The sequence below is a fragment of the Xenopus tropicalis genome, chromosome 7, assembly GCF_000004195.4.
Source record: "Xenopus tropicalis strain Nigerian chromosome 7, UCB_Xtro_10.0, whole genome shotgun sequence".
NCBI lineage: Eukaryota > Metazoa > Chordata > Amphibia > Anura > Pipidae > Xenopus > Xenopus tropicalis.
The window spans coordinates 52,682,817-52,793,909 of NC_030683.2; the positions used below are offsets into that span (position 1 = coordinate 52,682,817).

At 37.4% G+C, this 111,093-nt stretch overlaps 2 protein-coding genes across 3 annotated transcripts; one reads left to right on the plus strand and one right to left on the minus strand.

Annotated features, from left to right (window-relative positions):
- The first annotated feature begins 7,849 nt into the window (after positions 1-7,849).
- Positions 7,850-25,166, plus strand: c10orf53 (chromosome 10 open reading frame 53). Of its 2 annotated transcripts, none has more exons than XM_004915961.4 (3): positions 7,850-8,023; positions 13,034-13,153; positions 25,015-25,166. In XM_004915961.4, exons 1-3 carry the CDS (start codon positions 7,927-7,929, stop codon positions 25,119-25,121), a joined length of 324 nt encoding a protein of 107 aa, XP_004916018.2. In that variant the 5' UTR covers positions 7,850-7,926; the 3' UTR covers positions 25,122-25,166. The 2 variants fall into 2 exon arrangements, with proteins under 2 accessions (XP_004916018.2, XP_002933960.2); XM_002933914.5 differs by lacking the exon at positions 25,015-25,166 and adding an exon at positions 14,865-15,603 and having other exon boundaries at positions 7,862-8,023.
- A 2,013-nt stretch (positions 25,167-27,179) lies between these two features.
- Positions 27,180-83,218, minus strand: ogdhl (oxoglutarate dehydrogenase like). Its single transcript, XM_002933905.5, has 23 exons — positions 83,090-83,218; positions 77,871-78,101; positions 70,695-70,886; positions 69,375-69,477; positions 65,660-65,775; positions 65,330-65,484; positions 63,847-63,993; positions 62,770-62,860; positions 62,195-62,374; positions 61,981-62,109; positions 60,487-60,666; positions 58,173-58,325; positions 54,361-54,463; positions 54,122-54,250; positions 51,998-52,148; positions 47,615-47,742; positions 44,746-44,924; positions 41,024-41,095; positions 36,915-37,040; positions 36,389-36,461; positions 33,239-33,402; positions 31,697-31,851; positions 27,180-27,473 (listed from the first exon to the last, which is right to left on the minus strand). The coding sequence occupies exons 2-23, from the start codon at positions 78,075-78,077 to the stop codon at positions 27,350-27,352; spliced, it is 3,057 nt and encodes a 1,018-aa protein (XP_002933951.2). The 5' UTR covers positions 78,078-78,101; positions 83,090-83,218; the 3' UTR covers positions 27,180-27,349.
- Positions 83,219-111,093: the final 27,875 nt, after the last annotated feature.

The following is a 111,093-nucleotide window of genomic DNA, read 5'->3' on the forward strand; positions in this document are numbered from 1 at the left end:
GTCTTTATTGTTGTCAAAGGAGCTTCCCATCTTGGATTCTGTTAGAACATGCTCAGTGAGCCCTGTGCAGCTGTTGAGAAGCTGATCTTAAGGGTAGTCCCAAATTATCAATCAAAAATGAGGCTGGCCTATGAAGCTGATGCTACAGGGCTGATATATTAAATAATGACGCTAATGGCACTGGCACTTTTACTATGAGGTATATGTATGAACATGGACAGTGGGATTGCAGAAGATGGATTTTGCCAAACAAATTAATGTAGTTGCACACAGACGTTCACCTTTTAGGTTGATGTCTTTTGATATTAGTAATGCTGTTTCAATATTTCCATGTGTGGAGCTAATGTGAGATTTATATGTTGGTGGTGCTCTATTTGGTATCTCCACCTCTTGTGGAAATAGTATATGCATATTTTACAATATTTCCAATGATACAGGTATGGGATCCATTATGCGGAAACCCATTATCAAGAAAGTTCCAAACTACAGAATGGCCATCTCCCATAGACTCCATTATAAGCAAATAATTAGTTATGAATTAATAATTTATTTATTAATTAATAATTAATTAATTAATTAATTAATTATTAATTCTTGATAATGATTCTTGGAGGCAAAACAGTCCTATTGAGTTTATTAATTATTTAAATGATTTTTTAGCAGAGTTAAGGTATGGAGATCCAAATTACAGAAAGATCCCTTATCCGGAAAACCCCAGGTCCTGAGCATTCTGGATAATAGGTCCCATACCTGTACTACTAGTATTTAAAGGAAAGTTTTGCAGAAAAACCTTTTCCCACATTATGTAACCATCCAGTGAACAAGTGTAATACATATATTAAACATAAGGTATAGAACCTGTTATCCAGAATGCCTGGGACTAGGGGTTTTCCAGATAAGAGGTCTTTCCATAATTTGAATCTCTATGCCTTATGTCTACTAAAAAATAATTTAAATATTATTTAAACCTAATGAGATTGGTCTGCAACCAATAAGGATTCATTATATCTTAGTTGTGATCAAGCAAAAGGTACAGTTATATTAACAGAGAAAAAGGTTTTTTTTTTTAAAATGTAATTATTTGATTAAAAGGAGTCTATGGAAGAAAACCTGCAGGGTATCAGAAGGATTAACGAGGGACTGTTAGTCGATTTCCAGGCAGAGATTGGTTCAGGCAAAAAAGAGTGAAGTCAGGTTCAGGCAAAGGGTCAAAATCCAGAATAACAGCCCAAGAAAGTAATTTAGAGCACACCTAGGTAGCTGCAAGTAAAGTCCTATATTCGAGCATTGAGCCTGGGGTCCCTTGCGTCAGTTTATTTTGATTTGTCGCACCAGACATGACGCAATAACTTCATACGCTTGCATGTTGACATTACTGGGATGGCACCATGTCCCATGTGGAATACCAAGTCACTGAATGATTGCATGATTTTGGAAGCCTCCCATAGGACTCAATGGCACTCTGCAGCTCCAACCTGGCCCAAGGAAAGTCACCCATAGGGCTCAATGGCACTCTGCAGCTCCAACCTGGCCCAAGGAAAGTCTCCCATAGGGCTCAATGGCACTCTGCAGCTCCAACCTGGCCCAAGGAAAGTCTCCCATAGGGCTCAATGGCACTCTGCAGCTCCAACCTGGCCCAAGGAAAGTCTCCCATAGGAATCAATGGCACTCTGCAGCTCCAACCTGGCCCAAGGAAAGTCACGATACTGAAGCTTGAATGAATCCGAAACTTTCGTACTTGGTGCAACGGCTACGAAAAAGTCGCAACAATTCGCGCAAGTCGTAACACTATGAAAAAGTCGTAACGGCTATGAAAAAGTCGCAACAATTTACGGAAAAAACGCAAAATACCGATCATTGCGATAAAAACGCATTCGGACGCTTTTCGGACGTTCATGGATTAGTAAATGTGCCCCAAAATGTATTACGGTAGATTCCTCTCCCCTGCATGCTGTCTCAGGGTAGCTCTATTAAAACAAGCCTTTTTGGCTTTGGTGAACAGTGTTTTATTCCATCTTATCAGGTATACGTTACAGGCAGTGTCAGACTGGATACCAGGATACCAGGAAAACTCCCGGTGGGCCCAGGTGTCACTGGGCCCTCATGCTTCTAACTATTTGGCCAATTGCATGGTCATTTCTGTATGGGAAAAAGGGATAGAAGGATAGAGAAAAGAGACCTGGATAATAAAAAGGTTGAGTGAGGAGAGGAGGAATAATAGTTTAGAAAGTGGGCCTATGGTTCAAGGTTTTCTGTTGGGCCCCTGGCATCTCAGTCCGACACTGGTTACAGGGATGTATTTTAGATTTATTTGCCAGTGCTCTTTATAAGCCTGGACATTATGACTCCAAACTATTATGCTTTCCTACTAATAATTATTCTTTTCCTTGGGAATATTATACTCTTAGCTGTAATTATCCTATTAAATGCTGTCTTAGTTGCATATTTATCAGGCAGTCTGAGTACTTAAACATGTTCTGCTTTCTCTCAGTATAATTATTGTGTTATGTGTAAGCACTACAATGAATTACACTGGACATTCTAACAGACCTAGACAGCATATCTGGACTACATTATATTTTTAATAAGCAAGTCTGTTTAAAAAAATGAAAATGTGGTGATTAAAGCCCCCTGAAAGAACCCTTGTGCCATTACTCTTAGCTTTCCAACAGATATTGTGCCAACAGTGGAATATGCCCAGTGTTAAAACTGCTGTCTTAGGTTTAGCCTCTATGGTAAAAATACACCCAAAGGAATACGGTATTGTGGAACTGCATACCTCCCAACATTTGAAAAATGAAAAGAGGGACAAAAAGATTTGGTGGCAATTTTTTGCCAACGCCCACTTTTGTGGCCACGCCCCAATTACGACACCCCATCCATTTTTTTTTTCAAAAAATTCTCCTTTTATATAGTAGAAATGGCAGGATCAGACGCAAATGTGCTATACCCTCATACTGTACTACCTAAGGAAAACAATATAGCAACTCCTACATATAAAATACAAATATAGAGAGAAGGCAGTGAGTTATTAGTGAGTTATAACTATCTACCAGTTTGCCCCCCATACACAGTGCCCCCAATTGAGACAGTGCCCCCCATACACAGTGCCCCCAATTGAGACAGTCCCACCCCATACACAGTGCCCCCAATTGAGACAGTCCCACCCCATACACAGTGCCCCCAATTGAGACAGTGCCCCCCCATACACAGTACCCCCAATTGAGACAGTGCCCCCCATACACAGTGCCCCCAATTGAGACAGTCCCACCCCATACACAGTGCCCCCAATTGAGACTGTGCCCCCCCCATACACAGTACCCCCAATTGAGACAGTGCCCCCCATACACAGTGCCCCCAATTGACACAGTCCCACCCCATACACAGTGCCCCCAATTGACACAGTCCCACCCCATACACAGTGCCCCCAATTGACACAGTCCCACCCCATACACAGTGCCCCCAATAGAGACAGCCCCCCCATACACAGTGCCCCCAATAGAGACAGCCCCCCCATACACAGTGCCCCCAATAGAGACATCCCCCCATACACAGTGCCCCCAATAGAGACAGCCCCCCATACACAGTGCCCCCAATAGAGACAGCCCTCCCATACACAGTGCCCCCAATAGAGACAGCCCCCCATACACAGTGCCCCCAATAGAGACAGCCCCCCCATACACAGTGCCCCCAATAGAGACAGCCCCCCCATACACAGTGCCCCCAATAGAGACAGCCCCCCCATACACAGTGCCCCCAATAGAGACAGCCCCCCCCATACACAGTGCCCCAATAGAGACAGCCCCCCCATACACAGTGCCCCCAATAGAGACAGCCCCCCCATACACAGTGCCCCCAATACAGACAGCCCCCCCATACACAGTGCCCCCAATACAGACAGCCCCCCATACACAGTGCCCCCAATACAGACAGCCCCCCCATACGCAGTGCCCCCAATACAGACAGCCCCCCCATACACAGTGCCCCCAATACAGACAGCCCTCCCATACACAGTGCCCCCAATACAGACAGCCCCCCCCCCCATACACAGTGCCCCCAATACAGACAGTGCTCCCTTCTTCTTCGTCCCCAGCGGCTCCTCAGTGTATGCAGCTCCTTCTCCGGTGGTCCCTGGCCCTTTTAAAAGGTTGCGCCCGTGCGTAATGACGTCACCCGTGCGTAAGGGCGCAACCTTATAAAAGGGCCAGGGACCGCCGGAGAAGGAGCCGCATACACTGAGGAGCCGCTGGGGAAGAAGGAGCGCCGACGCATCGCGCTGTCCCGGGTAAGTCAATGAATGTTCCGCATTTCCGTAATTTATTACGGAAATGCGGGACATTCATGGAACTATCCGGGACAGCGGGATGCGCTCTAAAATCCGGGACTATCCCGCGGAAAGCGGGACAGTTGGGAGGTATGGAACTGCATGTTATAAAAGCACTGCATAGGTGGTGCAATTTGTTTTCCAATGCCCTCTGTTTACTAGGTAATTATGTTCATGTAATGCAATTAGGGCAGTTACAGTGGAGGAAATAATTATTTGACCCCTCACTGATTTTGTAAGTTTGTCCAATGACAAAGAAATGAAAAGTCTCATAACAGTATCATTTCAATGGTAGGTTTATTTTAACAGTGGCAGATAGCACATCAAAAGGAAAATCGAAAAAATAACTTTAAATAAAAGATAGCAACTGATTTGCATTTCATTGAGTGAAATAAGTTTTTGAACCCTCTAACAAAAAAAGACTTAATACTTAGTGGAAAAACCCTTGTTTGCAAGCACAGAGGTCAAACGTTTCTTGTAATTGATGACCAAGTTTGCGCACATTTTAGGAGGAATGTTGGTCCACTCCTCTTTGCAGATCATCTCTAAATCCCTAAGGTTTTGAGGCTGTCTCTGTGCAACTCTGAGCTTGAGCTCCCTCCATAGGTTTTCTATTGGATTGAGGTCCGGAGACTGACTAGGCCACTCCATGACCTTAATGTGCTTCTTCTTGAGCCACTCCTTTGTTGCCTTTGCTGTATGTTTTGGGTCATTGTCGTGCTGGAACACCCATCCACGACCCATTTTCAGTTTCCTGGCAGAGGGAAGGAGGTTGACGTTCAGGATTTCACGATACATGGCTCCGTCCATTTTCCCGTTAATGCGAATAAGTTGTCCTGTGCCCTTAGCAGAAAAACACCCCCAAAGCAAAATGTTTCCACCCCCATGCTTGACGGTGGGGACGGTGTTTTGGGGGTCATAGGCAGCATTTTTCTTCCTCCAAACACAGCGAGTTGAGTTAATGCCAAAGAGCTCTATTTTGGTCTCATCAGACCACAGCACCTTCTCCCAGTCACTCACAGAATCATTCAGGTGTTCATTGGCAAACTTCAGACGGGCCTGCACATGTGCCTTCTTGAGCAGGGGGACCTTGCGAGCCCTGCAGGATTTTAATCCATTGCGGTGTAATGTGTTTCCAATGGTTTTCTTGGGGACTGTGGTCCCTGCTAATTTGAGGTCATTAACTAACTCCTCCCGTGTAGTTCTAGGATGCTTTTTCACCTTTCTCAGAATCATTGACAACCCACGAGGTGAGATCTTGCGTGGAGCCCCAGAGCGAGGTCGATTGATGGTCATTTTGTGCTCCTTCCATTTTCGAACAATCGCACCAACAGTTGTCACCTTCTCTCCCAGCTTCTTGCTAATGGTTTTGTAGCCCATTCCAGCCTTGTGCAGGTCTACAATTTTGTCTCTGACATCCTTGGACAGCTCTTTGGTCTTTCCCATGTTGGAGAGTTTGGAGTCTGCTTGATTGATTGATTCTGTGGACAGGTGTCTTTTATACAGGTGACTAGTTAAGACAGGTGTCCTTAATGAGGTTGACTAATTGAGTAGAAGTGTCTAACCACTCTGTGGGAGCCAGAACCCTTAGGCTGATGCCACACCAGGCGTAGGGCTGATTTTTTCGGCAAGCGGAAAAACGCTTGCCGAAAATTCAGCCCTACGCCTGCTACTTGTGCCTGCACCCGAATGAATGAGATACGCTCGGGTGCAGGCACATGTAGCCGATATACGCATGAAAACGCGAGACTTTGCATTCTCACGCGTTTTCATGCGTATATCGGCTACATGTGCCTGCACCCGAGCGTATCTCATTCATTCGGGTGCAGGCACAAGTAGCAGGCGTAGGGCTGAATTTTCGGCAAGCGTTTTTCCGCTTGCCGAAAAAATCAGCCCTACGCCTGGTGTGGCATCAGCCTTAATGGTTGGTAGGGGTTCAAAAACTTATTTCACTCAATGAAATGCAAATCAGTTGCTATCTTTTATTTAAAGTTATTTTTTTGATTTTCCTTTTGATGTGCTATCTGCCACTGTTAAAATAAACCTACCATTGAAATGATACTGTTCTGAGACTTTTCATTTCTTTGTCATTGGACAAACTTACAAAATCAGTGAGGGGTCAAATAATTATTTCCTCCACTGTATATGCCATCTCTAAGGGTGAAGACACATGGAGCTACTAAAACAGACAATGCTGATCATTTACTGATAATTGTCTCTACGTGGGTTTTAGTAGAGGCAATTCTCAGTACAGGTAAGGGATCCCTTATACAGAAACCCGTTATCCAGAAAGTTCAGAATTACCGAAATGTCATCTTCCATAGACTCAATTTAAATCAAATAATTCAGATTTTTAAGAATGATTTTCTCTATAATAATAAAAGATCGAATTAATCCTTATTGGAGGCAAAACAATCTTATTGGATTTATTTAATGTTTAAATGATTTTTTAGTAGACTTAAGGTATGGAGATCCAAATTACGGAAAGACCCCTTATCCAGAGAACCCCAGGTCCCGAGCATTTTGGATAACAGGTCTCATACCTGTATTGTCTATGGCAGGGAATTTTGTGGAGTTTAGTAGCCATGAAAAAGTAGCTGCTACTAGTAGCCCAGCGTGTCTTTACCCTAACACTTTATGTGTACAGAATTACAACTCTCAACAACAGCCATTCGCCAGCTTTTCCAGTTAGAAGGGACCTCCCTTACATTTCACATTAGGAAACCTCTTAACCTATTAACAACTCATAAAGACAGAAAAACTGGAGGTTCTCTCATCTAAAACTTGTGTATGATTAAAACAACAAACCCAATAGCAAACAAATATACAAATTTGTACTGGTGTAAAATCCTTATAATGAGGTCGATGGTTGGAGGAAGATGGTTGATTGAATAAAATAATCCCTATTGTCACAAAAATAGATCTTTAGCAGCATTTTATGGTTTTGTCACCAGTGTTTTCTCTGCAATCAGAAACCTGTCAGGATTACCAGGACCAAATTTAAATTTACTTATGTAAATCTCCTATCATTTTCTGTAGCATTTTAGCTAATAAAAAATCTCAAGCACAATAAAAAAAATCCTAGAATGACAAATTTTACAAACCTAAGAAAAATAGCATCTAGGTCATTTTTAGGAGCTACATTTGGTGCAAAAATTAAATGCTATAAAATCAGAAAATTAGATTTCCTTTTCATATTTTGATAAAATTGCTCATACTTCATTTTACAAATAGGAAGCAATTGATACAATAATCTGTTAGTCGCCTATACTTACCATCATTTCATACTAAGTGTTTCACTCCTGAATATATATCAGAGAAAGATTAACAGTTTTTACACAGCATGACAGGTTACTTTGAGTCACAGCCGTTCAAAACCGATGTCTAAATAGCCCTATTTTACTTTTTTCTGTGACTCTAGCATTTTGTTGCTGCCCTCCGGGAAAGCTGGGAGATTTTCTGTGAGAGAGAGCTACCAGCGATTAGTGCAGGCCTGTTTCCGTGATCATAGGACGCGTTGGGTTGCTAAGGGCAGTGTTGCGCTGGGTTGCTAAGGGCGGTGTTGCGCTCGGTTGCTAAGGACGGTGCTCTGTAGCGGGATCATGCCGGAGAAGGCTCTGGTAACGCTGCGTTTTGGCCCATATTCGTCCAGCTCTGGGCTGGTGGATCACCGGGTTTCCCGGCTTCAGGGTCTGAGAGGTGAGATCATAAGGGCAAAGGCGCTACATTGAGCCAAACCAGAATGTCCCTGTTTCTTAAGTTGCAAATATCCTTCAACTCAGTAAACCTGAGAAGTAATGGTTTCAGAGAAATGTTATTGTTCCTTATTACCCATTACTCACTTGTGTGTATCAGGTATTGAAACACAAAACAAAGACAAACATTAGGGGGTGCCAATGTATTTGCTATCTTATCAAACTTTGCTAGGCCAGTATAAGTGCAATCCCTCTGTTGGCATTTGGTATAAAGTAGTGGGAAACGTCGCACTTTTATTAACATTTATTTATAAAGCGCCAACATATTCCGCAGCGCTGTACAATAAGTGGGTTTCATACATTGGACATACAGAGTAACATATAAAGCAATCAATAACCGATACAAGAGGTGAAGAGAGCCCTGCCCAAAAGAGCTTACAATCTACAAGCACTTCCAAAGAAATTATAGCTTTGTGATCCATTTAATCAAATATTGTGGGACTTAGAGAATTTTGTAATAGGAATTAAATCATAGTAAAAGATTATAGTGTTTTACATAGATGGGGTCAAGAATTGAGAGCAGCATCAATGTAGGTGAATTTAGGTAATAATAAGTCTGTAATGGAGTTATGTAATGGAAGACTGTCAGAGCAGATTTATCAAAATGTGAGTTTAGAGCTTAAAAGATAAAAAGAGTCAGCCACTCTTCTTTGTATACAGATACAGGGTCGGACTGGGGGGTGCAGGGCCCACCGGGGCTGCCACCCCAGGGGCCCTGCAGGTGCCCCCGCCGGCCATGTCCCCCACACCCACTAACCCCCCCCCCCCGCTGAGCCTACCTTACCCCCCGCAGGGGCCCCTGCTGAGCCTCCCTAACCACCCGCAGGGTCCCCCACCCGATGACCTCCCCTAAACGCTGATAAGTTTAACACGTCAGGGGAGGAACAGAAGGAAGGGGGAGCACCGGCAAGGGTCTGGTCTGACCTGCTGGGGCCCACCGGGTTTTTTTCCAGTGTCCCGGCAGCTCAGTCCAACCCTGTTCAGATATGAAACATAAGTAACTGGACCAGCGACCACTATTTTTATTTATTTCATAAACAAACAGAATTTTACAGTCATGAGGTAGGGCAGGATTTGGGCACTGTATTGGTAATATATACAGTATATATATATATATATATATATATATATATATATATATATATATACACAGTATTTTACCGTTTACTACATGGGCTTTAATAATGTTACAGCACCAGAGAGCTGCTTTTTCCCCTGGCTTATTGTCCTGGATCAGCAAAATACAAATACTACTACAAAGTACAAATACTACTAAACCCATAAAAGGTTTTTATTCTGTGAGTTTTTTATATATATTATGGTAGATGAACTCTCGCTCTATAGTATTGCTTTAAGATAATTGGGGGGGGGGGGGTGCAGCAGGGAAAGCAGCCTGCGTCTGAGTTTCACAGATCCATTGAAGACATTGCAAAAGGGCAGGTTTAAAGCAGCAGTTCTCTATTGGTCTTTCTCAGTATTTAACAATGAACTGACTCAGTTGGGCATTTCCGAATTACCTAAGGACTTGATGAATCTGGTAATTAGATCAATAAATGCCTTAAATTAAGCAAGATCATGATTTGTGTTCTTACCAATGTCCACTACTCCTAGACCCACCTATTCTTTTTTTTTTTCTTGCTGAAACTTCCGCCTGTCTAAAACTTTACACTCTCTGGCATTCAAGGGAAGATAGGGGAGGTGTCACTTACTATTTCAGAGTTGCTTAAGTGGCAGTTTATTCAAATGTATCTCTCTACTCCTTCTCTTGCAGTGGACAGTAGGAACCTTATTAATATATTATTTTTTCTAAATCATTCTGAAGATCGCCCAACCCCCCATTTAGCGAATCACTAAGTCTTACCATGAGGACATTGATGTTTTCTTATTATTAAACATCACCCCCTTTATCAAATTTATAGTTGCATGATCAACCTGGGCCTGCCATTTCTCTTGGTGAAATGTACTCAGAGCTAAAAGCGCTTTAGGTTTACATTAAGAAAACCTGGAAAAAGGTTTCATTCATCCTTTCACCTTACCAGCATGGACATGAATTTTTTTGTTCAGAAAAAAGACTAAAGCTGGCCATACTTGCCCCGATGATATCGTATGAAACCTCGTTTTGTATGATATTTGGTGCATTTATGGCGGATCGACAAGATGGCCGATAATGCAAAGGCTGCGGATATTGGTCATCTCGTTGATTGGCCAGGTTAAAAGATTTTGATTGGGCTCCAACAACAAACAAACAACAACAAAATCTATGTTCAGGGTTGAATCTGTAGGTGGAGGTAGAATTCCTATTGTTTCTACCTCCACATCTGACAATTCAGCCCTGAACGTCAGTGGGAAAAACGAACGGCATTTGTGGCATTTTTAAAGGAAGGTAACAAAGTTTTTTGTTTTTTTTAAACTGAACTGCAGTTTTTGTTGAAGTTATTGAAATTAGTAGAATTGACTGGTAGTCTCCCTAAGTGTGATGTAAGCACCAGAGCTCCCTCTAATGAATGGTCAACTCAACTAGGAAATATCAAATACTACTTATGCCTTTAATGTTTAAGTCTATTAAATCTAGTTATATATAGTTCCTCTTGTTTATGAGAGGCTGTGAATGATATATATTCCCTGATAATTAAGTCCTACTGTTTTCAAACATAAATTTCATTAAAAAGTAATAGGTGTAAGTAAGCACATGGCCATTTAGACTCATTTAAATTCTGTTAGTCATTAAGAGCTTTCATTAATAATAAAAATATTAATAAATTATAATCCAACAACAGCAGTTGCATACACTTCACCAGAACAGATGGTGACAAAGTAAGAGAGTAAATGGCTGTACAAAACTGACTGTGGTTATAGGATTAAATAAACTGCAGATGTACATATCGTTTGCTGTTCCGGAAACAGAAAACAGAATGCAAGTGAATGTGTTCCTATAGGTGTAACTCTTTAGACAGCAAAGCGAAATTCTAGCCTATATGATTGAATTGGTTGTGCAAAGCTGAAGTGGAATTCCTCTCGTCCTGATTGGCACATGCTCAGACCGTCTTTCTTTCGCCAACTGACAGTGGGAAGGGGGTAGATAAATTGAGGTCCAGTGCCTAGCACAGCACTGGACCTTAGTATAGTTCTGACTGGCATTCTATAGGCATTATATTTCCACAGAATTGATAGTCTGGTTAATAAAAATTTCTGTGTTTTCTTCCATTATTTGTTAAAAATCATTTAAATTATTTAAAAAATGTATAGCACACTTTTCTTAACATTACCTAATGATCCATCTTGCATTGTTTTTATTGTTGGGCAATATTCTATTCCAAATATTTGTAGAAAGGATCCTGAGTGCTCGGTGCCTCAGAAAGTTTTGTGGCAGACTAGGGACCATAAACATCTTTCACATAACTAATTTCTTAGACACCAGATTAACAAAAATAATGTTCTATAAAACCAATATTTTTGAGTCCAAAGAAAACCAAATACGGGTGTTTTCTAGCTCAAAGGGTAGGGTCAAACCATTTCAATTTTCCCCCCTTCCCCCTGGCAATCACATGAACTGTTTTTTCTTTTGATGGGCGATTATTGCCTGGCTCAGCATTACCAAAAGAGATGTGCCCACAAAGAACTCTAAATTCAGGTGAATGGGAATAATTTCAACCCTTATGTTCCCTGTCCGCTGAGCTACAAGGCATTCTGGAAAGAAAACACTCGGAATTGCATGTGCCATAAAGCTTTTAGGCAAAAAGTATGTGTAGTATTAAAGTAAAAAAATGGAGTTGAGTTCAGCTGCTAAAACCTCATCAAGTGGATGAATGGACTGACAGAATTGATTATTTATGTCTTCTGCTTTCAAACATGGTATCATTTACACATGGCATCTCTTAGTACAGCTGCAAGACCCCCATTGTCCCTTACTATGGAGTTACTTTTTATATTTGTTATGTTGGTATTGATTTTCAAACATAGATGCTAAATTGTACCAGTACAGATATTAGTACTTACCAACAGCCATCAGTTTTGCTCAGTCGACTATAAGATAAAAAATGAAAGCAGAGATCTGTTTCTATGGGTAACTACACTGACACAATTCATTATCTATCTGAATTAATATTACCTTGTCTTTTTCACTATCCTCATGTCCCAGTTCTTTATTCAGATATTCAAAAAGAAATATGGATCTGCAGAAACAGTTAAGCACCTTTCTCAGTACTGAACAGGGAATTTGGGGGCAGAAATAATGATGTTAAAAAATAAATTTTTGAATGAGGGGTTATTTCCATACCATACCTTTAACGTGCTTAAAAATAAAACATTTAAATGTCATATACATTGAATAGGACTGTTTTGCCACCAATATGGATTCATGGAGCTCACGTACAAGGTACTGTTTTATTATTAGAGAGAAAAAGGAAATCATAAAAATTTGACTTATTTGCTTAAAATGGGTTCTATGGGGGATGGCCTTCCCGTGATGTATAATTTAGTGAATAACATTTCTGAATAATGGATCCCACTAGGATCTAAAGAACTGAAGTTTTACTGCTGTTAAGTGAACTCAGCAAATCTGGTCTCAATGAAGGCAGTGAGATGCTAAAACTTACACTGTCTAAACAAGCGAAAACTATGGGTTTAAACAAATTGCATGGTTTGTGTGCAGAGTATCAACATTGTGCCGCCATGTTAAAATTTCTATTGATTTCCAACCGCTAGTATATTTCTTACATTCTAATTACTGCTGAAAATTAGGCAGACATTTGGAATAGTGCCGAATAGTCAGACAAAACAGGGACACTAGAACCTGGTCCTTGTAAGTTTTATTCTGTAACCAGGAAATCCTGTGACATACAGGAAAAGAACATATTGACTATAGTGTACATCTATTATATCCAATTACTCTGTAGCATTTGTACTTTTGAAAAAGCTGTACCGTGACTTATCAGTGAACCACAATCTTTTTCAGCTGTGTTGGTATCTGATGGACACCAAGTTATTTTAGAAGAAATTTTGGATAGGAACACAGTAGAACTGATAGTCAATGGAGAGCTTGTATTCCGATGTAACATTAAAGAACTGGACTTTGGTAAGATAAAGACTTATTACATGTATTGTCTACATTTACCCTAATACAGGCTTGGGACCTATTATCCAGAATGTTTGGGGTTTTCTGAATGAGGGATCTTTCTGTAATTTTGATCACCATACCTTATGTCTACTAAAAAATCATTTAAACATTGAATAAACCCAATAACGATTAATTATATCTGGGATCATGTACAAGTTGCTGTTTTATTATTACAGAGAAAAAGGAAATTATTTTTAAAAATCTGAATTGTTTAATTATAATGGAGTCTATGGGAGATGGCCTTCCTGTAATTAAGGGCTTTTTGGATAACAGGTTTCTGGATAATGCATCCCATACCTGTAATTAAAAGCTTTTTCATCTAGGTGAGTTCCTTTTATCCATGCACTCATTAATATAGGAAAAAAATAAATTCCTTTTTTATGTTTTATGTTCAGTTTCATGTAACTGCACATGCTGTTAATACTTTCGTGTATTAAAAAACTGTCTTATGTGGTCAAACACTAAGGGGCTGATTTACTAATCCACGAATCCGAATCCCGAATGGGAAAAAATCGGATTGGAAACAAACATTTTGCGACTTTTTCATATTTTTTGCGTTTTTTTCGTCACCGTCGTGACTTTTTCGTAGCCGTTACGACTTGCGCAAATCGTCGCGACTTTTTCATAGCCATTACAAATTTCGTGAATTGTCGCAACTTTTTCATAGCCATTTGACTTTCGTGAATTGTCGCAACTTTTTCATAGCCATTACGACTTTCGTGAATTGTCGCGACTTTTGCATAGCCATTACGACTTTTGTGAATTGTCGCGACTTTTTCATATTGAGCGCTCGAAAAATTCGTGACAATTCGCGAAAAAGTCGCAAAATACCAATCATTACGAAAAAAAACCCTAAGCTTAACTGAACCTGTTCATTTGTTTAATTTAGCTGCAGTATTGGGTCACTTTCTAAATATATTTACCTCTTATCAACATAAGGAGCAGTTTGCCCTATATTTATTTGGTCTGTTCATCTCTTAGATCAGTCATGTTTATATTCAAAGTAAAATGCAATATGATAATGACTTGGCTCCTTCCTAAACTAGAACAATCATTCCATCATTAAAAAAGCGCTTTGTAAATCTGACAGAATAAGTATAGTTTACCAAGTGAAATCTATAAGAAATAAACCCCCTAGAGCGCGCGGGTCGGTTATGAATATTTGTCTAGTTTCGGCTTTGTGAGATAGGTCAACCCAGTAAATTAGCATGTCACATAATTTTTATTTCCAGCACTTTCTGGCTTTTTATTATGTCTCTTATATATAGCTGTATATTTTTTATTAATGTCACTGACCAAATACATAGGTTAGGAAGACTTGTAGCTAGATATTGCCTTGTCTGAAATAAAGCTCCTCTGTAATCCCAGTATCAGCAACATTAATGAGCTAGGTCAAAAGCAGGCTCACACCTATGCAGGAAGCACTTTATGTTAAATGAATCTCATAGCCACAAAAGGGCTCATAGAGCTCTGCAGTGCAGGACTGAAATCATCCATAAAAATAAAAATGCATGTATCTCAAAAAGTCTCCTTTAACAAAAGACCAAGTTAGTTGTTGTATTGTTCAGCATTTAGGAACATTTTTGTAGCTTTTATAACCCCTTTCAATAGAATTGCATCATACTGAAGTTCAACAAAACTTAAATATTTCATATGTTTTTGGTTATAGGTGGAGATGGGCAGCTAGACCCACTTTGTGAAGAAGCCAGAAAAGCAGTCAAAAATGCTTATTAATGAAGAAATGTTTATGTATCACCTGTATTTTTACAGTAGCTCTGCTTCAACTTAAAGTTTATGAAAGCATAATACTTGCCATATTCCCAGGTCCCTGCAGTGAATCTCTATATCCCTAAATGTCTACAGCATTTACACCACAACTCACTCAGAACTTAAGGAAAGGAAAGACAAAATATGCAGTAATGTAATCCTCAAAACCTCTACCTTGGTCGAGAAAGCGATCGCAACTGCTGAACAATGATCATTTATTGAATCCTAAGAACTACAATATGCAGAGAAGAACATAGTTAACAATATAGAATTTGTTCCTCACTGTTGCTATGGTGATTATTAAAATGGTGAACAAGAAATGCCAAGAAAGCATTCCTCAGTTTGCTGTATTACATTATGTAAATATTCACATATTTATAGATTGTAAGATTTGTGCCATAGGTAAAAAACAAAAGAAAAAAGGTTAAAATGAAAATGGGAAAATTAAGTTATTTCTTGGTGTCATTTATTTAATCTTGCGTAAATTACAAGGGAAAAGTCATCTAAATTAGAAATTGTGCAGAGGATTAATGCATCAAGTATAAAGATTTACCACTGACATTATTCTGTGAATGTCACAACCCATGCGCTGGTGATTTTCTCAGAAATATTTTTTATAAAAATATATACTTATATAGCTAGCATTTTGTCCTTTTTTGTCTACATATTTCTCACTTGATTTTCTATCATTGGTGTTTTTCTTTCCTGAGAAGCCCACACTTTTCTGCACAGGTTACATACAGTGCTTTGCTGCACACCTGGATTGTTTTGAGAGTTTGCTTTCATTTACAGAACATGCCAACAACTTGTAGAATATGTATTTATTTTTATTGTGAAGCAACAACAAATGGGACAAAATAAAAGAAAACTTTGGCGTGCATAACTGTTCACCCCCCTAAAGTCAGTACTTTGTAGAGCAGTGATCCCCAACCAGTGGCTCGTGAGCAACATATTGCTCCCCAACCCCTTGGATGTTGCTCTCAGTGCCCCCAAACCAGGTAGTTATTTTTGAATCCCTGACTTGGGGGCAAGTTTTGGTTGAATAAAAACAAGATTTCCTACCAAATAAAGCCCCCTGTAAGCTGATAGGGTGCATAGAGGCTGCCTAATAGCCAATCTAAGCCCTCATTTGGCACCTCCATGAACTTTTTTGGTGCATGTGTTGCTCTCCAAGTCTTTTTACATTTGACTGTGGCTCACGAGTAAGAAAGGTTGGGGACCCCTGTTGTAAAGCCACCTTTTTCTGTAATTGCAGCCGCAAGTCGCTTTGGATAATTCTCTATGAGCTTGCCACATCTCGCCACTGGGATTTTTGCCCATTCTTCAAGGCAAAACTGCTCCAGCTCCTTCATGTTGGATGGTTTTCACTGGTGAACAGCAATCTTCAAGTATTTCCACAGATTCTCAATTGGATTGAGGTCTCAACTTTGACTAGGCCATTCCAACTTCTCCATTCTCCTTAAACCACTCAAGTGGCATGGTCAAAATGGTGGGAGGTATGCTAATGTACATTGATACATATCTACAGGAGACGTGCACATGCATATTTGAGTCACACAGTGATAGAAATACCTTAGTTATAACTTTGTGAGTGGAAGGAATTTCCCATATCTTTGTGAAATCATCACAAAGAGACCCTGACATGCATGCCATGGTCAAAAATAATAATCATTCCCAGGTTTATTTATATGGTAGGTGTCAGTAAAACATAATTTTAAGCCCAATAAAATATTAAAATGAAACCCACATAAAAATGAAGTTTTTAAAAAATTTACTGCAGTGCATTACAGTTGGGAGGCAATGATATTATAATATGTAATATATAAATTCTTCAGTGTATCGTAATTAGTTATAAATATTGTGTTTAAAATATTTTAGATGCTGATCTTATTTTCAAGTCAAATATACAGCAATCCACAATCATTTATCCAACATGTATATTGTTGTGACAAACAGATAATTATTTAATTTGCTTTGTAACAAATAGCAGAAAATTACACAGCTGTTTTCTTTGTAATGAATGAAATGTGCTCTTTAGACATGTAAGGCCTTGCTGACAATAAGGTACAAAAAAGGGGCAAATAGAAAGTGTTATCCCTACCACATGCCAAACTTTTGCCTATATTCACAATTCCTTTCACTTACAAAATGCAGGTATTTTCTGAATGCATATACTATTCAAAATTGAGATAGATTGTCGCATCCCAGATCTTAAAGGAACAGTAACAGTAAAAATGACCAGAAAAAAATGAACACATTCTAAAGTAATTAATATATAGCATACAGACACCATGCACTGGCAAAACTGATCTGTTTGCTTCACAAACCCTACTAGGGCTACATGGCACAGGTTAAGGGCTAAGACACACAGAGCTACTAGTAGCAGCTACTTGTAACTGCTACAAAAACAGACAATGCTGGTCATTTACTGATAATTGTCTCTACGTGTGTCTTAGGAACAGCTCCAAACCTAAAGGGCCATTTACGAAAGAAGTGTGCAAAGTGCCATTTCTGGCAGCAGAACTCTTTGGACACAAATTCATGATATGAAACTTGTGTCTTAGAAAGGCAGCACTTGTTTTTGTGGCTGTAAATGACCCTTTAAATAGTAATGATGTAAAAAGTGGCTTCAGACTATAAGCTCCTTCATGACTTCCTAGCTTGTTTGTTGGAACATTCTATATCACAGCATATTCTGTCCTAGTACCAGGGAGAAATGTAACTGTTTAGCACTTTAGAACTTAAAGTTCTTTTCCCTTTTGTATTAGAGTAGTCATTTCCTGGCGTGTACTACATATGCATCTTTTGAGCTGTTTCCCCCCCAATATTCCTACCCAAAATTGCAAATGTATTCTGCTTTTTCCCAATTTTATGTTTCTTTTTTGACTTATTGCCTTATATAATTAAGAAGATTGTAGCCTAATATTGTGATTACATCTTTACTAAAAGGGCAAATTGCCAGGGCAGGGACTGCCTAAATGCAACAAAACTGGCTGACAGAATGCAAAACTAAGTACAATACGTGGTCTGGTTTCTGAGCCAATTCAGGCTACAAAGACGAAGGTATAATTAACAATGCTCTGGGAGCCAAACAAAATATGAAATACGGGTTCCTAAGAGCAATTTACAATATGCTAGTGAGCTGAAAACAGACATTTTAATAAACATATTTTTCATTCTTTCTTTTCCAGCAATAAAAATGTTAAATGTAGTTCTTTACAATTCATAACGACTTAAAGCCCATGCACGTAAGGCTTTTATAATATGTAAATCTATTTATTCAATCTGTGAAGCACAAACTGTATTTCTTGCTTTAAACAGTGCTTTCTTGGCAGTAATGCCAAACTGTCAGTCTTTCTGCTGCATTGGTGCACTTCCATACAGGCTGGGAAGAAGATTGGGCTTATCAGCAGAAATATGGACAGGGGCCAGAAAGTCAGAAGTTAATTAATCTAAGTAAAGGGCTTTTTGGTGTGCTTTAAACAAGGCATAAAACATCTGTTCAGTTCAAACAGTCTGTTAGCTCTTGTAAACATCTAAATAGAAGAATGTTATACAGTTTATACATTTTTTGTGTTAATATTTAAGGAAGAAGGGAAACCCCCCTCTCTTTGAAAACAGGTATGCGCTTACCAGAAAGGCTTAGATTATATCTGTTTCCTAGAAGAGAAGCAGCAATATGCGATTAATGAGTACTAACTGGGAGGGAGACCGGACCACAACAGAAACTGAGGCATTGTGCAAAAATAGCTGGGCATTGTAGTATAGCCAAACTGCATATCCCGCATGGGAAGGGGGGGGGGGTGAATTTTATTAAGAATTATAGGTTGCTTTTCTTAGTATTAGCCCAGAAAATGAATTGTATACAAACACTGCACCCAGTTGTTCCTAGGGCTAATATAGTGACGAGTGTAGGTTTCAAAATTATGTAGATGTAATTATGAGAATCCATGAGTATTATTGTATGGTAAAAGCAAGCAGTACATTCACATAATACCCACTTTGATTTAAGGCATACAGCACAGGCAAAAGTGGGCTGTTGTCCCTACAAGTCCCAAACAGACAGCCAAGATACTAGTAAGATTGGAGAGTATAAAATAAAGGTTATGTATTGTGTGAGGAGACATGGGGAGGGGCACATGTAGTGACTCTGCAACCCATTATGATGCATGCAGGGCACAGATGCCACTATACTTCTATATACAGGCCACATATAACATCCCTGTAGTACATGGCTTAATGGTAGTTATTTCTGGTGGATATTGAGTTTGCAACATGTATTTTAGCTCATTATATATCAGCCTTGCAGCATGTGAATTTCATCAATCTTCATACAGTAGCTTACTTTGTAAGTTATGAGGCACCAAATCCAACTTAGATTCACACATTGTCTTTTTGACAAAGGATACTTACAAATTTCAGTGACAAGGTAACCCATTTAACTGAGCATACAGATAGAATTGGTGCCACATGCATACAAAAAAATTTTTCTAGCCTTATTCTTGTTCAGACTTTGTCTCTTTTAATTAGCAATACATGGCCAGTGGAACAATCATTGTTATGCTAGTACCTCCCCCTTTTACATTCTCAGCCAGTAGGATTTCTCTAGATCCTTTCTATAATGGTGCATGCCAGATGTGTACTGCTCTGCGCTGCTCTGGAAGCTATATATTGCCTATAAGAAAATGCAGTTCTGAAAAACCGAAAGTTATTTGTAGATGTAATTTCTATTGAAAGCAGCATCTGTCAGCCCCTTACCATTCTCTATATTGGTGGTCCTGACTTTAAAAACAAAGCAGCAGAAGTCAGCTAATTAACAGATCTGTCTTGGCTGGTGGACATATGGCTTCTACATGGGAACCAAGACTGCAAAAAAGGGACAGACAAATACTACTTCCAGTTGCAGTTACATATGCAAATAACCATTAACAATTACTATTGTTTCACTGATGTTTGTTGCAAAGTTGCACAGAATTTTCTTCCATTAGGCAAAATTATATTTTAGATTTATATCCCCATTAACATCTTACTTACTTTCTATCCTATATCCTGCAGATGCAAAGACTTAAAGCAGCAATACATACAAAGATAAAATTGTATGATTATCTGTGCGTGTTCAGTGGTCCACCAGTCCTGACTGATATCCATGTACTATACTTATTGGTCGACGATCAGGCAGGTGTAAAAATTTGGTGAATTGGCAGATAAAGAGGAGTTGCAGATCTTCTTTATTTCGTGTGGATCCTTTGTGCACTTTGCCAATGGGCCAATATGTCAGAAAGCAGACCAGTTTGACCACCTATAGACCACCTAGCAATGCGCTTCACTCGAAGAGCAACTAAACAAGTAGGATCAATGAGGAAATAGTATAAAGAATAGTATAAATAAAAATACTTTTTTTACACTGTAAGGGCTAAACTCCAAGGGAGATTTTGATCAGATTTTGTGGGTCAGATTTTATCTGATCTTGTCATGCAACAGCACGCAACACCATGCAACAGCATAAGATTTTGTAGGATCCTATAGGCTGTTGGATCAGATAAAAGTTGTATGTTGTTTGGCTCATGCATCTACATCTGACAGTCAGTGTATTTTAATGAGGAAAAACAAAGCTGCCAGAGCCTTCCCTTCTGACAGGCATGTTGTGTCAGTTCAATCCTTTCATGTAGTTTACATATCAGAGATTTTGTATCAGTTCCATTATATTTTGACCCATGTAACTGCATCCAACTTGTAGGATGCATTCTGTCAATCCAGTACCATCAAACAAAATCTCCCATGTAGTTTAGCCCTTACTATTCATCCCGCACATATAAATCTATATTTTTTTTTCCAAAACTTTTATTGAAGTTTTGCAATAAACATGTAGGATGAATAATGACAAATTATTTAAATATAGGTTGTACAACAATAGTCACATTTAACCGTTTTTCCTTCAAAAAGATAAGAAATTAAGAAAATAGAATGCTTACAGAGGAACAAAATAAGTAATTTAAATAGAGAAAAACAAAACAAATGAACTAACTTTGCCCAGTGGATAAACTATAAAAAGAAAAGAAAAGTTTCCTAGAGGGCAAAATCAAGGATAATTTTGCTTATATGTTCGTGAATTATTGAAATAAATCTATATACGCAGCATTTTATAAATCTTTTCCTTATTTCTTATATCTATAGCATTAAAGAAATATGACAATGTATTTTTAAAAGGGATCCTGGATTTAGGTTCACTTGTTTTTGCTTTGATGGCCTCTTGCCAGCTCAGCTGATTAAGATAAGAAATAATTTCTGTTATAGGAGGGGTTTCCTCTTTTACCCAATAATAAAATAATGCTTTTTTAGAGGCAGCCATAAACAAAAATAATAATTTATCAATTTTTTGGGCTAAGGAGACTGGTAAAATGCTTGATAACACCTCCTCTTTTTAATATGTAATAGAGCGAAACTAGGAGATAACTTTATATTTAAATTCAACCTGTGGTTCAAGAATCTTTCCACCATGTTCCAGAAGTTACCAATCTTCGGACAAGACCATAGGTAGTGGAATAAATTAACACCAGTTTCATTACATTTGGGGCAAAAAGAGTTTGTTTTAAAGCACTTATTACGAACAAAAAGTTTTCCTTATATTAAATGGACAAGTTTGAATTGGTGAATCCTCCAGCTTTCAGCAAAAATCGGATTGTTGAATTCATGCATAGACTTAACCAATTGCGAAGGGGATATAAAGTGTTGTAGATAAACAGACCACTTAGCAGACACATTCTCTAAGGGATGATTATCTTGGGTAAAAACATCCCAGAATGTACCAGAAAGTACGTTGATTTTTATATTATGTGGTTTGTCTTTAAATTCTAATATTGCCTCAGCCTGTCTATGTTTAGGGACAACAAAATTGTCTTTATTGTGAGTCACTGATAAACCACATTGGCAGTATTTATCAATTGAAAAGTATTTATCAATTTCAAGTTACTTGAATTTTTCTTTAAACAATGGCCAGGGAATTAAAGAATAATTGTTTGGATCTAGTAGGTCTTTCATCAATATGATGTTTTTTTCTCAGATGTTAGTAAAAAGTAGGAAGACCTTAATGGGTCAGAGGATTTCAATAGAAGTTTAAGTGGCATGAAGGGAGTTTGAGAGTAACTGAAGCCATGGCTGGAGAATAGATATTTCCATACAAAAATAGTGTCCCGATATAGAGGATTCCTTTTAATATCTCTTGGTAAATTACTCCATTTACTATGTAATGCAGAAAATATATCAGAATAAAGTTCATGGAGTAATTCTATTTCTGGGTTGGTGTACTCTGGGTTGTTACTTTGAAAGATCCATTCAATAAGGTATCTTGTTAGAGCAGACAGGTTAAATGTTCTAAAATTCTGTATTTTTAGTCCACCAAGTTTAGCAGGTCCCCTTAATTTGGACAAAGCTATTTTCGATTTTTTTTCATTCCAAATAAATTTCACAAGTGCAGAATCTAGCTTTCTATATCTGAGTGTCTAATAAGTAAAGGTAAGTTGATTAAAGAATAAATCAGTTTAGGAAAGATTAAAGTTTTGAAAAAGATCACCCTGCCTTTTAAATTTAATGGGGAATGCATCCATTTTTTACACATTGAGATGATATTATTAATGGCAGGAGTGATGTTCAAGGAATACAAATTATTTAAATCTATGGGAATAGTTAAGCCCAAATATTTGAGTTGTGTTTTTGGGTGTCTTAATTGCAGCTTTTTTAAAAGAGAGTTAGATATAGAGCCAAATGCATTCATTATCTCAGTCTTGAAAAGGACTGAAAATTCACAAGCATATCAAAAACAGCTTTAAGAGAGTCATTGGGATTTTTTATGATTAGCAGCAAGTCATCTGCAAATGCTAGTACCTTAAGTTGCTTCTTGTTAATAGTGATATCTTGGAAAGCCATAGAAGAATTGAAAGCTCTAATAAATTCTAAAGCTATATTAAATAACAAGGGAGATAAGGGGCAGCCTTGTCTAGTCCCCTTAAAAATTTTTAAAGGTTTGGATTGGGCACCTCCTAAAATGACTTGAGTTTTGGGATTAGAGTAAAGATATTGAATGTAATGATAAAATGGGCCATTAATACCAAATAAATCCAAACAACTGAAAAGATGGTCCCAAATCAAATTATCAAAAGCTTTTTCAGCATCAATATTAATTATGGAGCAAGGAATCTTATGTATCTTGGTAAAAAATATTATATTGTGTTAAGCTCTTATGTTCTTAACCCCTGATCTATTTTTAATAAAACCGTTTTGAGCTTCGGAGATAACAGAAGGAAGGATCAGGGACAATCTATCAGCCAAAATTTTTGATAACTTAATATCTTGATTTAATAGAGCTATTGGCCTATAAGATGAGGGGAGAGAAAAAGCTTTATCTTTTTCTGGTATAACTTTAAGGCTAGAAAGTTCACTAGAGGGAAGTTTTTTTTACCAGATAGTATCATTAGATAGATTAGTTAGGAAAGGAGACATTTTGTCCTTCAGAAGTTTATAAAAAGTAGCGGGGAGGCCATCAGGACCACCCAAAAAATTGGTCCATTAAGATCTATTAATTGTTCCAAGGAAGTTTTGGGGGATCTTGCAGTGAGAAACAATGTCTTTGTCTCAGAGTTGTTATGAGTGTTATGTGAGTAAAGCTTTTCATAGTAATGATTTAATCCATTGACATTCCAGGAAACTATGTTCAATGGTAAAGACTTAAGGTGGCCATACACGCACCGATATTATCGTACGAAACCTCGTTTCGTACGATAATCGGTGCGTGTATGGCATGTCAGCGAGCCGACCGATATCGCAGGAAGCTGCTGAAATCGGTCGGCTCGCCGATCGGCCAAGTTAGAAAATTTTGATCGGGCGCCATAGAAGGCGCCTGACCAAAATTCTCCCTTCAGAGCTGAATCGGCAGAAGGAGGTAGAAATCCTATTGTTTCTACCTCCTTACCTGCCGATTCAGCCCTGAATGGTGTGTGGCGGATCTGACGATGTTTCGTGCGACCGATGGTCGTACGAAACATCGTCGGATCGCCACGTGTATGGCCAGCTTTATGTTGGAATTATATCAGAAAATTGTATCAGAATTTGATACTCTAACATACTTGTAATAACATCCACTGGGCAAAAATATTCAACAATATTAACAATAAATGTGAATAGCATAACAATATTAGGTAGATACATTTAAACAATACAATCTAATCATATGTAACTTCCTTTTTTCCTAAAGGATAAAGGTCTGAATACTCTCTCTAAGAGTTATCAGGGTGAAAAGCATCCCCTTGTGGGTCAGGCACAATTAAGCATGACTGATCATGTTTCAAATAACATTTAATCTTCGCTGATATGTGAGGGGTTAGTTCCCCTGGGAGGATGAGGTGACCTTGATCTTGATCTGGAATTGGAGTGAGTTTGGAGAGTAGTAGGCTTCAGCTCTTCGGAAATCTTAGAATGGCGTGGTTTATCATATTTGCGGGCTCTCTGGCTATTAGAGTGGATTTTAATTGTATAGTCTATTTTTCCATCAAGAGAAGTTTTGGTGACTTCCTTTCTTTCCAGATAGTTGACAAACGTGGATGCATCTTAAAGATCATTAAAGATTCTTGTACCAGAAGGCAAGAAGATTTTGTGTCTTTCAGGGTACATTAGAGAAAAGTCGATGTTGTGGTTTATCAGCGCTTGGCAGACCTTTGAGAATTCTTTACGTTTTTGAGAAAGGAAGAGTGAATAATCCTTAAAAATAAGGATTATTTTCCATTCTAAATCTAGCATTTTCGCTTGTTGTATGCTTGAAACAATTGATTTTTCACAGAATAGTCTAAGTATTTGACAATTACAGCTCTTGGTATTGGGTTTTGAAAGTCTTTTAATGGACCAATCCTGTGTAATCTTTCAATCTTGAAATTGCCACATTCTGGAGGAAGTCCAAGTTTATGAGGAAATGTTTTGGAGACAAGATTATACAGAGAATCATTCTGGAAAGACTCTGGTATGCCGATAAATCTAAGATTGTTTCTTTTTTATCTGTTTTCCAGATCATCTAGTTTTTTCAAAGGATCCAACCGAGACTGCAAGTTCTGTGTATCATTCTGAATCTGAGAAACTGTTAAATCAAATTCATCAAGGCGTTTCTCATGGTTGATAAGTTGTTCAGAGATGTTGGTTATGTTTATTTGTAATTTATCAATAGCCTTTTCAATAGTAACCTTTCTGAAACCTTTTTCATATGTTTTAACATTTGCTTTAGAAGTCATAGATGATGTATGAGAATGTGTTTCCATAAAAAAAATATATATATATATATACACAAATAGTCAAGAGTTGTTTTCACCCTTCTTTCATGCCTTCCGTTCTTTTCCTTTTTTATACTCTTTCTTTCCTCCTTCTCCTTCCTCTCCTCCCCCTTGATATACTGTATAGGGCTGATTTACTAATCCACGAACGGTCCGAAGGCGTCCGAATGCGTTTTTTTCGTAATGATCGGTATTTTGCGTTTTTTTCGTTTTTTTTCCCATTCGGATTCGAATTCGTGGATTAGTAAATCAGCCCCTATCTCTCAGCTAGAAGGTAAAGACAGAACTAGTATTTTGAGAGACAATAGCAATTCTGGGTAGCTGCAGGTAAAGTAGCAATTACTCAGGTTAAAGACACTAGTTCACTAACTAAGAAACCAATATAACAGTAATATTTGGATCACATTAAAGTATTATATGAAAAGGCAGAGTAGCTTCATGAATAATGAGCAAAAAGCACTATGGTTCCAAAGTTCAGAACAGGACTAAGCAGCTAAAACAGTACCTCAGGAGAAGTGGCTTATGCAGCAGCCATTGGAAATAATGTCAGCCGTCTGTTACAAATGTTGCAACTTGATTCCACCTCAAGACACAAGGCTTAAGCAGAGGCCATTTGAAACAATGTAAGCAGCCTATAACAAATGTTGCAAACTCGACCCAGATACTGTTAAAAGTCTGCCTGTCACTACCTCGGCTTCTCTTCCACCTCAGGGGGAAGGTATGTTAAAAAAAACTTTATATACAGCAGCTTTTTAATGCAGATTTTTGACCCGTGGGAAACAGGAGCTTTATCCCTGAGCCTCCATCCTCACCGGCGCCAAACAGTAAGTCCCAAATCTATTTCATTTTGTAAAGACCCATGAATGGCATTTTACCTCTGTTTATTCTTCCTGTGTAAAAGTGCCAATGCAGTAGATAACATAAGATCATCATCTTATCATGCCTTAGAGCTTATTGACCCTAGTTAGTTGAGGAATACATCAGGCCATGGATGAGATCCTCTCCCAACAAGTCTGCATAGGTTTCTGTAACATCTGATAGTTTACCTGGGAACTAATCAGATAAACCCAGATCAGGAAGGAGGAGTAGAATAGAGTTTTTTAATGGGCAGACATAGAGGGGCAAGCAAGAACTCAAGCCAACACACAGTTTAGGTTAGTAGCCATGAATTCAATCCACCAGGGCTGATGTGTCCAATGACAAATCTCATACTTCAATAAGCAAGTTAAGGTGGATTGGGGGAAAAAAAGTGGATTGGAAGTTTCCAGGTCGGCCCAAAATTGCAGGTGGCAAAAAAGATGTTTTGGGAGTTTTAAGGTTCCAAGTCGACCCCAAATCTTTCTTCAACCACGTAAGAAAGAGAGTAATGGCTTGAAGATCATTAATGGAGTGAATTGATAATTCTAAGGATCTACTTGTACAGTATATTTAATCTTGGTGGAAGAGGTTTTATACAATACATATCTGTGGAACTGTAACATTCAGTATTAAAAATTCAGAGGGGGGGCCCTTCTATGGTGCTCCTGATGCTTCTTATGGGTAAAGCCGGCCATACACACACCGATATTGTCATATGAAACCTCGTTTCGTGGGATATTCTGTGCCTTTATGGCGACTTGAAGAGGTGACCTATATCGGAGAAGGCTGCAGATATCAGTCGACTCGTCGATCAGCCAGGTTTAAAGTTTTTGATTGGGTGCCACTTAAGGCATCCAAGCAAAATCTATGTTCAGGACCAGCTGGGGCGGCTCACTAGACACCACAATTAATGATGATGTCAACATGGCACAAAGTGGTGCAAAATTTAAAGGAAAACCATACCCCCAAAGTAAAATATAAGAAGTTGTAAACATCTTTAGACATAGAAAGAGCAAATGCCAACACACCTCTAGAAAATATCAGCAAACTCTTTGTTGAGAGCAGTTGCTTTTATTAAGATGCCAGTGCAACATGTTAATTCTGTTCTACACTGGGGAAGGAAATGATAGAAATCAGCTTGTGAGTTATAACTTATTGAGAAGAGTTTAGTATTGCAGATTATTAGCACTGGTTTAAATCAGTAATTTCCTTAAGTACATCAGAAGGGTTTTCCTTCAAAATATTGCAAATTAAAGGCAACATCCAGAAATCTCTTGAGTTCTACATGGTGAGTGTTCTTATTTCCAGTGGCTGGAGCTGCTGCTGGGTCCCGACCAACGTACCTAAAGAAACAGTAAAAAACCCCAATGAAAAAGCTGCAATTTATCACAATTTGTCAAAAGATACAAATGTATAAATAGCTCTGCCAGTTTATCATAAAATACATACTTTGTGCACGTTTTTTACAATATTCATTAAGTGTTTTAGTCTGGCATATAGCTGCCAAATTATTGGCTCCTCTTTCGCGAGGCACTACTGGCGCATTAATCAATTTGAGTTTTTAAAAAACAGTAAAGATCATGTAAAGTCCTAAAGAATTTGGCTTATGAGTTTATTGGAGAAGTTCTATGACACCAAAGCTACAGCATGCACTTCTAAATTTCCTGCCATCACTGTTACACATACCAGTGATTGCAGTAGCCCCTTTCAATTGTAGGCACTGCATTTAATTTTGGGCTACCTACATACAGCAGCTGTCCTGTCAGGATGCTTTGCAAGCAGCTTGAGGGTTAATTTAGCATGCATGTTGCTTCTCCAATGAGAATACACTGAATATTCAGCACTCATTCTGCCCAGTAGGTGGAAAGGAATGGTACCTCTCAGTACAGCACAGCACTGCAAGTGACAATGACACTCAAATTGTGTCCTGTCTTTAATCTGACATGGATCCTTTATTTGCACTCACTTGCATCACTTACTTACTCACGCATCTCTACTAATGCAGTATTACATCATTTGTTTCTAAAATCACTAGAATAACATTTTTAGAGTTTATTGACTGTAACTACATAATTCTGACTACGTCAGAAAAATAATTGTATAGAACTCTTGCAGGGAATAACAGTGATGGGTCCCAAGTTGCTTTATAAGCAATCTCTACAAATAAAATGATGTGCATGACCAGCAGCAAATGCCTTACTGAGTAATTGCATCACTGGAATCTTCCCCAAACACCTGCTATTTTGCCCAGTACTTGCCTGTAGCAGGCTATAAAACTTTTCATTGTTTGTGATAGGGCAGCTACTTATAATCAGTGGTCATAATGCCATAAACAGTTTTTGTGCAATAAACTTGCAAAGGACATAAAAACTGAGCTAATTTCCAAACGTTTTACTTCTTTTACTGTGCCTAAAGGAGACATTCGCCTTTTTATGAAATGAAAAACTTGTTCCCTTTTCCAATGGGTTTCTATTTTTATTTTTTTTTCTAATTGTCTAAAATGTAAGTTTTAAAAAGTATTTTTTCTCAGTTGCAGCTCATCAAGTCTGGCTGCAACTCTCCAAACTGCTGCAGCTTGACACATTAGTTGATACACCATTGCTGCGAGAAATGTATCAGATTATCAGTTGGCCTGTAACAATGATAATACTATAGCGAATCGTGCGTTTTTTTGTGTCAATTTTAACGCAAAAAAGCATGCGATAACGCTTATCGACCTTTAGTGAATCAACCCTATAGAGTGCTAGCCTGCAAGAGGCTCTGCTTGGAGTAAAACTGTGTATCTATGCTTCCAGAAGACAGAAGTTTAAAAATAGGAACCTACTTTGAGGCCACTGGGAGCAACATCAGAGAGGGTGGTGAGCAACATGTTGCTCCCGAGCTACTAGTTGGGGATCACTGCTGTATAAGGAGCAGTCTCCCTATAACAAGGAAATAATCTGTAAATCTATAAATCACCCCAATCCACTACAAAAAAGAACCCCTTTACAGGTATAGGATCTACTATCCAAAATGCTTGGGATCTGGGGATTTCCTGGAAAGGGATCCCACCATAATTTTGATCACCATACTTTATATCTGCTAAAAATCATTTAAAGATAAAATAATCCCAATAGGATTGTTTTGCCACCAAGATGGATTCATGCAGCTTAGTTAGAATCAAGTACAAAGTACTGTTGTATTATTACAGAGAAATCATTTTTAGAAATTAGAATTATTTGCTTAGATGGCCATACCACAATTCAGAGTTTTCTGGATAATGGAATTCAGAATAAGGAAGGTCATAAGCAGCTATGGAGCTATGAATGATATAAGCACAAATTTGTTCCTTTCAGAAATAAAACTAATGCTGTCAGACACCCCGATTACAAATGGCTCAGTCTCAGCTTTATTACTTTTGTAGCTCTTAAGATTCCCAGGTCTCTGAAAGAGGGAAGCGATTCAAGGTCATTCCTCGCATTGCAGAGTGCATAATGATTTACATAGTTATCCTAGTGAAAGCACACTGTAATATCATGAGGTAGGTTTGTAAGCATGGCTCATTTACTTTCATACTGTGCAAGGTACTGACATACTAACAATTTATATCAAGTACATTAACCCTATCATTGGCACAGGCACAGTTAACTACATAAACTATATGTACTATATGTACACCCGCAGGTTTAGTGGGCAAAGTGCTATTTCAAGCACAATCTTAATGCTTTCTTTCCCATAATGCACTTTTTCACAGAGTTCCAGCTCTGGCAAGGTCACAAGGGGGCACTGTGTCAATGCAATTAATAACTGTACTCACACTTAGCTGTAAACTGGGCTCAATTACACTGAATGTTTTCCTAGTCCAGTTGGTGTCATTTCCACTGTTCAGTGCAAGTACCAGTTTCTTTAGATGCAAGTGCACCTATTGGGCTCAGGGATCTTTGGAGCTAGCGCCTGGTCCTTTGATGGTGGTAGTTCCAGGATACCTCTGCATCAATAGGTGCAGCTGCCCTCATTTTTGAAGCTCACAGCAAAAATGCCATTTTATAAATATAACATATTAGTGCTTTTCTCACTCAGCTTGTAAAGCCACCATGAATAGTGCTAAGTATGGGGAATAGTACAATGGATGACTATAATGGATGCTTAGGCAAGACTAAAACTGCAAGTTGAATCATACAACTAAAGCAAGATAATAATTATAGAGTAACTTATTAATATTCCAGTTCAGCAAACAGAAAGAAAAGTAAAATATAGAAGTGTAGTTGTAAGTTAACTCCAACTTCACATCATTCATAAATATTGAGATCTCTGGCCATTACAGCCAAATAAATAGGCAGTTTAGATTCACAAAACTATGTGAATCCCTAAACAGAACAAACATCTAAATCTAAATCTAGATCTAAATACTGTGCTTGTATAATTAATGCTGACTGAGATACCATGTGGAGCAGGAACAGCTCACGGCTCCACTGGTGAGGTTTTTCCATTATACTCAGAGCTTTGATTCATATACTAATTGCTTGAGTTGGACAAGAGAATTAGAAAAAATAAGCAAACACTGTATGTTTTTGTGTTCTAGACAAAGTTTGAAATTCTATTCTCCATAGATGTAAGATTGTGTGGTCACAAGGAGCTGAAAAGGAAGTTGAATCCAATATATTAAGGATCAATCTAGTACAGCAGATTCTACTACTCAAAATAACCAAGGAGTCAGTCTGTGTGGTGCTAATATATACACATCGCAAATACCATCTGGACTATTTGTGCTGTCAAAGTCTTATGTAGAGTGTTATTGGTTTCTTTCATTTTACATCATCTTGAGTCTTGTGGCTTTAATTTCACTGAAATCGTTTGGTCCACTGCATAAATTATGTAATTATGGTAATGCATGTGGATAGTTCCATTACTCAAATGCATTTGACACATGAATAAACAGTTATTGAGCATCAAAATGTCTACAAAGGCAACATGGACTCAAAACACAAGGTATAGTCAAGTCAGTGAAATAAAAACTATTAAAATGCAGTCACAGGTTGAAGATCAAGCCTGTAATCTCTATGCATTTGCATTCTCTTATTCCTCAAACTATGGGGCATATTTAATAAAGGCCACATTTTCTCCAAGACTAACTCTGTCTAACTCTGCATCAATATGTCATGCATAGTTTTGTGGTACCATTGCATATTTACTAAAAATCATACTTATGCTATTGCAAGCATAATGTGCCACAATGTATCATATGTGTATAGAATTAATGTGTAAACCCTCTACCCCACTGAATTGTGAAAATACACAGCCAAATTTGCACCATAAGGCAGTGTTCATATCCCAATATTAGCACGGAGCATGGATAATCAGATGCAAAAGTGGCAGCTGAACTTATAATTCTACAGCTTGGTCCTGGTAAAATTACCTTTGGCAAAAATTGGGGTTGCTCTCCTTGGTATACTTTCAAAATTGTTGTAAACACATTATAATAAATTCCTGATGTCACAGCAAAAAATGCTAAAAATAGTCCAAATTTTAAGTTTGGCCTCTTTAGTAAATATGCCCCAATATGTTAGACTCATTTAACAGCATTTACCAAACAGGCCTTGCATGGTTTAGGATGGTGAGAAAACGTGCTTTAACGTAGTCATAATATCCCATATTTTTGTGTTCTTCTTGGCACCAAACCAGTTCTGAGGTGGCATACTTCTCAGCTTCTTGCTTCACCAAATCAAAGGGAAACGGCGAGAGCTGTATGAAAAACGGTAAGACACTTCCAATAAAGATTTTGCTTGCCCAAAAAAGTAATACATAAATTATTACAAGTAAAACTACATTTATGATTCAACAGTATTATCTATGTGTTTGTACGAGGTGACAAATTAAACAGGTCTAAGGGGAATAGACAGTTCTTTAGGTTATAAGCAAATGAAATCTAGACTTTAATGTGTCCATAGGTTTCATTCTTGTCATAAAGCTGCAGTAATCACCCCTTGCACATGTACTGAATCCACCGATTGGCACTAGAGTGTATGGATTCTCAGGGACACTGACACAGACAGCATTGTAGCCACTAAGAATTAAGCATACATTACAAAGCAGAGGTTTAAGGGCCTGTAGATTGTGTATGATTGATTTGCTGTAAAATACTGCTGCATAGCCAGAAACCTTAAACAGCTCTAAAGCTAGTCATATACAAAATTATAATTGGACAATCTTGTCTAATTTTAGCTTTATTGCCTAAATAGATGCATAGACTATTCTATGATGAGATCAGATACCAGTCAGCCTTAGCTTTTAGTATTATGTAGACTGTGATATTCTGAAACAGTTTGCATTAGGTCTTTGTTTTTAATTACTTAGTTTTTTGTTCAGCAGCTCTTATATTTGGATTTTTTTTTTTTTTTTTGCTGTCAGGGTCAGTGGCCCCTATTTGAATGCTGGAAGGCGTCAGAAGAGGAAGGCAAACAATTGAACAACTATAAAAATGAAGGATAAATGTAACAGTTACTAAGGAAAGGGCATTCTATAACACACTAAAAGGTTAACTCAAAGGGGATGTTAAATCAAAATCTTAACTCTATTTTTATATATCTAACTGGAGCTCTGTATTCCTCAGTGCCTGCAGCAGTATGGGGGAGTGGGTGTGTATTACTCTCTGCATATGTTTCACTTCCTTACCTGTGCCTGAGTTGCCCTTATCAACACTTGACCAATGACAATCCAGTAAACAAACTCCTTTTTCAAATTTGGTACAGGACAGTCCCTGCTTTTGTTTTTTTTTCAAGTCTGCTTTTTTTCACATCTGGACGGCCACTGGCCCTGTAGGTTTCCAGGAGGTAGTTGTGTGTGTGTGTGTGTGTGCATAAGATGCAAAATACAAAGGTTTCTAATTAAAAAATGGTACAGATATTGTAATGGGTTTATATTGTAAATATGTATTTTATTTGATCTAAATAACACACACAAGGATTATAATTATAATTCCCAACGTCTGTGTTACAATGATAGTCAAAAAATAAAATGTTGCAGTGTAACAGAAGGAATTCAACTACCAATGAGTATAATGCATTTAGAGTACATTTTAAGTCTACATCAATATTACATTATCTCCATCTTCCTAGAGAAAAAAAAGTACCTGCTCCAACCTAGTGATAGCCACTTGGTTATCCAACCCTTTGTTGTGTCTCTCTTTTACCAGCTCATAATAAATTTTCCCGGTGCAGAAAATGACCCTTTTAACCGCCTGAGGATTGTGGGATGCTGCACCATTTTCAGGAATCACACGCTGAAAATTTGTACCTTGAGGTTAGAGAAAGTACATTTCCATTAGCTCTTAATATCGACTGTTACCTACATGAAATCCAAAGAGGCTTTATAAACAACATACAGAGCAGAAGAGTTGTATATTTAGCCCTGTTTAATTACAAGGAAAAGATAATTTAAGTACCACATAAGTCAAATGTCCACTTAGCTAATTTTCAGTTAAAGCAATTTGCACTTGTGGTTTTTACAAACCTGTGACAGATGGAGAACACATTTTATTATCATGTAAATCAACTTCCTGCCCAATTCAATATATAAATTAAACATGGAAATGTGCACTTCTGGTACTTTCCCCTCTCTATTCAAACAAGTCTGTGTCAAACCCATTCTTAAAAAGGTTACACTGGACCCGTACTGTCTATCGTCCAGTCTCTCTCCTGCCCCTAGCCTCTAAACTTCTGGAACATCTTGTCTTTTCTGGTGTCATTAACTTCCTCTGCACCCATAATCTGCTGGACTCTATACAGTCTGGTTTTCGACCTGCGCACTCCTCTGAGACGGCAAATGATGTATGTATATATGCATGTATATCTTTATTTATAAAGTGCTACTTATGTATGCAGCGCTGTACGGTAGAATACATTAATACAAACAAAATAAATACAAAGTATTACAATAAACACAAATAAATAAAAGATATAGTTGCAATAAGAGAAGAGTCAAAGACACAAGAGGATGGAGGATCTCCAGACTGCCAAGGCCAAGACGCTACTCAGTTCTCATTCATTCTCTCAGTAACCTCTGCTTTTGATACGGTCGACTATTCTGTACTTATGCAAATTCTCTATTCTCTGGGTATCCGGGATGAAGCAGCATCCTGGTTCTCTTCCTCTCTTCTCTCTAACCCCTCCTCCGTTGCTCTTGCTAACAAATCCTCTACCCTGGTTCAGCTTAGTGTGGGCGTGCCTCAAGGTTCTGTATTTTGTCCTTTGCTGTTCTCCCTGTACATTCTCTCTTTAGGAGACCTTATTTCTTCTTTTGGTCTTAAATATCACATATATGCAGATGACAACCAGATATATTTAGACACCCCTTCACTGACCACTGATGTTCAAACCCAGATTGCTAACTGCCTCCTGGTTATCTCCTCCTGGATGAACCAACGCCACCTCAAACTTAACAGAGTAAAACAGAGTTCATGGTCTTCCTGCCCAAACCTAGCTCTTCTCCTCCTTTCACCATTACTATTGACGGCATGACCATTAACCCTCTTAATTCAGCACACTACCTTGAGGTTATCTTTGACCAGGCCCTCTCTTTCTCTAACCATTTATTATGACATCCTCCCTGTGTTAATTGTATATATTGTAAGATTGTCCTTGCGTGCTTTATAAATAAATAAATTTATACATGCATACATATTTTCCAAGTGTATTTCACTTGGAAAATGTAAATAAACATAAGTAATTAAAACATAATAAACTGTAGCCCAGCAGTGGTAAACTGGTGTGTTTGCTTCGGAAACACTACTAAAGTTTATATGAAACAAACTGCTTTGTAGTATTGGAGGCAATTGAAATAGGGCTGAATGGCACAGGTTAAGGGTGAAGACACATGAAGCTACTAGTAACTTCTCCTTGTAGTGGCTACAAAAATAGACAATGCTGATCATTTACTGATAACAGTCTCAACATGTGTTTTACCAGAGGCAATTCTCAGTATTGTCTGTGGCTGGGTATTTTCTGGCATTCAGTAGCTGTGAAAAAGTAGCTGCTACTAGTAGCTCCGCGTGTCTTCACCCTAAGGGCTCTGACACACGGGGAGATTAGTCGCCCGCGACAAATCTTCCTGTTCGCGGGCGACTAATCTCCCCGAGTTAGCACCAGTTGCCATCCCACCAGCAAACATGTAAGTCGCCGGTGGGATGGCACACGCGGCGGCGCGATTTCGGCAAATCGCCGAAAATGCCTCGCGAGGCAACTTTGGCGATTTGCCGAAATCGCCTGCGCGGCGTGTACCATGTTCGCCGGTGGGATGGTAGTTCGGGGAGATTAGTCGCACAAGTTTTTAATCTCCCCGTGTGCCAGAGCCCTAAATAGTGGACAACAGAAAAGCTTTGTAGAACACCACTGTATTCTACTTATCTGTTATCTAATCTGTGCCTTTTTTCCTTTGACTAGCTGCCCCTATGGCTACACAGCAGCTTATTTATATAATCTATAAACTGAAGCAAACACACCAGTTTAACCATTGCTGGGCAACAGTACATGATATTTTAATTACTTTAAATGACTATCACTTTACTTTAAATTACTTAAATCATTTTTGGTATAATTTGTCAATGAAGTAATCTAAAAAGGGCAGCATACTTTTGCTTGAGTTTAAGATTTAGGTTCATAGTTTTTGTTCCTTTTAACTTGATATGGTAATTTTGTGTTATCAGTGACTAATATGTGTTGAACCAGATAACATAGGTGTATTCTCAGAATAAATGACACTGTAGGATAAATAAGTATGGTACGTGTATACAGGGTGCATGTAAATTTTTTAAAATGCTTACCTTAATGCTTACCTGAACGCCACATGGTGTATTTTAATTTCTTAAAACATTCACAAAATGAGTGTACTAATGTGTGGGCAAGTTACCGAAGTTTTGACCCAATCCATCACAGCTTTCTAGAAAGTGTGCAGAGGTACAAGGAGCCTCATATTTATGACCTGCCTTAAGAAGCCTGTATCTGTGTCTTACATAATATATAAGGTGCAAAGACTGTTGGATATTCTTTCTGCCCATCAAGTGTCTCTTTCATGCCCCCCAGCGCTGCTTAAAATCCAATACACAACACACTGTAGTAGCAAATCCAAGGCATACTGCCTGGGCAAGCAGTTCAGGTTTGCGGGACAAATGCTGAACACTACATTTGCTGCATTATCCAAAAAGACATTTCAGCTTTTTAATGTACATCATTTTATATGATTGTCTGTTAAAAGAACACCAAATACTGAAGGTATTTATACTGACCTGTGTTCATGTCATCAAAGCTAGATTTTGCTTCTGGATGCCTCAGCAATGATTTAGGTGTAAAAATAATTAGCTGGAATGTTATACAAAAGAGAGATTAGTCATAGGATACTTCATTGTCTTGTCCTTTTCTACTCTTCTCTCTCATGTTTCTCATGGTCTAAGAGCTCTAGCACACGGGGAGATTAGTCGCCTGTGACAAATCTCCCTGTTCGCGGGTGACAAATCTCCCCGAAATGCCATCCAAAAATGTAAATCGCCTGTGGGATGGCATACGCAGTTGCGCGATTCGCCCGTGGGATGGCATTTCGGGGAGATTAGTCACCCGCTAACAGGGAGATTTGTCGTGGGCGACTAATCTGCCCGTGTGCCAGAGCCCTAAGATTCAAACTAGGCCTTGGCATTTAAAGTACACAGAGGCCCAATAGATAGTGAGTCTGTGGCATCTCACAGCAAACTCTCAGGCATTTGCCAGAATCTACAAATTGCCAGTTCAGGCCTGCTACCTTTTTTCTGATATACTTACAGGTTTACGGAAGGGCAGCAGAATTTGTCTTCTAAGAACATGAAAATAACTGGCTGGAGTAGAACAGTTCACCACAATCCAGTTACAGTCATAAAGCTGGCAAACTTCAAAATCATTTGTAAATTCCTAAACACAAAAGTTCTTGTCAGTGCAACCTAATACAGTAAACACCTGCCATGGACCACCCAATGAACCATATTAATGTTCAGCATACAACAATAGTAACAAACCTTCAGCTTATCATTAAAGCTTCAATGGAACCAATAAATATGTATTATACTGTACTGTATGGTAGCAGTGGCACGTTTCATGAATGGAGAAGCAATATGATTGTGTCTCTCTTTCAAAACTGGGAAGCCATTAGCATATAATTTGTCAGCTATAATACCTCTGCATGCTTTTAGGAATAAAGATGCTGTTTGTAAAAACTTAGGGGGAATGTTTATAAAAAACTGCAGTGTCATGCAAAAAAATCACATACAATCACAACTAATCCATTGCTAATTTCCCAGCTTTCTGCATATTTATGAAAAATCATTGGTAGGTTAATCATGGTCACAGTAAGTCATGGGAGAAATTGCAATTTGCAGTTTCTATACATTTTTAAACCAGTAAAGCCATTTCTGCATTTTTCCACATTTAAATTGGCCTGGTTTCAATGTTCATGTTTTATTGATAGCTTTTTAATAAATCTTGCAAAATCACTATTTGTGACTTTCTGCAATTCAGTGATTTTGTTGAATTTTAGGAACAGTTGCAATTTTTGATGAACCAGCCCCTTAGATTTGTATTTGAAGACGCAATCCTACAAATAAACCTAAAAAAATTGCTAAATGGCAGTATTGAATGATTTTGCATCCCAGTGCTTGAATTAGGTTAACAAAGTGGAAGAATGCTATGTGAGCTGCACATAGCACAGCATGCTAAGTCACACCCACAAGTATAAGCCCCACCCACTTTCATAATTAATCTCACCCACTAACACTTTCTGGTTTCGCCCACTTTAATGCAAAGTCATTTTGCTATTTCCATCTACTGAACCGTTTGATGCCCAATATGCTTAGATTAACCAAAGTATCTGGCCTGAAGAGACCCTAAAATAAAAATAGCACATATGAATTTCTCGGCTGGCAATTCATCTACAGAAAACACAGCACCCTGCCTGCATATCTTACAACACAGCACAACCCCAGCATATTATATTACCCCACAATTTTTAATATATATCGTTCTTCCACCATTCCTCATTCTACTACCAAATACACCTTGTGTTCTCTACATTCATTTTCTCTATTTCTTTCTCCCATTTTCTTCTTTCCTCTATAACCCTTTTTGATTCCTCATCTATGTAACACTTCTCCATCTCCTCTCTATTTTTCTTCCAGCAATATTTTTTTCCAATTTATCATCTATATGCCCTTTTAATGAGCTTTTTAAGCTCACATTTTTATTTTTTCCCTTAACTCTTTTCCACCATTTTATCCTACTATCCACCCCACTTATCTTTATTCATCATGTCTTCTTTCCATTTTATAGTTTTATTTCCTCCCAGTCTTTATTTCTTCCTTTAAGTCTTTATTCAGTCTTTATTTCAGCCATAAACTGCAGTGCTGCTAATTTCTAACATTCTACAAGTTTAGGTATGGCTACAGCTACAGCCACGTGGGGATTGCATAGGCTGGAGGAAGGTTCAAAATTTACTCTCCAGCCTATCCAATCTCTGTGTGGCTGTCTGGAACTTAAAGGAGAACTAAACCCTAATATATATATATATATATATATATATATATATATATATATATGCCATATTTTATATTATAAACTGACTGCACTGGCTTAAAGTTTCAGCATCTCTATAGTAGCAATGATATAGGCCTTTACAGTTGTCACAGGAGCTCCCCATATTGGATTCTGTAAGAACTGTTCAGGACAGTACACATGCTCATTGAGCTCTGAGCAGCTGTTGAGAAGCTAAGCTTAGGGGTTGTTGCAAATTACCAAGCAGAAAATTTTGCTGGCCTGTCATATAATCTGATGCTACAGGGCTGATTATTCAATTCTTATGCTATTGTCCAGGTTTCTGTCATGTAATGTGAATCCGAATGAAATACTAATCAGCCTTTTACTGTTACAATTTTATTCTATTTATGCAGTATATATTGAGTCGGCCCCTAAGCTCAGTAACTGACAGCAGCACAGAGCATGTGCAGTGAATCAGCAGAAGAGAAGATGGAAAACTACTGGGGCATCTTGAAAGGCACAGATCTTCCCTGCTAAAGGGTTCTGGTCACCTTGGGCTGGTACAGAATCCCAAAACATAATGTACAACATTTTGCCCTACTTCTTTAGTTAGGCTTTAGTTCTCCTTTAAACTTTGAAAAAAAGACAAGCCATTAGGCTGTAGAACAAGGGTGGGCAAACTACGGCCCGCGGGCCACATCCAGTCCATTGGTCTTTTTAATCCAGCCCACCGACTCCGCAAGTCTCATCACGCGAGACTTGGCGTCTGGTTACTGACGAGCAGAAACAGTGTAACGCTGGCCCGGCCTGTCTGTAAGTCAATGTGGCCCCTGAGCCAAAAGTTTGCCCACCCCTGCTGTAGAAAGTTAAAAAATACTAGCACTGCAGGTTATACATTTAAAGAATGTGCAAGTACAGAGAAGCAAAACAAAGCTCCTGTATTACAATAAAGAAATAAAGTGGAGAGATGTCATCCTTCTGCATCCCACCCCAATTCCAACACTGCTCCAACCAACTGTTCTGGCCATATGGTGCAGAAAAATCAAATTTGCACCCCTTAAAACAGGGGGTCAAGTTCACGGTCCCTCAGACTGTTGGGGGGCCAGACTATAGTTAGTCCTCAAACTACAGTCCCCCCCTGCTCCCCGCCTCACCCTTGGCTACTACCTATCTGCTGCAGCTGGGCTGAGGACCACACTGAGGCAGATAGGTATTAGCCAGGGGTGAGGACACAGCAGGGGTCAGGTAAATGACCTTGGGGGGCTGTATCCGGCCTGTGGGCCTTAGTTTTAGGATCCCTGCCTTAACCCATGCAATTGACAGTTGTGCCCCTACATCCTCCATGCATGCCGTGCTCAGCAAGCTTATTTCTGATAGGGATTGCTTTGAAAATCCACTTTAAAACTCCTGTAGGGTTTTGATTTACATAAAGCAGGAACCCTCACAAAACTTTCAAAATAAGTTGTACTTTTACACAAATAAACTAATATATCTACTTAGCATTTCTCTGTATAATAAACAATAAGTAATTTTTAAATAAATAGTTTTTTTTTACAGAAATGTAATTACACACTAGTTCAAGCATATTCAGAAAGCTTATGGCGTCCTTTAAAAAAAAAACATAGAATTTTCCTAGGAAATGTAAAAGTTGGCCCCAGGAAATGCCCCAGAAATGAATGAGAGCAAGATGGTATTTGTTTGCAATAAATGGAAAAATGAAACCTATTGGTTTCTGCCCACAGTATCTTTTCTGTCTGAACAAAAGGTCACACATTAAGGGTAAATTAAATTAAATAAAGATACTAGATCAGAATATTAAGAAGGTCTTAAACCAATAAATTATTTTTTATTGCATTGTGATGAAATGTTTCCTTTTTTGAATGTTTGAATTTGTAAAGATTTAATTAGCAAATGAACTTTAAAGGTTTCGGTTTAATCAGTGTCTTAGTGATGTATAATCAATCCCTGTGTCTAACAAAATAGATAAATCACCCACAAATATAATAATCCACAATTTTATAAAATGATGTCTAGGGGCTTTAACCCAGATACCCCCATTCCTGATATACAGCATCTTTATACAACATATATGAACCATACTTTTCTTCTGATATATAGTGCTCTTTGAAAACACAGCACTTCAATGTCATTATGGTTAATATTCCTTATGGCCATGAATCTCTGTCATAATATTCCCTATCACTGGGCATAAGCCATAACCCTGATTTCATTATCCAGTGACCAGGACACAAGAAAGAAATAGGCAACAGACCATTCACCACTCCAACATACAAAGGATTCTTCCACAGGTATAATCAGAGAATAAGGTCAAGAAGCAGCAGGGCATAGTGATAGACAAATCAACTTACAGGATAAGCATCAGAGTCGTCATTGCTCATCTGCAGAAACCTTTCAGGTCTGGCTGATGAATGCTCAGGCCCCTGGTAATAACATTAGACATGAGAAGTTTAAAAATGCTTTTCTTTGAATCACATTACTTATTGCAATGGAAATGTAGAAGCATTAATGGCTTCTAAGAATCAATTTATTCTGGTGTAATATAAAATCTTCTTCTAGAAATATGAACTACTCCCTGAAAATATTCAGAGTTACCCATACAGATGAACACAATTGTTTCCTAATAGAATCACCCTGGATTATCTGATTTGTTTAAAATTTGCTGTATGAATATTTGATAACACTTTCTACTGGTATTCTTAAGGTCCCCATACACTGGCATTGCTAAGCAAGCGGATCTTCTCCCGATAACCCCCACTTACGGGTGGGTGATATCGGAATTATAATGACGGGCATAGGCAAAGTCATTCCAAGGACTCCCGATCCGACTAGATTTTCTAACCTGCCCGATCAAAATCTGGCCCATTTCAGGCCAGATATCGGTCGGGCAGGCCCATCGGGAGTGCCCATACAGGGTCCAAGGGACCAATATCGGCAGCTACTATTGGCCTGCGTATGGGGACCTTTAGTCTCGTAAAAAGCAATTGTGCTAGCAATGGAAAGGGCAGTGGGGCATGAAGGTTATATCAATGGGACAGAATACTCCCCTATTATACTTTATTTTAATAAACAGGGTTTGTTTTAAAGATACTAATCTAAATTCTTTTTATTAGTTAATTGTAAATTATTGATTTAGTTTTTTTTTTACTAAATGGAGGAAAATCTAAAATCAATAGTAAATTCACATTCTACTTCAGCTTCTCAAGAGCACAATTTAAATCACTCGACCACTGAAAAACCCTCTGTATAAACAAACCCATCTCTTCCCCCAGCTACATCCTAGTTTTGAGCTAAAGAGCAGTTTAAACTGTGATTTGTTTTTATTATGCAAATAAGTATCCTTAGAAATGCTTTTTTTCATCTTTAAATCCCATTAATTATTGCAATGGAAATGTAGAAGTATTAATATCATCTAAAATGCAATTTTCTTTGATTTGTTGTATGAAGCAGACCACTGAAACATTTGTTATACAGCTGCACTTTTCACGGATATGTTCAGTTTGGAGAAAGGCAACTGTGCTAGCAACAGAGAGGGCAGTATATAAGCATGGGATACATTAATGTTGCAGTATACCAATTTAATATTAGTTCAGTTAACAATCTGTGCTAAACATACATCTGGCCATGTTGTTTAAATTAGGACATATTTACTGTTTTTGTTATTTTTTTGTACTAAACAGGACAAAATTTGAAATCAAAACTAAAGTCACTTCAATTTCTTACAAGCACAATAAAAACGAATCAGCAGTCCACTGAAAAGCCCTCTGTATAAACCATGTGCCCCCAGAATTTTCCAGAAGTCAGCATGTGCAGCCAGACAGGGAGTCTGGAGTGTAGGGAAATTTTTGTGCAGTGGCAAAATCTACCCCCATGCCCCCTCTGAACTTCATCTTCCACAGTGCCTGGTATAATTAAACCATTACCTTCCCATACTACATCCCATTTATAGACTTGTGATCTGTTTTTATTGTGTGCATAAGTACTCAAAGCAGAATGTGATTTTACTTATAAGTTAAATTATAAGTGCAAGAAATAAAAAAAAAATCATAACTCATAATTTACACAGAAGGCTAAAAGCTCAAACCGTGTTTATTGAACTAATGAACAACTGTGCTTCCATTGCTAGCACAGTTGCCTTCCACCAAACTTAGTATATCAGGGAAACTACAGCAACATTTTCAATTATGTGCTTTCTACAGAACAAGTACTTTTCACTGAACTATTGTTTACATAGTACTTTAAATTAATATATAAACATGCAAGCCATTTGGCCAATTGAACAGCAGTTATTAAACAGCCCCATGAGCACAAGAAATGGCCTATGAGAAACGCACGCAAGCATATAATTTACCTATTGTCAGTAAAATCAATGTATCCATCTATGGTCCAGATTTAATTCAGCGTGAAAAAGGTTTACTAGGTAAAAACTCATGGGATAGATTCAATTTGAGATGCAATTCAATTCAAAGTTTTTCATGTGAAAACTCTCTTGTAGTTTATGGGAAAAAACTGGAAGTGAATTTGGAGAAAAGTTTTTTTCCTTGTCCACGAGTTTTCACATGATAAACCATGAGATAACTTTCTCATTGAGTCAAGTTATCCATGACATTGTTGTCCAGAACTGTCTTTACAGTTGGTAGATGACAACATATACTAAATGCCAAGCCTTAACAAATTATGATGCCATGCAAAAAAAAAGTCTATGGAGCTCTTAGGTAAGCATCAACTAGCCGAATTACAAAATAAATTACCTACGTTGCACCATACATTTCCAATTGTAAAACCAAAAGTGGATTTTAGGATACCAGTCACAATTTCAGACACTATTTACGTATAACCTTTAAAAAATCCCTCTGAAGAAACAATGGGGAGTTGGGGTTGCTACTGGAGGGGGAAATACTCTCACTCACACACCCATTAAAAATGACACTATTTGTAGGGTTTGTTTATTAACATAGACTCTATATCACACTTATGACAACTTAACACATTTTTGATTTCATATTCTAGGCTGTAGTAGAATGAATAAAATGAATTGCTGATTAGTTGCTATGGGTAGCTGCCTTGTTTAATGTGGCACTGATATTAGTAAATGAGTCCTTAAATATCTTCATTAGAAAAGCAGATTGCTAATGTGGTGCAGAGTGGGAGGGTGCACTAACTGCAAATGCATAGCACAATACTAATTGGTCCTTGATGGATATTTGTGGGCAGATAAGTAAGGAACTTGTGATCTAAGGCAACAAGAAAGACCCCAGCATAAACACTGCAACAAGACCCATGGGCCCTGATTCATAAACATTATTGTTAGTTTGCTTACTACATAGAACAAGGTATGCTTGTAGGTGTCACAAAACAGTACTAATGAGCCTCGAGGTGTACAACCTTTAAATACATCCTAATATTTCTAGTACCCATATACAAAGGGATAAAATAAAGGTATTGGACCAGTTTTGTCACCTGCCCTGGAACTAGTAACAGCAGTACATTCACATATTCCTTATTTATTCCTTATTTTGGACTGTTACTGTGATATAAACTTTAAAGTGGACCTGTCACCCAGTCATAAAAAGCTGTATAATTAAAGTAATTCTTAAGTTAAACATGGAACCCAAATTCATTTTTATATAAACACATCTAAACCCATTATAAAGGCATTTAAACATCCCAGCTGTTAATCGTATACTGCCTGACCTGCCTCTATTCCTTAGGCATAGAGGCGGGGCAGACAAGTACTTTAACTTTCAATTCAGCTCTCACTTTCCCCCCTCCCTCCTAACCATCTAATTGTGTAGCCAGTGCATGGGCATGGGCATCAGGCCCCCCATTCTGGCACATACACAAGATTTTGGGGTGATACAAAGCTTGCCTTAATAACAGTGCCCACAAAATGGCATTTGCCTATTTGCTGTGACTGTAGAATTCCAAGCCTGAAAGAAACAAGATAAATATCATTTATATAGTACAAGTGAAGTTTATTTTGCTTAACAAACACAATAATTTGGAATTATTTCTTAAGGTGACAGGTCCCCTTTAATCATGTGATAAACTGGTTCTCCCTTAATTCTCTTACCATTCCTTCCATCCCATGAGGTAGCAGTAGCACGATTCCATTGTGACGGACCCATTTAGCCTGCCCAGAGCTGATAAACTGGTCAATTATGCACTGAGCTGTGTTATAAAAATCCCCAAACTGTGCTTCCCAAAGCACTAAAGCATTGGGGCTTGCCATGGCAAAGCCAAGCTCAAAACCTGCAAAATAACATATAAACAGTACATACGGAGTGAGTAAAAGCAACAGGAAACAAGAGATAATTCCACTATAAGGCCAGTCCTACACATATGCAGAGAAATATATTTTCTGTTATAGAAATGTCAAAAGATCTTTAACCCAGAGTCAATGTGACAGATAGATAGGCAGACAATCTCAGCAACTAAATGATTATAATGTAATTTTAAACAGAAAGCAGTAAAGCAACATCCTCTGAAATCTTTTCAAGGCAAATGATATTGCAAGGAGATATTATTTAGAGCTATCCATTTAATTAGTGCCTGGCTGAACAGTATGCTGGGCATGCCGACTGTGATGACAGACAGGGTCTGGGCCTTTTGTTAGCAATGCACACAGTCAGGCGCCAGGAGAAGTCGTCAGAAAGCTCTCAAAGGCAGGTGTCACGTACCTGTCATTTCTACTATTACCAGGTCAGAGTTATACTCAGACAGAAACCTGAAATAGTTTAACTGTTACACCACACAAGGGTTATTAACTACAAGGTAGAATATTGCAGAAGAAAAAAGAATCAGATGAAGTATGTTTTTAAAGTTATTAACACTCTTCTGTAAAAAAAAGGTATCCTGTTATTCAGAAAGTGATTAGCAAATTAACACAATATCAAATTCTTTTCTGCCATGATCAATGCTTCAGTTGATCAGAATGTGTGTGTGACAGCTTGAGCTGTTAAACGCCATTCTGTGCTCTGTGCGTTTTGACCCCCATTCAAAAAGAGGTCTTTGGCAGGGGAACATATAAAAAATGATACAATTAAAACTTATACAAAGGTAAGCAGTCATAGCAGCCAGACAGGTGGGGGGGGGTGCACCAGTTGGACAGCACTATTCTAGAGCATATCTTATGTTATGCGTCATCCTATTCACTATTTTGTTTTAGGTGCTCAAATAAAGGCATTTATTGCCAATTCTTTTCTGACTAAACTGGCATTGAGCTTTGTATGCGACATGATCAATATCTGATTGCTATCATTAAAATATGAATCGTTTGATTCATTTCACATGGTACAGCAAATTCATTGTTTTTTAGGTTGAGAAGATACAATTAAAAAAAGACAAATAAGATAACAGATTGCAAAACTTTCAGTAAATTTAAATGAATGTAACAGAATTGCGAGTGTTGCCTAAATGCAAATAGGTAAAATACAGGAAAAGAGTGGCACGAGTAAGCTTTATAGACAATAATGACTAAATTGCAGACAGCCCAAGTATTACAGGAAAGGATCATTGCAGTGGCTTTTAACTGATGCAAAAGTCATCACCTGTGCTGACTCTGACACAGATTAACTAAACAAAATAAAGTGTCTGCAGATCAGAAGGCCCTTTTACATTTAATAGTGAGGTGTATCATAGCTCTTACTATTAACCAAAGGATGTAAAAGCAAGTTTTTATCTGGATCTTCACTTCATTCTTCAAAATGAAGCTAGCAGAAAAAAAAACTCTTACAAAATATATCACAACATCATTTTCCCAGTGTACACAAAATAGTATTTCCCCTGACAGCTTTTAATCCAATTCTAATTTTATCTTCACCGTTACAAGTCCATTTCTACTGATTGGGAGACATGGCTGAGAAGATCTGCAATATGGCTAATTTGTTTAAGGCTTATCTCCACATATGCTGTTCCTTATTTAGACACATTGCATGATAAACATTAACTTCTGAAGAAGGAAATTTGTTCTTAGCTTACAGACTTATGATGTTTTTCTTCTCATTCAAGTAAAGCATGCCAGTTTAGTAAATAGCCTATTTGCTTTACATATGGCGCATTTTGCAATATCAAATCACACACATCACCCACTAGCACTAAGATGTAAAGCCAAAATGATAAAAATAATAAGTAACAAGGGATATTCTCTCTGTGTTGCAAAACACATGCAATATGCACATTAAAAAAAGAAAGCAGCTTGTTGGGTTTGCAGTTGCCCTTTGTTCCACTGGCTTATGGAATCCAATTGAAATAACTAGCCACTGAAAACTGTGAATCAGAGGTTTTCAGGATTTTTAAGTTCAAATCCCCTCTGCTTACATTCACACCCACAGCTTATAACCAATTGGCATAAGTCAAATGTTAACTCCAACAGAACTACAGAAATAGTTCTCCCATGCAACAGTTGGTAAACTTTTGCTGAGCTTTTGAGCTTGGAGGATAAAGAGAAGTTATTCTACTGATCTTACTCTACAATAACAAAGACATGTAACAAATGTCTTCTTTGCTGTAGCAACAGCTTTAATTCATCATCTTAAATGCTTTTGATATTGTCTGGTGTATTATGTATTAGGGTTATGTTATAAATAACACTATAAACTATTTGCACTGACATTTTAAAATATGAACACATATAATGCATAATAAATACATAGTAGAGGATGTAGTATTGTCAATCAGGAAGAAAACATGGAGCAACAGGTTGCCCTCTTCTCTGTTAGAGACTGCAGCTATATGAAATGCAACGGGCAGAAGCAGTCCATGTGCATTGTCTAACACATTTTGAGTGCTCACCACACCTATATTTAAGCATAAATGTGACACTATTAATCACTGTAGATTTGTGAATAATCAGTTTTAGTTCAACTAAGAAAAAGCATAGTCAAATAACAGATCCATGCCAAAAATTTTAGGTGATTTGGGGGAGGAAGGTAATAATTTACCAAGTACGCCATATTCAGACAAGGAACTGTTGCACACTGTGTAAGGAGCTTGGTTTGGCCAAAGATGATTCATTGGAACGCAAGTCTTACGGTCAACCTCCTGATCATGCAGAACATGATGACGATGACTGGAAATATAGAGAAAGCAAAAGCGATTTGGTAAAATATTTATCTTGAATTTTCAGGGTATTATACATCACCTAATATATATGTTTAATTATATATGGGTTTTCTTCTCCACCAAAGCTTAGTATATATGCTACACTAGAATGCCATATCCTTATATGTACTTGGTATCTTTATCTGTCGCCCGTTGCCTTTTAAATTATATTTTCTCTTATCATTTCTTATCATGATCCCAGTGAAATTACAATGACTACCACCACCAGAGCTGAGATAAAAGCTAAGGACACCCAAGATTCCTATGACTAAAGCTGGCCATACACATTGCAATCCGCTCCTTTGGTGAGGCCGCCAAACAAGAAGATCTTCTCCCAATATGCCCACCTGAGGTGGGCAAAATCAAGCTAATTTGATCTTTTGGCCCTAAGGCAAAATAGATAAGTCTGTCGGGATGCCCATACATGGACAGAATTAGTCTGAAGGACCCAGATCGGCAGCAGAAATCTGCCCATGTACGGCCACCTTACATGCCTCTAAGGGAACTAAATGCATAGGGCATATGGAAATAATAATGATGATTATAATGTAATCAGAAATAAAGATTTTTACTTTTATTTTTGTGGCCTTGAGTGCCTGAGTCCCATAAGTTATTTGCTGCATGTCCTCATCTGCCTCTCTCTGAAGTCACATCATTAACAATGAATAACACCACAGCATCAATGTACCCAACTATGTCACAGTAAAGTAGACCCGGAGAGATGCAATAAGCTGAGATGAAATGAAGCCACTTTACTCAGGCATGTGCATAATTCAAGTAAACAAAGAACAGGCATTATTAAGGTTATTTACTAATTGGCAACACCTATCAGCTTGGTGGTTAGAAAAGCACCCTGAGGTTCAACATCAATATCCACTCTTCTTTACTGACTACAGAATAAAATCAGAGACCCACGGGTGCATCCACCCAATTGGAGACCCACCAGTGCATATACCCAATAGGAGAACCAGGTATTTCACCAATGCATATATCCATTAGAAACCACACCAGTGCATATTCTGTGCATACACGTAGACAAAGCTGAAATACTATTTTCTGCAAACAAACAGGTTCAAGTTGTAAGAAAAGTTAGTAGCACTCAACATTCACTATCTGTACCAATTTTGATATTGCTGTCCTCCAAAATTTACAATTACACTGAATGCACCTAGGTGATCTATCACTATTATCAAAAAGCTTATTACAAGAACCCCTTTAGATCAATATTACGTGTAATTCAATAGCAGTGAATCAAGTGATTCCTAAACAAAACGTAGTCATAGAAGTAGCTGCACCATGTGAGAAAAAACTGCCCTTTTCCAATGTGTCTATGGATATATTAAAGCAGTAGAAATGTTCACCCCTCCTCCCCTAGAGCTTGGAGGGTTCATTAATCAGCATTAGAATGGGATGCTGAGGCACATTATGAAAACAGAGATGACTGAAGCAATTACTGTAATCCATTAACTCCCTGAGTAATGAGTGAGACTAACTGACTGAATCACACCAATATGTTCAGCTCTCCGAGTGCCCAGGCAAAATGGACTATTACACTGATAATACCCATTATGTGTGTTACTTGCTACATAGCTGCCAGTGTCAAACAGAATGAAGCAGTGGTCTCTATGTACCCTCCTCTTATGTTATGAATGTCAAGAACAAATTGCCCTCCCAAATATACTCCAATTAATAATATAATTAAGGTTAGGTGGAATGGTAATGGGTTAAGTGACTCAGGAAGAGCTTTGTCAGTCTGATCTTTCATACATGCACACGCCAACAGAAATGGATAATTCATAGATTTAATGCAACAGATCTTGCTTATAATACAAACTGCATTTACCTTCCCTAATGCCATGTAACCTTGCAGCTCCTGTGCTAGGGCTATGCCCAAGACTACTCATATATACAAACAATCATTCTTGCCAATTATATCTATTACAGTGTGGTTTTATGCTTACACTTACAAGCTGAAAGAGTGACATTTAGTGCAATTATAAAAAAGTAGAGTAGTCAGCCAGTTATTTTCCTTATACTTATTTAATTAGGGTATACTGTCTGCCTTCCTAAAAATGGCTGCCATATATTGTATATATTCCTCTGTTCCAAATAAAGACAATGATTGTTTTTGCTCTGGCTGAATACAAGCAAAGCCTTTCTTCTAATTCCTAACTCTAACAAGTCTACCATTTGCTATACATCTGGACTGCAGGTCCAGTCATACTAGCTCATGTATATAGTAGTTCTCTAAAGGATATATGACCGTTCAACCTGGTACATATTTCATGTGTTTTTTCAGGTCTATAGACTTCTTTGGTGCCATTGAGTCTTTACTTTTGATCTCAAAACTATTTTTCCACCTGTCCTCACTCTTACATATTATACTTCCAACATCCATATTGTTTCATAAAGAAATAAGGAATTATTATGAAATACGCTAAATAATTAGGTGTGGAAGGGCCCACCAGGAGTTTTACAGATATCCCAGTAGGCTAGTATCATATTGATACTTCAACGTCTGCCAGAAGATTAACCATAACCATATAGATTGCAGACAGCGGCAACCATTAAAGTTTCTTTCTATGTGTCCTTTATTCATTTAACTATGCACAATAACAAATGATTGTTTTTATAAATGTATTTTATTGCTAGTGTTATCATCTGTACCTTACCCTATTCAGGCTTACCTTCCTGGGTTTCTTGCTTTGGTATGATTAAGCTCATATGTGACTTCCATTAAATATATTTAGATCATGATGTTTACTTACAATCTAACATCTGTAGCACATTGTCTCACACTATTATACCTTCCAACATTTAAAAAATGTAAAAAGGGACAAAAAGAAATGCCACAAACATTTTTGACCACGCCCATTTTTGTAACCACACTCCCTAAATAACCATCCCATTTAACATCATTTGGCAGGTTATTTTAAGTTTTAAAAAAGGCGAAATTGTCCTTTAAGCTGCAAGACTCAGTTCTGTTCTGTTTTTCTGGGCTCTCTGCCAAAAGCTAATTTTTTAATTAAGTTTGAGAAACAAGTTTCAGGACTGCAGGCTGAGCTGTCAAAATCAGACAGTTGGGAGGTATGCACTATGGTCAATTTGATCATAAACCCCATGCCAGTATGTTTTTGGAATGTGAGTACAAATCAGAGTACCTGGAGGAAAACTGTGCAAGCATGAGGAGAACATACAAAACTCATTGCAGCTAGTGCCCTGCCTAAAATCGAACCTAGTACTGTAGAGCTGAAAGGCATCAGTGCTAGCCAATAAAAGCTAACAGCGGGGGGGTGCGAGTGTGCATGCGCGAATAGCGGCGGGGGGTTCCAAGCGCGCATGCGCCATAGGTCATTGCTCCGTATGGGAACACAAATTTTTAGATCTTTGTGCGGATGGGCGGCATGCCGCCCCCAGATTTCTGCCGCCCTAGGCCCGGGCCTTTGTGGCCTCTCCACAAATCCGGGCCTGATTGCGGTTGTGGAGTTTTGGAGAGTTGACTATTGCAGATAGCGATTACAAAATATAAAACATGAAAATGAAAGTGGAAGAACAAAAGGTAACCATCTTGTGAAAACATTCTAAGTGATATGAATCAGAAAAGTAACAAATAAACAAATCATGTTTATCCAAGTGCTTTAAAAAAGTTCATCTTTAGACTAATGTCCCATGATAGAGCTTTTTATTATTTTCTATTACCGCGGGTCGGTGGAAAGGCCTACGCATTGCTTTGGCTCTCTGAAGCTGTGTGAAGTTTCCCCCTGCAGGCACTACCAAATGCCTTTGCTGGTGGAAGGGCATTTTGGAGTGGCTAGTCGCTCGTCGTAGCAGAGATCTATCGCAGGCAGCTAACTTGCTCAGTGAGACATAAGCCTAAAGTGGCCAAACACTGCATGATAATTATAGGTATCTGACCAATCATCTGCTAATGAACCATACTGTACACTGACATATGTTGCATCAGCAAATGAAATTTTCTAGCTTGTCCAATTGATCATTAAATCATCTGATATCTATGAGGACTTCCCAAGCATACATGTACAAATATTATTAATAATAATGAATACATGAATTATATTAAAGCATTTAAAAATACATACAAATTAATTTTTACATTTAATTTAAATGAATGTACATATTTAAATTTACATTCAAATCAAATAATAATAATAACAACAACTCTAGTACTTTAAGTAAATATAAATGTAGAGTAAAACATGTACCTAAACGTTCCTCTTTCTACATCCTGCCCACTAAGTCTGACATGGATTCCTTCTTTCAGCAAAGATCCAAATGCCATGTATTCTGCCAGTGCCCAATCCACTGTACGATTCTTTGTCATTTCCAGTCTGCTCTTCAGAATCCTAGAGAGTCCTGTAAAGGAACCATTACAGTAAAGTCTACCAACATTTGAAGCATATACATTCTAATGAACCTTAGGACTTTTTTTATTTTTATTTTCGACCACTACAAAGTTAATGATCTATGGATACAGCTTTTCTAATTCAGGGAAATTTGGATAGAAAGATAAACTACAGTATAATGATAATACAAACATGGACATTTTTAAAAATATATATTAATGTTATTAGAGAACAAAACAATAAAAATGAATTAAAAGCAGTGCTACAATCTACTTTCAGCCCACTCCCTGAATGGTTCATGATAATTTTCAAAGCAACCAACAATTCTATTAAAAGGTCAGCACACCAAAGGGCTTTATAATTAGTAGGCAGGCTTGTAAGCAGAGAGTAGGATCATTTTGATTGGAAACATGCAAGGAGATTTTTATTACATTTATTATAAGCCCGAGGACATTTCAGCAACATCCAAGTGATTTCCTTTTGACTTATGTGGCATATTATGCACTATACAAGCTATCCAGAAACCCTGAGATAAAATGCCTCACAAAATCCTATAGAAATAAAATATAGTGGTCTAAGGATGAAGTAAAATGAAAAAGTCGCGACAATTCACGAAATTTGTTATGGCTATGAAAAAGTCGTGACAATTCGCGCAAGTTGTACCGGTTACGAAAAAGTTGCGACAATTTACGGGAAAGTCGTAACGGCGACGAAAAAAACGCAAAAAATACGAAAAAGTCGCAAAATGTTCGTTTTCCAATCCGAATTTTTCTCATTCGGATTCAGATTCGTGGATTAGTAAATCAGCCCCATAGTCTTACAAACTGAGCATGTACACAGTCTGGGTCTCCGTGCAGGAGTGAGGCCTTATGGGAACTTTCTTTACACAGCTCAGCATTTTTTCTTCCTGTTTGGCTTCTGATCATCTGAACAGGTGAAATATGGGGAGACTAAAGGGCACTATTGAGAGAACTGAAGGTATGCCTGCAGCTTGAGATTAACTCTTTATTAGCCTTTCCTTCTCCTTTAATACAATGTAGCAGTTCTTCTCTAGCTCAGACTTAATTTCCCAAAATGCCTTGAATGCATTGTGAGAAAAGAAGTAATTCAGAAAACAGGGACAGACAGATGCTGCTTTTAACAGCAATTTTATTTACAAATAACTTTGTAACCTTTGAAACTGTGTAATGAATGCAAACTGCAAATATATCTCCTTTAATTAAGTTAAATTAAATGTTTAGATTTAGAACTGCTTGTGCTCTGATAAACCTTGGTCACTCTTTACTGCTGCACTGCAAGTTGGAGTGATAGCCCACAGTCCATTCAATGAAGAAAAGCAAATTCTAGTATTCCCCTCTGTAGGTGTGACTTGGTGTGACTAATTAACAAATCACACCACGATAAGCAAATTACCTTTGCTTATTATATTACCTTTAACTTTATAGATGGCGGTAGCACCATAGTTCCCGTACATCAATAGGCTTACTATATTTAATTTGTAACAGGATAGACAGATCTGGCAATAACAGTTTAAACCAAATTTTGGTAGAACAGATTAAACAAACTGCAGCAGTATTTTTTTCATACCATGACATTGCTTCAGTAAATGACCAATGATAAGTACATATGCTAGTGTGATGTTTATTTCTGTCTGATTTTTCATTGTTGAAAACAATATTTTTAAATGTCCTAAACAGAATTTACACATTTTTACAGTCAAAAGGATTGTGGTTAATGGAAACAAACATTAGACTTCCCTTCCTAACCGAGAGACTTTGCGATTTGTTACACTTTTACCCTGTTTGAGGAATAGTGGTCTGAAACATGAGTGATTCCACTGATGTACAGCCACGGGGTGGTTATAGCCCTGTCTGTTTCAATGCTTTCTCGTCAGAGATCAAGAAATGTATTTGATACACTCACACCTTTTTTAAACACAGAAAATTTGTGAAAAAGTCTGAAACAAAAAGATATACAACTCACCTCCATGAATTTTGAAATCTGTCACAGGCACTGAACTGGCAATATTACCAATATGGGAGAGCAAGTCTTCAGGAATACCAGTTGGGGGACACGTCATACTCTTTGGTTCACCATCTAAAGTGAAAAATCCTTCAAAGACATATAAATTAGAGGAAGTGAAAACAATAATGTGTCATAATTATTTTTCTTCTTAAAACTCGCCTACCTGGCAATTATTTTTCTTCTTAAAACTCGCCTACCTGGCCATGGTGAGTCCAACCAGTGCTTTATATTGAGAATTTTCTTATCTTTGGACCTAGCATAGGCCTCTTCACAAATTCTATCATACTTTGCAATCTCTTCCTGTAAACAGATATATTGTTTGTTGTGTTTTCTTATAGTTTATTTCTTAAATGCTCTCATATATAACCAGCATTATCTTAAGAAAACCAAAGCAAACACAATCTTTCACCGCTTTTAGAAGAAGAAGAGCTTGGTGTTATAAACCTTTGTCATATATTATTAATCAAGTAACCTCATGCATTATATTACAGAATAAAATAAAGATCTTTTCTTGAAGGGTTTTTTAGGTAACAGGACCATTTCATCGAGAGAGGGAGAGAAACAGAAAATAAATCAAAGGGGACCATGCCCCTCCCAATAAAAATCAAGAAACATAAAACATAACATAAAATTCCAATCTAAAAAAAACATTTCAATGGTTTTACAAGTTCTCCATAAAGATTAGATAATCATTTGCAAACTCACATATAATGTCATTTATAATATAAATTGATTATAATCTAATGTAATTGCAGTTGAAAGCATATTTGTCTGTCCCTTTATATTCTCTGCATTCCTGTTTGACTCTTCATATTGTACATGGTACAATATATGTGAAATCAAATTGCATGTCTAATTTTGCAGATCCAATTTTGGCATTTGTATCGCCTGATCAGAATTCCAGAGAGCAACATTCTTTAAAGGGGTTGTTCACCTTAATAGAACAATCTTTGGCATATACATAGTTAACAAAAAATGTGCAGCAGACTTAACTCCTATTGGTTGTGTCTCCTGTCAGTCTGATATTGCTTATTATGCTTATTAGTGTTAAAGGAGACATATACAATCATTTTTCACTTTATCTAAAAATGCAGCTAACACTGTAAAATTGAATAAAATAAATTTTATTTGCTACCTACTGTTCAAGAAGTTTGTTTAATCCCTGCTGAAACGCTGAAGCCCCTCCCATTCACAGGGCTTCCGGCCAGAACAAAGTCTCTGTCTTTAGCTCGGGCCGCCGGCCCTAGCTTCTTTCCTACTGACACGCTGCAGCCACTGAGAGAGGAGTGAGCGTGAGACGTGGGCGGCGACTTTGGTGACGTCATTTCCCCGCCCACGTCAGTCACGCTGGGGTCCTGCTCTCTCGTGCTGCTCCCGGCCCGCCCAGCCCTCCTAACTAGAGCGGTTCAGTTAGCTGTGACTGGATCCTGTGAAGTAAGGCACCTTGAATCTCTTTATTAAAAAAAAAAAAATGAATAATTTACCAAATAAAAAAAACGTTCTTCATATTAAAGGAGTCACATCTGTTTATTCTATAAACTGTACCTAATGATAATAAATGTGTGTTTTTTGCTTGCAACTCCCTGCAACTTGTACTTTAACACCTAAACTGGGTTTTTTTTTGCATTTTCTCCTGCAACAACTCCCTGCACCCAGTCCTACAGTGTCCCTGCTCATCAGTATTATGTTCTGCAGTCGCTGAGAGTTTTTTACACGCAACTCCCTGCAACTTGTACTTTGACACCTAAACTGGGTTGTTTTGGCATTTTCTCCTGCAAAAACTCCCTGCACCCAATCCTACAGTGTCTCTGCCCATCAGTATTATGTTCTGCAACAGCTATGAGAGTTTTATACACGCAACTCCCTGCAACTTGTACTTTGACACCTAAACTGGGTTGTTTTGGCATTTTCTCCTGCAAAAACTCCCTGCACCCAATCCTACAGTGTCCCTGCCCATCAGTATTATGTTCTGCAGTCGCTATGAGGGTTTTTTACATGCAACTCCCTGCAACTTGTACTTTGACACCTAAACTGGGTTTTTTTGGCATTTTCTCCTGCAAAAACTCCCTGCACCCAATCCTACAGTGTCCCTGCCCATCAGTATTATGTTCTGCAGTCGCTATGAGGGTTTTTTACACGCAACTCCCTGCAACTTGTACTTTGACACCTAAACTGGGTTTTTTTGGCATTTTCTCCTGCAAAAACTCCCTGCACCCAATCCTACAGTGTCCCTGCCCATCAGTATTATGTTCTGCAGTCGCTATGAGGGTTTTTTACATGCAACTCCCTGCAACTTGTACTTTGACACCTAAACTGGGTTTTTTTGGCATTTTCTCCTGCAAAAACTCCCTGCACCCAATCCTACAGTGTCCCTGCCCATCAGTATTATGTTCTGCAGTCGCTATGAGGGTTTTTTACATGCAACTCCCTGCAACTTGTACTTTGACACCTAAACTGGGTTTTTTTGGCATTTTCTCCTGCAAAAACTCCCTGCACCCAATCCTACAGTGTCCCTGCCCATCAGTATTATGTTCTGCAGTTGCTATGAGGGTTTTTTACACGCAACTCCCTGCAACTTGTACTTTGATACCTAAAATTGTTTTTTTTGGTATTTTCTCCTGCAACAACTCCAAAAGTAAAGATCAGGCAGCAGCACAGGACAGCTATGTGCAGACTGGGAACAGATACAGGCAGGGAGGTGGGAGGGGCTTCCCTGCTACAGCAGAGTTCAGCCTGTCAGTCAGTGCTGTGACCATATCCTGTGGGAGAATGAAGAGACACTCCCACCTCTCATTTCAGCTTAGTTTCAGAAGAGTGAAGATCTCTCTGCAGCTCTGATAAAAAAACGATTTTAGGTGGTAAAATGCATTCAAATCGTTTTTTTTCTGCAAGATTCCATAGATTGAAGAAAGATGAATCATATAACTGAATATGAAGGTGATATGAAATGTCTCCTTTAAGAGTCTGTTTGCCTACGTCACAGCAAGGAAGAAATTAATCAATGACCAATTAACCAAAATCCATGAATTTATGGATGTGATGATGTAAGCCTATATGAAGTTCTCAATGTGTCAGGTTCAAAATAGGCCACTCCCATCCCTTCAGAAAACAGATGAGAGAGACAGAAGATGGACTGATTTAACTGGTATAAAAAGTAGCTTTTACAGTGGCCTTTTTACTTTTTTTATGGAAAACGATTTTCTATAAACACGCTGAGAGCCATTGTTGCTGGTTTAATAAGATTTGGACATCAAAGGTGAACAACCCCATTCAGTTAACTTTTAGTATGTTATAGAATGGCCAATTCTAAGCAACTTTGCAACTGGTTATTATTTTTCTTTTTTATAGTTTTTGAATTATTTGCAACTTTCTTCTGCCCCTTTGCAGAATTTCAATGGGGCTTTACTGTCCCAGGTGCCAAAAAACTATTGCTCTGTGAGGCTATATACAATATTGTTTTGTTACTTTTTATTTCTTATCTTTCTATTCAGACCCTCTCCCCTTCATATTCCAGTCTCTCATTCAAATCAGTGCCTGCCATAGTAATATGGACCCTAGCAATCAGACAGCTGCAGAAATTCCAAACTGGATAGCTGCTACATAAAAAGCTAAATAATTAAAAAAACACAAATAATAAAAAGCGAAGACCAACTGCAAATTGTGTCAGAATATCACTCTCTACGTCATACTAAAAGTTATGTTAAAGGTGAACAACCCCTTTAATATCAAGCAGCAGAAAAACCTCTTCATGATATTAACTGAAATAAGGTTATGTTGATCTACTGTACATGCGCCACCTCCAAAAGGCTCTTTCCCAGAGGAAAAGGTACTACCTTCACAAATGAAGAGCCACAGCTATGTTTCCTTTCTGGATACTAGACTTTGCAAAAACTGAATTGTATTAAAATACTACTCACTATGAATCCATTTTAGCCAAAAACCCAAAACAAAGTCCTAACACTGATCTACATATGTTCTTACTACTAAAAAGTAATAATATAAATAGTACCTCAAACTCTTGCAAAGAAACCATGCCTTCAGCTATCATTTTGTCAGCGTACTTCTTAAGAACTGGAACCTGCTTGTGAATCTGCTTATACATCAATGGCTGAGTGAACATGGGCTCATCCATTTCATTGTGCCCACTACGACGGTAACAGACCTGAATATTAAAGAAGCAAATGACATAAAAACATAAAGATGGAAATGTCCATCATACAATTCTGTTCCATACTACATACTGCACATACTAGGCACTTATTTACTATGGATCTGTAACAGTATTAACAGAGCGTAATCATACAGTGTTTTTTTGTTACAATTATTTCAATAATTTTTTACTCATGAGAAGACAAATTTTATCCTAAGAAAGATTTTTCTCAAAGATGGTATTATATTACAAAAATCTAGCAACTATTAAATCAATTTGTCATGATTTATCATTGTTCAGCCACTTCGCAGAAGGAAAACACAGTTTGGTGAGAAATTAACAAGAAAAAAATAATTACGCACAATAAAATCTAGAAAAAGTTTATTTTTCATACACAAGAAAAATGTTTATATGGATTACTTGCAAAAACACATTCTTCTTTTAAAGCAAAATTTCTCAATCGCTGGGGGCGTTAGAAACCCCCCAGTGACTGTAATTACTTAACTGGGCTCCAGGCTGACGCAGGGCATATGTCTCAGCTTCACCCCCCTCCCCCCAGTGACTGAGACTTCCCTTCTCCTTAAAGCTTTCAAATAGTATATCATATAAAAGTTAAGTAAATGAGCTCCAAAGTGACTTGCCTAACCTGACATGGTTTTGAAGAAGGGATCAAACCCAGTCCTCCCTGTATAACTGTAAGTAACTAATGTATTGGCTGCTGATGTGTATGGTAGAGGAACTGTATACACTGCTCTTTACTTTTCATATGCTCAAAGGCCCTTTTACTTATGATCAGCTTCACTTTTAATCTGCTATACTTATGCAGTTTGCTTGATTTCATATTGTTGTAAATGTGCAATCTGTGTGATCTATGCTACCAATAGCTAGAACTGCAGCAGAAAGCTACAGAAACCAAGCTAGAATGGCAGCTGCTATGTTAAACAAATGGATGGAGATTCTAGGCCTTTTTACTCAGGTACGGTAAAGCTTTCCGCAGAATAAATATAGCATTCTAGGTGGCATTAATGTGGCAAATCTATTGGCAATAAAATGCCCCTTAGCACCCCATTAGACAGAAGGCAAAAAGATTGTCTGTTTCATAGTTTGTGCTTATGCACGGTGTATGTAATGACATTACTGAAAAGGTTATTTTTGCCCCACAAAAAGTGCCATCTTCAAGCAAGTCTAAAACAAGTATGTATGTGCAACTACCTAAAAATAATGGTTTACTGTAGAATATTACATTGCAAAATTGAAAACTGTTTTTTTTTTCCCATTAACATTTTTTTTATTACATTACCATGTTAATTTTGTACTATAACTCCCCTGCCTTTTTCATTCCATTCTGGACCTACAAGTGAATCTCTAGACTCTTGACCGTATACAGAAGCGTATGGATCCTATAGTCACTTCACTAAACTATTTTATGATGACTTTAAACTGGGTTCTACATTCCTTGAAAACAAGTACAGCCAGGAATAGACCATTCTGGGACATCATACTTCCAAACATTTAAATATTAAAAATGGAAACACCTAAGGCATCCAACCATCCCCAGGCACATCCAATATCTATCCCAAACTACTACCACATTTCTGGTAGGCTCCAGTCCTTTGGATCCTCAGTTTGGCATTAATTTGCCTGAATCAGGACCATTGGAATGCACACTTTGAGCTAGTACAGATTTAATTTATTTGCAGTCATGGAAGTGAACCCCTGTTTATATTACTACTGATATTATTTTCTTTTTATGTTAGTGCTTATGCTTCTCGCTGTTACAGGATGATGTCTTATAAATATGTAAATGAGGGGGAATCTAGTAATATATCTAATAGAGTGTTAAGGAATAACAGGCAAACAATTGATACCTACATTGTGAAAATGTCTAATATGCAAATGCAAATATTAAAATGATATCAATAAGTAGTAAAAATGTTCATAAAAGACATGGATATCAAAGCACCAGAGATTGTCAAGGATAACAGGCTTGAACTTACATTTTACTAACATGTTTGAATGGGTTATTTTAACGTCTTTTGGGGAAGGGAAGACGTTATATGTTTTACTTCTACATAACTAGAAGCAGTAAGAAGCTCAAAATAGAACTATTTTGTTCAAAATGTGTACTGTAGCTGTATTGTAGCAGTGTCCCCTCTAAACTGTGAACACTTACCAAATCCACAACTACATCTTTATTGAAGGTATTCCTCCACTCAGCAGCCACACTGCACACGTACATGACAGCTTCAGGGTCATCTGCATTTACATGGAATATGGGTGCATTAACCACCCTCGCCACATCTGTGGGGTACGGAGAAGACCGAGCCATTCGAGGATCCGTGGTAAAGCCAATCTAGAACACCACACATTTATATAACAAAACCATGTTATGAAGTTCCCTGTTAGTACATCACATTACACATTAGTACACTCAATAAAACTGAGCTTTGCCTGACTTGAGAAAATTGTGTTAGGTATTCTTTTGAGATAATCTGAGATAAAAAGGCAAGGTTAAAAGTCTGCAATTGTTATTTTATTTACTGTGTAAATAAACTCTCATTCTAATTCTATATTTTAGTTGTTGAAGGAGGATGGTGTTGGATAGGCAGCAGCCTGTATGTTAGCATAGTGGGTCTCTCTTTCCTGCACTTCCTTGTCACTGACTCCTGTTAAAAAGCCAGTGGTGATATGCTCCAATTCATTCCTAATCTAGTGAAAAGCATACTATATGTCTAGAGCATTTGTAACAATTCAGTTTGCATGCATGGCCCTACATACAGCCCTGACCACAATTAAAGGTGAAGGAAAGTCACAATCACTTGGGGGTGCCAAAAGTTAGGCACCCCCCAGCGACTGTATTGACTTACCTGATACCCCAGGCCGGTGCTCTTGTTATCAGAAAACTGCCTCGGCCTGGAGTTCTTCATAGTGAGCACCACAGAGCAATCCTGATTTTCTACTTGTTCTTTCTTGAAAGACACATGCACTACAGTGAAAAAAGCCAGCTTTTTTGTTTAAGTTTGGCACAAAAGAAATAAGAATCAGGATAATAACCGCTCCATGGTACTCACTGTAAGAACCCCAGGCTGGCGCAGCAGTTTTCTGCTGATAGAGGCATCAGCCCGGGGTATCAGGTAAATAAATACAATCACTGGGGTATGCCTAACTTTTGGCATCGCCAGTGATGGTTTACTTTCCTTCTCCTTTAAATTGAAAAATTATTATAAGTAGTGGTAACTGGGGGTCAACTGTAAACTCCCCAGAAATAATTCGGATAAATAGACAGAGAAGCATATACCCGATTGTGATTTTATTTTTAATTTAATGTCACATAGATATCTATTATTATATTTAGTTGCCAAGGATGTTTCTGTTAGTTTTCAGTGCATGTGCCATCTAACGACATAATGCTAAATCTTTCAACAAATATTTAAAAGTTATGAAATGGCTCAAAAATATAAAATTTGTTAAAAATTATTCTGAATTATATACAAAAAAATATTTGAAATTAAAAGTAACAACTTATTTGATTCATAAATCCATAAAAGGTTTGGAGCATTAAAAAATAGAATCAAGCTAAATATCAGTTATAAAAGATTTGGCAATGTCAGAGACATTGCCATAAAGATGTTTATTAAGTTCTAAATTCATACACATATTTCATTACCTGGTTATTGACAACAATATGGATTGTTCCATTGGTGGTATATGAAGGAAGGTCACTGAGGTGGAAAGTTTCATATACAACACCTTGTCCAGCAAAGGCAGCATCACCATGAACCAGTACTGACATTACCTAAACGATTAAGGTAAACTTTATACAATATTTTTTATTATACCGCATATGGTTAAAATAGTATTTGTTCTAATGCTATGCTCACCTTATTTCCTTGACTGTCTCCTCGATAAAACTGTTCTGCCTTTGTTTTACCTTGTACCACGGGATCTGCAGCCTCCAAATGGGAGGGATTAGCAACCAAAGATAGGGTAATTTTCTTGTTTGTGGCACGATTAATGCGTTCATGGTACATTCCCAAGTGATATTTCACATCCCCTGATCCCTGAAATATGAGAAAAGATACGAGAAAGATATATATATATACTGTATATATACACACACACAAAACATAACGTGCACTGCAAAACTATCACCATTTTGGTCCAGGTGCTAGTACATTTTCAAGATGTATATATAGCGATTAATTCCTGATTTTTAAATCATTTTATGTTTTTGATGTATTTGCTTTCACTTTGACAAATATAGCCTTTCCAAACAAAAAACAAATGTAAAAGTGCAAGACTAGGAAAACTTTAATCCAAAAATGACAAAGTAGTTTGTGTGCAATATAATAAGCTTGCTGCTAGCTCCTGCCTAAAAAAAGTGCTTAGCATTAAATTGTTAAAATAATAAAACTGACTAACACAACCAGGAAATAAATAAAAAGAGACCTGTTACCTCATCTGAAGCCTCCAGCTTAGGGTCAAACTGGCAGAAGATCTGATCTAAATCCTTCCGAATCACATTTGCCAGTACATTCAGCCTGCCCCTATAAATCAAACATGGAAAAATACATTAACAATTTATCAGAAAACAGACTTAGTGTCTGTCTGTAGCATTGTGGACTGATACTTTTAAGATTACAGTAAAAAATTCTATTAGATAAATAACCGGAATCTTGTCCCCATATGCAATAAATAACCCTAAGTTTTCCCTAAGGGGACATCTAAAAATAAAAACTAAACTACAGGTTTCAAGCTTAAAATAATTATATCCCCATTATAAAATTCTGTAATATTTTTGTAAAAAACAATCTTTTGAACTGCTTTCCCCCTTGTTCCCACTTGATCTAACTGCTGTTCTCATTGATCTGCAGGTAGCCAGTGGCTGCTTGGAAGCAATCAGCAGTGCTCAGACTTCCAGAGTCCGTGAAAGCAGCATGCGTGTTTATTCCTCAGTGAGAATAAACATGTACACTGTTTTCATGATGTCTTAAAGTCTAAGTACTGCTGATCACTTCCAATCAGTGCAGCTGGCAGCTAACTGTATGTCTAAATGAAAAACAGCAAGTGGGGACAAGGGAAAAGGCAGTAATACTGATTGCCTTTGTTACAAAAATGGTAAGGTACTTTTAATGCAGGTATGTTGGAGAAAATTATTTTTAAGTGGACCAACTAAAAATTAAATTTTTTTGTTTAGGCTTCACATCCCCTTAAAAATAGACACTGAGAATTTAATATTGTAATGTCTTTTTGTTTTCACAAAAAAATTACAGAGGAATCTGATCACCAATACAGTTAACAAGCTAATTTATGGGCCCTAAACTGCTAAAATCCACTGTGGAAACCTTCACGGTGCAAACTAATGAGATTTTAAATACACACTAATAAGATAATCAGTTGGTGTCTATACTCATTCTAACTTCATTCATAATAAAGTTTGAGACATTTTCAATCATATTAAAGTTTGAGAACTGTAGTAAAACTAAACCCTTAATTTGTTCTTTACATATACTGCACATGGCTATAAACTTACCTGTGAGGCATCCCAAGTATGACATATTCCAATCCCATCTCACTAGACTTGTCTATAATCACCTTCAACGCTGGGATCATCACCTCACACCCTTCCAAGCCAAATCTCTTTTCAGATGACCATTTGCGTGCCAGGAAGTCTTCAAACCTAGATAAGAAAATTTGTATGATGGGATGCACAGAATTTACTGCTAGTAACCAATAGAAATGACACTGTCTCCCAGAGCACATTTCAAAATAAGAAGATATAAACACAACCAGCATGTGTACTCTATATATATATATATATATATATATGTGAGATGCAATATATGTGAGGAAGGGGACACTATGCATACTATACATATCATTTCTTCTGTGGGGTTGAAGATTTTAGTCTAATCTCTGTGTCATACTGCAAAAAAATTGTGCATGGTGTTTTTCTACTGAAAAACCAGAAAACATTAATGGGATGTTGACTATTGGTTTTAAACTATTTTATTTTGTGTATATTATTCAGGCTTTTGTAATAAGGGTGAGCTTTTTTTACAAATTTGAGGTGAGTAACTATTATTGAGGGGATTTCTTTTTATGGAACTGGATTATCTATTAATCACTTGGTTAATCTATTAAACTATTAATCACACTGCTCAACAACTCTTTTGGTTAATAATGTTAAAGAAAATGAAACTATGATGCACCAAATCCACTATTTTAGGATCCAGTCGAACCCTGAATCCTTTGAGAAAGGAAAGGCCAAATACCGAACCGAATCTGAATACTAATTTGCATATGCAAATTTGGACAAGGATAAGCCAAAGAGAACTATGTGCAAAGAGTGCGGTAAAAATAATTTCAACTTCTGTGTTTATGTGACAAAAAGTCACATGATTTTATACATTTGGTTCGGCCAGAGGCATGGATTTGGCCAAATCTGAATCCTGTTGAAAAAGGCATAATCTTAGCTGAATCCTGAACCGATTCAGTGCGCCCCATTCTAAAGCCATATTTAGTAAGAGCTCTGGTTTTGAAATACAATCTACATTTGTAACTGAGACAATTGGGATAGAAACCTACCTAGTATACAGTGTTGAATCTAACATCACCTATATAGTTTACAGATCTTTTGCCGGGTGTTTCTATATCGCAGTTAACACTGACCACTCAAAGATAGCTCAGGCATATATTATTTACTCCATATATTATAATCCAGCATATGCATGTATATACTAATAATAAAAGAAAAACATCTCACACCAAAAGCAGAAAATGTTCTAATATGTTATATTGCCTTTGAATATTTTCTTAGGTTCTAAGCCAACAGGTTTAATTCTATTTAGAGGTATACACAAGCAACCCTTATCTAAACTAACCCCTAATCACTAATTAACTTGGCCTATACAATAGTAAGTGATGACCTTTAACTTTATGTATTTATTACAGCACACCAGGCCCATGCATCTAACTAAAAAGCTGCTAAAATGCTTTGAACAATTATGGGATACCTGGTGGACCGTACAAGTCTTGCTAGAAGTGTTCGTTTCTCTTCATTTGTAAACTTCATGATGCCAGGAGTCTCAAACTTTTGTCGAATCCACTGGCACTGTTCTACATCATTTATGAACATGAACTCCAGACCAATGTGTTGACAATATGAATTCTGAATAGCAATATCCCAAAAATGAGATGTTAGTGGCAGGTATGACTCAAATAAGCAGAAAAATATATTTACACAGATATGTATTACATTGATACGTTTGTCCTGTTTCACCTGAAGGATAATAATTTATAATAAATTATTGTACCTAGAGGACATGAGCTAATGTTCAATTTACCTCCAATCTTCTGATGATCTCTCGCAGAGACAGAGTAGAATCGATGCCTCCAATGTAAGTGGTTGTTGGCAAGCGGAAAACTTTGTCCAAATCTCCTTCATGCAACCCATAAAAGCCTTATTAAGAAATAAAACAAACCTTAAATCAGAATAACTAATACTCACATCTCCTTAGACAACAAAATTCCACAAAATAGCACATACTGTATGATTTCAGCAAAGATGTATGTTAAATTTCCATTTAATACAAGATAAAAGGCTTTGTGATTTTTCACCAGCCTAAAGGTACATCAGCACTCCAGAAGTTAAAATTCAAGCCTGTACAAATGCCCCCGTTAAACCCTTTGTTTTTTCTCATGAGACACATGCTCAACGAGGGTAATGTGACATCCTCAGGCATCCGACACTTGGAACCATGATCAACCCCTACTCTCACTTATACATAACCACTTTGGAACCAGCTCCCACTATTGTAAGGTTCCTATCATTTATGAAATAATATTTTTACATTTAGAATTTTTGCTGTTCATTTTTTCTTCTAAAGAATCTTAATATTAACTGAATATTTAATGTTGAAAGAAATGCCAAGATGCATGAAACTGGGGTTCCCCTTAATAAAGCCACGTGAGCAGATGCTGAGAAATTAGAGCTACAAAAGCCTTAGGTTGGACACGTAAAATTACAACCCTGATTTAATGGTATGTAGATTTGTTTGTCAAGAGCAAAACAGCATTCAACATAATTTTGTAGAATAAATGCAAAATGAAATATCAAAGGCATATACTATATTTGTATTAATACCAAATTTAATATAATAAAAGGCATAGTTATGGGAGGAGGAAGAGAATTCTGGAAGGTGCAGGTCTTGAGAGTTATCAATCCAGAAAGAAAAGCAAAATAAAGGAAACACAGTAAGGTCAGATCCTAATGGAAACTGACTGAACTTGACAGTTTAAATACACTATGAATTACTGTCCTCTTAAGAGGGAGCACAAAGCGATCAATACAGAAAGGACTATCTCGCAGTTTCTGTATTTAAAATAATGAAGATAATAAGCAGAGATGACACTGCACATATTCCATTAGGAGTAAAGTGCAAAAATGTTCTATATAAAGACTTACAATCATTATAATGGTCTATGGAGGCACAGAAAAGAAATGTAAGGTCAACTGCCTGCTATTTAGCGAAATGAAAGGCCTCGGAGGCATAAACTGTAAAGAAGCACTATGACTAAAATATGTTCCTCTTATATGCAAAATCACAGGAGTGTAATACTAGATGCTGAAGGGCATTTCTGTGTCACAGTATTCTGTCTAGCAAGCTGCAGGTTGCAATTTTACTTTGCACAACTCAGTTCCCAGAAGAAAGAGCGGATCAGTGATTAATCCACTGTACTGTGACTCAGGGAGGTCTTGCTTCACTTCCTCTCTCAGGTTTTGTGAGCCTGGGCAGGGCATTTATTTTCCTTGCACCTCAAACACTCTAATATATATACTATAACATTTAACAGCTCTGCCGAATACCAAATTCTCTGCCAAAGATTTGGGGTGAATCACAAAATGAATCCAAAGTATATCCAACTTTTCCAGGGTTTTAAAGTGACAACAGTGCAGATTCAGTTTGGCTGAACACAATAGTCGTCCAAATCTAAAAGTGATGGAATTCTACCAAATCCCAAACCGAGTGCTGGATTATTGAGAGAAAGCTGTAACTCATTTAAGACACAGCTAGGAAAGTACAGTAGCAAACAGTTTTTCAGGCTGCTACAAAGCAACCCATGCAAACTTAAACAACAAACACACACATTTATATATTCATGTATATTTATATATGTATTATTGTTAACATATATATATATATATATATATTTAAATGAGTTAAATGAGACACAGTAGAAATGAATGACCTAAGGACATGCAAGTAACCATTCTTTGGTATTTTAAATAACATTAGTCTCTGTGTACCAAAAAAGGGCATTCAAGCCAGCGATACAATAATAATTTTACATTTGCATTTTTACACACTTTGCACAATAGAAGACAAGAAAAACCAGTATGTGGAAACACTGCAACCATTCGAGAAAGTGGAATTGATTTTTTTTCTTTCACCTGAAATGGGGTAAATAAACGTCATGTTCTGTGTCTCTAAGACCACTTATCAATCCAAGCAGTCAAGAATAAAATCATATATCAAGCATTTAGCTTCAAAAGAGATCAAGTTGGTAAAATGAAAAACAACAAAGCTTTTGAAAGCGTTGTAAGCAGCTGGAGCTCATTAATCCATGGCTTTATTATGCGCAATCCCATTCAGCCGGTGCACATCATCAACCTCTTCATGACAGATGCAATACCTTACATTCAGAAACACAGCCATCAATCACACTCAGACTCCTCTGGAAAAGACAGTTCTTAGCCATGACAGATTACAGTAAGAAGACTGTAGAAGCAACTAATAGTTGGAGAGTAAAACCACTGGTATTACTAGAAAATAAAAACTATTTAGAAGTAAATAATACATAAATGTATAAGTATAAATATACAATTACAGTCTTTATTTAATTTCCTTTTAAAGTTTATATTACTATCCTTTTTGGGGTGCCCTTTTATATTATTTTATCCTTTCTATCCATTCCTTCCCTTTTCTATGGCCCCTTTAATGACCCTCGCCTATATATATGAAATATTGCCTGAAGGATTTGTTTTATTTTGTAGTTGACCAAATATACAGGATTGAAGATGTTGTTTAGTGCATGCAAGCATGTCTGTGTGTAGGTAGTGCTCTTAATACTAGGTAGTGCTCTTAATACTAATGAGAAACACAAGTATATCTGCAACTGCCAAACAACAGAGCATATATAGTTTTAGCTGTGTTAGCTAGATAGAAGCTGATGTAATTACTTCACAAAATGGTTCAAAGCAAAACCAGCCATAACAGTAAGATCAAAAGTTGAAAACAGATACAATTATTTGAACAAAGAGTTAACATGAAAAATGTGTCTTTTTAATCTTTTATAATTATTTATGTATAGACAGGCAAATCCAAACACTCACTGGTTTCAAAGATTGATATACACAAATCATGTACTAGACCACGTATAGCAAGGTACCAACACAAAAGCCACACAAAGCCTAATACAAAATATTGAACAATTTGCAACCAGTGTCCATATTGTTACAGCAATGTTAAAAGCATCTTATAACAAATACAAGCAGACCAGTAAAACATCTGCCAAAAAACTTCTGCCAAAAAACACTGGTTCTAAGTTAGCCTTACACCTTACTAAAGAAGAAAGAGAGAGAGATATTCCTGAACTAATTTATATTATTAAAATAATTCATGATTTTATAAAAAAAATGTAACCAAGCTGTCAAGATACCAGGTATTGTAAAATAATGGTGTAATTGTAAGTATTAGTCTATCATAAAATCTATCATAAAATAAACTTTACAAATATTCTTTTTGGGATGAATTATTTCCAATATGGCATTGTATGTCATTACTTCACACATAAGGACAACAATGGCGCTTCATAAATCATACATTTTACCCCAACTTTTACAACCTTAAAATATTCAATATGCCTTGTTGCTGAAAGACAGTAAAGGACTGATGGAGACTCACCAAAGAAGTTACCGTTATCTAAATAATAATGCATTTAAAGCACTTAAAAACCCTGTATGTCTGCCTTTAATGAATTAGAGCCCTAAATTCCTACCTAGCTTGTCAAGAGTTGTGATTAGATCAGAAGGAACAAATGAGTCCAAGTCTGCATCTAAGATTCCTAGCGGGTCCAGTTGCGCGACATGATGTCCACGGATCTGTCCAAAACACAGAAGAAAGTAGAATTGGCTACATATTTGGTCATATATATATATATATATATATATATATATATTTAAGTATTTAAGATCAACAGGCCACTTGTGATATAACTATTAGCTGATTAAGTATTCATTCTGAGGGTTAAGTTTTCCTTTAATACCATATATTCAAAACCAGCAAACTAATCTGTAATGAGAGCTAGCAATGAGACACAATTATTAATTCATTATCATTTTGGTGAGCTAAAATCTGCAAATTGACTAATAATTTGCAACAATTTATTGTGTTCTTCTCTGATTGAGGGCTAATACTCACCAGATTGACTGGACTTCTGCATTACAAATTAGGTTGCAAATTAAATCACACCAATCCAGTAATCTCAGTATCTATAATTATTTTTTTTTTGCAAAATTGCAAATCTTTTTTTCTTCAAAGTAAATAGGTCCTGTCATGTCAGCCTTGAAGGTAAATAATGCTGACAGAGTTAGTTTGCTCAGAAGGCAGGAAGCAATCAACCTTTACCATGTAGTTGGTGTTAAACAAAAAAGGTTTAGATATAATGTTTACAAGGGTGGTTCACTGGTTTACCAACAGTCTTTGAATTAGAGCATCGTAACTCAAAACCTTACAATGACTCCAGTGTCAACTTCACTTAGCCATAAGTATGTCATACAGTGTGTCCATGCAGCTTCACTGTGGTAGACACATATGTATTCTCATGCTTATCATAGAGTCTAACCAGTCTCCAGAGTTGGCTTATGACCAGCAAATGAAAATGGTACTTAAGTGTAATTACATAGGATTATATCTTTATATCTATTACATTAGCTGCCTAGATTTAGAAATTAAATGATTATGCTAAAAATGGTTGCTGATCAGGAAATTGTTAAACATACTAAACTTGCATTTATATAGTGTACAAGCATAATTTTGTTGGATGTCTTTATATATACTTTCTTTTTTTTAGAATGTCTGCCCATAAGACTATATATATTCTGTATGGATTTTATTCTGTATGTATTAATTACCTAAGGCTGCTGTCTCAATTAGTGGCTAATGTTTCAATACCCAAATCAAAGGCTGAAACTTTCAATGAAATGGATAATTGATAAAATAGAAAATACCTTGCCTAATACATGAGCAAGTTCCTACTTTTGTGGTGGAGATGTTTTTACAAAGTAATATTATGAAAAATGTTTTGACGTGGTTTTACCTGGTATGCTCTGATCAAAGATTGCACAGCCAGATGCTCTTCCACTATCTTCTCTGCTTTGGCCGGTGCCGTGGCCAATCCTTGACTAGAAAGGGACTGCAATTTACTCTCTATACCAGTCAATGATGGCACACCCCGTGTTTCACATTGAGGTGTTCCAGCATCAGCACTTTGGAAAAAAATGTCCCAGGACTGCAAAGGAAACAGGAATAAAACATAATAATGTCATGACATTAAAACAATTCTGATTTGGTCACTGAAATACATTTATTCTCTAAAATGTCAGTTTTGTAACATTTAAGTAGATTTATATGTAAATTCTAAGGGTCAATAACTGGCATATGAGCACATCATTTTAACAGGAAATGGATACTACTATAAAATGTTCACATACAAAAAAATACAGATATATTTAGGATTACACATAGAACATAACTAATTGGACAGCTTCACAGATTTGTGTTTCTTAAGGTGAAATGCACAGCTGAGTTATCACTTGATATAGTATGCACATACCTTTCTTCTTATTTTTACTTAGGTAAATGCTAACAGGTTTTTTTTTATATTTTTTAGTTGTCCCAGGTTACATTTTAGTGTTGTAGACACAGTCAGACCCACAGACTGAATCTACAGTATGTTTCCTTAATCCATCCACATGCTGGCTTTAGACACAAGTGATACAGTTTTTTTCTGTGGAATTTATTTAATACTTTCCTGCCTAGTCATACTAAGTTAGAGTAAAAAGCTTCAGATTACATGACAAGTGGAACATTTTGGAAGCAGAAAATTGTGGAAGCTATGTAGTATGCAAAGTTTATTTATTTAACCTATTTTTCTTTTTATTTACTGCTGTACAGTTTGGCCTAAAATAACATTAAAACCCTCTAATGTTTAAGTGCCTTTTTTTCTAGCTACAGATAAGAATTTGTATAGAGTAATGTTATTGTCAGATGTCAAGCCTAATTCTGAGTTCTGATTCTGAATATGTGATGTACATGGTGCATATTTATAATAAATCTCTTAAAAGATTATTATACAGGGTTATATGTCCAATTAAAAAATGAACTTGGTTAAAAAAGCTATTTTTGGACACTTTATCTATATTGATTTATTATACTAATGCTTGGAGATCTGACTTCAGGGAAGATGTAAAGAGTGAAGATGCAATGTCTTTATATGGTCATGGAACTGTTTAGTGGTTATCTAATATAATTCTAATTGACTTCTTATAATCAGAGTACATGCATTACAGTAATAGCTTTCTTATCAGTACAACAGTTCTAAGCATCTTATCCTTAATAGAGATTTGTAAAAATAAAAGCAGGGATATTATTAAAAAAAATAATTTATTACAGGTATGGGACCCATTATCCAGAATGCTCAGGACCTGGAATTTTCCGGATAAGGGGTCTTTCTGTAATTCGAATCTCCTACTTTAAGTCTACTAAATAATTTAAACAGTAATTAAACCCAAAAGCATTCTTTTGGCTCCAATAAGGATTAATTCTATCTTAGTTGGGCTCAAGATACTGTTTTATTATTACAGAGAAAAAAGGAAATCAGTTTTAAAAATGTTAAAAAAAACTTATTTGATTACAATGGAGTCTATGGGTGATGGCCTTTCCGTATTTTGGAACTTACCGGATAATGGGTTTCTGGATAAGGGGTCCGATACCTGTACTTTTTTTAACATGAGCAATACTAGTTTCTTTATACCATTCTCATCCCTTTTATGGATTGTAAATTGTTTTTTTAAATAGAATTATATAATTCTATCCTTATCACAATGTTAGCTTTGGCCTGTTAGCTTTTCCAGCAAGTAGTAAATCTAGGTGTTTTTACAACAGAAGAAAAGTATTCAAAGTGTCTGGAAAATGTAAGTCTTGCATTATTTATGTCACTGTAGTACATAGAAGTTTAATTGCTAGAACTACATAGGCAAACCATAGATACTTTATTGGATACAGATAGTCTTACATGTAGCCTATCCCTCAAACAGCCAGCAAGAGATCTGTATCCCCCTACAAACAAGCTAGCATTGCTAGAAAATACTATAAAGCAAGCTTCATGAATTAATGTCTCATCTGGCAGTCACTTTGTGGTTTGTACCATAGGGGATAATTCAACCGACAGTTAAGCACTACAGGGGACTTGTTGTTTTGCTTAACATGGTCTGGCTTATGTGAAAGATAGGAAAAGATTGCATATTGCTTGAAAAAGGAAGAAAATACACAGATTTCTTTATTATATATTTATTTGAAACTGGTATTTCTTGTTACATAAAAAAGTGCACTGATCATTTAAACTGAAGAAAAAGCCCAAATAATAGCCCCTCTACTTAAAGTAATCTTGGCAAGCATGTACAGCAGTGTTCCCCAACCAGTGGCTCGTGAGCAACATGTTGCTCGCCAACCCCTTGGATGTTGCTCCCAGCGGCCTCAAAGCAGGTGCTCATTTTTGAATTTCTGGCTTGGAGGCAAGTTTTGGTTGCATACAAACCAAGTATAATGTCAAACAGGGCCTTCTGTAGGCTGTCAGTCCCACATAGGGGCTATCAAATAGCCAATCATAGCTCTCACTGGCACCCCCAGGAAACTTTTTCACGCTTGTGTTGCTCCCCAATACTTTTTCCATTTAAATGTGGCTCACGGGTATAAAAGGTTGGGGACCCCTGATGTACAGTATAGTGTGAATAGAGCTGGGTTACCTTTAGAAGAACAGAGTATCTACTCTGTTCTTCTATAGGTAACCCAGCTCTATTCACACTATACATGCTTGCTTAAGTGAATCTTCTAAGCTGACAACACCATGTCATATACAGGGTCCATCTACTGAATGTTCTTTGGTAGGAAGTGTAAGATAATTTGTTAAAAGACTGATGTTTTCAAAATATTGATTTGTTGCACTGATTGAATACTTCATCCATAAATGACAAAAGAAAAGTAATAATGTTTTAGTTATTTTCTCCCGCTCCTGAGAGTCAGGACTGTACCCTTCAAAATATATTTTGACAGCAGCTGGAAAAGAACTCCATTACACTAATCTGAAGCAATTTTAAGGGGACAAGCAGTTTTGTTTTAATTAAAGAAAAAATAATAAATGCATATAGAACTGAACTCTTTTCACACTAATTCCCTGTCCTTAGACACTAAAGAGTGAAAGAGAAATGTGAAATAAATGTAGATGTCTAGATTATAAAACAATGCTGCAATGCAGCAGTGCTGAAAATGTAGACACTGCTGATTCCACTGTTCACAAGGCACAATCCTGGTTGACACATTGATCGGAAGCATAAAGAGTTGGTAGTCAAGTAGGCACAGTACTGTATCTACTTTCTGAAACACAGAGAAGGCAGGCAGAAGGGGTGGCAAGCAGTTAAACTATGTAGCAAATTGAGCATGGAGTAGATAAACTGGGTCTACCAAGAGAATGACAGGGGCAAAACACCACAGGAATATATAATAAAACAGAAATCTCTTATCTACAGAACACAACTAAAAATAAACAAATGGGAAACAGCACTCTTTTTTAATGAATGTATGGATTAATGATAACTTTTTACAAAATCCTCTCCTACAAAACATAATATAATCATTGTTTACATTTGAAATTTAACCACAAAAGGTAGATAAAAAGAAGTTTATAGGCATTCCTGAAAAAAAATTAATAACAGATGTGAAGATAAAACCAGATGCAATCAAAAGTTAGTGTGATTTCTGGTGAATGAACCATAACTTCTGCCAATGGATCAGCTAGTTAAGTGACCATTTCACATTAATGACAAACAATTGTTATTCTTTAAGTAAATGAACAGCCTTTGGCCAGTCATAGTTGACTGCAGTTAACAAGCAGCTATGTCACCAAGAATTCACACCAATTACTGACCATACATTTCGGGCTGAAATCATATGTGAGGACTAGGCCTTTGTGTTCTTGTTTTTTGTAACCAGCTGCTACACTATGTCACCATGATACAAGGATCAACATTTGATCCAAGGGAGAACATAGTCTCCTTTTGTCTTACCTTGATTCTAGCTGTCTAATATAACCAAAAAACAATCATGTTGAAGCTGTTCCTTTTTTTAAAAAAAATATATGATTGGATTCCTAGAAATCACTGTCACAACCACTTCTTTCTATCTATTTATCTAAATAGATGTGGTGGGCTTCTATTAGCTATGTAGGGTAGAGAACTGTAAATAAATCCAGCTGATGGCTGCATCTGAATAGGAATGAGTTACTCTGAATTGAGGTTGAGCAAACCTTACAGTATAGCACCTTTATTCAGACAAATTATTTCTCTCGGTTAGAGAGTTAATGGAGAATTTTGCTGCCAGGCTTGATTACATTTTTTAGGATCCTTTCAGTAGAATCATATGGATACAAAGCACAAATGAATGCCCACAGAGCAAAACAACATTCAGCTCGGAAGAGTCCCTCTCAGTTCCTCAATGAATAGAGGGCACTTTTTATACCATGAGAATATTTTCTTAATATAAACTAGTTTGCAAGATCAGAGCTCACCCTTAATTCCCTGTCATTTAGCTGACACTACAGCAGGCTTTAAATATTGTCTTGAGAGAAATCTCTTCAGCCAAATGCCTTTAATCTACTGTAGTGGAGCATGGTAAACATTCTACCCATGGAAGACGATAGTGGTGATAGGACAACTCAACTCAGAAATACTTCCTGTGCTTTTAAATATTGGGCATTTTGCCCACAGCAATGTTAGTATTTCAAGCAAAATGCAAGACTAAGGGCTCGTACTCAGCTTTTATTCTCACCCTTCCCTGTGGTGGCAATCTCCTGAGTTCCACTGCAAAGGGAGCACAGGAAAAAAATGCATCCCATTCTTTTTATAGGAGCTGTACTAACACAGGCATATGTAAGTGCCGAATGTTGGTGGAAAGAAACATGTTGCATTCCACCTGCGTTCAGCACTTACATGCAACTGTGGTCACTGGAAAGACTGTAACTGTAAAGTGTATGGCCACCTTAAAGGAGAAGGAAAGGCTAATAAAGTGTTAATCTCAAGCTGCAGGCATACCTTCAGTTCTCTCAATAGTGCCCTTAAGTCTCCCCATATTTCTCCTTTTCACATGATCAGAAGCCTCATAGGAAAAAAAAAACAAGAAATGTCCCATAATGCCATGCTCCTGCACCAAGTACAAGACTGCTGTACATGTTCAGTTTGTAAGATTATGAGGATGCTTCCTGCTGAATGGCTCAGATCATACATTCTTAAGGGGGGGAGGGAGTTCTTGAGGGAGCATTCTTGAGGGAGGGGGGAGCAGGAGAGAGGAGAGAGCTGTGTGGAGAAAAAAAAAAGAGACAAGAAATCCTATTTCTTTCTTTCTTTTTTACTGTTATCTTGTCTACATTTTAGACTAAACACGTTATGATCTACTCCTTTGGTGAGGTCACCAAACAAGCAGATCTTCTCCCAATATGCCCACCTAAGGAGGGTGATATCAGGCTATAAAATTGTTTATGGCCCTAGGACATAGGTGCCGTCGGACCAAGGACTGCACCAACAAGCCAATGCAGCCCCAAACAGACAGAAAAGCAAACTTGTCCAATCAATATTTGGCCAAATGTTGGTCAGGTAGCCTGTCCGGGATGCCCATACAGATGCAGATAAGCTGCTGAATCAGTCTAAAAGACTTAAATCAGCAGCTGACATCTGCCCAGGTATGGCCACCTTTAGAACAAGCGTTCCTACCAGTGTTTTTCCTTATAACCTTAAGACTCACTTTAAGGTGAGCAGGTTTTAATGGTGGATTCTTTAAAAGTTGGTGTGGCTTGGAAAAAGTAACGTGATAATGTTTGCTGCAGTCCTGGCCTCCCCAAGCAAAAACATTCTACTGCCTAATCACCAGTTCATAGGTTTTCATGAAACTTCAGATGACAACAATGTATGCATCTGACGACAGTTTATGACATTTTGAAGCTTAATTCCTTTAACAACTAAACGTACAGAAGAACATTACATACAGATATATATTAGGGTAAATTGTAAAGTTAGGATTAAGTAAGGAGCAATTGCTTCAGCCTAATTTACTTATTTGTTAATACATTTCAGTAATCGAAGCACCGTTGGCTTACAAAAGAAAAGTATTGTTCTTCATTCGTAAAATGCTGTCCAATTAGCAACCTAGGGGAAGCATCTGTCCCAATGCTCAATATCTTGCGGCTGGTGGCTCCATTACAACAGTCAAGGAAAAATGTATTTTCCAGGACTTTATTCCCCTGGGAAGTGTTAAAGTATATTGGTACCACATTTGCAGATTGGGAGTGTCAGGAGAAGCTGTCAATTCCCATTTCACATTTTACTCCTATATGTACACCCTTGAGGTAGTGCTAAATAGGTATGGGAAGCATGTGTGACATCACACACAGCCTAAAACACTGAAGAGGCTGGTGAACGGTTGTAAAAATTGTATGAGTGGTGTAATAGGATAGGATGGGAGAATTAGTGCTACTAACATAGAAGTATCTGCTGCAGCTTTCTCCAATATATGTGGTTGCTTGAGTGGGAGGATTGCCTAGTACTGAAAAATCATTCTCAGGGCAGAACACATATACTTATGGCTAATTGTTAATACTTGGTAAGTGTAAAGGCTGCTATAATTCAATATATTTGCAGAGGGTATCCCTTAATTAGTGTGAGTAAAGGTTGATGATAACAGACATAATTAACTGCTTAACATAATTAATGTGCTTGTCAGGGGCCTGAAGAGAGATTACAATTACTGTCACAGTCACCAAATATAAGTACTAAGGGTATTACTGTGACTTATGAACCAATATAGGTTTTCTTTGTTGTTGTGTGTCAAAAGTTTCTGTGTTCAAGATAAATATGATTAACAGGATTTGTATGTAAAGAGAGAAAACAGAGAACAGAAGTAGAACATACTGAATTAAGCTGCCTTTGTGCTTTTTACCAATGACTTTAAAAACACCTGGACAATCACAAGCATATCCAAATAAATTTGTCCCTTCATACTGAAAATGTTAGTGTTGCTTTTGTATAAACCACTCAGGTTACTTATACAATGATGCACACAATTCTGATTTAATAAAAAGGATGTTTAAAAGTACTCTGGAAGTCTATTATGAGTTCAGAAAGAAACAGTTTCCCATCATGCTAAAGAAAAATATTTGCGGTCTATTTACCTTGTGGACGCTTTTTGGATTCTCCAGCCATGCGTAATACATTTCTTCCACATAACTGGAATTGGTTCCACTTAAGAAAGGTTCTTTGGCTCCTGATGAATACACAGAACATCTTTGGGGCAATGTCCTGGGGGTGGAGCTGTGTTTCACCAGCAAACCAGTACAGTATGGTTTTAATTTAGCAGCAACTGTCCTGAGGTGACTCATATTTATTCATTTAGCTGGTAATCTCTGTAAAGCAATAAGAATATAATATGCTTGGTTCAGTTAGAGTTTTTTGTGGTTCTCCATATTTTTGGTCATCATAAGAAGCAGCTGATCTTGAAAAGTATTTAACAAAAATAATAGCAAAATAGTAATAATTATACAACAACAGATGCTCTGCTTGTCACACTTAATTTTTTTTACTTAAAAAAAAATGTATTTGTGCTGGCAGCTTTTCATTAACACATTTTTCCTTCTAATCATGTTTAACTAACTCTTTAATAGGCCTCTATGACAAATATTTCTAAGAGAGAGAACAGTCACGTTAAGCACCATAACATAATACTGTTACAGAGTAATACACATATATATATATATTATAAATACACACACACCCACATACACATGTACACTTTCTCTTTGGCAGTAAAGTATTATGTTACTTACTTTCATAAAACTTATTTTAAAGAACTCGCCTTTGCCTTTCTGCCATTATATACACTATTAGACTAGCGTGCTATTGCCCAGATCACTAAAAATATTCCTTCTTCACCCAGCTTTTAGCCTTCCCTCTCTGACATCTGTAAATGTGGTCTCCTGTCCAATCTCCAATTAATTTTGTAACTAGTTGGAGTGTTATTTGTCACTATTAGATATCTAGAAATATAAATTTGAGCAAATGGTAAAACATATTTTAACACAACACATTTTTCTCAATGAAAAAATGTAGAACTTCTGTGGAATGATCCATTATGGTTCTGGGTGTTTTATTGCCACACTTTTTTCTGATTTTTTTCAGTGCTGTCATTTCTATCCCCCCGGAGCCATTACTAATCAGTATGCAGGTTGCACACTACTTGAGAATAAAGTTTGTTACTCAAATGTACTGTAAATAGCCTGTTTTATATTTAAATTGTTCATCCTTATTAAACAGTAAAAACTTGTTTTACCAATACTGTTGCACTTAAAAATCAATGAAAGATAAATGAAAGTCACTTTTAGAATCTTAAACTTGCTGTTCTTAATTTATAGTCACTTTAAAATGATCCATCAGCAGCAATTAAATTAGGAGCTTTCCGATTTATTTTTGCAGCAGTTATATGCCAAAATACCAAGATTCTTTTTTATTAAGTAATTTGCTGGCAAAGCTTTTATTCTCTGGGATGCTATGATTAAAATAAGAGCACATAATGCATTATGATAAAAAATAAGGTACAAGGTCTGCATTAGTTTGAAAATTAATTCAGCTAAGTTATATATTGAATATGAGGTATGTAAAAGTGCATTGCTTTTCTTCAGGGCAAAGTAACAAATTATTGTGTTCACCTTCTGAGGCAAAAGAATTGTTAAGAATATTATAATTATCATGCCATTTGTACATAATAGGTTTCCCACCAGTAATCAGAACAGAAGTAATTAAGCCTCACACTTTCCTTGCCTGTAAATAAAAATTCTCCATTATATTAATGCACCCACCTTTAAAATACTGTACAATGATGGTTGTCAGCCATTTCCCTTAAATGAAATGGCCACCCAAAAACTAAAAAAAGTGTAATTCTACACAATATACAATTCATTAGACATTTTCAATGAATTGTTATTTGTAAATGTAGCACAATTGAGCAAATAGTAAAATAGTCTCTTATATGTATAAATGCAAATATACAGATAAAGAATGTTCTGTGAGTCTTATAAGCTATATCCTCATACAGTACTGTCTAATTAAAGGAGAAATGATAGCAAGAATCTTGCCCTAAGCTCAAAAAAACAGCAATTTACATATCACTATCCCTTTAAGTGATGCCTTGTGAATACTATATCCATGCCAATATTTTTCCACATTAGACATATTCCTTAGTATTCCTCTTTAAAGGGAATGTTAGATAATACTAGGTGGAAAGGAAATAGTATAATAGTCTTATTGTATAGTACTATACAATAGTTAGAGGTCTGGGCTATTCTAAAATATGTAAACATTTGTATGTAATGCAGGGGTTCAGTGGGGCTGTGTATTGCCACTGGGTAATCTATTTGCATTAATTAATACACAAGCAGCTGTCAGCTTTTTATGTAACTCGTCTCTTTTCCAACTAAGCCAAGTGATTCCTATGCTGCCCAACAGATGCTATCATTTGGATAGACTTGGTGAAACATCCTGAAGGCAAAGCTTAACCCTTCATAAATAACAAAAATAGTGTCAGAATTATAAAATAATGAATAGATTGTAGGATGGGCCATACTAAGGATAGTTTATGCAGTAACTAACATAGATTGCAATATATATGGAAAGTGAGGGCATTTTAGGGTAATTAACAGGATATAGTATAAATTATACTGTATTGTCAAGTAAAAATTAACCAATTGATAAACTGTATCATAATAAGTCAAAAAATCGAACTGGCACATGTATATTGTTTGTTTGTTTTTTTTCAAGGCACTTGTCACCTTAAAATTGTCTCCCCCACCGAAGTTTCGGGCTAAAAGAGCCCACACTCTGGTTGAGGGAAACAACAGGGGCTTTTTTGTTTTTTTATTATTTTTTCAATGTCCCCACTCCTAGTGCTCCAGAGGGAGCTCCTGGTATGGGCAGCCATGTTATGGTACTGAGAATAGTGCCACAGCTTCTTCTCTTTACGTGCCTGATGTCACATACATGTGCATAATGAGTGTGCACTGAGGGAAGTGCTCATTTTGCCCATGTGTGCCACTTAACATGCCTAGTGCTTTTTTTTTAAAAAAAAAAACACTGCTTCCTAACCAGAGTATCAGCTGTATGGGCCCACACTTCTGGTGAGGAAAACAATTTTGGGGTGAGATGTGACCCCACTTTTTTGTGATGTTTTATATGCTCATTCACGATAACCCAACAGGAAAAAGTTGTAGATGTAACAGATGCATTGGGGAGTAAAACACCCAGCTCTGTCCTTTCATTGGCTGATGTAACCCAGTATGTATGCATGCCCTTGGTTTGTGTGTGTGAGCACAGTGCATCATAGCTGCCTGCCAGAGCAACAGACATTTGTGGTTAAGGGCAACATTTCATTTTTGGATAATCCAATAGCACATAATGTTAGAAAGTTAATATATATATAAGACTATATTTTTATAGAGACCTTCAATGTCCACTGGTATTGTCTCCCTTTAAAGGAGAACTAAACCCTTCCCTATTCCCAGTCTCCCCTCCACCACCCCCTGTCCAAGTTTCCTCCCTGCAAGAGCTATTTAGTCCTTGTATGCTAACCTACTATAAGTCTTCAGAGCTGTGTGCTGAGTTTAAAGGTGCCATCTCCTGTCTTCTAAACCTCTTCTCTCAGTTGTCAGTAAAGATCTTGCAAAAGCATGCACAGTTGAAGCTGATTCAGGACATGGATTCAACTGTGAATGCTCCCCCAAGATCTGTGTCAGCGCTCTAACAGAAGAGGATCTCAAGACAGGGGAAGAAGAAGCCCCCCTGAACGCTGCTGCGCAGCTCTGCGTATTTATACACAAGTTAAGAGCAATAATTTGCATATTTTTTCCCACTTTAAACCTGCAGTGCAAGATAACCATACCTTTTCTTTAAAACAAAACACCTTTAAAAGATACAGTAACTATCTTAAGTTATCACCCAGCTACTGTCATTTAGGTAGTGCCACCTACTAGACAATAACTGTCATTTTAAGGTGGTCACTCAGTAACTAACAAAGTGCAACAATTCTGCTGTAGATTATGGGTTAGTAAGTAATTGCTTCTGTAAGGTTAAACTGAATGCCAGGTTGGTTTTATGGTTTCTCATGTTCAGGCTTTGGGCCTATTACACATGTCTATAATCATGCATACAATGCATTTTTTCCTTTATTGCATTCATCAACCAATGATGTTTCTGTGTGTACAGATACCTATGAAACGATGCATAACAAATAGGCATAAGAAAACTATTTAGTGTAATTAAACTTACTAGTACACCAAGCAAAAATAGAAGAGTAGTGGTTACTTCTACAAGTGCAAAGTCTTCAGTTAACTAATTTCCAAATAAACAGCCCTGCATGTAAAATGTTTTATAAACAAGCAACATAGATTTCATTTTACATGAAGCGATTTCCCTAGGTTGACATGCAATTGGAAACCCAGGCCTTTCTGAGTGATAGTCAAGTAAGTTAAACTGCTGGACACTCGTTTTTAGGGAGTTAGCCATATGTTGTCAATGAGTACAGCTGATTGCTCAATTCTGGGGAAACTGGCCATGGTGGTGGGTGTAACATCTTTGCACTGCAACTTGTCTTTAAAATTTTAATAACATGACAATGTTATACAATACATTATTTATTTAAGCTCTACGGCAGCCTTGCTTTGTGGTGGGGCCCCTTCCACTATTTCCACCCTCTGCTGACCTTCTGGGATCAATACCCTGCCATGTATGCAATATATGTGCTGGTAAAGCATTATACTTTTTAGAACTGTGAGTTCTAAAACCTGGTTTAGCCAACTCATGTAAGGTGCTGTTAAACTCTCTTTTCCCCCTCCCAATATATATATATATATATATATATATATATATATATATATATATATATATATATATATATATATATATATATATATATATATATATATATATAGATAGATAGATAGATATAGATATATTTATAGATAGATAGCAACAGCAGAAGCCACCAAGCTGCTAGTAAGACTGTTCTGTAAGCTGAAGGGGAAGCAGATTTCTCTGGAACCTATAAACCCTATTATCTATAGCTTTCCACCAAAAATCTGGTACCTCAGCCAATTACCAAGCAGAATATGCAGCTACTAAGCGTAATTATTTATACCACACCATACATTAATCAGCTTTAATGATGGGAAGTCGCCCTTGGCAGCCCTATCCCCTTCCCGTAATACAGAGAAATCTCAATGAAACGATGCAGACGCCTTATTTCGCTCTGACATGTTGTTTCACCCGCAGAAAAAAAACGCAACAATGGGCGGAGAGTGACAGGACACGGGGGAAAGAGCGTTCCGTACGGTTAGGGCTTTATTACCTGAGGCTCTGCATTTGCTACTTATAAGCACCGACCCAGGGAAACGGTCCGATCCGCAGGTTCCGTGACGTCACACAAGCGAGAGTTCCTGGAACACTGCTGGGAGGGCTGGGGAGGAGGAGGGGCTAGAGAATTGCACTGAAGCGAGGGTTGGGGGGTGGAGTGCTGCTGTCCTTGGTGCTGAAGGACTGAAGGGAATCAATTAGGATAATTACGATGAGTAAAGGAAACAAAAAATATAACAACTACGATTCGCCAGGATTTATTTGGTGGCCTTACAGATCCTAGTGGAATCAATAATGAAATAAATATGAATATCCTGCCAAAATTTTTATCACCGTATGGGATTTGGCCTATTTTAGCCGCCTATCTATTAGATGACGATGTTGTTCTATAGGCTTATGGTGAAAATAATACTCGTAATAATGCGAGATTTTGTTGGCAGAAATCACATCTACCAATAAGTGGTTAGCTCTTTTTCAGTCAGCTATAGGTAGACAATAAAAACAAAAATTTTATTGGTTGCTATGTTTTAATGCCCAGGTGCAAATTAGCCCCGTGTTACTAATTAGCCCCAGGGAGATGGTGGTAGGATGTCCAAGTGAAGCTTGTGTCTGTAAAGGTGTTCAGATGAATATGGAATTAATATAGGAGATGGCCACAATTCGAGTTGGAAGTAGGTAGAGTTAGGGCCAGAACTAGGGATATGCAGAAGAGGCACATGCCCAGGGGCAATTGTGGAGGGATTTGCCTCTTCTGCCTCTAGTTTGGGACTTGCTCTTGGGTCTCTGATGAGATGGGGAAGGGATAGAGGCAGTGAGTAGAGGAGGGTAGGTTGATTGTGAATCAGCTAGCACCGAGCAGCAGGGGGCATGTGGGGAAATAGAGGCCGAGCAAAGAGTTGATTGAAAGCACATTGGTTAGCAACAGTGTTACATATCTGCACAACAGATGAGAGTCTTGGAATGATATTGTAGAATTCAGTATGAAACTTTATAACTTGTCACTGCCACATAATATTCCAGAGTGATACGAAGCTTTCTAAATGGATAAAAATACAATTCATGGTAGATATGGCCATAAGCTTTTCTTTCACATGCTATCTGAGCTCAATGCCATTGGATGACTGCCCATGTTTAGTGTCTACCACACAAGCACTGATAGAGATTCGAATGTGCAGTGAATATAAGATCAGATAGAGGACTGGGAGGATTAAAACTGAATATCAGTACACAAGCAATAGTTAGCAAAGGGATATATATATATATATATATATATATATATATATATATATATATATATATATTATCCTGCTATTTTTCATTTGTTTTGTTAATTGAAATTGCTGTGTGAATTATTATTCATTTACTAACATTAATTTATAAAGGGCCAATATATTCTGCAGCACTGTATAATAAATGGATGTATACACTAAACATACAGATTTCATAAAAAAAACTAACCAAGACAAGAGGTAATGAGGGCCCTATACAATTAAGTCTGCCTCAAAAAGAATAAAAGTGTCCATACCCACCCAAAATGATGTTGTTCATTTTGAAAAAACATCTTTGGTGTTTATAGGGTCAAATTCCCCTATTATTGAAAAACAATTTGATGTTTGATGGAAAAGTAGATTTAAATAAATAATAAAAAGTGTATCCAGATGTGTAATGTATCTATACATGTGGCACTGTCTAGAAGGAATTTCTCACAAAAAGGAGTAGAGGAGCATGTATTTTGTGAGGAGGCCAAGAGTTTTCTTCTAATGTACATATGTAAACATATTTGTTGTTACATACATAAGAGCATATTTATCAAAAATGGTGAAAGAACTGTTCGCCATTTAAGAATCCTATAGATCCTGTCCAAGTGAATCTCAACTCACTTGAAAAGAATTTATAGAGTTCTAAAGCTGTGCACTTCCCCTGTAGAAAAAACTGGCAAACTGTCCTTTCATCTCTGAAAAACTCTCCAAACTTTACTAGTGATATTTAAAGAAAAAGTAAATCCAGTGTTTTACTGCCCAGTAGCTATGCATGTGCATAAGTGGGATATGACTGAATGGCTTTTCACTATAAATTTCAGCACCCTAATGCATGTGCAAGTGGTCCAGGACAGTAGTAGTTGATCAATATTTACAATTTCCAGATACTAGAGAGGCCAGGGCAGGCAAGCGTGCTTGGTGATAGCAGTGGAGGGCGCAACCAATGGAGGGTCACCATTTGGGAGCATCAGGAAGGTCAGAAAACAGCAAACACATGGTTAACACATGCCTGATGTTGTCTGGGGCACCTGGGACAATCTCACCACAGGGCTCAGTCCATCCCAACCTCTGCACGTTATCTAGTGGCAAGAGGAGGGCGCTGGAGTGGCAGGGGGGTGTTAAAAGCTGTCCTTCTGCTCCTAGAAACTTTTCTGTTAGAGATTATAAATTTTACAATCTGTGGCAGATAAACCCTTTTTTTTCCACATATTGTCAATTTTACAATCTGCATCAATTATGTGATAATAATATTATAATTTATTACCAGTTGACATTGACAATTTAAATGTTTTAATTTATGAATACTGTGTACTTTTGTTATGCAAATTGTTATATCTGGGTTAAAGGAAAACTATACCCCCAAACAATATAAGTCCCTATAAAAATATATAGTACTCCTAAATAGAAATATGCCATTTTTTTAAGGGCCACCTCCTGGGATCATAGGATTCACAGTGCACACAAGCCAAGGCACACATACATGCTAGGCCACATCAGCCAATTAATGGACAGAGTTCTGCCTTTTGCTTCCACACTACTTCCTGATACAGTTAAAGCTGCATTCTTTCTGGTCATGTGATCTCTGAGGGAGCACACAGCCCATCACTAAATGGTGGATTAAGGGAAAGGATGTAAAAGGGCTATATTTACTGATATATAAATGTCCCCTGTTTCTCAGTCTGTGACATCACCAGCCTAGCTACAGACTGGGGAAGGACCCGATTGGCTGGATGCCCCAGTGCACATCTAGGAAGAGGTGTGCTTAAGTTTGGAGCCAAAAATCAAGGGGCGGGCCCAGAGTTGATAAAGAGAGCCCCTGTTGTTTTTGCCAGTTGTTGGAAGAGAGATCCAGAGTGAGCACCCAGTACCAAGTGTTGTGAGTTCAGACTGAAAGGATAAGAGTCTGCTTGGTTGCCTGTAATTTCAAAGTCCTCTGTGGAATCTACGTGTGTCCCCTGGTGTGAACAGGTATTTATCGTTTGCCTGCTATGTGGGAGAAGCCACCTTTCCATAGGGGAAAGTACTCTGGGGCAGGTAGCGCTACCTGGGGGGACTTAAGGGAAGGGACTGAACTGATTTAAGGGTTGGGGTCTATCCGGATCCAAGTTGGGACTGGGCACCTACAGAGACTGTGCCAGGAGTGGATAGACTGCACAAATTCCTCAGGACAGGAAATTCAGTTATCCCTAAAGCTGTTTTACATTCTATTTCAACTGTTATATAACGTTTGATATTTCTGCAACTGTGTGTGATTATTCCACTAGGTGGAGGCACTGCGCTAAAATCCCAGTTCCCAGTATCTTATTATTCAAAGAGAACGAAAATCTCCTGTACTAAAGCCTATATACAGCCCAAATTAAGTGAGTGTGCCAAGAAAGGGTTACATATGTATATATATGTATTGTCATGCCAGCATAGCATGTCCAGAGTTAAACTTGGCAGCATTTGGCTTTGTGTCCACAAGAGACCATTAATTAATTAAATATGCAACAAGGGACTGTTTATCTGGGTTACAAGACAATTCGGAGTCAGGCCAGTTGGGGGGAAGCTGGGGTAATCGGTTTCTTTGATCTGTTGATCAAAGAAAGGCAATTGTGGACCTAAGAACAGCAGGAGGGAACATACTGGCCTGAGAATTGCAGTCCTCTACAGGGGGTCACAAGGGACAAGTTCCTGGACACTCCCTCCTCATGCATACGGTAATGAGGAAGCGTCCCAGCAGTGGATAAAAGGGCAACAGACCCAGTTACTGATAGCTTATACTTGAGGTTCCAATTCTGTTGGGGTGTGTGCTCAGGTTTTCAAACTCTCGCCTCTTGTTTTCCCATCCTGCGTCCGAGCATCTGAGATTGGCGTGTTCCTGACATATATATATATTCTAGTTTGGGAAGATTCTTTAATAGGTTGATTAACATGATATAAACTGTTGGTTAAGTATTCATTCGGGGGTATAGTTTTCCTTAACTTCACTTTATAGTGTTGGACAATGTTGTGCAATACACCGTTGTGCATAGATAATAATGCATACTTTTATATAAGATGCATTCTTTTTTAGTAGTGCTCAAATATGAATAAGCAAACTAATGTTAGGATACATAATTATATTGTATTCCTATATAATAATAATCATATAAAGTTTTTGTGGTGAATTCATTACTCATGTGAAACTAAATATGTTGGATCTAGTGTATCCCTATTAATTCCCTATTCTGTTATTATTTCATAACATGTGGGTTTACCCAGATTCACTACAGATTTTATTAAATATGAAAACCTGAAATTCTAATTGGATTTTCAATTTCAGTAGAATCCACATTGCAATGTTTAGGAATGTTTTGCTGTTAATCATTTAATAAAGTAGCACAAAGTTCAAAATATTGGCAAGACTCATGTTTACAATGTTTTCTACCAATTCTAGTATGTGGAACGTTTTCCCATAATTCTAGTTTATTTGTAAGTGCTGGAAAGCTGTGTATCATTTTTCAGCAGGTTTATGAACTGCGCATTTAGGCAAGCCTGGCACCAACCATGTAAAAGGTAGCAGTGTGTAGGTCATGGAATTACACAAATATACCATTTAATTGTATGCATTTTCAAAAGTAAACACAGAGAGCCTTTACACATTGCACCCAGGCATGCAACATTTTCTATATTTGAGTGCTGGCAATGTTTTTTCTCTTTTGTGTGTTCAAATAATAGTTGGTCAACACTACAGCGTGGGTTTGACTGAGTGTTCACAATTACTCTTACGTGCTAAATTTTCTGTCTGCTTAAGGCAGGTGTTAGTTACAAGGTTCCATTAAGCCTAATTGGCTTATTGGCACCAGGTACAAGTTTAGGTACGTGCAAGGGCTTTGTGGGTGGTGAATGAGCCCTTTATCAGTTCACTTCACAATAGTCATACTAAGTTAAAGGGATACTGTCATGATTTTTATGGTATACTTTTTATTTTTAAATTACAGCTTACACAGCAAATAATTAAAAACATTTAAAGTTTAAAAATGTATTCTTGAACAAACAAATGTATTTTTTTGTTGTTGTAATATTTGTTTGTAGGCAGCCATCTTAGTGTGTTGTGCCTGAGTCTGAGCTTTCAGAAAGAGCCAGCGCTACACATTATAGCTTTTTGAGACCATATGGGGGGAATGGCTTCTGGCAAACACACCACCTTAACTGACCCTGAATAGTCAGCAAAGAGATATTGTATTGTTAAAAAGAGTAGTACAAAGTAGTCCTCTGACTTTACATCCCTCCAAAGTTCACTCTCTTCCTTCTCTCCTTTTTCTCTTTTCTCTCGAATCCTCTTGATCTTCTCTTCTTGCTTTTCCTTAAAGGGACTGTTCCCTTATGTTGTTAAAATTAAAAATGCTAAATAAAATCTTTAAAAACAAAAAGAAAGTGTGACAGAAGTTTATCAGAGCACAGGTCATATGTGTAATTTCAAATTTCAATTTGTTGTTTTTTCTTAATGCACCTCGATTTCTGCATTGCTGGAATGAGAATACTGAGACAAGACTCAGGCTTACCACTATACATTGTATAGCCTAAGGCTAATTAAGGGTGGGCCAGCTGGTAAGAAAAGCAGTTGTGAGTGGTACAACTAATCCCTGATGAAGTGTATTTTAATATTGTAGCCACAGATTTTTTGGTTTTATATTTCAGCTGCCACTGCTTTCTACAATTAAAGGGTGTATACAATCAACATATAGATTAAAAAAATATAACAGACACAAAAGGAAAAAAAGTCCTACTCATAAGTGCTTACAAAACAATCTAATACCACAATTCAAAAACTGTATTATTAGCATTGCCACTAAAAATGCATTTATATACAGCAGTATTTCTCTAGTGCAGCAACTTAGGCCACATGTGGCCAGCAATGGAATTTATAATCCACTGCATGTTTTTCATGAGATACCATACAGGTACTGAATATGTAGTAGGAGTTTCATGCTCTTGTCAGTGTATATACTGCAAAGTAGGGTAGACAATTACTGTAGGACAGTACCAGCCTATTGCAAACAAAAGGTTGACAAATAGAAGAGGAGGAAATAAAGGTTAGCAGGATGCAAAGAAAAAACAGAAGAAGTAGAAAGGAAGTTCCACAGAGAAGTTTAGAGAGAAGGAACAACAGAAAGACAACAGGCTTTAGGTGGGTTGCCAGGAGTTGCAGCTCAGTAAGAGTCAACAGAGCTTTTTGGAGGTGCAGTATGAATATGTATATGTATTGGGTCCATTCAGGCTGCAGGTAATATAGTGTGCTTACTTGTAGGTGATGTAATATGCACATCATCTTTAAACTGACTATGTAGCCACCAGAGTTGTGTATTGCCTGTATTAGCAGCCCCTGGAAATTCTCTATGCAACCATAGGAAAAACTTGCCAGAGTACCACAGATAAAATATATTAAGAAAAATGAACTCTAGTACTGAATCCCTAACTAATGATATTGTGTAACTCTTGCTGTGAACCTATCCTGTAATGAAAAACAAATACCATGTCGTCCAAAAATGCAAATGTGACAGCAAGTGTTTCCTTTTAATACACACAGTTACATACGTGTTTGAATTTTAAAGAGGGATGATTCAATACACAAAAACAAACACCCATCAAGTTAGTTTATTTACTCTTTGAGCAATTCAGAAGGGCTCTTCGGGGGGGCTTTATTAGTAAAGCTTTTGAAGTCCTTTAGTGTCTGATTATAATTACCCAGTGTACCTTTATTCACATGATTATTTGCAATAATCAACATCATGCAGTGATTAAAAGCTGAATTTATCCCCAGGGAAATCCCTCTGACTGAGTTTTCTACAATAAATAAAGCAACTCTCTTGTTTTTTATCCATATTTATTTTTCAGTAGCTTTCACATTTTCTTTTACTCTTTTGTGGAAACATATTTCATTTTTCCCTATTTTTTTCTATACTAATTTTATCTATTTTGCATTTACATGTGAAATACATTGATTTGGAAAATCTGAAGACATTATTTTACTTTTTCATGAAGTATTAAACTTTATTGCAAACCTGCAAAAATCCAAAAAGTAGGAAAAAAAAGCTTCAACAGATTTACTGCAAAACATTTATTGTGGGTAGTGGTAACACGACATGTTTCGGGTCAATACCCTTTATCAAGTGTACCGATAAAGGGTATTGACCCGAAACATGTCGTGTTACCACTACCCACAATAAATGTTTTGCAGTAAATCTGCTGAAGCTTTTTTTTCCTACTTTCCTACCTGTATTTGGTTGCAGCACAGAGCAACAACTAGGAGCTAAAGCATTTTTTGTAAGTATTTTATACAAAGTTCACCAATAATTTTTTATTTATTGCAAACCTGTCTGTGTTTTGCAATCCTATTGGCAATAAATTTAATTGAAATACAGCCAATAATGTTGTAATTACTTTTACATCTAGTTTGATTTTTGCTGTTCCCTATTTAAAGTTTATCTTACATGTACAGTACATTTAGACTGCTGTACTTAATAAACAATAAACTTTAATACTCCTACATTTTTGCTTTCCCACTTAGCTTGGGTTATCAAATTCATGGGCATTGAGGTGATGGCAAACTTAATAGAAGGAAAAAAATGTTAAAATAAAAAGGGAACAAGAGCTAGCACTTATAGGTCTGGAATAATGTTAATGTATAATGTTGTGGCTGCATGGGTAGCATATTTTTAGGCATTTGGAAAATGTATCTAAGCAGTAGAGGCCTTCTTATGACTAAATTGAAGCAGCACTAAACTAGATAACATGACCAATATCTGTGAATTATTTGATTAAAATGAAAGTAATTCCGTAATTCAAAGCTTTCTGAATAACGGATTTCCTGATAAAGATTCCCAGTGATCAGTGATAAAGATTCCCAGTCAGTGATTCAGCCATCATTCCATTAAAATCTGGGACAGCAAATAAGCGTTTCCTCTGATTATTAACTCTTAGTAACCTTCATAATGGATTTCTAGGAGTATCTAGTAGACCACCTCCCTGAATCTCGCCCTGACAAGCCTAGCCTGGGCTCCTCAAAAATGTGCATTAACCCTGTATTGCTTTAGACAAAACCTCTGAGTTTACCGATTTTTTTTCTTGAACATGTACATCCGGTGTACTGCTCTGAAATGTGTGCATACTATGTATATTGATCATTACAATACTTTCATCTACTATATCTATACCCATAGAGCGGTGATTTGCAAACTGCCAGATTTCATTTGTACATATGTTGAACCTGTCATTCTAAATGGAACTTTTCTGAACAGAGTGTTCAGAAATATAATGCACTTTTGATGCCTATTTGGACTGCCTTGGCAGGGCAAACAACCGGTACTTCCCAGTATTTAGGAATGCTTTGCAATGCCAGGGTCCCGAGTTTTAGCAGGACAAGGGAACCATCTGCATGGAGCATTATGTTTCTGTTTCTGTGTCTGTTTCCTCCATGTGCTCTGTTATCCCAATCATACTCCAAGAATAAACAGGTAGGTTAACTGTCCCCTGATTACAAATGCCTCTGATACGTGTTTTCTTCATGGCTGGGACCTTTGATTTTAAGCGTCACTGGGACTACATTTAGACAATAAAGAATTTCTGTAAAGCACTGCATAATTTCTATAATTTAAACAATGAATATAACATATGAATATAACAACACTTTGTTTTATTAGTCTCTTCCAGTGATTAAGCAATTGCAATTACTCACAAAAAACTGTAGTGGCACTACATGGTCATTTTTTATTCAGAACCATGTCACCCTCTGCCTCTAGAGAAGTAATGGTAATGCTTTTACCTAACAGCTTTGTGTGGCAAAATAACATTTACCCAATAATAAAACTTGTATCTCCTTGCCCACTAACTCTTGCTGTCTACTTGCATTGCCTGTATATATTTCCCCCTTTAAAAAAAGTTCAAGCTTTTTTTTATGCTTAATGTACATAGTGTAACATCTTTACTCATTAATCCATAGTGCTAGAGTTCAGTATTCATTCCATTTTGTATTCTTTCTTTTGTTCTTAATGTGAACTGCTATGTACATTAATGGTGTTATGTAACATAAACCATTCTCAGTGTATATAATCCCGAGACTCTGAGCCTTTAGCCCAGTTTCCTAGGACAAGCAATTCTGTGCCCCTTCTAGCCATTATCCTGCAAAGTCTGCCTGTCAGAATTAAATTCCTGCATGACTGAGATTCTGTGAATTAGAACTATTCAATAAGGCCTAGATTGCATCTCTCTAAGATGTAGACAACAAAATATATACAAAATATATGTTTATAAATACTGCAGTTTCTGGTAATACAGAGTATTTACAAAGAACTATAGATGTCTTGTCTGCCAGTCTTTGAAAAGCTGCATCATTGTGCTTTCTGAAAATGTGTATATTTCTACTGTGCTCTCCATGTATTGACATACTAGCACACACACATAAGCAAAGGAGTTAAAGCAGTCTTGTAAAGGATGTGCTTCATTTAATGACAAAACACATATCAATCACAGAACTGATTGTGCCTCAGAATCACATCCATTAAAGTGAAGGGTTGATTGGATTTAAGAATTATTTATGATGACATGTTCAATAAATCACCTCCCATTTCTCGTGCCATGCAGTTTTTCCATATAGCCTGTTTAACTGGAGTAGTGACAAGACTGAGTCAGTAGCTAGAAATACTATCTTGGCACTAATGGGACAAAATAGTTATCTTACTAATTACAATAACAAGTAACATTTCTTGAGAAAACCTCCTTGGAGAGATGACTGAGCTGCAAGAAACCAACTCATTTTATGGTGCATTGTAAAGGCTGTGACTGGGAATGTACAAATATGGTGTTAGGGTAGAGCTGCCATTTGCTTCTGTGTCAAAGCATTATTCTTTGCATTTCTTTTAGCACCTTGCACCATTAAAGCTGCTGACCAGGGAATTGCTTTTTTTAGCTTTACAAAAATATTTGAAATAATTATCTGGAAAAGAGGTGTACCTTATTCAATACTGACTTAAAAACTGAAGAAACGTACTAAAATAGATGTACATTAAATGGGTTATCTGCAGCCTAACCTATTTGTGGAACATAAATTAAAGGAAAAGTAAAGCCTACCTAAACATGCATGATACAAATGTTTTCCTTTATGTTTTGGGCTTCTGTACCAGCCTAAGGCACCCACAGCCCTTTAGATCTGTGCCTCCGAAAACGCCCTCAGTAGCTCCCCATCTTCTTTCCTGCTGATTCACTGCATATGTTCTGTACTACTGTTGGTTACCTAAGCTTAGGGACTGATGCACAATATAATGTATATAAATGTCACAATATAATTATAATAAGTAATTTATTCAGATTCTCATTACCTGGTAGCTCTGAAACCAGTGCAATTAGCATTATAACTTGCAACAACCCCTACGTTTCTCAACAGCTGCCCAGAGCACACTGAGCATATAAGTATCACTTTCCAAGTATGGGAGCTCCTGTGACAAGTTTGAAGTCTTGGATCATTGCTGCTATTGAGATGCTGAACCTTTGGGCTGGCACAATAAGTACAGTATATAAAATATGGCATTTTAGCCATATTCATTTTTAGGGTTTAGTTCTCTTTTAATGTTCAACAAGAAGAGTTCTCAGCTTATCAATACAGGTTTGCAAAGCAAATGAAGTCAATATGGTATCTTTATTCAAAATAGATTAAAAGTTATACGAGAAGGCAGCCACCTACCTGATTAGGTGCCAAGCAGTAAAAAGAGCCCAGATACCCTTAAGCACCCCTCGATCAACCTCTGACATAAACCACATCCAGCGTAACTGCTTTGCTAACAGCATATGGCAGGGATTTGTTGAGAAACATGGGATGGTGAGCAACTAAGGTTAAGAGGATCTTGGCAACCAAATCTACAATCTAAAGTTACATACTGAAGTTTAAGAGGTTTAGGCAGTTTTCTGGTGCTATTTAGGGGTACTGTAGAGAGCAGTTCCAACAGGCAAATTTCAGAATCAAGAATTCGTGGAAGGTTCAGGTCCTCTGTCATAAAAGTGACCAAAATTACTGGATATAACAACATTCCCAAATCAAGTGAATAAAGTCCCTGTATCCATATTACACCTCAGAGGCTAATTTCCCCATACAGAACAGCTTTAGTGGAGTAAGATATGTTTGATGCAAATTCTTTAAAGTATGAGCCTGCCTCTGGCACGGATGAGGGGTCTTTGCATACTACTTGTTATTTCTTCCCAGCCATCCTCATTTGACATGATATTCATATATACATATAATATACAGTCTATAAAGTGTTTGTGTGTTAAGTACATTTCATAGAAATGCTATGTGTTTTAATCCACAATCACCTTTAAAACGAACCCGAAATACCAGCACTCACCAGCTGTACTTAGCTTCCCTGTGGGCATACCATGTGCCACACTAGGCATAAGGGTCAATGAGTAAGCGAGAGTCATTCCAGGCATGTGCCTAAATTCATACAGTGACTCCAGTATCAAACACATTGCTAGGCACTGCCTCGTGCCAAAGTGTTTAAACTGCACCAGAATATATATATATATATATATCCAGTGCTGTGGAATATGTTGGTGCTTTATAAATACATGTTAATAATAGTAATAACCCCAGTGAGCTTTTGGAAAAACTTCTGTAACCAAGACAAAAGGTTTAAGAAAAAAACTTTGAGCTTTTTGAGTAATGCCAGTCAGGTAATTATGAAGAAAACTGGCACTTTGTTTGTGTGATTTCTGGTTTGTGACAGAGATGAAGTTAAGAACCCCATGTTTTTGGCATCATATTAATTCTATTCTATTTGAAGGCCCCTCGGGCAACTGCAAGAGAAATGGCACATAACTCCAGCAGCATAATTACTTTTAGTGCATAAGCAGTTAGCTGATAAACAAAACTCTGCCTCTGATAATGTGTTTTTTATGTGGTTGTTGGTTTTCATGTCCTCTGAAAACATTATGTAGGTTGTATATGATTACCATAATTCATTTAAATGACGTTTCACTTATATACAATTAATAACCATCATAGTATGTAGAAGCTATAATAGTCTTCAATTTACCAAAATTAAATGCTTGCAGCTTAACTCTGGCTTTCTCAAGCCTTGCTTGGAGAATCTGACTGATTTGTCAGAGAAATGGTTAAAAACAATCCCTAAACGAATGCTTAATGAACCTTTGCAGGGTAGTGCTCCAGATTGATAATGATTAACAGAATGATGTATTTGGAATAATCACTCCGTTTTGAAAAATCCAGTTACTCTTCCTGGAGGACAGCAATAAAACCCATTGGTGACCTTAAACATGTGGCAACCCAAACACCTCAAGCAAATTGTTCCCAGTGGAAATCAAGTTAGATTGCTCAAACCTGCTAGCACTGTATCATTAACAGAAGGACCCCTATTAAACTCTTAACTGTCTAATGACAGCCAGTGCTCACGTGGAGTGCATGGATATTATAGATCAAGTTTTGACATAAAAAAATAATAAAGGGCCAGTACTGAGGCCACTGATATTATGGGTGAAATATTAGTCACATGATTAGTCAAATGTAAATCTTTACCAGAGGATTTATTTGAAGCACTCTATTAGGTGTCCTCAAACTTGATCATGCCGAATTAAATGGAGATCAGTGTAACCCTTTGTTGTTGCAATACTGCTTTAAATGGCAAGCTCACATTCAAATACAAGGTAAGTATATTATATACTGCTTGTTTAGTTCTGGGAAAGGCCATATTTACCATATAGGCACTTGGGGGCTTGTGCCTAGAACGGCAGCTTTATGGGTTGTTAGTCGGGTGCCTATATGGTAAAGAAATAAAAGTGATTTGTAAAAACTTTGCCTGTCCACTGCCCAACTTGCTCCTAAATTCTGCATCAGAGCCCAAACATAGGGGTGGTAACCTTCTCCAACTGCCCTGTACATGTGCCAATGTGAGGCAGAGGGGGCTGAGGTCCTGTGCCTAGGGCAGCACTAGACTCAGGCTTTTGTTTCTCTAATCTACTGTGTTCCTTTATCCTGTGCATGCCAATATTTACACAGAATGTAATTCTAAGGTCATTTTCATATTGTCTTCTTTTTCTGTCGTTGTAGTTTTTCATGACTTTCTTTTTTTTTGCCTTTTTTCTGTCGGTGGGGGGTCAAAGCTGCAGGGCAAACAGAAATTAGATGTTATTTTCATCTCATCTTTAATTTTACACCCAACCTAGTCAAACTTACTCATTCAAATCACTGCTGGGATGCATTGAAAATTTAGAACCATAGCAACCAGATAGCATTTTCCAATCATTAATAGGAGAGCTGCAAAAACAAAATGTTAAGTAAAAGCTAGTTCAATGGCAAGAGGTTGAGGCTATTGGTAGTTTAAGCAATGTTTGTTAAAAGGCTTGATAAGGAAGTGTGACTCTTTGCCAGTTTGCCACCTAAAACCTGAACGTTTCCTGCACCACTACAAAATCTCACATAAGAAAACAAGAATCAACAATTCTTCTGACTCTTTTTCCCTATGCTTTGGCTGCATGGATCCATAGTACAAGTTGTCTTTTGTCCCCTTGCTGTTCAACTTGACATTTTTCAATGGGTTAAAAAAAACACATCTTTAGAAATGTATAGGTGTCTACATGTGTTTGTGCCATGGTGTCACAGTTTAGGCCTTTGAGTCTTCAATTTAGGAGATGCAGCAACAGCACTTCAAAGAGTGTTTCTAAGCACTGCCAGAAGTAGCCCTGCTATAGCCACATCATTACTTTTACTTGCACTCACCTCCTTTCAGTTTTACAGTCTTAGGCTGATGCCACACGTGGCGTTTTTACGCTGCGTATTTTCTCAGCCAAAAAATGGTGACGTAGCAAATCCCATTTCCATGGTGATAATAGTGCGAAATAGTAAAAAACGTTGCGTATTTCTGCTAGGTCTGGGAGCTGCCTTTGTGTATACATAGGAATAGCTTGCTGTGCAAATACTGGCGTATTTCGGCAAACGCTTGAAAAATCCGTGGTAAGGCGTTTTCTAGCGAATTTACACTTTGTGTGGTTTGGTTCGAGTCTTTTCAAGTTATTTCTATGGATGATGATATCGTCCATTTTTCAGCCGCCGAGAGAATTAGAAAATACGCAGCGTAAAAACGCCATGTGTGGCATCAGCATTACTTGGTTATTGCTCTTTAATTAATTTGAGCAGCTGAAGCAGATCCCTCTGACATGCACTGAAATAGTGGTATAAGGGGGATATTTATAAGGCTCAAAACAGAGCTTGCCACAGTCTGGCCAAGGGATATGTTGAAGCTATTTGTTTACAGGCATTGATAAATAGACCCCTTAAAAACTCCCATACAAATTAACAGAGAGAACTTCCCTCTGGCAAACTATGGTGAACTCTGTTTTCATTATTTGATAAGCTATAACTTGGACTGCATTTATGTGTAATTTTTGGATATAAAGCTATGGAACAACCAGACCGAAAAACCTTGGGTATGACTTCTAGGTCAGACCAATCTAGTCAATGATTTATGAGTATAAAACCCACATGCACAAACAAGAACATTAGAAAACATAGCCTACTGGAAACCAAAAAACTTATAAAGTACAGCCTATGAATTTGCTTTATAGCAATGCAAGAGTTAACTGATCTGACATTTCCCAATTGGTCTTTACTCGCAGGAACACAGATCAATGCTAAATGCAATAATTGACCTTGTTCAGATTCAGTTGCACTCAGCACTGAGCTCTGTGTCCTTGGGTATATGCAGATTGAAAAACACAAGATTAGTTAACTCAGGTATAGTAATGCAAAAAATATACAGTCACTCATTTATCTTTTATTAAATCATGGGAAATGAGTAAGGTACTGGCATTGGGGAGAAACAATGTTATAAGCTTTGGGCAAACCTGACACATAGTTCCATCAATATGGTATTGCTGGAGATAATTCTATCAACATGGTATTGCTGGAGGCAGGCTACAAGGTGCTTTTTAAATAGTACTTGACAACTGCTAGAATTGTAAAATTTGTTCCAAAAGTTTGTTCTAATTATCTGTTCCAAGGGTAACTGTATTTGTTAATGTTTTCATTTGGAATTATGGGACACATATGGTAGACCTGCCTTGAGGGAATTCGATTTTGGTCCAGGGTATATAGCCTGATTTTTTCTGTGCTCCAAGTTAACTTGAGAAAAAACCCATTTAAAGCCCTGTTGGGTGTTGTCCCTGAAGCTCTAACACCCAACTATATTGCTGGTAGCCTGTCAGTCACTGGCTAAATCTAAATGAAAAATAATCAGTTAGATAAACATACCCAATTTAAGAAGACCTGGCAGCCTTTGGCACAGATACAGAGAGACACTTTCCCCCAACCTGCAATTAATCTGAGGTTGTTTTAGCAGTTAGAGACCACCTTTTTCTTCTATTGGTCGTTTTCTAATAAACTGTTGTGTATTTCTGTAATATCTGCTGTATACCTAATATGCAAAGTATTTCTACCATTATATGTTTTGTATGATTGGTCAAAAACTGGTTAAAAAAAGAAAAATATGAAAACACAATAATAAATTATTGAAGTATATAATCTAAAAACCAGATAAAAAGAAGCTTATTATTCAAAGGTATTTTTGGGAAACTGGCAACACTTGATTCTGAAACTTGAATGTTTAAACCATTGTTTTACTGATTTTTAGTGACCTTTGCGCTCCTCTTTAAACTAAAAATCTATGTTTCCCTAGGAAAACTATATATTGATTGTGTTTAGTACACCAGTTTTTTTAACCATTTTTTAAGCTGACATATTGTTCTTAATAAATATAGAAAATATATATTGGTAAACACATTCTTTTACTGTATATACAGTGGTGTGAAAAACTATTTGCCCCCTTCCTGATTTCTTATTCTTTTGCATGTTTGTCACACTTAAATGTTTCTGCTCATCAAAAACAGTTAACTATTAGTCAAAGATAACATAATTGAACACAAAATGCAGTTTTTAAATGAAGGTTTACGTTATTAAGGGAGAAAAAAAACTCCAAATCTACATGGCCCTGTGTGAAAAAGTGATTGCCCCCCTTGTTAAAAAATAACTTAACTGTGGTTTATCAATTTCAATTTTCAATTTCAATATCAATTTCTGTAGTCACCCCCAGGCCTGATTACTGCCACACCTGTTTCAATCAAGAAATCACTTAAATAGGAGCTACCTGACACAGAGAAGTAGACCAAAAGCACCTCAAAAGCTAGACATCATGCCAAGATCCAAAGAAATTCAGGAACAAATGAGAACAAAAGTAATTGAGATCTATCAGTCTGGTAAAGGTTATAAAGCCATTTCTAAAGCTTTGGGACTCCAGCGAACCACAGTGAGAGCCATTATCCACAAATAGCAAAAACATGGAACAGTGGTGAACCTTCCCAGGAGTGGCCGGCCGACCAAAATTACCCCAAGAGCGCAGAGACAACTCATCCGAGAGGCCACAAAAGACCCCAGGACAACATCTAAAGAACTGCAGGCCTCACTTGCCTCAATTAAGGTCAGTGTTCACGACTCCACCATAAGAAAGAGACTGGGCAAAAACGGCCTGCATGGCAGATTTCCAAGGCGCAAACCACTTTTAAGCAAAAAGAACATTAAGGCTCGTCTCAATTTTGCTAAAAAACATCTCAATGATTGCCAAGACTTTTGAGAAAATACCTTGTGGACCGACGAGACAAAAGTTGAACTTTTTGGAAGGTGCGTGTCCCGTTACATCTGGCGTAAAAGTAACACAGCATTTCAGAAAAAGAACATCATACCAACAGTAAAATATGGTGGTGGTAGTGTGATGGTCTGGGGTTGTTTTGCTGCTTCAGGACCTGGAAGGCTTGCTGTGATAGATGGAACCATGAATTCTACTGTCTACCAAAAAATCCTGAAGGAGAATGTCCGGCCATCTGTTCGTCAACTCAAGCTGAAGCGATCTTGGGTGCTGCAGCAGGACAATGACCCAAAACACACCAGCAAATCCACCTCTGAATGGCTGAAGAAAAACAAAATGAAGACTTTGGAGTGGCCTAGTCAAAGTCCTGACCTGAATCCTATTGAGATGTTGTGGCATGACCTTAAAAAGGCGGTTCATGCTAGAAAACCCTCAAATAAAGCTGAATTACAACAATTCTGCAAAGATGAGTGGGCCAAAATTCCTCCAGAGCGCTGTAAAAGACTCGTTGCAAGTTATCGCAAACGCTTGATTGCAGTTATTGCTGCTAAGGGTGGCCCAACCAGTTATTAGGTTCAGGGGGCAATTACTTTTTCACACAGGGCCATGTAGGTTTGGATTTTTTTTCTCCCTAAATAATAAAAACCCTCATTTAAAAACTGCATTTTGTGTTTACTTGTGTTATCTTTGACTAATAGTTAACTGTTTTTGATGAGCAGAAACATTTAAGTGTGACAAACATGCAAAAGAATAAGAAATCAGGAAGGGGGCAAATAGTTTTTCACACCACTGTATATCAATATGAAACTGATTTGGGAAGTATCCTGTATGCACAGCATTCCAACACCAAATATGTATTGTTTTATGGAAATTTATGGAAATTTTCGTATTGAACCATTGTAAACAGCGGCAGAGCCTTTCCAAATTTTTCGCGCAGGAGTGCGAAAAAGCAGGGCAAGCGCGAAAAAAAACGGCGAGAATACACTCAGAGGGTTCGTATGAATGCTTCGAGCTTTCGTGTCTTGGTAAATCTCCCCCAATGTCTTTGTTGTGTATGTCATAAATGTCCTTTAAGAGTAGCCTGGCATTTAATTACATTTCTAAAATTAAGTTAAAGGGTGAAGACACACAGAGCTACTAGTAGCAGCTACTTTTCCATGGCTACTAAACTCCAGAAAATACCTAGGGGTGAAAACTTTTAACCATTTCTAGTTTCCAGTGCAGACCTAGAATGCAATACAATCATACACCCAGCCCCTTCTCTTTCCTTAGTAAGTTGTGCAGAGTTGGGATATGCCTCAGCTGTGGCTAGAGCAGGTGGTGAATTGAGTTGCCACATGTGCAAGAAAACAGATTCTATATTGCTTACACTTTCAATGCATGCCTGTTAGGCAAAGGATTACATTTTTTGCCATTTTCTACGTGAAAACATGTGGAAATCATGGGTCTCCTGTTCTCTCTGCATCCTGACCCTCTCCTCAGGCCACATGGCAGCCCTCTAGGTTCTCCTGTCTGCACCCAGATAAGTGGCACAATCACACCCAAGCAAACTGAGAAATTCACTCAACAGAAGCAGAGACAACAATTTAAGGCAGGTATTCTCCTGTGCTTAATTCACAGAAAGATGTTTTACAAAACAAGGCACGTTTGTTGCATTTGTGTAAAATATACACATATTCTTGTCAAGCCAGAACAGACTGGCCCACTGGCAGTCTGCATATAAAGGAAGCCTGTTCTTGGATATTGCCTTAGCCATTGTTATCACTAATTAATGTAGGAACATTACAGATATTTAACTGTCTTTAACCCTTCAGCTCTCCCAGTTGTATCCCCTCTCTTCCTCATTCCTAATTCCTAGACAGATACCTTACTGATAGCCTCACCCCTTTTTTTCACAGGTGATCACTTATCAATCCAACACATATACTGGCTTTTCCAGCATCAGTGAACACAGTTTCTGTTATTCTTTATATTTGCACTGTGAGCATTCTGAGAAAGCTATATCTTCCCTTCAGAGTTTGTCCAGCTACTGTGCCACAGCACACTGCACACATACTTACTTTGGCATTTATACATGCACATGCTTTTTTGAGGGTGGGGGCTTTTGCACACAATAACACAATAATACAGTGTTATACACACACACCCATATACACACATACACAGTTTGTTCACTTTTTAAACTGTATTATTTCCTTGCCTTATAATATTTTGTGTGATCAATGTGAATATAAATTTAACTGTGTAGTTTCTTTTATGTTAAAGATGTTGACAATTGCCATAGCTTTTTCTTTTATTGCAGTTAATTACTCGCCTGTGCCTATAAAGAATTCTTAGCATATTAAAACATTTTTGCATTATTTTTTTGATGAAGTGTTAGACACGAAAATACATACATGCTATTTTCATATTGAAAATCCTGTGCATAATGGGCATCAAACTGGTAGAAGACTAGTGACATTTATATTAATATTGTTTTATCTCTGCTCGGGCTTTGAGGAGGTTTTCAGAAATTTAGTAAAAACTTAAAACTTTACCAAAGCATTGTAGTCTAGCAGTTTAGTAGGAAGACAATTTTTAGTATTAGTCTTGGGTTGCAGTTAGTAATGGGTGAATTTTTTTCCAGGTGTGGATTTGTGGCAAAATTCAGCATTTTGCAAAACTGTAACAAAAAAGTGCAGCAAACAAACCCACAGAAAAACATGAGGAAAAAAAACCCTCTCATTTCACTGCATTTGGAGTGAAAAAAATACCTATTGACTACATGTGTTTTAGCAGAGGCAGTTCTCAGTATTGTTTATGGCAGGGTATTTTCTGGAGTTTAGTAGCCATGACAAGTAGCTGCTACTTAGTAGCTCTGTGTGTCTTCGCCCAAAGTGTCATGTGGTAACCACAAAAAAAGGATATAAGCTCCAGAGAGTGCAGAGAAAACAACCTAAGCAATTACTGTAAACAGTTATCTGGTAATGAAGGAAAACTGTTTTGAAATCAGCCTTTTATTTACCTATATGGTCAAAAATTTACTTTTGAAAAAATGACATATATTACATATATCATCTTCTGCTCCATGAGACTGCTTGGAAGTACAGCTTAATGTAGCAATATGTTGTAGCAATATTATTTTGGAACAGCACCTTGAACTATATCTTAGATTTGATTAAATGTGCAAATAAATCATGAATAGTCCAAATGTAAAATTTATTAAAACTATCTAGGCAGGAATCAATAGATCAAGAGGTCTTCGCCTTAAAGATATTTTTAACCAGATCTCCTGTATATCATTACAATACTTTGTTTGTGGACAAGACTACAGGAAATCAATGCATATGTAGGCTCCATTACAGGAGGTGTAATACAGAGAAGAAATTACTGCACCAAACCCTAGAATTACTCTTTAGCCACATCTGATTAAATGAGCACGTTGCTTCAATATTGAACCACAATATTTATTGATTCCTGCTGTGTGTTGAATCAAATGCTTGGATCAAAGCAATCAGATTACTGCTATGAAAAATAACTAACCCAATCCCTTTAAATAATGGGAACATCTTGTCAGTGTCATTATGTTATAAATTGTTCATGGCTAATGTGAAGGCCATTAGAACCCATATTCCATTTTCAACTCTTCAGAATAACAAAAGTAAACAATATTTTAGCAACAATTAGGGGCACATTTACTAACCCACGAACGGGCCGAATGTGTCCGATTGCGTTTTTTTCGTAATGATCGGTAATTTTGCGATTTTTTTCGGCGTCTTTACGACTTTTTCGTATTTTTTGCGATTTTTTCGGCGTCTTTACGATTTTTGCGTAAAAACGCGAGTTTTTCGGCGTCTTTACGATTTTTGCGTAAAAACGCAAGTTTTTCGTAGCCATTACGAAAGTTGCGCAAAGTCGTGATTTTTTCATAGCGTTAACACTTGCGCACAAAGTCGCGCCTTTTTCGTAGCGTTAAAACTTAAAAGGCGCGATGTTTCGCGCAAGTTTTAACGCTACGAAAAAATCGCGACTTTGCGCAACTTTCGTAATGGCTACGAAAAACTCGCGTTTTTACGCAAAAATCGTAAAGACGCCGAAAAAATCGCAAAAAATACGAAAAAGTCGCAAAATGTTCGTTTCCAATTCGGATTCCAAATCGTGTCTTAGTAAATCAGCCCCTTAGAGTTTTGTATTTTAGAGTTGAAAGACAGCAGTAGATTATAGTAGTTACCCATTTTGTTGTTTGTGAATTTGAGTTTGTTTTTCTAAATCAAAAAAACTTGCACGCTCGCTTATTTATTAATATAATAATCTAATTCAACTAAAAAAACAATTTTCCTCCAATTTTTGAGTTTACAAAATCGAACAAAACTCGGATATCTTGAATTGAAAATATGGCTTGCCTGTGTCTAGGACAACTCTCATTGACTTCTAAAGCAAACTTTTAGATGGAGCTTTCTGTTTTTTTGCACTTAATTAATACCAGACATTAGAGTTTTGGAACCTTAATTCAAATGTGAGTTTTTTTTATAGATCGGGTTTTTGATCTATAGGAGTCAGGCAGTTTCATAACAGTACATATCTGGTATTTATGTGCCCAAGGAACTAGGGCTCTCCAGGTCAGTTGTATTTTCATGCATATAAGAATATGTTTACATTATATTTCTCTGCATTATAATTAATAAAAATTGTATATAAGAATTGTACAAGTGTACCTCTTGTTGTAAAATACGATAATAAAGTCACCTTATAGTACAGTGACTTATATATACGTATATATGTACGTATAATAGCACCTGGCCTGCAGTTTCATGTCTTAACAGGCCCCTTTTTTTATATTGAGTTTTCAATTTGCATTAAACAAAAAAAGAACATAACAGATCTATATGTTACAGTTAACCATAGTAATGACAACCTCTTGGTTTATTACAGTACAAGGCAATTACATTCTTAAACATTGCTATCTTTATGGAAATAAAGTACCTTTGCAGTGTCTAATGAATTGACTACTGTGTTGTACTGTTAACTGATATACTTAACTAATAAAACTTTTTTTCAACCTATAGTGTGTACTGTCATTTCAAGGGGAGAGGGGAAGGAGAGAAGGGGATGCTGGGGTGGAGGGAAGGGGGCCAATTCACATTTAAAGTAGTAATGCGGGTAAGTGTTCAGATAGCCAAGGGGTCCACACTTTAACAGATTTTTGGGGACATCCTTTACTTAAGTATGTGTCAGGTGATATAAGGGGACTGAGCTGTTAATCATTTCAATCCATTGTCTATTTTTAGGGGGTTGTGCTGACTTCTATTTAAGTGCTATTTAAGTCTTTTTGCTTGTATAAAGAGGAAGCATAATAGCGTTCTTTCTGCTATAGTGGGGGCTGTTTCTTCAACTTGAGTACTATGAGTGCTAATAGACGGCTGATTACTTCAAATATTTTTTACCAGAATGTTTTAATGGTGGAACGCTCCAAAACCATATGTATGTAGTCAGCTGGAGCATGCAAACACTTTGGACAAATATTAGGGATATTAGGGTTTATCAAGTAGAGTCTATGGGGGGTTACATAGGTTCTATGAAGAAATCTAAATTGGATGATCTTATCTTTTAAGCTGACTGTGTAGTAAGATTCTAGGATCTCGGTCCACATTTCAGGTGTCAGATTAGGGGTATCTTTGTTCCATTTTTCATATAGTTTGCTAAGTACTGGGTTGCCTTGTTTATTGAGTAATGAGTATAATTGGGATACTGGTTTGGATAGGTTTTGTTCAAAGATCATTTCTTCAATTCTTCTGGGGGTGATGTATTTTTATCAGTGCCAAATTGGGCTTGCAGAGCATGGCGTAATTGTAATAATCTAAAAATCATTTTATTGGGTGAATTGAATTTTTCCTTAAGGATGTTAAAGGTGGGCATTTCTCCCTGTTCCATGACCTGTCCAAGATATTTTATTTGGTATTTAGCCCAAATTTGGGGGTTGCGAATTGTTAGGCGGTGGGGAAGTTGTGGGTTATACCAAAGGGGTGCATTTTTTTGAATGCCAGTTTTTATTCCTGGGAAAATAGAGGAGTGCCATTGTAGTTTTTATAAAACTGTTTCATATTTCCTAGTGCCCCAATATAGTACATTTTTAAGTAACAAGATAACAAGCTGGGCTTCCAGTACAGTGGCTGCATTGTTAACAGCGCCGGATTTTAAATCCGGGCGCCCCTAGGAGAAGTCCCCAGTGCTCCGTATGGGAGCAAAATGTCAGATTTTTTGTGCGGCGGGGCGGCATGCCGCCCCTAAGTTTCTGCCGCCCTAGGCCCGGGCCTTTGTGGCCTCGCCACAAATCCGGGCCTGATTGTTAATGGATGGGGCAGCCTACCACCATGCATTTACTAATTTTGTGGCTAAGTAATAGAAAAACATGTTTGGGGCAGCTAGGCCACCCATATCAATGGTATTTTGCAACTTTGTTAGAGCTGTCCTTGGTGGAGATGCAGCCCAATATAACATAGATAATAAGTATTTAAGTTTGCAAAAGAATCCCCTATGTATCATGACAAGTGCTTGCCGGAATAAATATGTAAATTTGGGTAGAAGAATCATTTTGGAAAGATTGATATGGCCCAGAAGTGTTGGAGGGAGATTACACCATGCTTTGCTCTTATTTTCAACCACTGATAGTAAGGGTGTGAGATTAAGCCCTACATATTTCTCTATATCTCTATTTATATATACCCCTAGATATTTAATTGTAATGGTCCATTGAAGAAAAGATTTATATCTTTGTTTATCTACCTGGAAAGTGTCTATAGGAAAAATTATTGATTTGTGTTGGAGGGAGATTACACCATGCTTTGCTCTTATTTTCAAACCAGTGATAGTAGGGGTGTGAGATTAAGCCTACATATTTCTCTATATCTCTATTTATTAAATTGTGGCTCAAGGTAAAAAATGTAATTTAAGTATTCAAGGGCCACTAGATGTGGCTGGGCCCCACAGTAAATATAGTTTGGGCCCCTAAGATTGACCTATTCTACCAAGATATATTGAAATTGCTCTATAATTATGGCCCTATTGGGCCCCCCTGCACCCACAAGGTCTGCTTCCTCTATAGTTATGCCCCCTGGATATTTAATTGTAATGGTCCATTGAAGAGAAGCTTTATATCTTTGTTCGGCTAGCTGGAAAAAGTGTCTATGGGAGAAATTATTGATTTGATTTTGATTTTTGATTTTGAATTTATTTTTAATCCGGAGTAACCCGTGTGATTAATTAAGAGCCGATTCTAGAGCCTTGTTGGGGTTTTCCAGAAACAGCATACTATCGTCTGCATATGTTGCAACAGTTTCAATAAGTGGTCCTAGCTGAAGCCCCTTAACTGATACTGTGAAGGGAAAGGTTCCATTGCAATAGCAAATAATAAGGGGGAGAGGGGGCATCCCTGCCTAGTGCCCCTAGAAATCAAGAAAGGATATGAAATTGTCTGGTTTGTTTTGATACGGGCAAGAGGGTTTTTAAAAAGGGCAGAGGCCCATTTTTGGAAATTTGTGCCTATGTCCATTATCTCCATGGTGGTCCAAAGATAAATCCACTCCACGGAGTCTAATGCTTTTTTGTTACCAAGGGTTGACCCTATGCCCAGAGTTGTCATGTGCAAATTTGTGAAAAGTCTACGAATATGTATATCAGTTGTGTGACCTGGTTAACGGGCCCTTTTTACCATCTAATATCATATTTTACAATAAGGGGTAAAACATTCCCTTTATCGTGGTCCCTCGGGGGCATAACTATAGAGAAAGCAGACCGTGTGGGTGCAGGGGGGCCCAATAGGGCCATAATTATAGAGCAATTTCAATATATCTTGGTGGAATAGGTCAACCTTAGGGGCCCAAAATATATTTGCTGTGGGCCCAGCCCCAGGCCCCTGAATATTTAAACTACATCTTTTACCTTGAGCCACAAGTTTGGGATGTTCTGTGTGTTCAATCACTGATCACCTGACAAGAAATAATGTAGGTTCACGCCATTAAAGGAACAGTAACAACAAAATATGAAATTGTTTTAAAGTAATTAAAATACAATGTACTATTGCCCTTCACTGGTAAAACTAATCGGTTTACTTCAGAAACACTACTGTAGTTTATATGGACAAGCATCTGTGTAGTAATGTAGGCATTGGAAATAGGGCTAAATTGCGTAACAGATAAGCTCTCCATTAAATGGCTGCCCCCTCAGCTACACAACAGCTTGTTATAAACCAAAGGTCCCCAACCTTTTTCACCTGTGAGCCACATTCAAATGTGAAGAAAGTTAGGGTGCAACACAAGCATAAAAAATAGTTCCTGGGGGTGCCAAATATGCATTGTAATTGCCTATTTGATTGCCCCTATGTGAACTGGCAAAGGTTCAGGAGGTTCGGTTTGGCAGTACAACTGGTTTTTATGTAACCAAAACTTGCCACTTAGCCAGGATTTAAAAAATAAGCACCTGCTTTGAGGGTACTGGGAGCAACATCCAAGGGGTTGGGGAGCAACATGAGAGAGCACATTCTCAAGCAAAAAACCCCCATATGTAATTAAAGGTTAGTACCTTTATTTACATATGGGGTTTATTGCTTGAGAATGTGTCCAGGAGCGGTAGCCTATAGCAACCAATATGTTTGCTTTTAAACAGATGACCAGTAAATTCTACCTGCTGGTTGGTTGCTATGGGTTACTGTTCCTAGGCAAACCTAGTGCCTTTTATTACATAACCCCATGAGAATTATGTTGGGTTGACTTTCCTTTGACTTCAGCTTATTCTTCTGCTTTTTGTTCTTCTTCTTAGGGCCCCCCCATTTTCTAAACGCTATTCCTCCTACAGTTTTAGGGGTACAACACCCAAACTCCACACTTCTTCGCCCTATAGTGGAGCAGGTTGCTTGTGCTTTTCTAAGCGATCCCACAGGGATCTTTTCGTGGCACCGCTCGAACACCCCAATTTTTCCATTGACTTTGACAGGAAGATTTATAAACTGCTGCCAACAACAGCCAATCAAATTTCACCCATTGACTTTAATGGGGAAATTGAAACTGCTGCCAATTTTACAGCTTTGAGGCGACACTCCCCAAACTTGAATCACATATTCATGGGATCAGCCTGAATGAAAATATGATGATTGTTGGATGCCCAAAAGTGGGCAGAGCTGTGAACAGCCAATCAGATTTTACCTATTGACTTAGAGGAAATCCAACCTGCTGCCATTCTCACAGTAATAACACCGGGGGTCCCCAAACTTTGCAGAATTAGGCACCAGGTAACTGCAGTTCAAGATTAGAAAAAGTGGGTGGAGCCACCAACAGCCAATCAGATTTTACCTATTGATTTCAATGGGAAAATTCAACCTGCTGCCATTCTCACAGTATTAACCCCAGGGTCCCCAAACTTTTCACTGTTGATCACTAGAGGACTGCAGTTTTAGTTTTGAAAAAGTGGGCAGAGCCACCAACGGCCAATCAGGTTTTAACTATTGAATTTTATTGGTTTGATGCTAGGGTTCCCAAACTTTGCCAGTCACTGAGTGACTTTGTACTCAAGGTTACAAAAAGTGGGCGGGGCCGTCAAAAGCCAATCACAATTCTTTCATTGTTTTCAGTGGGGAAATTTTAACTGCTGCCATTCTCACATGTTTAATGTCAGGGTCCCCAAACTTTGCACAGTTTGTCACTGGGTGACTATGTTCCAACTTTAGAAAAGTGGGTTGGGCCAATAACAGCCTCAGATTTCAACTATAGACTTCATACGTTTAAATTTAAACATCTGCCATTCTTTAAATATCAATACTAAGGTCCCCAAACTTTGCAGAGCTAGTCACCAGGTAACTGCAGATTTAGAAAAAGGGTGGAGCCACCAACAGCCAATCAGATTTTAATTATTGATTTTCAATGGGGAAATTCAACCTGCTGCCATTACAATATTAACACCAGGGTCACTAGGGGACTGCATTTTAAGTTTTAAAAAGTGGGTGGAGCCACCAACAGCCAATCAGACTTCAACTATTGAATTTTTTTGGTTTAAATTTAAAATGCTTCCTTTCTCACACTATTTATGTCAGGGTTCCCAAACTTTGCACAGTCAGTCACTGGGGGGATTGCAGTTCAAAAGTAGAAAAAGTGGGTTGGGCCACTAACAGCCAATCAGATTTCATCCATTGAATTTTATTGGTTTAAAATTAAAATGCTGCCATTCGCTGACTACATATTCAGGGTTAGAACAAGTGGGCAGAGCCACCAACAGTCAATCCATTTCCACTCATTAAATTTCATTGGTTTATATTTAAACTGATGCCATTATTTAAGTATTAATTCCAGGGTTGTTAAAGTTTCCAAAGTCACTGGGTATATGCCGTTCAAGTGGGTGGAGCCACTAACAGCCAATCACATTTCACCTATTTACTTTCAATGGTGAAGTGTAAAATGCTGTCAGTCCCACAAATTTTACGCTTGAGTCCCCAAACTTTGCAAAGTTGGTCACTGGGGGGATTGCAGTTCAAAAATAGAAAAAGTGGGTTGGGTCACTAACAGCCAATCAGATTTCATCCATTGAATTTTATTGGTTTAAAATTAAAATGCTGCCATTCGCACACTATTTATGCCAGGGTTCCCACTGTTTGTCACTGGGTGACTTCATCTCAAGGTTAGAAAAAGTGGGCACACCCACCAACCACCAATCACAATTTACCTATTGCCTTTTATTGGTTTAAATTTAAACTGCTGCCGTTCTTTAACTATTAATCCTAGGGTCCCTAAACTTTGCAGAGTTAGTCACTGGGTAACTGCAGTTCCAGGGTAGAAAAAGTGGGCGGAGCCACCAACCGCCAATCAGATGTCACTTTTTGACTTTCAGTGGGGAAATTTTAATTGCTGCCATTTAAACACTATTAAAACCAGGTTCCCCAAACTTCACAGTGGTTTTAACTATATAACTGTGGTCCAAAGTTAGAAAAAGTAGGCGGAGCCAACAACAGATCAGATTTAATTCAGTGACTTCACGTTTTCAAACCCTTAACCTATATAGCCTACTTCCTCCCCCTTGCGATTGTCTTTTTTCCTTTGTCCTTCTACTGCCTG

Coding starts and splice junctions, on each gene's coding strand:
- ogdhl (XM_002933905.5), bottom strand. CDS start 78,077: ATGAGTCACCTCAGGACAGTTGCTGCTAAATTAAAACCATACTGTACT. Junction 52,149..54,121: donor AGATTTCAAAATTCATGGAG/GTGAGTTGTATA, acceptor GTTCCTTTACAG/GACTCTCTAGGATTCTGAAG. Junction 47,743..51,997: donor GTAGAAAGAGGAACGTTTAG/GTACATGTTTTA, acceptor CTATATTTCCAG/TCATCGTCATCATGTTCTGC.
- c10orf53 (XM_004915961.4), top strand. CDS start 7,927: ATGCCGGAGAAGGCTCTGGTAACGCTGCGTTTTGGCCCATATTCGTCC. Junction 8,024..13,033: donor CCGGCTTCAGGGTCTGAGAG/GTGAGATCATAA, acceptor AATCTTTTTCAG/CTGTGTTGGTATCTGATGGA. Junction 13,154..25,014: donor CATTAAAGAACTGGACTTTG/GTAAGATAAAGA, acceptor TCTGTTTTCCAG/ATCATCTAGTTTTTTCAAAG.